The sequence below is a fragment of the Pyrus communis genome, chromosome 6 (assembly GCF_041283825.1).
Source record: "Pyrus communis isolate YQ-2024b chromosome 6, ASM4128382v1, whole genome shotgun sequence".
NCBI classification, from domain to species: Eukaryota; Viridiplantae; Streptophyta; class Magnoliopsida; order Rosales; family Rosaceae; genus Pyrus; species Pyrus communis.
The window spans coordinates 23,414,491-23,554,530 of NC_142570.1; the positions used below are offsets into that span (position 1 = coordinate 23,414,491).

Here is a 140,040-nt window from a genome sequence, read left to right on the forward strand (position 1 = left end):
ATATCTTGTCTAGATAAAAATTTTGCCCGATTCAACAATGCGTCGTATCATTTTGTGTCAGTTAATATGTCATGCAAAAAATTGCCATGTTTGATGTCTAGAATTGGCAAATGATATTATATTGGATTCTTAACAAACGATCCGAAAACGACCTGACTTATTAACAAATTTCTAACATGTAACCTAATAACAACCGAACCATTAATGAGTTGACCCAAAATTTATTTTTTTGTGTTGAGTTAACGGTTCGTCTAAAAAAAAAAAAAAAAAAGAGAAAATGAAAAAGGAAAAACCTTCAACTGCATGCCCATTTTGTGGATGCGTTATTATCCAGAGTTCTTCCTTCTTGTCCTTATGCATGGGACTTCGGAGTGCAATAACAAAATAACAGATAAAGCAAAATAAGAGAGAGAGAGAGAGAGAGAGAGAGAGAGAGAGAGAGAGAGTAGCATCAGCTCGGTTCCGGGCTTAAATTCCTCTTTCTCTTTGGATTCCTTTTCTCTTATGGAAATATGTGAATCCAGCAGCAGATAATTAATCAAAGTGGGCGGTGTGGAGATGGATGGTGGTGGTTCAGAAAGTCAAGGTCTTCCTCCTCCTCCTCCTCCTAGTACTAGGTCATCTACTCATCGTCGCGCTGCCGCTGCTGCCGCCGGCGACGGCGGTGATGGTGGTGCTGGAGGAGAACAAGAAGCTGCTCCTCCTTCACACACTCGGACTACAGTCCATCATAACTCTGACGCCACTCATGACCAGGTAATTGATTAATTAATTCTTAATTTAATTCTCAAAATATTGTCATTAACTTTTCTGTTTACAAAACAATTCTCTCTTTTCTTTTTAATTTTAATTAAAGGCATATTTTAATTTTGGCAGTGGTTTGTTTGGTTACGTTGCGTGCATCTTAAAAGCATCTTGGTAATGGTGGCTAGGTCTCTTTCTTTTGTTTTGTTTGTGCAAAAATTCTTGTGCTATGGAGGACGGTAGCCGTTTTAACCTGGTATTCTAAATGTTTTAATAGTTAGATTTTGATTTTTTTATATTTTTAAGTAAAGATCTCACGGCCAAATATCGAATACCCAACAAAGTCACTTGTTTGTTTCATCATGTATTGTATGTATGTTTCTCATTTCCATTTGTGGTCTTTTGAGTTATGGCAGCGCTGGTAGTCCTTGATGATCTATATTACACAATATTGATCTAATTACACTTTTCTATATTTGTAAGTTATATGTATTAGATTTAAATTCGTGAATGATGAATTTATTATCAATTTATTTTCTCACCGTTAATTTAAATATACCATCGCCTAAAAAGTCCAAATGGAATTGATATTTTTGGGAAAATTTGTTTGCATAAATTCCACATGGGTGCGTCAGCGTTCCTAACCTAATGACTATTTTAAGAGCATAATGTGTGCACGCATCAGATTCGACGTACAACTAAAGCACCTGTACCGTCCTTTACACCACTAATTCACACTGATTTAATGCGGTACAACGATTTTTTTTTTCTTTGTAACCGGAACATGAATGGTAAACCACGTGTTTTTATACAAGTGATGAGAAATTTTATTTTTTAACTTATTAACTTTTTAACATACATATCCCGCCATTTGTATAATGACATGTAGTGTACCATCTCGTGTTCCTGTCACACTGAAAAATCTCTCCGGTACAACAAACACCTGAAATTCGGTATCTACTTTTCGAGGTTTACTAATACGAAAGATAAATGATAAGTGTATTCTCTTAAAACGGGATTTTTTATGAATTTTTTTACTGTTTATAGTTTAGCGTTAATATTTTAAATATTATGTTAAAAATATAAAGTGATAGAGAGATTAAAGAGTTCTATTTTTAAGAAAGTCTCTTAACATTTTTTTCAGAACAAATTAGAGGTCATTAGGTTTTAGACCAATTGAAGGTTTGGTCTGTGGACTAAAATTCGTGGTATTGGTTTATGAATTCATTAAAACATGAAGTATGATATACTTTCGGGTGCTAACACTAAAAATTTCGTCTAAAATAAAGAGTTTAAAGGAAAATAAGATATGGAAGTTTTTAAACCAAAAAGACTATTGTTTAACACCATGTCGAGTTCTTAGACCAGTACTTAATGATTTTAGTGAAATGATTAAAGCTCTAATTGGATAAAATCCATGTAATAATGCTCCAATTTTCTCTTTCTAGTAGTATGGGTGTATACTATACATCAACATATTGGTGATTGCTAGATTTTTTAACGCACATATATACAAAGTGTTTCATTCATTCAATGATGCCATACACAAAAAAATAATAGAATTTTCATTGTGCTTGTTGGGGTTGACTTTTTATTTTCATATTATAGGTGATAGAGGGAGTATATTTTTTTTTCTCAAACAAGTTATTGCTATTAGTACGTTTCCAATTTAGTTTGGAATGTTAAAAACTTTTCTTTTCTATAACAGTAATACTATTTGTAAACAAAAAATTGACACATTTAGCAACACATCCTAAATATAGGTGAACCCTCTTGTTGAAACGTTTGTCAACATGTGCGTTGGTTTTGTGTACAATTAGCATTGTTGTTATGATAAATATTGGTTCTTTTACACACAAAATTGAGTTGAGATTCTCTTTGGATCTCTATTTCTAGAGCCTAAGAACCCAGAGAGCTGGGTCGTTGAAGAGAGAGAAAGAGAGATTCAGACCCTTAGTTTGTGTGAAGCCGGCCACTGGAAAAAAGCTAATGATGACCACATGTTTTAAATTTTAAAATAAGTGGTTCAGATCTCTAAATTTGTCGGTTCCGTACATAGAGATCCGAAGAAGATCTCAATTCCATAAAATTGTCTTCTAAATGAAAAGTATAGTTAATGGCTGTAATGAAGGAATCTATAAGAGGTCAAACTTGAGTTGAGATCAAAACGCTTTTAGTGATCTAAAACCACTTATAAATTATATCTAACTTGAATTTTTAACAAAAATTTCAACACACTTCTAATGCAAACAACCCTGTAAGTTTCTAACATAAGGGCATTTAAACAAAAGCAGCCCTAAAGCATCGTCCTTCACAATCCACAGCCACTTTGATCCTCTGAAAAAAGAAAACTTGCTAAAACCTTGGGTTGCACGACAAAGTAAAAATTGATAAACAAACAAAGTCTTCCTACTCACTTAACTAAAAAGATATTCCACTCTCTGCCTTGGTCAAATCCCACCTCCACTGCTGACTTATCGGCTGTGTCCGCTGATGTGTAAAACTTGGAGCTTCCTTTGTTCTTCAATGGTGGAGATTATCTACCCCAACACAACTGGAATTGTTCCCTTCTTTTCATCTTCCTGGTTTGTTCATTTTCCTTTCTTCTTCGTAAGATTTGTTTTTGAGAAGTTAGTGCCCCCAAGTTTGAATCTCCCTCCTCATAGTTATATGAATTTAGTGTAGAATATTGGCTGTATAACTAAAATTGGTAGATTCAAAATTTAAACTTTTGTTTTGATTGATGAGGAATTGAGGATAGTTCAGTAATGTACTTGCTTGTGTAAATATAAGCATAAGCACCTTTAAACCTAATGCCAATGAAAATCGAACTAATATTTTTATTTGACAAACTATGGTAAATGTAGAAACTGATGACCACAGAAGAAACTACGCAAGCTTCCATTGAAATGGGAGAGCGTAACGGGAACGGTGCTGAATATGTTTCAGTTGGTGAATTACATTTCCCTAGGGCTAGGGTAGATAACTTCAAAAAACTCTCACTTCTGCCTCTTGTCTTCATCATCTTCTATGAGGTATCTGGGGGTCCATTTGGGGTTGAGGATAGCGTCCAGGCCGCTGGTCCGCTTCTAGCCCTTGTCGGGTTCTTGGTCTTTCCACTCATATGGAGTGTTCCCGAGGCCTTAATTACCGCGGAGATGGGTACCATGTTCCCTGAGGCTGGGGGTTATGTTGTTTGGGTTTCGTCGGCTTTGGGTCCCTACTGGGGGTTTCAGCAGGGTTGGATGAAATGGCTAAGCGGGGTTATTGACAATGCTTTGTATCCGGTTCTGTTTCTGGACTATTTGAAGTCGGCAATCCCAGCGTTAGGTGGTGGCGTTCCAAGAGTTGCAGCGGTCTTAGTTTTGACATTGTTGCTCACTTACATGAACTATAGGGGTCTGACCGTTGTGGGTTGGGTTGCTGTTCTTTTAGGAATTTTCTCAATAATGCCTTTTGTGGTTATGGGACTTGTGGCAATCCCCAAGGTGAAGCCCTCGAGATGGCTAGTTGTAAATCTACACAATGTGGACTGGAATTTGTATCTGAACACTCTCTTTTGGAATCTCAACTATTGGGACTCGATAAGTACACTTGCCGGAGAGGTAGAAAACCCAAATAAAACTCTCCCAAAGGCTCTGTTTTATGCTTTGATATTAGTTGTTCTTGGATATTTCTTCCCGCTCTTAATGGGTACTGGGGCTGTTCCACTCGACCGTGAGTTGTGGACAGATGGATATTTCTCAGATGTCGCTAAAATTATTGGGGGAGTGTGGTTGAGATGGTGGATCCAAGGGGCTGCAGCAGTGTCGAATATGGGGATGTTTGTTGCTGAAATGAGCAGCGACTCCTTCCAACTTCTTGGGATGGCGGAACGAGGGATGCTCCCTAAGTTTTTTGGTAAGCGGTCTCGTTATGGAACCCCAGTGATTGGCATTTTGTTCTCAGCTTCTGGAGTCCTTTTGCTATCTTGGCTGAGCTTCCAAGAGATTGTAGCTGCAGAAAACTTCTTGTACTGTTTTGGAATGATTTTGGAGTTTATATCATTCATACGGTTAAGGGTGAAGTACCCAGCTACAACTCGGCCTTACAAGATACCCACTGGAACAGTTGGAGCCATTCTTATGTGTATTCCTCCAACTGTACTAATTTGTGTAGTTTTGGCTCTTTCAACACTCAAGGTCGTGATTGTGAGCCTCGCAGCTATCTTGATCGGCCTTGTGATGCAGCCATGTCTCACTTACGTTGAGAGAAAGAGGTGGATCAAGTTCTCCGTAAGTGCTGACCTCCCAGATCTTCACGGTGCAAATCAGGAGAGTGTTGGCTCCATAAGACATTAGTAAGTCCTCAAAATATGCAAAGCCATTGTATACTCAATACTGTAGGTCGTTGGTGTTGAAGCGATGACTACGCTCAAGTCCATAGCAGATGTTGACTGATAGCTAGTTATCATCTGTGTGTGTATTTAAGACGATCATCGATGGAAATGTTTGATTAGATGTTGAACTATCTGTAACATAAATTGACTAGGGAATTATGTGAATTTGGTTTCAGTAGATTTTTGGAATATCATGTTCTTGAAGGACATTTGCAGAAACTTTGAAATGTAAGATGCATGTTGTGACTTGTGGGAGAGATGTATATTGCATGTCCTTCCTTGGAGGTGACATACAAAAATAAGAAATTTCACCACTCCTGTAACTTCTGAGTTCTAATTTTATAATTCCGTCATTTAAAATTTCATGTTTAAATCCATCAATATGATTCAAACGTTGAATCAATATATTAAACTCATATAAGAATCATATGTCTACAGTAGGTTAGAAATTTTGAGTGGTTGTTAACGCCAAAATCTAGTGGAGTTGACAAACAGTGGCTTTAGGGGATATGGTGGTTTTAGGGTTGTTGCCTAGTTTGATAGAGGGCTTGACGGGTTGGCATGTGGGTGCCCCAACTTGCGGAAGCTTGTGGTGAATGAATTGCACAAGTACAGCGATAATGTGCTGCGTGGGATTGTGGCGTGTGAGAATTTGCAGATGTTGAAGCTGGTTGCAAATGTAGAAGGGTTTAGGTTTGGCGCTCCGATAGCAAGAAGATTTTTTTTTTATTAAGTTTAATTTTGTTCAGATAAAAAAATTCTTAATTTATAATATTTAATTAATTTTTCAATCTAGTTGGCTAGGGGCTTTGCCCCTGCCACCTTAGCAGCTAACAGATAAATTGACGGACAATGAGACAAATGTCTAACATTGCAATGAATTTCTAAGTTGATATATGACATTCTAATGTTCAAAAATAGTGTATGAGTTTGCCATGCGACAAACATTGAAGTAGTAAGATGTAATTTTAACCAAAATTAAACAAAGAGCAGGAAAAGAGAGAGAATAAGGAAACACTCAATTGCATGCCAAATTTGTGAGTGCTTTATTACTATGTCTCCTTGTCCTTAGTGCATGGGCCGGAGTAGGGAATAATTAGGCCATCTCCAACCGAAGGTTAGTCAGATGGCTCATTTTAGCCCTCTAACTCTCTAAGAAATTAATATTTTAATGAACAGTACATGATCATATTTGACTTCATCTCCAACTGAGGGCCAAAGGGCTATAGGGCTCGTTTTAGCCCTGTCACAAAAAACCGTATCCAACCCAGGGCCAAAGAGCCAAAAATAATTTATTATTTAAAAACTACAACTTAAATTCAAATCCAACAGCTAAGTGACGTCAATTAGCTGTTGGATTTGAATTTTTTTTTGCTATAAATAGGGTGGATATTTGGCTATAATTCACACAACTTTGAATTCAATCTCTTTCAATTCAATCTATAAATAGGAAAAAAATGGAATTTAAAAAAAATATGAAACAAATTTTGTAAAATAGAAGTTATAGAAAAAAATAGAATTTAAAATTAGAAGTTATAGGAAAAAAAAAATTGTAATTAAATAAAACTGTAAAAATAAAATAAAATAAAAAAATAACGGTTAGCTGACATTTGAAAATTTGGCCTAGCATTCCTGTCGGATATAACCGATAGGAATATACATATTCCTGTTAGTTATATCCGACAAGAATGCCCACATTTATGGCCAGCCTTTTCAGATTCTGTGGGGTTTATGAGCCATTTGGCCTAGCCCTCGGTTGGAGACGGTTTTCGGCCCTCTGGCCCTCTGGACTCTTCAGTTGGAGATGACCTTAATTGAAGAATTAACTAAGCACCTTGTGGCGGTTGGGCGACTTAGTGGTTGCAGACGTATTTTAGACTCATGTTTTATACGGCACATTTTGAGTTCGATTCCTGACGTTGGCGAATCGCATAGTAATGATCAAATGAGGCTTAAATGTCTTAATGAGTCTTTTCGATCTCTAGAAGGATGGACTGCCTAGCTGGTCCCTTTTTTTTTTTTTTTTTCAAAAAAAAAAAAAAAGTGCAAGAGCAAAACGACAAATTCACGCCAAAGCAAGATGGACATAGAGAGAGAGAGAGAGAGAACAAAACAAGTCCATCAACTTCCTTATATAAGCTGACTAATTTTTTACTTAAAAGCCTCAAATATGTGAGCATATAGCTTTAATTCCTGCTACTGCTCATCACCCTGCCACACAAAGAGAATGAGAAGCCTAGAAGGAGTCTGATTCTTGCTCTTGCCGCTGCTCAACCAGAATAAGAAGTTGGTCCTCCATCTCATGATTCTCATCCTAATTCACACCCTAAGGCTATCGAGCATAACTCTGACGCCACACTTGAGACCTGACTAGGTACGAGGCTTATATTTTTACTTCTCATACATTCATCTGAAATTTTGGTCGTCAAATTGAATGAATTGAAGAAGATCAATAACCAAAAATCAACAAAAGTGTGTTAGAGATAAAAATGAGTGTGTGAATAGCACTACCTAAGAATAACTGAACATAAGCATTACATTGGACCATGCTTTGCTATTGAAAGAAAAGTAGCACTTGCTGCTGTTGAAAAACCAATCACAAACGGGCATGTATCTGAATAATTAATATTAAAAACTATGATTTTGTTCAAACAAAAATTAAAAACTATGATTGGACACTTTGTGAAACCCTGTCCTCGATTTATCGTATTTATACTATCGGATTTATGAAATTACCATTGTACCCTTGAGTTGACTTTCGTTAACCATCTTGCCGAAACCTGTAGTCTTAATTTAATTAATTTATTTGTATCGTACTCATTGTCACGAACTCGTAGGCATGAACGAATTTGAATTCGGATGTATAACGAAGATTCTACATTCTAACTGTCGAACGTTTTTGGATATTTTGTGTTTCATTTTATGCATTCTTAAATTACGAACCAAGGGGACCCACTTGGGATTCTTGTCCCCTTAACCTTAGCCTATCCGGATATGCCTCCCCCACTTTTCAAATTTTCTTACTTTCTTATCTCTCTCCTTCCTACTTTCTCTCATTTCCCTTTTAATTCTCCCTGTGCCCTCTCTCTGAGTTCACTCTCACAACAAAAAGAACAACCCCAAGACTCAAGGTTTGGACGTTGGACTTCAAACCCTAGGCCAAACTCAATACTTCAGCCATGACAGTCACGGTGCACCCTCCCCCGACAACTTTCGTTACTTTTTCGACGTGGGTAAGTTCCTAGAAACCCTTGGGCTGTGTTTTAAGGTTAGATCAAGGCTTTTTGTAAGTTGTTTAAGCTTCTTAAATGCAGAAATAGCTTGGAGTGAGTTTTCCCCAGTTTTTCGACTAGCACCACCACTTTAGAGGCGTTTTCCAGCCAATCCACGATGAGTTAGTCGTCGTGCGAGGTACCATTCTCTTCATCTTGTTGAGAACTACAACTTTTATTTTTGTATCACTTGATTTGGTTGAGTATTGAAGAAGTTATAAACATTTGAAGGTTTGCCTAGAAACTAGCCGATCCACGGCCTGAAACCGGGTTAACCCGACCCAATAACCCTAAAATCGGGATCCAAACCCAACTGCTACACGGCCCAACCCAGAGACCCAGCCCATTAAGCCAAGCCCAAACCCTAACCCTTGACCTAAGCCCATAAACCAAGCCCAACCCAGATTCCAGTCCTCGCGTGGAGCACGTGCGCCTCCATCAAACGGTGGCGCCAACGATCCAACTTGGTGCATGGCGGCGACGTGTGGGGGTACCTAAGGTTCCCCCTTAGGTTTTTCGATGTCCTGAATCCATTTATGACATCCATTTTCCGAAATTCAATCGTTTTACTATAGTTTTATTAATTGGTCCCTTTATGTGCTTAGGTGCATTTGTTAGTGGCGTTTCCGTCCTCCCTAGTTCGCACGGCTCTTCGATGACAAAGTATCTGTGAGTGGACCCCTTCTAAAATGCATGATTTTACTATTAGAAATGCATACATGAAAAATATGATTTTTATGGATACATTTTATGAAACATTTATGAGAAAATTGGATTCATACTTTATGAAATATCATGCTTCACTAGATTTATCCTTATTTAGATATTCACGAATATGATTTAAGATATGATGTTTGAGCTATTGAGCTCCGTTGAGATATATACACATATTTTGGAAATATTATGTTCATGTTTTTATTGTGCTTATTTAGTGGCTACTTATACTATGTGCCTACAGGCGAATGATATCTATATAATGGCTTCGGTCGGGTGTTGTAGGGATCTATATATGGCTTCGGTTGGATGACGTAGGGGCCTACGAGCGAATGAAGATGTATATATGGCTTCGGTCAGGTGATGCAGGGGCCTATGGGCGAATGAAGGCCTTCGGGTGATTTTGATACCATTACTAAGCACACTATATATGATATGTGTTTATGAAGTTTTATGACAGGCTAGGGTTTTCGGAAAACCTATTACCTATTATACTATTAAGTTTTCATAAACTTTGGGGGTCAATACATTGATGAATAATTGTTTTAGTATTATTTATATATCAACTTGATTCACTCATGTTTTGTTTTGCGCCCTCTCAAGACCTAGGAACTAGGCATACGATCCGACCTACGTGGTATTCCCATATCAGTGACTTTGTGTCCTTTTCTCCGCTTGGACATTCTTGTAATAACACTTTCTGTTACACCTTCCGCTTGTATTCTGAATTAGTAGTATGCTTTGAATATGTCAGACATTATCACTATTATTTTCTTGGCAGTTGAACTTATTATATTATTTTGTGAAGGTTGTATTTGAATTTTACATTGTGTAGTTATGCGCAAAATTTTTATGCATGTTTCACATATCCTCGGCATATGCATTCATAAAATGGCTTGCATTACTTCGGGTGTCGGCCAGCACGTGACCATCTCATTGTCTTTCAGACACCGAGATCGGGATGTGTTGCACTTAATCCATTTGTGATTGGAAACATGGTTCCATTACAATTGTTATAATATGGCTTACCTTGTTCTTGCTGAGCTTGGTACTCGGTAGAGGTCCAAAGGAAATTGGCTTAGCAAATTACACCCCACATTTACACTCAAAGTTTTATTTCACCATTGTAGAGTAAACTTTATGATGAAAATTCTCTCCACACACTTTTTTTTTCATGAACGATTGAGATTTAACTAATTAAATTTCAATTGTAACACGATTAAAAAAAAAGTGCGGTTGAGCAAAATCGATTCTCTTATACATACATTAAATTAAGGCTTTTTAGCCAAAATAGTCACTGAGACATAACTCTTTGCTTTGGTCCCTAATATAGAACTGGTTCCTGAATTTGTCCACCATCAATCATTTTGGTCATTTTGTGAAAAATTTCCATTAAATAAAGAAAAAATGACAAAGTCCATTGTTTATTAAATTGAGGGTATTTTAATCATTTTGATCTTTATCTAACAAAATTTTTTCACGAAAGACTAAAATGATTGATGGTGTGCAAAGTCAGGGACCACTTCTATCGATTTCAAATCTCAATAATCAAAGCGACGAGTTATGTCATTCTCAAAGACTATTTTAGATTAAAAAAAAATTAAAAAAAAACCTTAAATTAAAGTCTGTAAAGATCAATAACGTTATTCATGTTCACAAATATTATAACACTTTCATTCAGTGTCTTTAATAAATTGGATTTGATTCATAATTTCGTATGTCAAACTCATCAGTGTTACATAGTGCGATGATGAATGAAATAAACGTGTCTTTCCAACAAAAAAGGTCGAAAAAGTGGGAAATTTTAAGGGAAAACTTTGAACAGCATGCCAATTTCGACTTCTTAAAAGTTGATTTGGAAATATGTACTTATATATTTATATATATATATATATATATATAGACATGTATATCGATCAGATAGGCAATTAAACAAAGTATTCTTGTTCCTGCTGCTGCTGCTTATGATGGTGCTGCACAAGGAGGAGGAGAAGGAGCAGAGCAGCGGCAGCAAATCTCTCTCTACAACTATTATTCCCACTGCTGCTGGAGAAGGAGAAGGTGCTGCTGCTTCACACACTCAGACTACCGATCACCGTAACTCTGACGCCAGCCATGACCAGGTATATATGAGATTAATTGTTTAATTAATTCTGGGAAAATGTGTTTACCTTATCGTTTCCGTTTACAAAACAATTTTTCTGTCTTTCTGGGTGGACAGTCATTGTGCCATCATTTTCCATGGTGTCTCTCTTTTTTTTTTTGCTCGTCAATTTCCATTTTCTGAATTTCTTGGCTCATCTTCTTTGCCAACTGAGATAATGGGATAATTTTAATTTAATACAAATTCTGAATAAATCCAAATGGAAAGGATACGGGTGAAATAAATAATAAATACACACACATTTTTTGTTTTGTTTTTGGCATTCACTTTAAATAAAACAAATGAAATCAATATACAATATTAATAATAACACTGTGTGAAGGGTGATAAAAGGAGTATAGTTATTGGTTCCCTAGAAAAAATCTGCTTGTACTATACCCTACTTGATGTTTTTTACCTTTACCGGCAAAAACCCGCGCTAAAAAACTATTTATTTTGAGCACGGATTTTCTTGGTCTAAGTTTCTCTTGTTTTTACCATTTATAATTTTCTTTGGTTAACGCTAGTTGTAGTTTTGCCAATATTCATGGATTCCTTTATTTTCATTCTCTCTCACAGGGGAAATATGATAATTAGGTGGTATACTATAGGTACATGCATAATAGAACACCTTCTAACATAAATGCAAAGGGATAATACTTGCACGTATTCAATCATTTACAAATAACATAAATTTACTGTATAAATATTATAATTCAAATTTTAAAATTTTTTGTAAATAATATTCAAATAATAATTATAAAAATTAAACTGTTCGAATTAATAAATTTATTAAGTAAATATACATTATTCGTAAAGGCTGGAATACACCCCATTTCTCATGAGATGAAAGTATGTGTCCTACCCTAATGACTATTTTAAGAGCATAGTGGTGTGGATGCATCAGATTCCGCGTACAAACTAGGGCATACACTAATTCATAAAGATTTATGCTGTTCGGCAGACACATGATGAATTGGGCATCTATTTTTGAGATGGAAATTGATTTTCACGTCTATTTCATTCTTGTTTAATTTTGACTGTTAATTTTTTTTTATTGATTCAAACGATGGCAATATATAAAGATATGCGTATAAGAAGTTAAAAAATATGTGTAAAAATCACTTCATTTTTTGAGATTTTTTAGAAATATCTGTGTATACTATATAACAACATCTGTGACTATTAAATAACAGTTAGACTCTAGTCCGCACATACAACGCTTTATATAACAATTTTTGCCATGTTGAAGTGACATTTGTGACTACTAATAGAATTTTCGCTATCCTTGTTAGAGCTTTTACATGTTCGACGTTTACACTCAATCCACAACAACAGAATTTTCCCTATCTATGTTAGTGCTTACATATTATATTCCACAAAAGCGTCATACAAAATGAAGCCTTAAAAAAGTTAGCTGACGTGTTGAAGTAAATGGGTTTAGAATTGAAGAATATCTACATTGAAGACGATTGGATTTTAGATAAAGCAATATAGTTCAGAAAATATACAGCCGTGAAAATGACAACTAAGTGTTTGGTAAATTATAATGTTAAAAATGTTTTTAGCAAAAAAAAAAAAGAAAAAAAAAAGACAGAGGTAGTATTGTTAATATGAAAGTTTCAATAATTAGTACTGCTCCTCCATCTTCTATAATAAAAAGCTCTTTTTGAGAAGTATGGTAGAGCTGCTTCTATTTTTTGCTGTTCTACCTACACCTATGATTTTGAAAAGAAAAGTTTTTTTCCATCAACCAAACAATTTTTAGCCTTGTTTTTTTTTTATTTTTTTTTAAGAAAACTGCTTTTAGAAAAAATTGAGCAATCTCAAGTCTACCACAATAATTTGTATCAAACTCTTCATTAATTAGAGTCAAATCAAAGATCCCTAACTTACAAATGGAAGAAAATATTACTAAAACCATATATATGGCAAGAACACTTGAATATCTTTTAATTTTATTTGACATATTTGACATCTCATCTGGAAAAAAGTCTAAACAATGTGTGTGTATATATATATATATTTATTTATTTTGTCAAAAGATAAATTTGTTGGATCCGACAAGATTTGAATCCGCGCTATAGTGAAACAAAAACAATACTCATCATTGTGGTAGAGGACCCTCTAAACAGTATATTTCAGTTGTTAAACTTTTTGGTAACTGAAACTAGCACGTGGAAAAGTTTTCAAAGGTTGCATTTTATCTTCTTTCCCCCTTTTGTTCAAGAATTTTTTTTCTTTATTAAAGAGATAAATAATATTAAATTCGAATGAGAAGGTTTACCTCCTCAACTAAAATATTAAACACAAAAAAAAAAAAAAAAAAAAAAAAAATATATATATATATATATATATATATATATATATATATATATATATATATATCAATACAATCCCACTCAAACGAGCCTCCCTCTTTAAGAACAAACGCCGCCACGGTATGCCGCTCTATTGCCTTCTCTCGGCGAGAACACAAACTCCAGGGAGTGAACGCATTCACTCAACATCCAAATATCATGAACTAAACCTTCCGCACCAGCATCAGGTTTCATCTCCTTGTTCAGTACGCATCAGACTCAATGATTAAGTCCTGCACTTCTTCCCTACAGCATGCCCGGAGACCTTCGCGAATTGTTGCCATCTCTGCCATCTTCCCTGAGTCACACTGCTGACTTATCGGCTGTCTCTCCTCCCTGAGCCGCTGATCTGTAAAACCTGAAGCTTTCTTTGTTCTTCAATGGCGGATATTGTCTACCCCAACCCACCTGAAATCGTTGCCTTTTTTCCCTAGTCCTGGTTTGTTTATTTTTCTTTCTTATGATCATGTATAATAACATCTAATTTTTTTGCACTTTGCGAGCGACTCTTCCAACTTGGTTGTGTATTTTCATGTTACTGTAATTACCATTTTCTTATTTCGATTTATGTTGCTAATTAATTTCTTTAAATTGAAAACAACTCCAGAGTTGATTAATCTGTGAATTCAACTTGGTAGAATGAATCCCATGGATTGATAGGACGTACTTTCCATATTGTCAATTGGTTTTACGGTGGAACCTCAAGTTCCTTCGGTTAGTGTCACCAGATTTTGAACCCCGGTCCTCGTAGTTTACTGTTATATAAATTTACTGTAGACTATCACTTTTCAAAATTGGAACTTTGGTTTTGATTGATGAGGATAGTTAATTAATGTACTTGCTCTTGTATATGTAAACACCTTCAAAGTTGATGCCAGTGAAAACCGAATTAATTTTGTTTGTTGAAAAATTACGAAAAAAGTGCAGAAACTGAGGACCACAAAAGAGAGTAGGCAATCTTCCATTGAAATGGGAGAGTCCAACGGCAATGGCAACGGTGCTGAATATATTCCAGTTGGTGAAGTACATTCCCCTAGACCTAGGGTAGACAAATTCCAAAAACTCTCACTTCTGCCTCTTGTCTTCATCATCTTCTATGAGGTATCTGGGGGTCCATTTGGGGTTGAGGATAGCGTCCAGGCCGCTGGTCCGCTTCTAGCCCTTGTTGGATTCTTGGTCTTTCCACTCATTTGGAGTGTTCCCGAGGCCTTAATTATGGATAATTACTCCATTATATTATTTTCTATTTAATATTTTGAGAATATTTCTCCATAAATATCTTGGCTAATAGGATGCCGTCATGTGTAGGGCAAAACCCTAACACTATGGCCGGCCCTATCCCAATAAATACCCCATATTTTACCAAATTTTTAGAGTTTTTGCTACCCTTAAAAAGCCTTAAACACTTTATTCTCCTCAGAGAAACTGACTTAGGCATCGGAGATCCATTGGCCTAACACCCCCCCCCCCACCTCATGGGCGCGTGAGCCTTAGGTCTTTGATCAAATGTGTTGATTGTTTTGCACATGCATTTTCGTCCAGACTGAAGACAGCGGAAATTTGCATCGACAATGTGCATTCATATAGGAAATGAGAATCACATCATTGCATATCTTGAAGATTATAATATCAGTTTAATTGCCTAGTTTTAAGAAATAAAGTCAATTTGATTTTATTCTAGTACATAATTCCAGTTTCCTTTATTCTAGGCTGTTGGTTTCATAGGAAATCAAGCCTATCATTCATCTTTCCTTGGTTATAAGATTTGAGCATAAAAGGTTTAAAGCAAAGTTCTTGAGTGCTAGGTTAGAAGAGTGATCTTAGTGAAACACTTCATACTTTTCATATTATTCATCATATTCATTTGTGAAGAAGTTGTGTCTATCTATGTGACGAAGTTGAGTGCAATCTCTTTAGTTGTGAGGAGAACCTGCTGAGTGCGTTGTGTTCATCCAAAAGATAGCAAAAGAAAGATTGTGTGCTACAAGATTAAAAGTACAAGAGAAAACTTCAAGTGTAGTAGATGTCTGTCTTGTTGAGTCTTGTTAAAGTACTTATTTCTCAATGGTTCTTTAATCGTGAGTCTTTTGTTCCTTTTTCTCTATTTCATTTTGTTCTTCACAATTACGTAGTATGATTGAAACCGTACTTGAATCCTCGTCTGGAATTTAGTTGAGATTATTCATCTATTGGGTTTGGGTTCCTTGACCCGGTTACGCTTTCAAAGTAGATGCTATATCACTAAAATTCAACAACACCTTTGTAATTGCTATAACAAGATATCCTCTGATTCACTGAAAAACAAAACATGTCAAGAGGAATCACCACTTTATTAGAGATCCTTTGTACGTCGGATAATGTGATTGAGTTACTCTATTACAAATATGAGGATCAAACTGTTGATATTCTATATATACTAAAGCTCAGCGGATGGATACTGTCCAAAAACCAATGTGTTTATCCACGGGGTAAAACAATTGGTGATTGTTTTGTTTATTATATATATAATTGTTTTTCTCATGAACTCTCTCACTGGCTGTTGCAACTTCTCTCTCTCTGAAAGTGGATTTTCTTTTCTATGCATGTTATTATTTTATTTCTCTCTTACTGTTTCTTATATCTACTTGTCCATTATCCGTGCTTCTTCCTCCTATCACTCTCAAGTCCAGTATTTAAAGCCTTTTTTGGTTGCTTTTGGTTTACATTATGCCACGTGTATGATGTAACAGAACAATTGTCTAAAGTTTCTTAAACCTATGATTGATGAAATTCAAACTTGGCAACAAGATAACTTTTTCATTACATACATACCAAATAGTAATAAACTAGAAGAAAAGATAGGATCCAATTCCTATTAACTCTCAATTCTTTGATCAGAATTCCTCTTAATCTCAGTTTCTCAATTCTTTACGGTTTAGAACACCCATACCAAAAACACTAGGTTCACTCATAGTAATAGACCTTATCCTTTATGTTTAGCATAAAATAATGCATGATTATGGATTACAAATTATTTTTTATTTATTCAAATTTAATTTTTACTCTTTCATCCTACATATGACTCCATTTTTCCATCTATGTCAACTAATTATTACATATTATTTATTAACTGCTATAATTTTTTTTTTTTTAACATTTTGTTTTACAATTTTAGGAAACGAAAAAAAAAAAATGCTAACTCAGCAACGAACTTACAAGGTTGACAAATACGTTTTCAAGCAATGACGACACAAACATTCAACGGTATGTAAAATTAATTATTACTTTATTAATTTTGTTTTATTGACATTTTACATTTAATTTCAATTTTTACTAAGCTTTCTCTTTAGAGGAATTAGATATTACTCATATATATAAATATATATATATACACACACACACAAACTATCTTCTTTTCACATGATCTAAATACATGAAAAAATTACCTGCTTGCATATTGAAAGGTTAGATTGAATATCCAAAAGTACAAAAGTAGACATTTCCACTAGAGATATACCCTCTCCATATATTTTAATCCAATATGTTCTTTCACATATTTAGAAAATATGAACATAGCATATCTTTAGTGGAATGATGCCTTTTTATACTTTTGAACGTTGACCTTAAACCTTTCACTAGACAACCAAATAATTAGCCATGTATTCACAGTAAGTTGGCAGAAGAAGGTATGTGTATAAATTGGTAATAGTTAATTCCTAGAAAAGATGGAAATGATGATTCTTACTCTAGATAATCAAAACTGAGTTTATCAATTTACATAAATCTGATCTGTCTTATAATGGCGTTTAATTTTGTTTTAAAATTTATATTAATGGCAAATAAACTCTTATTTAATGATAGCATGATTTGCAAGACTTTTGAAACTCTTATATAACGCTATCACTAGATATATTTTATTGCATGACACACCAATTTCCATCTTTGTTGTACTAAATTGCAACAAACATATCTTTCTCATATTGGTCAAACTAAGACAAATTCAGCTTTCAATGTGCCGAATGTAGTAACCTATAACACCTCACTTTCCCGAGATGGCTAATGAGATGACCTCTGCCAATAAGGATTTGAAAATCCTTCTCGACCGGGACTTGGATAGATAACCAGTTGGTCTCGACGCAGTGCTGTTTATCCAAAATGAAAGTGCTTCGGAAACGGTTGATTCTACGGAAATAGTGTTGTTTATCCAAACTGAAGATGTCACCGGTTGCCTTCACAGCATTGTTTATCCAAACTAAAAGTGTGTTGGCGAAAAATAAAAAATAAAAAATCTAAAGATGTTTAAGAGTTTTGCACAAGATAATTTGTGTGTTGAATTGAAAATGATTTATTCGTTGCACATCCCGTCGTATTTATAGCGATGAAAAATCTGATGAGCATGAGCAGATAACACGGCTTTTCTTGATGGCCGCATATTTTTACGCTGGCCCAATGAATGACCAGGTGATAATGCATAAGTCATGCTTCCTACTTCAACCAGGAGACTCCCTTCTCCATTTTATTGTCCAAATGCACTCATGCAATCCGTTGCAAATCGCCAAGTGTAATCACTATCTCACCATTATTCGATCATCTTTGACAATCCTAATCAGTACCAAGCCACGTGCATGATAACATTTAATCATCATCATTATCACCAAACTTGAATTGGATAATAACAATTTGAAGAAATCCAATCCCATCTGCTTCAATATCTGATGTCGTGCCTTAAAGCATATCCCCATTTATCTTGTACAAGAAAATATCAAGGTAATTAAAAAAAAATTATTATGATGAAAAATCATAATATTATCTTTTAACAATAACAAAATTATCTCTTTGATATCTAACAGTGTGGAGTTATGCTCACTCAACGGTCTCGATTATTCGGGCCGACGGTATAATTTTGGGTCCAAACAGCATGACACACCAATTTCCATCTTTGTTGTACTAAATTGCAACAAACGTATCTTTTCAGATATTGGTCAAACTAAGACAATGAATATATGTTATCCAAATTCTCAACCCAGGTAGGTATCCAATTTCACTTACTCTTTATTTCTCAATGCATTTGTTTGAATAAATTAATATAACATTAGTCAAAACTCAAAAACTTAGAAATTATGCTGAATCTATTTTTATTAATTTTTTAGTTGTTATTACCTACAAACTTTCTTATCCCACAGCAACGCGTGGGCACCACTTCCTAGTATTTACTAAGGGTACACTAAAAGAGAGTTTTGTATACCTTAGGGATTTGCTGGTGTCAAAACTAGAAACAATTTAAAGTAGAGTGTTGATGCCTGGACTGATTTCTAGCTTCCAATTTTTTGTATTAAACAAAAGTAATGGCTTAGTTTTTTCTGAATTTGTAACGGCCAAATATGTTGACGCAGTCCAAAATTACAAGTGTAGGGCTGAGATAGGTTTGCTTTGGTGTGAGGTTTAGAGTTGCTTAGAACAATTGGGGTCTTGACGGCTTTTGTTAGCTAGCTAATTTAAATGAGATGTAAGGTGGTATTGTGACCAAAACCCTAAATCATTGAAGTATATAAGTGACGTTTGAGCTGCAATGTTCTGCCCTAAGCCGTCACTTTTCTCTGAAATCCTCTTATGTTTGTTTCTATTTTCTTAAATAAAATACGACTAGATTGAATCATGTATTTGAACATGCCGAACACAAAATTTGACAAGAAGTTCAATGTTCGGAAGTTAAGCACCGAACATAAGAGTTGAGGATTAGCCGATAGCCATGAACATGGAATTGGGGGTTCGGTTAACCAGTACTAGCTTAACCTGCTACCGATCTTCTCCTCCAAGTCGACTCTTGACCTTCATGCTGCTGTTACAAAGTCTTGATACAATTTGGCTTCTTAGTGATGGAATTTTACATATTGTTATATTCAACTCCAATGATTATATGAACACTCGAGTCTAGTTTGGTTTGATTTCTTCTAAAAATTGATGGGGAAGAACAATTGGATGGCTAACCACCAACTTAAATGAACGCAAATAAAGACATAATTCACAAGAAGTTGCAAAGAGCTGCTAGTTTCATGTTCCTTATAATTAAGTTGAATTCTCAAAAGAGTGTGCATAGCTTGATGAATATTGATGGAGGAAAGTGGGTTCGGCAACTCCATATTGAAGGGGAGGTTGTTGGATGAGAAGATATATCGTGTAAGATGGAGAAGGATTTGGAAAGGGTAATTTTGGTAGATTTGGTGAGTGCGGAGAGTAGATGTAAAGTTTTTAAAATCTTGTAGAGTAAAAAGAGTTCGTTGGGTGAGGAGATAAAAGTTGGGTGTAATCAGAAGCTTCATTTCCATTTTAACAAACATAATATTGTCTTCAGTGAGTCCTATCTTTAACAAACATAATATTGTCTTTAGTGAGTTCTATTTTGTCAAGTGATCGAATTGTTTGTTCCATTTTGATTTTGTACATGTTTGCTTAACAGTGAAATGTTGAGAGTATGGATCTCATATTAGGTAAGGGAAGGACCTTGCATGTGTTTATAAATAATTGAGTTACTCATTCATATTGTCAATTAGTTTTATGATGAAACGTTTACTTTTTTTTTTTTTTTTTAATTTTATTTTAACAAACGACATTATCTACACTGAGGGAAAGATGATGGGTTTAGACTCACAATGGATTAACAATAATGTGGTTCAAATTCATCTTTGGCAAAAATTTAATCTAAAATCGCTCACTTACAAGTGAAGAGGAATACCACTAGACCACAGTACTAAGTGGCGATGGAACCTCAACTTTCGTCATGGTATCAGACCAAATTGTCTCATGTGTGAAGCCCATCACTTGAAGTGCTCCACGCCACCTAGTTTGTGTTGTTCATATGCTAAACTTAAAAATTCGACACACATAAGGGGTCATATTAGGAGTATGAATTACACATTGGATAAAAGAGGACCTTGCATCTGCTTATAAGTGATTAAGCTGCTTCCTATATTATCGATTAATTTTACGAAACCTCAACTTTCTTCATCATAATAAACATTTATCATGAGATAATTGAGATTTGAGAAGTACAGATCTTCTCCAGATCTAAAAAAACTAAGCCTAAGGATCAATTGATCTTGACTGTTGAAATTTGATCCAACGGTTACGATTATTATTACTTTGAGAGATCTTCTCGTTATAGTCGTTAGATTAAATTTTAACGACCCGAATTATTTGATTCTTAGACTCAATTTTTTTTAGTTTCAAAAAAAATCTGTGCTCATAATTGAGTAGTCACCATTCCAGACCAGTCAAAATTAAATTAATTAATAATATTCTCCCGTGCTAATATGCCAGTCATTATAAAACAACAACGTTTTACTTTATAGCAGACGTCTCATCGATGCTTTACAAGAATGATAGCTGTAATTGGGGCAGGTACGTACTACGATGTTGGCCTTTTTCGTTCCATTCCTATCAAAGGTTTCCTACCGAGCACCTGTCCTCATATCCCTGTTAGTATTCAGTTTTTTGATGTTGAAATGAAATTCAGAATTAATGCATATGCACGAATTTGTGGTGTGAAGTGTGAAACGGTCCCATGCACATAACTGAACGACATGTTTTTCTTTGGAGTCCATGTTGACCACGTCATACGTCATTTAAACGTTTCTTTCTAACAACTAACAACATTTTTAATGGAAAAGAAAAGAATCACATTCACAACACGTGAAAACTTGGACGGAAGAATCGGGAACCCTATAGCATCTGCATAACGCTATATAAGTACTGACTATCAACTTTTAGTTAGCATGCATACCACAAAATAAAAGTTCCAAAACCTTTGATCTTTTGCTGGTTCTTAAGCTCGTTATTGAAATGATGCCGCCCTCAGTACTTCAGGTGAAACGATTGCAGCCGGAACTTATAACTCCGGCAAAGCCAACGCCTCAGGAAACAAAGTTTCTCTCAGATATTGACGACCAAGAAGGCTTTAGATTTCAGGTTCCAATTATAATGTGTTACAAAGACAACCCTTTACTTAATAAAAATCGTAATCCCGTTAAGGTGATTAGGGAAGCCTTAAGTAGAGCATTAGTGTATTACTACCCTTTAGCTGGAAGGCTTAGGGAAGGGCCTAACAGAAAGCTCATGGTCGATTGCAATGGTGAAGGTATCTTGTTCGTCGAGGCTTCTGCTGATGTCACACTTGAGCAACTAGGAGACAAAATTCTACCCCCTTGTCCACTCTTAGATGAGTTCTTATTTAATTTTCCAGGCTCTGATGGAATTATTGGTTGTCCTTTGCTGCTGGTTCAGGTGAGTTAATTAATTATCAATTACATTATTTAGTTTTTCATATTCATATTTGGTCATATCCATTAATTCTTTACAAAAAATTTGAAGTAGGTTAAGGGTATGAGTAGTGTTTTTTGCGTTAAGGTCGCATATACACACCGTAGATTTTTTGTAAGAAATTAGTGCAATCAACAACATATGAAATTTTTAATGACAAATAAGGACATATACAAGAAAGCACTAACAATATTGTAAAGTTTGGTGGCACCGCAACTGTTTTTAACTTTTTTCATAAAATTGGCACCCCTTTTCATAAACGAAAATTAATCATACTGCCACCACACCCAAACTTGAACTTATCTACGATACTACCACGCCTCTTTGTTCTTATGATTAAGGAAAGTCACTAGGTGGCTTTGGAAAGAAAAGATTATGAGACGCTTTTCATTATTTTTTTAAACTAATTTTTCTTCAACAATCCTTATGTTTAACACTATACATTGTAAAATTTGTATACACACCGGATAGAGGAAATTATATTTCTACATGGTATCTGCCTAAGTAGGTCCTAGGTTTTCTACCAGTCTCACATCACCTTTATTGTGTAGGTTTTCCTTTGGCGTTCATCTTCTAGGTCTTTTGCATGTCGTCATGTCGTTGTCTTTGTCTTCTGTCTAAAATTTTCTCTTCTATAAGCATTTTGTCTAAATTCCTCTATATTTAAGGACTCTTTCAAGTAACTTCAACAGGCATGAGACTCTTTCAAAGAGACTCCATCTTTCTTGAATTTTATTCCTAATTTTTATGAAATTTTTGTTTCCTAATTAGATCATCTAATTTAGATGGTTTTTCTATTTTTTTTTGTTTTTTTGTTTTTGTCTTTTCTTCTAAAGAATTGTTAACTAGCACTAATATGATGATCAAGAAAAAAGTCTAGAAACTAACTTTTGCGATATGCAGGTGACCTGTCTTACATGTGGAGGTTTCATACTTGCATTGTACCTAAACCACACAATGTGTGACGCACCTGGATTGCTCTTGTTCCTGACCGCCATTGCGGAAATGGCAAGAGGCGCACATGCACCATCTATTCTACCAGTGTGGGAGAGAGAGTTGTTGTTCGCTCGAGATCCACCAAGAATTACATGTGCTCATCATGAATATGAAGACGTGATTGATCATTCTAATGGTTCATTCCCATCTAGTAACCAGTCAAACATGGTTCAACAATCTTTCTACTTTGGTGCCAAGGAGATGAGAGTCCTTCGAAAACAGATTCCACCCCACCTAATTTCCACTTGCTCCACATTTGACTTGATCACAGCTTGTTTGTGGAAATGTCGCACACTTGCACTTAAAATTAATCCAAAACAGGCTGTCCGCATTTCATGCATTGTCAATGCACGGGGAAAACACCACAATGTTCGTCTTCCCTTGGGATACTATGGCAATGCATTTGCATTTCCAGCTGCAGTTTCAAAGGCTGAACCTCTATGCAAAAATCCACTGGGATATGCTTTGGAGTTGGTGAAGAAGGCTAAAGCTACCATGAATGAAGAATACTTAAGATCAGTGGCAGATCTTATGGTACTAAGAGGGCGACCTCAATATTCGTCGACAGGAAGTTATTTTATAGTTTCTGATACAACGCGTGCAGGTTTTGGAGATGTCAATTTTGGATGGGGACAGCCGGTATTTGCTGGACCTGCCAAGGCCTTGGATTTGATTAGCTTCTACGTTCAACACAAAAACGACACCGAGGATGGAATATTGGTACCAATGTGTTTGCCATTCTCGGCCATGGAGAGATTTCAGCAGGAACTAGAGAGGATTACTCAGGAAACTAAGGAGGATTTATGTAACAACCTTAGATCAACTAGGATCAAGTCAATGATGTAAGTGTTAAACGTAATGCCTGTTATCGAAAGGTCTGAATGTTATTATAAATATCCAATAAGATGGCCTAGTGTTGTAATAAAAAAACTGAAAGCAATAAAGTTAAGTAAATTTCAGTCCCCATTCAAAACTCATCCTCCATGTATATTCTCTTGTATTCTTCCTTTCTGCAGTATAACTGAAAACTGCTGATCTTTCCTCCAACAGTAAGAATCAAATTGCCCAAGTGTTGGACAATTTAGTAAGTTTTCAATGGATTTCTTGAAGTATGAAAGAAAAATTAATATTACTGACATGTTAAAAATTGAATATGAAAAGCTTTATTATTACCTGACACCGCGCCTCCATCCTATATGAGAAGGGCCTCGAACCCGAATGGTGGAGAAGAGTCTTCTTCTCTCGATTGATTTTGTTGGCTTTCGTCTTCTTCTGTTATACAAAAAAAAAAATGTATTAGTTCTAATTTAAATGAAATATAAAAAGATTAATAAACATTAGTAAGAAACGTATAATACTTTTAGACTTAATATAAAAAACGTACCACATAGCCGGGCTCCTGAAAATGACTGCAGAGCCACACCCAATTTTTTCCCGATCCTCAAACTCTTTCGGGCAACCCTCCTCAAGAGCGACCTGCGAATCATCAAATGTCAGAAAATTGGTGCATGTCTCTCTTCCACGGCTTGTATCGTTCAGTGAAGAGCCTATTGACGTACACCAACATATTGTTGTTGATGTCATCAAAATTGTAATTCGTTTGCAATGTAACAAATTAATTACATACATTAAGTAATATAAATATATAAAATTAAAAAAAAAAAAAGCAATAAAAAGGCAGGATACTTATCGACAAATAAGTGCGCACCTTCATCCTCACCTTGTCTGGCATCGCCTTCCAAGACTTCTATCGCATACGACAATAGGTTTGAACGACGTGAACAATGTTGTGGGCCAATGCACTATGTTGCTCCAGCGTTGGTGCAGCCTGATGTCAGCCATCGTATCTGATCGTGATACGTCCGTTGGTCACTTGGGTGACCTACGCCATCTTCAACTTGCAACACGGTCCCTGGGTATTTTTCTTTGTTGGAAAAAAAAAAAAACAGTCAAACAAACACTACAAATTATACCAAAATTTCAGCAGAACCTCCCCTAAAGTTATAACAATTCCCAAACCCTAGACATTGTAATAATATTATATGATATCCAACAACAATCACAACTAGGGGTGGGCAAACGGGCATGGACCCGCGGGTAGGGGCTGGTTCAATTTTTTTAAAATCTGGAACGGGGCGGAGTGGGGCGAGTCCTAATTGCTAAGGAAATAGGTCCCCGACCCGGACCGTTTCCACCATCCAAAAATTTGTTTGTCTCTCAGACAAAACTCTCAATCTCTCTCACTCTCCCTCTCCCTCTCCCTCTCTTTCATCTCTATCCCTCGCCTTTGCAACTCACTCTATCGGGATTTCTATATTGAAACTGCAAAGTGTCAAGCAAATAAACATCAATAATTTGTTAAACTGAAAACGGAGTGACAAAACTAAGAAAGAAGTAACTTTTACCGCTATAACACCAGCATCCGTCAGAAAATACATGAAGTCACCAACAATGCCAAGCTGCACACAGACTTGGTCAATATGCAAGTGACAAGTGAAAAAAAAAAATATCCCACCGGTGGGAACTGGACTCATGATTTACAAATGGTGGGTGCAAAGTGTGAAATTCCAACCTGGGTTGCACCAAACAACGCCCTTATTGCTTTTCCATTAGTTGTTAGACTTTGTTCAATGATACGAGTAGTTTCTTGAAGTGCAGCTTTACATTGTGGACCTGCAGATTCCAAGGTGAAGCCCTCGAGATGGCTCGTTGTAAATCTACACAATGTGGACTGGAATTTGTATCTCAACACTCTCCTTTGGAATCTCAACTATTGGGACTCGATAAGTACACTTGCCGGAGAGGTAGAAAACCCAAAGAAAACTCTCCCAAAGGCTCTGTTTTATGCTTTGATATTAGTTGTTCTTGGATATCTTTTCCCACCCTTAATGGGTACTGGGGCTGTTCCACTCGACCGTGAGTTGTGGACAGATGGATATTTCTCAGACATTGCCAAAATAATTGGGGGAGTTTGGTTGAGATGGTGGATCCATGGGGCTGCAGCAGTGTCGAATATGGGGATGTTTGTTGCTGAAATGAGCAGCGACTCCTTCCAACTTCTTGGGATGGCAGAACGAGGGATGCTCCCTAAGTTTTTTGGTAAGCGTTCTCGTCATGGAACCCAAGTAATTGGCATTTTGTTCTCAGCTTCTGGGGTCCTTTCGCTATCTTGGTTGAGCTTTCAAGAGATTGTAGCTGCAGAAAACTTCTTGTACTGTTTTGGAATGATCTTGGAGTTTATATCGTTGATACGGTTAAGAGTGAAGTACCCAGCTACATCTCGTCCTTACAAGATACCCGTTGGAACAGTTGGAGCCATTCTTATGTGTATTCCTCCAACCGCACTAATTTGTGTAGTTTTGGCTCTTTCAACACTCAAGATCGTAGTTGTGAGCCTTGTCGCTATATTGATCGGCCTTGTGATGCAGCCATGTCTCACTTACGTTGAGAGAAAGAGGTGGATCAAGTTCTCCGTCAGCACCGACCTCCCAGATCTTCACGGTGCTAATCAGGGAAGTGTTGGCGCCATAAGACATTAGTATGTCCTCACTCCTCAATATATATGCAAAGCCATTGTATACTCACAACTGCAGGACGTTGGTGTTGAAGTGATGACTGCTCGCTACCGTATACAATTGCATTGCCTCGAACACAGAGATTCGGAGAGGACATTTGCAGAAACTTTGAAATGTAGGATGCATGTTGTGACTTGTGGGAGGGATGTAAATTGCTTGTACCTCCTTGGAGGTGGCATACAAAAAAAAGAAATTTCACCAGCTCCTAGTCTCCTATAACTTCTGCGTTCTAGTTTTATAATTCCATCATTTCAAATTTCATGTTTTAATGCATCATTTGATTAAAAGATCTTGAAATTACATTGAATTCAGAATTCCCAAGAGATTAAAAACTTGAATTTTTAATCTTTCATGCAATTGAAACGTTCCGAGGTTCCTTGAATTTGCAACACTTTTTTTTTTTTAACAAAGCGTTATTCCTAATGTACGAGAAATTCGAACTCAGGTGTAAGGAACGGACAAATGGAGTTCCCTCCAAATCTGCACAAAACACATCGTTATGGTGTTTCAAGTACCTTAACCGTTATTAAAATGATATACCAAACACAACATTACCCGTGATGCACCGAAATAATAATGAAGATTGTTGAATATATAATTTCTGTTTCGTTAAATCTCACCCGTACATTTTACTTTGCATCAAATGTAACGTTTTAGTGTAGATTTCGCAACTTCACTACCTTTTAGTTAGAAAAATAATATCCAACAAAAGAAAATGATAAAATTCGTTGAAGGTCGATACAATTATTATTTTTTATTTCTGTATTTTGTTAGCCCAAAATGTGCATATAAAATCCCGTACATATAAATGACCTGTCAAGGCGCCAACTCCATTTTCTTAGAAAATTTGAAATTTTCAAAACACAGAGCTGAGAAAGGAAAAACTGAAAGAAGACGAGTAAGCGACCGGAGAGATGAAGAAAAGCGGCGGAAGCGGAAGCGGAAGTCGAACCCGGAGATGCTTAACTGCGAACTTTCTGGAAACGCGGTTACAATTTCCAGTGGCTTCTTCGCCTGCAAACCAACCGTCACCGAAATCACCAATTTTCAATACCAGCAGCAGGCGCAAGAGGGCTGTCGACGCTGCCGGAGGAGGAGCCTCAGCCTCTGTTGCGGCGGCGCTCATGGAATCCCCCAAAAGTAACGCTTTAGCTTCGATTCCTGATCTCAAGCACCTCGCCTCCTCTCGTCTCCGCGATCTCAAGCTCCACGTCGACAGATCCCACTGTGAGATCCTCAAGGATTTTGATTCCTCTCAATCTCGCCTCCACAAGCGATTCAAGGTCTCTCTCTCTCTCATATTGATTCTCTGTTGTCGTACTTTTGCATTATTTAGTCTCGGAGTTGGTGGATTAGTGTCTGTTTGGTTGCTGAGAAAATACCTGAGAGAGCAGAAATTTGAATTTTCGCCAAATAATAACATTATGTTGATTTAATCTCACTTTCATATCATTGTTAAACCTCATTACTGTTATAAGGTCTGCTAAAGCAAAATAAATTTAAATCTAATTAATTCTTATTTATAATTAAAACTTTATGTCTATTTAATATAAGGTTTTGTCTGCTGTATGATGAACTAGTACTCAGTGGTAGTATAGTTAGGGAAGAGGAGCATTGGAATTCAGTCTAGGGCACGATTTTTTCGCCTAATTATATGTCTCTTTGTACCGTCAGATCCAGAGCCAGGCATGCCAACAAGTGTTGGATGAAGCAGATAAGGAATACAAGAAGATGACCCAAAGGATTACTGAAAGTCGGGAAGCAATGGCGGTATATTAATCTAGTCTTTCTTTGTTTCGTTTACTTACTTCTGATTGTATGTTTGTAGTGCTTATTCATCAAGTGCATCCTACTGCTTTTTTTTCGGGCTTCGTATGCAGAGTTCATGGCAGATGCACAGACCACTGCTTCTCGGGGTATGTCTTCAGTTTAAAACCTCTTTGACATGCTTAAAATATGTGGATTTTTGGTTAGTTATGTCTTGGTAATAATGTCGTACTGATGGAGTCTGGATTCAATCATCTCTACTAACCAACACTCTATGTTACATTATCATCAAAGCATTTGAGAGACGTCATTCATTTTGAGGCTTTGACGAGTGATTATTGTTTCCATATGTGGAAATCGTTTTTAATCTCATGTTCGAAGTGATACAGGTTGGATAACATTTCTATATCTGTTAAGTTTCACATTGCCATTAAAACTATTGGTGCGATAATGGCTAACTATTTAGTGTGCTAACTTAGGTTCTTCAGTTTGTCATCTGTTTTGTTTTCTGTTTAGTGTCTGTTTTTTCGTTCTCTTTGCTGCTCCCTTTTAATTAGTTCTCGGCCCTACAGTGGAGCTTGTTCAGGTGGGGTTTTAGGCTCTGGCCCTTTTGAGTTTTCTTGATTGCCTAGTTGCCTTTGTTCTAAGAAGCGAATCATTGATCAAAAACAAGATATTGTATAACTGCGGAGAAGAGAAAGAAGATTGAACAAACAAGAAAAGAGAGAAATAATAAATTGCCTCCTATGAGTCATTAATAAGACTTATAAGTGCTTGGTAACAAACTAACAATCTAACTTGAGCCAACAATGTATAAACTACTGTTATTCATTCTGAGTACTTTTTCTTTTGGGTTGTATTTCATACTTTTTCAGCTTGCAAAACATCAATCGCTGAGCTTTCAGTCCTTTGAGAAACAAATCGATGCTCTTTGCAGCCGTTATGGCATTTCAACAAATTAGCAATCAATTGTCCTTGCAAATCGGCCTCCTAGTGCAATCTCTTTAGTTGTGAGGAGAACCTGCTGAGTGCGTCGTGTTCATCCAAAAGAGAGTAAAAGAAAGATTGTGTGCTACAAGATTAAAAGTACAAGAGAAAACTTTAAGTGTAGTAGATGTTTGTCTTGTTGAGTCTTGTAAAAGTACTTATTTCATAATGGTTCTTTAATCGGTTGTGTGCCCATGAATTATATCGCGAGTCTTTTGTTCCTTTTTTTCTATTTCATTTTGTTTTTCACAGTTACGTAGTATGATTGAAATCGTACTCGAATCCTCGTATGGAATTTAGTTGAGATTATTTATCTATTGGGTTTGGGTTCCTTGACCCAGCTACGCTTTCAAAGTAGATGCTATATCACTAAAATTCAACAACACCTTTGTAATTGCTATAACAAGATATCCTCTGATTATCTAAAAAACAAAACATGTCAAGATGAATCGTCACTTTATTTGAGATCCTTTATATGTCAGATAATGTTATTGAATTACTGTATTACAAATATGAGGATCAAACTGTTGATATTCTATATATACTAAAGCTCAGCGGATCGTACTGTCCAAAAACTAATGTGTTTATCCACGGGGTAAACCAATTGGTGATTGTTTTGTTTATTATATATATAATTGTTTTTCTCATGAACTCTCTCACCGGCGGTTGCAACTTCTCTCTCTCTCAAAGTGGGTTTTCTTTTCTATGCATGTTATTATTTTATTTCTCTCTCACTGTTTCTTATATCTACCTGTCCATTATCCGTGCTTCTTCCTCCTATCACTCTCAAGTCCAGTATTTAAAGCATTTTCTGGTTGCTTTTGGTTTACATTATGCCACGTGTTGATCATCCGTGGCTCTCCCTTTTTCTTGTTGCTTCTGGTTGCTTTTGGTTTAGAACACCCATACCAAAAACACTAGCTGCACTCATAGTAATAGTCCTTATCTTTTATGTTTAACATAAAATAGATAATGATGCATGATTATGGATTACAAATTATTTTTTATTTATTCAAATTTTGTTTTTACTCTTTCATCCTACATATGACTCCATTTTTCAATCGATGTCAAATAATTATTACATATTATTTGTTAACTGCTATAAAACGTTTTTTTAACACTTTGTTTTACAATTTTAGGAAACGAAAAAAAAAATGCTAACTCAGCAACGAACTTACAAGGTTGACAAATACGTTTTCAAGCAATGACGACACAAACATTCAAAGGGATGTAAAATTAATTATTACTTTATTAATTTTGTTTTATTGACATTTTACATTTAATTTCAATTTTTACTAAGCTTTCTCTTTAGGTGAATTAGATATTACTCGTATATATATACACACACACACAAACTATCTTCTTTTCACATGATCTAAATACATGACAAAATTACCTGCTTGCATATTGAAAGGTTAGATTGAATATCCAAAAGTACAAAAGTAGACATTTCCACCAGAGATATACCCTCTCCATATATTTTAATCTGATATGTTCTTTCACATATTTAGAAAAATATGGACAAAGCTTATCTTTAGTGGAACGATGCCTTTTTATACTTTTGAACGTTGGCCTTAAACCTTTCACTAGACAACCAAATAATTAGCCATGTATTCACACTAAGTTAGCAGAAGAAAATATGTGTATAAATTGCTAATAGTTAATTCCTCTGAAGAGAAAAGATGGAAATGATGATTCTTACTTTAGATAATCAAAACTGAGTTTATCAATTTACATAAATCTGATCTGTCTTAGAATGGCATTTAATTTTGTTTTAAAAATTATATTAATGGCAAATAAACTCTTATTTAACGATAGCATGATTTGCAAGACTTTTGAAACTCTTATATAACGCTGTCACTAGATATATTTTATTGCATGACACACCAATTTCCATCTTTGTTGTACTAAATTGCAAAAAACATATCTTTTCTTATATTGGTCAAACTAAGACAAATTTGGCTTTCAATGTGCCGAATGTAGTAACCTGTAACACCTCACTTCGCCGAGATGGCTAATGAGATGACATCTGCCAGTAACGATTTGAAAATCCTTCTCGACTGAGACTTGGATAGATAACCAGTCGGCCTCGACGCAGTGCTGTTTATCCAAACTGAAGGTGCTCCGGGAACGGCTGATTCTACGACAACAGTGCTGTTTATCCAAATTAAAGATGTCACCGGTTGCCTTCACAGTGATGTTTATCCAAAGTAAAGGTGTGTTGGCGGAAAAAGAAAATAAAAAATCTCAAGATGTTTGAGAGGTTTGCGCAGGACAATATGTGTGTTAAATTGGAGAGGACTTGTTCGTTGCACATCGCATCGTATTTATAGCGATGAAAAATCTGATGAGCATGAGCATATAACACGGCTTTTCTTGATGGCCGCATATTTTTACGCTGACCCAATGAATGACCAGGTGATAATGCACAAGTCATGCTTCCTACTTCAACCAGGAGACTCCCCTTCTCCATTTTATTATCCAAATGCACTCATGCAATCCGTTGCAAACCGCCAAGTGTAATCACTATCTCACCACTATCTCACCAAGCCACGTGCATGATAACATTTAATCATCATCATTATCACCAAACTTGAATTGGATAATAACAATTTCAAGAAATCCAATCCCATCCTGCATGCTTCAATATTTGATGTCGTGCCTTAAAGCATATCCCCATTTATCTTGTCCAAGAAAATATCAAGATAATTAAAAAATAATTATTATGATGAAAAATCATAATATTATCCTTTATCAATAACAAAATTATCTTCTTGATATCTAACAGTGTGGAGTTATGCTCACTCAACAACCTCGATTACTCGGGCCGACGGTATAATTTTGGGTCCAAACAGCATGACACACCAATTTCCATCTTTGTTGTACTAAATTGCAACAAACATATCTTTTCTGATATTGGTCAAACTAAGACAATGAATATATGTTATCCAAATTCTCAATCTAGGTATGTATCCAATTTCACTTACTCCTTATTTCTCAATGCATTTGTTTGAATGAATTAATATAACGTTAGTCAAAACTCAAAAACTTAGAAATTATGCTGAATCTATTTTTATTAATTTTTTTAGTTGTTATTACCTACAAACTTTCTTATCTTGCAGCAACGTGTGGGCACCACTTCCTAGTATTTACTAAAGGTACGCTAAAAGAGAGTTTTGTATACCTCAGGGATTTGCTGGTGTCAAAACTAGAAACAATTTAAAGGAGAGTGTTGATGCCTGGACTGATTTCTAGCTTCCAATTTTTTGTATTAAACAAAAGTAATGGCTTAGTTTTTTCTGAATTTGTAACGGCCAAATATGTTGACTTAGTCCAAAATTGCAAGTGTAGGGCTGAGATAGGTTTGCTTTGGTGTGAGGTTTAGAGTTGCTTAGAACAACTGGGGTCTTAAAGGCTTTCGTTAGCTAGCTAATTTAAATGAGATGTAAGGTGGTATTGTGACCAAAACCCTAAATCATTGGAGTATATAAGTGACGTTTGAGCTGCAATGTTCTGCCCTAAGCCGTCACTTTTCTCTGAAATCCTCTTATGTTTGTTTCTATTTTCTTAAATAAAATACAACTAGATTGAATCATGTATTTGAACATGCCGAACACAAAATTTGACAAGAAGTTCAATGTTCAGAAGTTAAGCACCGAACATAAGAGTTAAGGATTAGCCGATAACCATGAACATGGAATTGGGGGTTCGGTTAACCAATGCTAGCTTAACCTGCTCGCGATCTTCTCCTCCAAGTCGACTCCTGACCTTCATGTTGCTGTTACAAAGTCTTGATACAATTTGGCTTCTTAATGATGGAATTTTACATATTGTTATATTCAACTCCAATGACTATATGAACACTCGAGTCTAGTTTGGTTTGATTTCTTCTAAAAATTGATGGGGAAGAACAATTGGATGGCTAACCACGAACTTAAATGAACGCAAGTAAAGACATAATTCACAAGAAGTTGCAAAGAGCTGCTGGTTTCATGTTCCTTATAATTAAGTTGAATTCTCAAAAGAGTGTGCATAGCTTGATGAATATTGATGGAGGAAAGTGGGTTCGGCAACTCCATATTGAAGGGGAGGTTGTTGGATGAGAAGATATATCGTGTAAGATGGAGAAGGATTTGGAAAGGGTAATTTTGGTAGATTTGGTGAGTGCGGAGAGTAGATGTAAAACTTTTAAAATCTTGTAGAGTAAAAAGAGTTTGTTGGGTGAGGAGATAAAAGTTGGGTGTAATCAGAAGCTTCATTTCCATTTTAACAAACATAATATTGTCTTCAGTGAGTCCTATCTTTAACCAACATAATATTGTCTTTAGTGAGTTCTATTTTGTCAAGTGATTGACCTTGTATGTGTTTATAAGTAATTGAGTTACTTTTTATATTGTCAATTAGTTTTATGATAGAACAACAACTACTTTTTTTTTTTTTTAATAAACGACATTATCTACACTGAGGGAAAGATGATGGGTTTAAACTCACAGTAGATTAACAATAATGTGGTTCAAATTCGCCTTTGGCAAGAATTGAACCTAAAATTTCTCACTTACAAGTGAAGAGGAATACCACTAGACCATAGTACTAAGTGGCGATGGAACCTCAACTTTCGTCATGGTATCAGACCAAATTGTCTCATGTGTGAAACCCAACACTTGACGTGTTCCACACCACCTAATTTGTGTTGTTCATGTGCTAAGCTTAAAAATTTGACACACATAAAGGGACATATTGGGAGTATGAATTACACATCGGATAAAAGAGGACCTTGCATCTGCTTATAAGTGATTAAGATGCTCCCTATATTATCGAATAATTTTACAGAGCCTCAACTTTCTTCATTATAACAAACATTTATCATGAGATAATTGGGAGTACAGATCTTCTCCAGATCTAAAAAAACTGAGCCTAATGATTAATTGATCTTGACTGTTGAAATTTGATCTAACGGTTACGATTATTATTACTTTGAGAGATCTTCTATTTATAATCGTTAGATTAAATTTTAACTATCCGAATTATTTGATTCTTAAACTCAATTTTTTTTAGATCCGAAAAGAATCTGTGCTCATAATTGAGTAGTCACCATACCAGATCAATCAAAATTAATATGCCAGTCATTATAAAACAACAATGTTGTCCTTTATAGCAGACGTCTCATCGATGCTTTACAACAATAACAGCTGTAATTGGGGCTGGTACGTACTACGATGTTGGCCTTTTTTGTTCCATTCCTATCAAAGGTTTTCTACCAAACACCTGTCCTCATATCCCTGTTAGTATTCAGTTTTCTGGTTGAAATGAAATTCAGAATTAATGCATATGGACGAATCTGTGGTGTGAAGTGTGAAACGGTCCCATGCACATAACTCTCAACAACATGTTTTTCTCTGGAGTCCATGTTGACCGTGTGCATAGCTTGATGAATATTGGTTCGGCAAACCCATATTGAAGGGGAGGTTGTTGGATGAGAAGATATATCGTGTAAGATGGAGAAGGATTTGGAAGGGGTAATTTTGGTAGATTTGGTGAGTGCGGAGAATAGATGTAAAGTTTTTAAAGTCTTGTAAAGTAAAAGGAGTTCGTTGGGTGAGGAGATAAAAGTTGGGTGTAATCAGAAGCTCCATTTCCATTTTAACAAACATAATATTGTCTTTAGTGAGTCCTATCTTTAACAAACATAATATTGTCTTTAGTGAGTTTTATTTTGTCAAGTGATCGACCTTGCATGTGTTTATAAGTAATTGAGTTATTTTTTATATTGTTAATTAGTTTTATGATACAACAACAACTACTTTTTTTTTTTAATAAACGACATTATCTACACTGAGGGAAAGATGATGAGTTTAAACTCACAGTAGATTAACAATAATATGGTTCAAATTCGCCTTTGGCAAGAATTGAACCTAAAATTTTTCACTTACAAATGAAGAGGAATACCACTAGACCGTAGTACTAAGTGGCGATGGAACCTCAACTTTCGTCATGGTATCAAACCAAATTGTCTCATGTGTGAAGCCCAACACTTGACGTGTTCCACGCCACCTAATTTGTGTTGTTCATGTGCTAAGCTTAAAAATTCGACACACATAAAGAGACATCTGATACGTACTACGATGTTGGCCTTTTTCGTTCCATTCCTATCAAAGGTTTTCTACCAAACACCTAACCTCATATCCCTGTTAGTATTCAGTTTTCTGATGTTGGAAATGAAATTCAGAATTAATGCATATGCACGAATCTATGGTGTGAAGTGTGAAACGGTCCCATGCACATAACTCTCAACAATTTTTCTTTGGAGTCCATGCTGACCGCGTGATTTAAACGTTTCTTTCTAACAACTAACAACATTTTTAATGGAAAAGAAAAGAATCACATTCACAACGGGTGAAAATTTGGACGGAAGAATCGGGAACCCGATAGCATCTGCATAACGCTATATAAGTACTAACTATCAACTCTTAGTTAGCATGCATACCACAAAAAAAAAGTTCCAAAACTTTTGATCTTTTGCTGGTTCTTAAGCTCGTTACTGAAATGATGTCATCCTCAGTACTTCAGGTGAAACGATTGCAGCCGGAACTTATAACTCCGGCAAAGCCAACGCCTCAGGAAACAAAGTTTCTCTCAGATATTGACGACCAAGAAAGCTTGAGATTTCAGGTTCCAGTTATAATGTGTTACAAAGACAACCCTTCACTTAATAAAAATCGTAATCCCGTTAAGGTCATTAAGGAAGCCTTAAGTAGAGCATTAGTGTATTACTACCCTTTAGCTGGAAGGCTTAGGGAAGGGCCTAACAGAAAGCTCATGGTTGATTGCAATGGTGAAGGTATCTTGTTCGTCGAGGCTTCTGCTGATGTCACACTTGAGCAACTAGGAGACAAAATTCTACCCCCTTGTCCACTCTTAGAGGAGTTCTTATTTAATTTTCCAGGCTCTGATGGAATTATAGGTTGTCCTTTGCTGCTGGTTCAGGTGAGTTAATTAATTATCAATTACATTATTTAGTATTTCATATTCATATTTGGTCATAGCCATTAATTCTTTACAAAAAATTTGAAGTAGGTTAAGGGTATAAGTAGTGTTTTTTGCGTTAAGGTCACATACACACGCCGTAGATTTTTTGTAAGAAATTAGTGCAATCAACAACATATGAAATTTTTAATGACAAATAAGGACATATACAAGAAAGCACTAACAATATTGTGAAGTTTGGTGGCACCGCGACTGTTTTTAACTTTTTTTCATAAAATTGGCAACTCATTTCATAAACGAAAATTAATCATACTGCCACCACACCCAAACTTGAACTTATCTACGATACTACCACGCCTCTTTGTTCTTATGATTAAGGAAAGTCACTAGGTGGCTTTGGAAAGAAAAGATTATGAGGCACTTTTCATTATTTTTCGAAACTAATTTTTCTTCAACAATCCTTATGTTTAACACTATACATTGTAAAATTTGTATACACACCGAATAGAGGAAATTATATTTCTACATGGTATCTGCCTAAGTAGGTCCTAGGTTTTCTACCAGTCTCACATCACCTTTATTGTATAGGTTTTCCTTTGCCGTTCTTCTTCTAGGTCTTTTGCATGTCGTCATGTTGTCCTCTTTGTCTTCTGTCTAAATTTTTCTCTTCTATAATCATTTTGTCTAAATTCCTCTCTATTTAAAAACTCTTTCAAGTAACTTCAACATGCATGAGACTCTTTCAAAGAGACTCCATCTTTCTTGAATTTTATTCCTAATTTTTATGAAATTTTTGTTTCCTAATTAGATCATCTAATTTAGATGGTTTACTTTTTTTTCTTTTTTTTTTTCGTCTTTTCTTCTAAAGAATTGTTAACTAGCACGAATATGATGATCAAGAAAAAAGTCTAGAAACTAACTTTTGCAATATGCAGGTGACCTGTCTTACATGTGGAGGTTTCATACTTGCATTGCGCCTAAACCACACAATGTGTGATGCACCTGGATTGCTCTTGTTCTTGACCGCCATGGCGGAAATGGCAAGAGGCGCACATGCACCATCTATTCTACCAGTGTGGGAGAGAGAGTTGTTGTTCGCTCGAGATCCACCAAGAATTACATGTGCTCATCATGAATATGAAGACGTGATTGATCATTCTAATGACTCATACCCATCTAGTAACCAGTCAAACATGGTTCAACGATCTTTCTACTTTGGTGCCAAGGAGATGAGAGTCCTTCGAAAACAGATTCCACCCCACCTAATTTCCACTTGCTCCACATTTGACTTGATCACAGCTTGTTTGTGGAAATGTCGCACTCTTGCACTTAAAATTAATCCAAAACAGGCTGTCCGCATTTCATGCATTGTCAATGCACGGGGAAAGCACCACATTGTACGTCTTCCCTTGGGATACTATGGCAATGCATTTGCATTTCCAGCTGCAGTTTCAAAGGTTGAACCACTATGCCAAAATCCATTGGGATATGCTTTGGAGTTGGTGAAGAAGGCTAAAGCTACCATGAATGAAGAATACTTAAGATCAGTGGCAGATCTTATGGTACTAAAAGGGCGACCTCAATATTCATCGACAGGAAGTTATTTTATAGTTTCTGATACAACACGTGCAGGTTTTGGAAATATCAATTTTGGATGGGGACAGCCGGTATTTGCTGGACCTGCCAAGGCCTTGGATTTGATTAGCTTCTACGTTCAACACAAAAACGACACCGAGGATGGAATATTGGTACCAATGTGTTTGCCATTCTCGGCCATGGAGAGATTTCAGCAGGAACTAGAGAGGATTACTCAGGAAACTAAGGAGGATTTATGTAAAAACCTTAGATCAACTAGGATCAAGTCAATGATGTAAGTGTTAAACGTAATGCATTTTCTGTAATGTAGAGTTGTGTCTCTTGGAACTAATCTAAGAGTAATAGTTGTTATCAAAAGGTCTGAATGTTATTAAAAAATAGCCAATAATAAGATGGCCTAGTGTTGTAATAAAAAATTGAAAGCAATAAAATTTAAATTTCAGTTGCCGTTCAAAAGTCATCGTCCATATATATTCTCTTGTATTCTTCCTATCTGCAGTATAACTGAAAACTGCTGATCTTTCCTCCAACAGTAAGAATCAAATTGCCCAAGTGTTAGACAATTTAGTAAGTTTTCAATGGATTTCTTGAAGTATCATGAAAATGTCAGGAAGTTTGAGCCTTTATTTCCTCAAACCAATAAGAGCAAAATGATATATAAGGGATCGAGAACACAAAAATACCCCCTTCGTTAAGATAAAATCGAGTCGGGTTGTTACAACCATGATACTTGAAAGCGTAAGATAGTAATTACAATTGAAGAATACTTACATGAAGGGACTCGTCCAACTCATCCCTAGGTCAAACATAAATGTCTACAAAGACATCGATGTCCGGGAATTTTGAACCCCCCTAAATATAAAAAGATAAGAAAAATGTTAGTATGAAAGAAAAATTAATATTACCAACATATTAAAAATTGAATATGAAAAACATTATTATTACCTGCCACCGCGCCTCCATCTTATATGAGAAGGGCCTCGAATCCGAATGGTGGAGAAGAGTCTTCTTCTCCTGATTGATATTGTTGGCTTTCGTCTTCTTCTGTTATACAAAAAAAAAAATGTATTAGTTCTAATTTGAATGAAATATAAAAAAATCAATAAACATTAGTAAGAAACGTATAATACTTTTAGACTTAATATAAAAAACATACCACATAGCCGGGCTCCTGAAAATGACTACAGAGCCACACCCAATTTTTTCCCGATCCTCAAACTCCTTCGGGCAACCCTCCTCAAGAGCGACCTGCGGATCATCAAATGTCTAAAAATATTGGTGCATGTCTCTCTTCCACTGCTTGTATCATTCAGTGAAGAGCCTATTGACGTACACCAACATATTGTTGTTGATGTCATCGAAATTGTAATTTGTTTGCAATGTAACAAATTAATTACATACATTAAGTAATATAAATATATAAAATTAAAAAAAAAAAAAAAAGCAATAAAAAGGCAAGATACTTCTTGACAAATAAACGCGCACCTTCATCCTCATCTCGTCTGGCATCACCTTCCAAGACTTCTATCACATAGGGCAATAGGTCCGAACGACGTGACCAATGTCGTGGGCCAATGCACTATGTTGCTCCAGCGTTGGTGCACCCTGATGTCAGCCATCGTATCTGATTGTGATACGTCTGTTGGTCACTTGGGTGACCTTCGCCATCTTCAACTTGCGACACAGTCCCTGGGTATTTTTCTTTGTTGAAAAAAAAAAAAACAGTCAAACAAACACTACAAATTATACCAAAATTTCGGCAGAACCTCCCCTAAAGTTATAACAATTCCCAAACCCTGGACATTGTAATAATATTATATGATATCCAACAACAATCACAACTAGGGGTGGGCAAACGAGCATGGACCCGCGGGTAGGGGCGGGTCCATTTTTTTTAAATCTGGAACGGGGCGGAGTGGGGCGAGTCCTAATTGCTGAAGAAACGGGTCCCCGACCCGAACCGTTTCCACCTTCCAAAAATTTGTTTGTCTCTCAGACAAAACTCTCAATCTCTCTCACTCTCCCTCTCTTACATCTCTATCCCTCGCCTTTGCAACTCACTCTATCGGGATTTCTATATTGAAACTGCCAAGTGTCAAGCAAATAAACATCAATAATTTGTTAAACTGAAAACAGAATGACAAAACTAAGAAAGAAGTAACTTTTACCGCTATAACAGCAGCATCCGTCAGAAAATACATGAAGTCACCATCAATGCCAAGCTGCACACAGACTTGGTCAATATGCAAGTGACAAGTGAAAAAAAAAAAATATATCCCACCGGTGGGAACTGGACTCATGATTTACAAATGGTGGGTGCAAAGTGTGAAATTCCAACCTGGGTTGCACCAAACAACGCCCTTATTGCTTTTCCATTAGTTGTTGGACTTTGTTCAATGATACGAGTAGTTTCTTGAAGTGCAGCTTTACATTGTGGACCTGCAGATTCCAAGGTGAAGCCCTCAAGATGGCTAGTTGTAAATCTACACAATGTGGACTGGAATTTGTATCTCAACACTCTCCTTTGGAATCTCAACTATTGGGACTCGATAAGTACACTTGCCGGAGAGGTAGAAAACCCAAAGAAAACTCTCCCAAAGGCTCTGTTTTATGCTTTGATATTAGTTGTTCTTGGATATCTTTTCCCACCCTTAATGGGTACTGGGGCTGTTCCACTCGACCGTGACTTGTGGACCGATGGATATTTCTCAGACATTGCCAAAATAATTGGGGGAGTTTGGTTGAGATGGTGGATCCAAGGGGCTGCAGCAGTGTCGAACATGGGGATGTTTGTTGCTGAAATGAGCAGCGACTCCTTCCAACTTCTTGGGATGGCAGAACGAGGGATGCTCCCTAAGGTTTTGGTGAGCGTTCTCGTCATGGAACCCAAGTAATTGGCATTTTGTTCTCAGCTTCTGGGGTCCTTTCGCTATCTTGGTTGAGCTTTCAAGAGATTGTAGCCGCAGAAAACTTCTTGTACTGTTTTGGAATGATCTTGGAGTTTATATCGTTGATACGGTTAAGAGTGAAGTACCCAGCTACATCTCATCCTTACAAATAATTTTATTTTAACAAACGACATTATCTACACCGAGGGAAAGATGATGGGTTTAGACTCACAATGGATTAACAATAATGTGGTACAAATTCGTCTTTGGCAAAAATTTAACCTAAAATCGCTCACTTACAAGTAAAGAGGAATACCACTAGACCATAGTCCTAAGTGGCAATGGAACCTCAACTTTCGTCATGGTATCAGACCAAATTGTCTCATGTGTGAAGCCCATCACTTGAAGTGCTCCACGCCACCTAGTTTGTGTTGTTCATATGCTAAACTTAAAAATTCGACACACATAAAGGGTCATATTGGGAGTATGAATTACACATCGGATAAAAGAGGACCTTGCATCTGCTTATAAATGATTAAGTTGCTTCCTATATTATCGATTAATTTTACGAAACCTCAACTTTCTTCATCATAACAAACATTTATCATGAGATAATTGAGAAGTACAGATCTTCTCCAGATCTAAAAAAACTAAGCCTAAGGATCAATTGATCTTGACTGTTGAAATTTGATCCAACGGTTACGATTATTATTACTTTGAGGGATCTTCTCTTTATAATCGTTAGATCAAATTTTAACGATCCGAATTATTTGATTCTTAGACTCAATTTTTTTTAGATTAAAAAAAAATCTGTGCTCATAATTGAGTAGTCACCATACCAGACCAATCAAAATTTATATGCCAGTCATTATAAAACAACAACGTTGTCCTTTATAGCAGACGTCTCATCCATGCTTTACAACAATGATAGCTGTAATTGGGGCAGGTACGTACTATGATGTTGGCCTTTTTCATTCAATTCCTATCAAAGGTTCTCTATCGAACACCTGTCCTCATATCCCTGTTAGTATTCAGTTTTCTGGTTGAAATGAAATTCAGAATTAATGCATATGCACGAATCTGTGGTGTGAAGTGTGAAACGGTCCCATGCACATAACTCTCAACAACATGTTTTTCTCTGGAGTCCATGTTGACCGCGTGACTTAAATGTTACTTTTCAACAACTAACAACATTTTTAATGGAAAAGAAACGAATCACATTCACAACGGGTGAAAACTTGGACGGAAGAATCGGGAACCCTATAGCATTTGCATAACGCTATATAAGTAGTGACTATCAACTTTTAGTTAGCATGCATACCACAAAATAAAAGTTCCAAAACCTTTGATCTTTTGCTGGTTCTTAAGCTCGTTAATGAAATGATGCCACTCTCAGTACTTCAGGTGAAACGATTGCAGCCGGAACTTATAACTCCGGCAAAGGCAACGCCTCAAGAAACAAAGTTTCTCTCAGATATTGACGATCAAGAAGGCTTGAGATTTCAAGTTCCAATTATAATGTGTTACAAAGACAACCCTTCACTTAATAAAAATCGTAATCCCGTTAAGGTGATTAGGGAAGCCTTAAGTAGAGCATTAGTGTATTACTACCCTTTAGCTGGAAGGCTTAGGGAAGGGCCTAACAGAAAGCTCATGGTCGATTGCAATGGTGAAGGTATCTTGTTTGTCGAGGCTTCTGTTGATGTCACACTTGAGCAACTAGGAGACAAAATTCTACCCCCTTGTCCACTCTTAGAGGAATTCTTATTTAATTTTCCAGGCTCTGATGGAATTATTGGTTGTCCTTTGCTGCTGGTTCAGGTGAGTTAATTAATTATCAATTAATTATTTAGTTTTTCATATTCATATTTGGTCATAGCCATTAATTCTTTACAAAAAATTTGAAGTATGTTAAGGGTATGAGTAGTGTTTTTTGCGTTAAGGTCGCATACACACACCCTAGATTTTTTGTAAGAAATTAGTGCAATCAACAATGTATGAAATTTTTAATGACAAATAAGGACATATACAAGAAAGCACTACCAATATTGTAAAGTTTGGTGGCACCGCAACTGTTTTTAACGTTTTTCATAAAATTGGCAACCCTTTTCATAAACGAAAATTAATCATACTGCCACCACACCCAAACTTGAACTTATCTACGATACTACCACTCCTCTTTGTTCTTATGATTAAGGAAAGTCACTAGGTGGCTTTGGAAAGAAAAGATTATGAGGCACTTTTCATTATTTTTCGAAACTAATTTTTCTTCGACAATCCTTATGTTTAACACTATACATTGTAAAATTTGTATACACACCGAATTGAGGAAATTATATTTCTACATGGTATCTGCCTAAGTCGGTCCTAGGTTTTCTACCAGTCTCACATCACCTTTATTGTGTAGGTTTTCCTTTGCCGTTCTTCTTCTAGGTCTTTTGCATGTCGTCATGTCGTCCTTTGTCTTCTGTCTAAAATTTTTTCTTCTATAAGCATTTTGTCTAAATTCCTCTATATTTAAACACTCTTTCAAGTAACTTCAACAGGCATGAGACTCTTTCAAAGAGACTCCATCTTTCTTGAACTTTATTCCTATTTTTGTTTCCTAATTAGATCATCTAATTTAGAAGTTTTTTTTTTTTTTTTTTTTTTTTTGTCTTTTCTTCTAAAGAATTGTTAACTAGCACAAATATGATGATCAAGAAAAAAGTCTAGAAACTAACTTTTGCAATATGCAGGTGACCTGTCTTACATGTGGAGGTTTCATACTTGCATTGCGCCTAAACCACACAATGTATGATGCACCTGGATTGCTCTTGTTCCTGACCGCCATTGCGGAAATGGCAAGAGGTGCACATGCACCATCTATTCTACCAGTGTGGGAGAGAGAGTTGTTGTTCGCTCGAGATCCACCAAGAATTACATGTGCTCATCATGAATATGAAGACGTGATTGATCATTCTAATGACTCATACCCATCTAGTAACCAGTCAAACATGGTTCAACGATCTTTCTACTTTGGTGCCAAGGAGATGAGAGTTCTTCGAAAACAGATTCCACCCCACCTAATTTCCACTTGCTCCACATTTGACTTGGTCACAGCTTGTTTGTGGAAATGTCGCACTCTTGCACTTAAAATTAATCCAAAACAGGCTGTCCGTGTTTCATGCACTGTCAATGCACGGGGAAAACACCACAATGTACGTCTTCCCTTGGGATACTATGGCAATGCATTTGCATTTCCAACTGCAATTTCAAAGGCTGAACCTCTATGCAAAAATCCATTGGGATATGCTTTGGAGTTGGTGAAGAAGGCTAAAGCTACCATGAATGAAGAATACTTAAGATCAGTGGCAGATCTTATGGTACTAAGAGGGCGACCTCAATATTCATCGACAGGAAGTTATTTTATAGTTTCTGATACAACACGTGCAGGTTTTGGAGATGTCAATTTTGGATGGGGACAGCCAGTATTTGCTGGACCCGCCAAGGCCTTGGATTTGATTAGCTTCTACGTTCAACACAAAAACGACACCGAGGATGGAATATTGGTACCAATGTGTTTGCCATTCTCGGCCATGGAGAGATTTCAGCAGGAACTAGAGAGGATTACTCAGGAAACTAAGGAGGATTTATGTAACAACCTTAGATCAACTAGGATCAAGTCAATGATGTAAGTGTTAAACGTAATGCATTTTCTGTAATGTAGAGTTGTGTCTCTTGGAACTAATCTAAGAGTAATAGTTGTTATCAAAAGGTCTGAATGTTATTAAAAAATAGCCAATAATAAGATGGCCTAGTGTTGTAATAAAAAATTGAAAGCAATAAAATTAAATTTTAGTTGCCGTTCAAAAGTCATCGTCCATATATATTCTCTTGTATTCTTCCTTTCTGCAGTATAACTGAAAATTGCTGATCTTTCCTCCAACAGTAAGAATCAAATTGCCCAAGTGTTAGACAATTTAGTAAGTTTTCAATGGATTTCTTGAAGTATCATGAAAATGTCAGGAAGTTTGAGCCTTTATTTCCTCAAACCAATAAGAGCAAAATGATATATAAGGGATCGAGAACACAAAAATACCCCCTTCGTTCAGATAAAATCTAATGGGGTTGTTACAACAATTATACTTGAAAGTGTAAGATGGTAATTACAATTGAAGAATACTTACATGAAGGGACTCATCCAACTCATCCCTGGGTCAAACATAAATGTCTGCAAAGACATCGATGTCCGGGAATTTTGAACCCCCCTAAATATAAAAAGATAAGAAAATTGTTAGTATGAAAGAAAAATTAATATTACTGACATATTAAAAATTGAATATGAAAAACTTTATTATTACTTGCCACCGCGCCTCCATCCTATATGAGAAGGGCCTCGAACTCGAATGGTGGAGAAGAGTTTTCTTCTCCTGATTGATCTTGTTGGCTTTCGTCTTCTTCTGTTATACGAAAAAAAAAATGTATTAGTTCTAATTTAAATGAAATATAAAAAAATCAATAAATATTAGTAAGAAACGTATAATACTTTTAGACTTAATAAAAAAAAAACGTACCACATAGCGGGGCTCCTGAAAATGACTGTAGAGCTACACCCAATTTTTTCCCGATCCTCAAACTCCTTCGGGCAACCCTTCTCAAGAGCGACCTCTGGATCATCAAATGTCTGAAAATATTGGTGCATGTCTCTCTTCCACTGCTTGTATCGTTCAGTGAAAAGCCTGTTGACGTACACCAACATATTGTTGTTGATGTCATCAAAATTGTAATTCGTTTGCAATTTAACAAATTAATTACATACATTAGGTAATATAAATATATAAAATTAAAAAAAAAAGCAATAAAAAGGCAGGATATTTATCGACAAATAAGCGCGCACCTTCATCCTCACCTCGTCTGGCATCGCCTTCCAAGACTTCTATTGCATAGGGCAATAGGTTCGAACAACGTGACCAATGTCGTGGGCCAATGCACTATGTTGCTCCAGCGTTGGTGCAGCCTGATGTCAGCCATCGTATCTGATTGTGATACGTCCGTTGGTCACTTGGGTGACCTTCGCCATCTTCAATTGGCGACACGGTCCCTGGGTATTTTTCTTTGTTGGAAAAAAAAAAAAAACAGTCAAACAACCACTACAAATTATACCAAAATTTCAGCAGAACCTCCCCTAAAGTTATAACAATTCCCAAACCCTGGACATTGTAATAATAATATATGATATCCAACAACAATCACAACTAGGGGTGGGCAAACGGGCATGGACCTGCGGGTAGGGGCGGGTCCAATTTTTTTAAATCTGGAATGGGGCGGAGTGGGGCGAGTCCTAATTGCTGAGGAAACGGGTCCTCGACCCGGACCGTTTCCACCTTCCAAAAATTTGTTTTTCTCTCAGACAAAACTCTTAATCTCTCTCACTCTCCCTCTCCCTCTCTTTCATCTCTATCCCTCGCCTTTGCAACTCACTCTATCGGGATTTCTATATTGAAACTGCAAAGTGTCAAGCAAATAAACATAAATAATTTGTTAAACTGAAAACGGAGTGACAAAACTAAGAAAGAAGTAACTTTTACCGCTATAACAGCAGCATCCGTCAGAAAATACATGAAGTCACCATCAATGCCAAGCTGCACACAGACTTGGTCAATATGCAAGTGACAAGTGAAAAAAAAAAATATCCCACGGGTGGGAACTGGACCCATGATTTACAAATGGTGGGTGCAAAGTGTGAAATTCCAACCTGGGTTGCACCAAACAACGCCCTTATTGCTTTTCCATTAGTTGTTAAGACTTTGTTCAATGATACGAGTAGTTTCTTGAAGTGCAGCTTTACATTGTGGACCTGCAGATTCCAAGGTGAAGCCCTCGAGATGGCTGGTTGTAAATCTACACAATGTGGACTGGAATTTGTATCTCAACACTCTCCTTTGGAATCTCAACTATTGGGACTCGATAAGTACACTTGCCGGAGAGGTAGAAAACCCAAAGAAAACTCTCCCAAAGGCTCTGTTTTATGCTTTGATATTAGTTGTTCTTGGATATCTTTTCCCACCCTTAATGGGTACTGGGGCTGTTCCACTCGACCGTGACTTGCGGACCGATGGATATTTCTCAGACATTGCCAAAATAATTGGGGGAGTTTGGTTGAGATGGTGGATCCAAGGGGCTGTAGCAGTGTCGAACATGGGGATGTTTGTTGCTGAAATGAGCAGCGACTCCTTCCAACTTCTTGGGATGGCAGAACGAGGGATGCTCCCTAAGTTTTTTGGTGAGCGTTCTCGTCATGGAACCCAAGTAATTGGCATTTTGTTCTCAGCTTCTGGGGTCCTTTCGCTATCTTGGTTGAGCTTTCAAGAGATTGTAGCCGCAGAAAACTTCTTGTACTGTTTTGGAATGATCTTGGAGTTTATATCGTTGATACGGTTAAGAGTGAAGTACCCAGCTACATACGTCCTTACAAGATACCCGTTGGAACAGTTGGAGCCATTCTTATGTTTATTCCTCCAACCGCACTAATTTGTGTAGTTTTGGCTCTTTCAACACTCAAGATCGTAGTTGTGAGCCTTGTCGCTATATTGATCGGCCTTGTGATGCAGCCATGTCTCACTTACGTTGAGAGAAAGAGGTGGATCAAGTTCTCCGTCAGCGCCGACCTCCCAGGTCTTCACGGTGCTAATCAGGGAAGGGTTGGCGCCATAAGACAGTAGTATGTCCTCATTCCTCAATATATATGCAAAGTCATTGTATACTCACAACTGCAGGACGTTGGTGTTGAAGTGATGACTGCTCGCTACCGTATACAATTGCATTGCCTCGAACACAGAGATCCGGAGAGGACATTTGCAGAAACTTTGAAATGTAGGATGCATGTTGTGACTTGTGGGAGGGATGTAAATTGCATGTCCCTCCTTGGAGGTGGCATACAAAAATAAGAAATTTCACCAGCTCCCAGTCTCCTATAACTTCTGCGTTCTAGTTTTATAATTCCATCATTTCAAATTTCATGTTTTAAGGCATCATTTGATTAAAAAATCTTGAAATTACATTGAATTCAGAATTGCCAACGAGATTAAAAACTTGAATTTTTAATCTATCATGCAATTGAAACGTTCCGTGGTTCCTTGAATTTGCAACACATTTTTTATTTTATTTTTTTTAACAAAGCGATATTCCTAATGTACGAGAAATTCAAACTCAAGTGTAAGGAATGGACAAATAGAGTTCCCTCCAAATCTGCACAAAACACATCATTATGATGTTTCAAGTACCTTAACCGTTATTAAAACAATATACCAAACACAACATCACCTGTGATGCATTGAAATAATAATGAAGATTGTTGAATATATAATATCTGTTTCGTTAAATCTCACCTGTACATTTTACTTTGCATCAAATGTAACGTTCTAGTGTAGATTTCACACCTTCACTACCTTTTAGTTAGCAAATAATATCTAACAAAAGAAAATGATAAAATTCATTGAAGGTCGATACAATTATTATTTTTTATTTCAGTATTTTGTTAGCCCAAAATGTGCATAAAAAATCCCGTACATATAAATAGACACCTGTCAAGGCGCCAACTCCATTTTCTTAGAAAATTTGAAATTTTCAAAACACAGAGCTGAGAGAGGAAAAACTGAAAGAAGACGAGTAAGCGACGGGAGAGATGAAGAAAAGCGGCGGAAGCGGAAGCGGAAGTCGAACCCGGAGATGCTTAACCGCGAACTTTCTGGAAACGCGGTTACAATTTCCAGTGGCTTCTTCCCCTGCAAACCAACCGTCACCGAAATCACCAATTTTCAATGCCAGCAGCAGGCGCAAGAGGGCTGCCGACGCTGCCGGAGGAGGAGCCTCAGCCTCTGTTGTGGCGGCGCTCATGGAATCCCCCAAAAGTAACGCTTTAGCTTCGATTCCTGATCTCAAGCACCTCGCCTCCTCTCGTCTCCGCGATCTCAAGCTCCACGTCGACAGATCCCACTGTGAGATCCTCAAGGATTTTGATTCCTCTCAATCTCGCCTCCACAAGCGATTCAAGGTCTCTCTCTCTCTCTCTCTCATATTGATTCTCTGTTGTCGTACTTTTGCATTATTTAGTCTCGGAGTTGGTGGATTAGTGTCTGTTTGGTTGCTGAGAAAATAACTGAGAGAACAGAAATTTGAATTTTCGCCAAAAATAACATTATGTTGATTTAATCTCACTTTCATATCATAATTAAATCTCATTACTGTTATAAGGTCTGCTAAAGCAAAATAAATTTAAATCTAATTAATTCTTAATTATAATTAAAACTTTATGTCTATTTAATATAAGGTTTTGTCTGCTGTATGATGAACTAGTACTCAGTGGTAGTAATTGTTGGGGAAGAGGAGCATTGGAATTCAGTCTAGGGCACGATTTTTTCACCTAATTATACGTCTCTTTGTACCGTCAGATCCAGAGCCAGGCATGCCAACAAGTGTTGGATGAAGCAGATAAGGAATACAAGAAGATGACCCAAAGGATTACTGAAAGTCGGGAAGCAATGGCGGTATATTAATCTAGTCTTTCTTTGTTTCGTTTACTTACTTCTGATTGTATGTTTGTAGTGCTTATTCATCAAGTGCATCCTACTGCTTTTTTATCAGGCTTCATATGCAGAGTTCATGGCAGATGCACAGAGCACCGCTTCTCGTGGTATGTCTTCAGTTTAAAACCTCTCTGACATGCTTAAAATATGTGGATTCTTTGTAAGTTATGTCTTGGTAATAATGTCGTACTGATGGAGTCTGGATTCAATCATCTCTACTAACCAACATTCTATGTTACATTATCATCAAAACATTTAAGAGACGTCGTTCATTTTGAGGCTTTGACGAGTGATTATTGTGTCCATATGTGGAAATCGTTTTTAGTCTCATGTTCGAAGTGATACAGGTTGGATAACATCTCCTTATCTGGTAAGTTTCACATTGCCATTAAAACTATTGGGGCGATAATGGCTAACTATTTAGTGTGCTAACTTAGGTTCTTCAGTTTGTTAGCTGTTTTGTTTTCTGTTTAGCGTCTGTTTTTTCGTTCTCTTTGCTGCTCCTTTTTAATTAGTTCTCGGCCCTACGCTGGAGATTGTTCAGGTGGGGTTTTAGGCTCTGTCCCTTTTGAGTTTTCTTGTTTGCCTAGTTGCCTTTGTTCTAAGAAGCGAATCATTGATCAAAAACAAGATATTGTATAACTGCGGAGAAGAGAAAGAAGATTGAACTAACAATCTAACTTGAGCCAACAGTGTATAAACTACTTTTTTCATTCTGAGTACTTTTTCTCTGGGCTGTATTTCATACTTTTCAGCTTGCAAAACATCAATCGCTGAGCTTTCGCAGTCCTTTGAGAAACAAATTGATGCTCTTCGCAGCCGTTATGGCATTCAAACAAATTAGCAATCAATTGTCCTTGCAATATTATCTACTGAAAACCTTAGGTGAGTGTTCTACTTTTTAAAACTGTTTACTGCTGGTGGGATAATTCAGTTTTATGTGTTTTTAAGCGTCTGATTATGCTGTTTTGTTTTACTGCATATGCTATACATAGATTTACATCATTACAAGCTGTACTAGATTTGAGAAAGAAAAAAAGGAGGAGAGAAAGTAGGTTGTCAGTCGTAGAGTATCGGATGGATGCTCGTGATGGGATATTAATAAATTGCTAGAACAAGGGAGACATCTTTAATGTATTCAAAGGAGTTCAGATGCTTGTGCTAATTCATCTATTTTGGTGGAACATTGTTGGATCAATTAATCTTCAGGCTCGTACATGTCGACCTAATAAGCAAATATAACACTTAATAAACAGCTGCAGAATGCATATCTCCAAGTTTGAGTGAGAAATATGACATTACTTGCATATCTCCACCTAAGTTTGAGTAAGAAGTATGACAATACTTGCGTGTCCCCAAACTAGACGGAGACAAGCGATTTGGGGAGGGGGAATCGAATTCAGTTTCTATTTCAATATAACGTGCAAAAGTATTTATATGAATTATGATACCCTGAGATCGTTCATGGTTTAATAGCCCTCGTACCTTCATATGCAGGTTTTTTACATTGTTGGTTTGTGTTTTCAGGCATGTATAGTGGTGACGAAAGCAATCGAGACTCCGACGGATCTTGAACAAGAACGACTGATTGGATCAAAAGGGATTTGAAACAATAGCTTGTTACGGTTTCATTACTAAACAGAAAAGTGCATTTCAAAGTATATTGTGGTTACATGATCAAACACAAATTCATTGGGTTGTATATGAGTGGCTGAATGTTACGCTAGTAAATAATTTAGACCAGTGCTTAGCTTTGTGCCTAATGTGTCTATTGAGTTAAGCCCTAAATAATTAATTAGTTCACAAAATTAAAGCCTAATATATTAAGATCTTAATTTCCTTCTTACCCTCTAATTTAAGATCTTAATTTCCTACTTGCATTGGATTTATTTTGATTTCCACGCCAATAAGAGAGTCCTTTTTCAAGGGTTGTGAGCGTGTTTCCATGAAGGTAACTGGTTACGAGTAAGAGAAAGTCATAGCATAGGTGATCCTTACCCATGAAGTTAGTTTACTTAGAGGTTGCGATGGCCTCCTTGACATTAGACAGAAAAATGATACGCTAAATGAAAATCTGCGCCCAAGTCTTCAGTTTCATCAAGAATCCATGGTCTCTCATGTCCATTGCTAGAAACAGAATGGCGCCGAAACGTACCTTTCTTATCTTCGACGGAGTGTCTCAGTTGCAAACTTGCAATTTTTTAGTGTGGCAAAAACAAGTGAGCATTCCACAGTAAGCTATCGCAGAGAAGAAACAGTTGCCAAATGCAACCTCGACATACAGAGCTTTTGCAACCATGAAGGTATACATGACCGAGTAGACTCTGTATTAGCCTAGCTTAAAACAATTCGAGCCATTGCCCAACATCGAAAGTAAAAGGCAACAGAGAACGACTTTGAAACACAAGTTTTTATTTGGAAGAGGAGAAAAAAAGAACACACACACTTTCTAACAAGTCTTTAACCGATGATACCCTATAAACATAGTGCAAAGAGCTACATGTTGCTTAGACTACAGCAGTTAGCTGCTTGATTAAGGTCGTTCTACCACATTAGTCTCTTGTAGCAGCTTCATTCCTCCTCGTCTTGCATATCATCGGCAGTTAGAAGATGATTCAATGCAACTTTGGCCTTTTTACGTTCCCCTGCGGCTTCCTCAGCGTCATTTTTGTCTCCCTTCCGCTTCAGACTTTCATCCTCGGCCTGTTTATCGTTCCCAGAAGTTGCAGCTTCACCTTCCGGTTTCACTTCTTCCTGCACGGATGGCTTTGGATCAGATTCTTTATCTTTCTGTTTACCATCCATATCTTCTGTCTTGGATGACCTTTCACACTCTTCTAAACAAGAGCGGACATCATCGCTGTTAGCAAGATCAAGAGGGGTCTTCCCAGCTTTTGTCTTCACACTCAGATTGGCACCTTTCTTTACCAGATACTTGATAAGCTCGACATGAGACCCTTGAACAGCATAGTGGAGCGGAGTGAAGCCTTTGCGAGTGGAAGCTTTTATAGAAGCCCCAGATGAAAGCAGAGTGCGAACGACCTCTAAATGTCCCTTTTGGGCAGCAAAGTGTATAGCACCCATATCGTCCATAGCAGCAGCACCAACATCCGCCTTGTGGCTACAGAGAAAATTCACCACCTCCGTTTGGCCAGACCATGCCGCTAAATGTAGTCTTGATCAAAACCACTTGTCAAGGAAACATAATTTGAATTCTACATTGTGGACACTGGACACTACAATACGAAGATTAAACTTGAACAAGGCAAGAAACTTGGAACGAAAAGATTTCAGGAAACTAGGAAATTTAACGATGAATAAGTACTCAGCACAAAAACCCGAGCCAGCCACTTTCTAAGTTGCCCGGAAAGTAAAGCAAGTCGAGTAACTAAGAACACATTTGAAGAACAAATCTTTACATCCATATGAACAATGTGGTGACTAAATACATCTTTTTCGGATAATCGATGCAAAGGATTCGGCCATTTATTATCCTACAACGCCACTGCGCTCGGTTTATGCGATTCATAGCATCATGGCATTCAAAAATTGAAGCAAATTCATTCACATATTCATTCTCACAGGCAGAAAAGTGTGTGTAGAGAGAGAGAGAGAGAGAGAGAGAAGGATACGGAGTTCTGGAGTGCTTGTCTCTGGAATTGACGGCGAGAGGGTTGGAGGCGAGAATTGACTGCAGTGAAGGAAGATTACCGGACCTTGCAGCTGCGTGAACATTTTCGCTCGCCATGTCCCTTCTTCTCTCTTCAGCTACTGAAACACAACCACGAGGAAAAAGGGTAAATTGCAGTGTCTGAATTTATCAAAACCCTAAAATCCTTCGACACTCAAACAGACCATCCTTCAAATTAATTTAAAAAATTTAAACTGAAAAAAAATTTAACATTTTTTTTATAAAAGCAAATAGATAATTATGAAATTTTTTTTTGGAAAATATTCGGAGGCATCGAACCTTCAATATGCCAGTCGAGCTCTAGTACGAATTAGTAACTTAAGGCAAAGCTAAACATTCAATTTTTATTTAAGCATTTGTCAAAAGTTCGTCTTTACAACGATTAATCAAAATTCAAAATCGGTTCAGTATTTAACTATTATATAAGATTAGATTCAGAATAAATAAAAAAACTTAAAAATTCGTTGTTTGAATACATAGTGTCATGCATTTCAAATCTTCACAAATTACTGAAGATCAGTTTAATGGCACCATAAATTGCCACTTCTCGCCCTCTTTATATTCGTACTAGTGTGCTTGATGCATGCAAATTTTGTAATTACCTCTATTTTAATCAGTTATTACCATTTCCTTAATTTGAACAAATCTAAAAAGTTCTTATCATGTAATGATCAATTCGGAAAATCTATGATTGAAATCCTTAATATTCTTTTAGTTATTTCTTGTATTTACACAATATCGTTACCCACTATTACTAAGAACATCCAATATCCTAATGTGCTATGAAATAATTATTATCCTTTGATTACCTTTTGGAAAAACCTACGAATGAAATCTTCAGTTGTGTTTGATATTTAAGCCCAATGTTGTCACCAGGGACGGATCTACAGAGGGTCCTGGGAGGTCCCAGGACCCCTCGGCCATCCTAAAATGTTGCTAGAAATTTTCCGCAGGACCCCTCGTACTCGAACACGAGACCTGTGCAGGCTGTCTGTGTTGCTGCAGCAGCAGGTTGCAACTGTTGCAGGTTGCAACGCAGAAGAAGAAAACAGGGGAGAAGAAGAAAACAGGGGAGAAGAAAGAAAACAGGACATTAAAAAAATTAGTCCAAAACGCAGTGTTTTGGCCCTTTTTTTTTTTTTTTTTTTTTTTTTTTTGTTAAACCAATGAAATCAACGTTTGAAATTGGTCCACCAAGGCACCAATTACATATTCTTTTTGAAGGGCCATCTTTCCTGTTGTCCCTTTCACTTCCCTTTCCCCGTTCCTTCCACTGCTTTTCCCCCAAATCCCCCCATCTTTCTTATATTCACCCAAAACCCTAAATTTCTAATCCCACCCAATCCAATATTATAATTACATTACTCCAATATTATACCTCCACTTGTTTCAATTTTCCGCTATGAATATCATTAAGGGTCCACTTCGCAACAAAATGGGAGATCAATGGTTGAGTGACAGCTTAGTTGTTTACATTGAGAAAGATGTTTTTTCATGTATTGGTAATGAAGCTATCATGGAACATTTTCAGACCATGAAACCTCGTCGTGGACGCTTGAATTAGGATTTTATAGCTTGTAATATTGTTATGCAAATGATTTTTGAATAAAATGTATTATATTTAACTTTTCAATGTTATTTTTGTCTATAAATTTTTTAACCTTTACTATTGGGACCCCCCGAGTTTAAAATCCTGGATCCGCCACTGGTTGTCACCCATTGTTACTATAAACTGAAAGAAACCTCATGAACGAAAGAAAGATGAGAAAGTGAGGAAGAAACCTATGTAGAATTAGAGACAACTTCCAAAACAAGGTGGAATAAACAAGAACAAGAGGAATCCTCCCGAAGAAGATCCTTCCCCTTCTTTATTTTTTTCAAAGAAAATGAGGATATTAACAAAATCGATGAAATAAAAAAGATCCAAGTCATGATCTTACACACGAAAAGTTTACATGCTGAATACCAAGTAATTTTTTTTCCAAACCTATTTCTTGTAGGATATGCATATGTCATATTTTCTATTCTTACAGGGTTCGATTAAACTACATTTCTAAATATCACCGATAGATTTGGACATGCAAAACTTAATGTTAGGGGATAATGATAAGATTTTTACCACCTGTAAAATAGAGATAAAAATATTTAAAAATACTTGCAGAACAAGATAGTTGTAGTATAAACGGCTTAAGTAAGGTTGTTTCCACAGGGATTGATTGAATAATTTGTATTTAAACTAATTCTTAGTTAACTATTTAAAACAAAGTTTCGAAAATGTTGATTTTATGACCTAGAATATTTAAAACGAATTTTAAATTAAAACAATTAAAGAAAACCAATTTGAAAGGGAACAATCTTAGAAAATAATGATAAAAAGACACTAGGGTTCCGTCATCACCTTAACAATCTTATGTAGCTTTACCAATTACTTATGAATTACACGTGCAACTTTGAAAGTTAGGTTTTCCTAATGCATATTCTACTCGCGGTATTCAAGTTAGAACGTATATCAAATACGTAATCCGTCTGTGGTATTCTGATCAAATATAAACTTGCATGACTTATTACGTTTTGTGAAAACCCTTTGAAAAATCATGCAAACCCTAAGGTATTCACCCTAGGTGAAATTACAATTATCAATCACAAGAAGCTGGTGGTATTCCGACCGAATGCATCGATTACTTATCTAAACATCATAATGGTCGCGAATCGTTAAGACACAAAGACAGTTTAAACACAGTGATTAATAATTCAAAGTATGCATGCATAATATCATAAGTAATTAAATAAAAACTACATATTCATGCTAAGGCTCAAGGCATCACCCTAGCAAACGAAAATTAGTTACCAACAACCATAAAACAAAAGGAATTTGATTGAAATAGAAAAAGAATAGAAAACACCTTGAAATACAAATTGTCAAAGCCTAACTAAGTTCTCCAAATTGATGCATTCCCTTTTCTAATGGCTAAATAGCCTTATTTATACTACTACAAAATAAAATCCTTACTAGAAAAGGTCTTCTAAAAACTAGGAAACATAATAGAATAAGATAATTAGAAAATTTGAAATTTGGACTTCTCAGAAAATCAAGCTTTTGACCCACCAAATCAACTTCGATTTGGTCCCAAAATATCTCTTATTAAAGCTTGAGACGTCCCCAACAAATCCTCAGAAGGAATCTTCCCCAAAATATGTCATCTTGACCTCAAAAATACCCAAAACGTCCATAAATGTTAATCTGGGAAAGCTGCATGCTGGGTCTTCTTTTCATCACCACGGTCAAACAGCTTGGTAGAAAAATCTGGAATTTTGATACAATCATCTTGAAAGACTCACGAACATCCTCCAATTAGAATCACTCCAAAATTCATCCGTTGGTTCACTTTTTGCTCCAGAGGAAGTCAAATGTCCTACATTAAAAATATATAACAAAGTATCAAAGTTCTACCAAAATAACCAATAAATTATAACTAAGAATAGGATAAAATATATGGTATAATATGGACCCATCGGACAACAAAAAAAAAAGACTTTAAAAGGACTAAATCTAGAGATCTCAAAGAAAATGAGTATAGTAGGAATAGATTTAGGGACTCACCTTGAAGCAACTTAGGTTCTTGAGAGAAATGCCGAAAATTTGAAGATAAAGCAACCAAGGAGTTTGGAAAATCAATTCCTGACTGTAGAGATCAAATTAAGTTATAAAAAAAAAAAAAAAAACAATATTATGAGATGAAGATTATCTATACTATTATTAAGAGAGCCCTTCTAGTCAACTTTTTGTCACTTTTTTTTTTTGCAATTTTGCCCTCACAATGCTTACATAAGGAGGGCAAAATAGTAATTTTGTATCTTTTGCCCCCATTTTTCCTATTTTGCCCTCACTTTTGATACACAATACTTACATAAGAAAGGTAAAATAGTAATTTTAGATCTTTTGATAAAATGACAATCATATCCTTATTTTTTCTATTTTACCCCCACTTTTTATATACAATATTTACATAAGGAGGACAAAACAGTAATTATGTAATATTAAGATAAAATATGCACTTGCCCTTTTTTTCCTATTTTACCATCACTTTTGATACACAATACTTACATAAGGAGGGCAAAATAGTAATTTTGTATCTTTTGATAAAATGACAATCATATCCCTATTTTTTCTATTTTACCCTCACTTTTGATACACAATATTTACATAAGGAGGACAAAACAGTAATTATATAATATTAAGATAAAATATGCATTTGTTAAGAGAAATTGTCTCACCATCATTTTTTCATACTCTTTTTTAAATTTTAAAAACTAATCACACTCTTTAATAGCTAAGGGTCACTCCATGCGCACCATTATTTGCCACCTCTCTCTCTCTCACTCCATGCGCACCATTATTTGCCACCTCTCTCTCTCTCTCTCTCTCTCTCTCTCTCTATATATATATTTTTGCACACCAAGTGTCTTTTCTGTATGCCAAATGTCTAGTTTTCTCTCTTTTTTTAAAAGCAATTACTAATTTATTGTTTTGTTTCCTTGCAAATAATAGGATAATCTACCCTTAATTAAATTGTTTGAAATCGGGACGCAGTAGTTTTAACTTTGAAGAGGAAGATCATATCCACCAAGGCAATTTTCTACTTGCAATCCACTAGTTCTCTATTTTACCCCTTGGTGTTTGGTGTTCCCTCTTTTAAATTTTTTTTGTTTATTTATTTTATTTTTTTTCAGAAAACCAAATCAAGTTGTAAGTCTTGCATGCATTTCTCGAGAAATTTCGTATCTTACACCAGATTTTCACTAATTTAACTTACCAATATAGGATTATGGAGTTTAATTTAAGTTTCTCCGTTAACTTTTTATGGTTTAAAAGTGGCTTCGATGAAATCAACTCAAGCACCCAATTAGACAAACATCATGAAGAACTAGAAGGATTCTAAGTTATTAAAAGCTTGTGTACTACACGTGATGATTCTCAGTTTCGACTCACATAAATGACGAGAATGATTTAACATTTATATTAAATTCGATACTTAGTTGTAATTAGGTCATTGTGGCTTTGGCCTAAAGCCACCTCGCATTATCAGAATATCTTTGTATAAGACGAAGTAACCTCCATTTGCCGTTGCCCAAATTATTTCATGCGGTATACATTTCAAATTGACCTTCGCACCTAATGCGAGTATCATGGAAGAAAAATTGAAACACAAGCAGCTTGGTCTTCCTTACTCTAGAATTTCCAAAGCTACGAATAAGCTTTACCGTTTTACCTGACCTTAGTTATATAAAAAGGGCAACCCTAAGCTAACAAGACTCCTCGCTTTGTGAGAGTCGGGAGGAACGTCTAAGTAGCTTAGTTATATATATAAATTTACTGTGCATCAAGCATTGACATTTGTCTGCTTGCTTTGTCTTCCTCATTGAACCTGTATAAATTCTCAAGATCCTGAAGTTAACTGCAAACCAGAAGTTGATGAGTTTCAAACATTGCCAGTTTCTGAAAGGACTCTCTCTATCTCCTCCACGAGCCGTTCTTTTTCATCCATTAGATCTTCATTTTGCTTCTGCAGCTCCTCTATCTGCTTAGTCTGCTCAGAATCCTTCCTGAAACAATGTAACACTTAGATAATCAATGAAGTTTCAGATAGAACACGAAGGCGTGTTTCTAGCAGTCAAACCAAAAGCTTTCGTGCTCCCAAAAAGACCCTGTCAGTTGATTTGATCTAACTGGCAATACTTTCGAAAGACTTTGCTCGACAATTTACTAGTTCTAGCACTTAACCGACAGACTTAACTAAGTTTCGGACGAACAAAGCCTATTAACAGAAGTTAGTTAGAAGCTCTAACGCACAGCAAGTTTCTGAACCATAAAAATCTTGATTAATACAACTAGAAAGTTTATGTCATTTAGCAAACAACTGCACCATTCCATCTTAGATACGGATATTCAACGGTTGTATGCATAATGTGACTTGAGTGAAAGAGCAAATAAGTTGCTTCGTACGCGGAAACATCAAAGTAGAAAATTCTGAGGAAATGAAAGCTAATCTGTTTCGTTACCTATTCATGAAGGACAAGTTCAGTTTGAGTGATCGCACTTCCTTTTCAAGATTTTCGCACCGCTTCAAGACAGATTGCATATCAGATGGAATTACTGGAGTTGAGTTCCTTCCCTTTGCCTCCGCCATTCTACATCGACAAGAAACTTAACGTAAATATAACCTTCTCATCTCTAAAACACATGTAGCACTTTCTAGATAATTTCCATTGCTTCACGTTGCCTAAAAAGATATGTTCTGGCATCACTTGAACCTGCTCACTGATTTTAACATAAAATCCTCCTCAACTTCTCCTCCTAGAATTCCTAACAAAAGTTACAATCTTCAATACGAAAAGTTCACTCTTCAATGCGATCAATTTGATGTCAGACAGTATGTGAGATAAGTATGCTCGTGTTTTTTCCGCTATCGTATCTTATGTGAACCCGTGTGCTTAAAATCAACCCATTTATCCTTAACTCATATATGAGCATCCAAATTTGAAAAAAAAAAAAACTGGAATCAAGATTCAATGGATAGCCAATTAACTAAATCTGCTCCCATTTGTTAACAAAAATATGGAAATAAAGAAAAGAAAATCTAAATTTCGAAGAAGAGAAGTTTTTTCGGGGGAAGACAATACTATCCCCCATTGTGGGTATTGCTGTACTTACTTCCGTGACCTCTCCACCCTGCGTTTTTTTGTTGCATCCTCCTTGTCCACTGCATAACATTTTGTTTTGGTTAGAGAGAATACTATGAGGGGAAAAAATGTCAGGTAAGTCCAAAGGCTTCCTAGTTCACCTCGAACATAAGAACCTTCCGTTGTATGTGTTGCACATCATAAGTAAAGAGTTTGGTTTTTCTTGTCCCATCAACTAGATTACATTCCATTCTAAAATCTCATAAAGTTCAATTCATAAGTATGCTTTAAGAACCAAGAACATTCTGGTTTAATTTATTCATAGAGGTAACATTGACACGAAATCGTTAACTCACTATGATGAAGTTTTAGTCATAATTGGATACCTGAAACAGCTGATGTCACTGATCCGTAGCGGTCTAAACGTTTCCCACTCTGTGAAATATGCCAAGTTAAAGAACAAAGAAAAATGAAACTTGGTAAATGTTTTAGATGTTTTCATAATAACATGCTGTACTCAATGTCCAAGAGTAGAGTATACCTTTTGGTCATCTTTCAAATTGCCAATTATCCGTTCTCTGACATCTGTAGTTCCACGACAAGATATATAATTTAGTTACATGAAACGCTCACAGATGCGTACCAGAATTAACTTTTTATTAGTAGTGCTAATATGTCTTCATAAACATTTTTAATCACAAGCGGAGAAAGAAAGGTGTGCATCTGAAACATCTGCACAGGCATACAGTTGCATTTTGTGCTGATAGTCTTTTAATTTTGTACAAATTTTCATTTACTCTGGTAAATGGAAACAAAAAGATAATTCCGATCATAGTTCTTTCACAATTTTAAGATGTATCATGATGGTAATTATGCATCTTGGGCTAATCGATTTATTTTGTATGTTGGTTCTCTGTCAACGAAACTTGCATAAGATAACTCAAGGGCTTCTAAAAGCTAAAGGGTCACTGATATGAGTCTGCAACACAATTTTCATAAGAAGGGAACAGTGACTTAAAAAGGATCACCTTTGGATCTAGAGCTTTCAGCTCGTTTGATTGAACTTTCACAAATGCTCAGGGTTTGACCTGAATTGCTGGGACCGTCACATGCATCAAAACCAGATGAAACTACTGGTGCAGCAGCAGATGATTCACTTTGGGAACGTTCTTGAGAAGTCCTGCTTACGGGATTTGGGTTTGTGATATTTACAAAACCTTCCATCTGAAGATCCAGTGAACCTTCAACGTTCTGTGTAATTCTATGACCATTAACTTGGATAGTGGATACTTCCTGAAATGTTCCAGCTGCCATATCATGAAGTTGATCCCTTTCCCCTTGATCAAAACCGGTGTTGAAAATAACTTCTTGAACTGAGAAACGTCCATTGGATCTATCATCATCCACACTTTGTTTCTCGATCTGATTGCGAAGCTTTTTGCGCTCCAAGGTACCCTTTAGCATGGTCACCACAGATGAAACTTTATCCATTTCACTCATTAGTGGGGTGTTGAAAGTGGACGATGATGAATTGGATGGAGAAATGAAGGTCGCCAATTGGTTGCTGACCTCACAAATAGGAGGGTCATTGAAACCATTTGAAAACGCAAAATCCTGATTTGCTAGATTGCTATTCCCTGAAGCAGTCTGCATGACTTCCAGACCTGCTGGCATTTGAGCGTTTTGCATAGCGACATACCTCCTCCTGTATTTTAATATATACGCATTGAATGAAATGAGATGATGACATGTGCCCTCCGTACAAGTAAATAAGAAAAAAAAAATGAACTAAATTAAGGACTGCATCAACAGGAAGTTTAACAGAAATTCTGCGGTTATTATGTATAAACAAGTGTATAAAAATTACCGCAATTCAGAGGATCGGCTTCTTGTCATTGGTTGAGAACTGTGAAACCAGGCCTGCATTGATAGGAAAATATCAGATACATACAAGATGAAGCTTCCTTGAAATGAATCCTGAAAGGAATCAATATTAACATGCCTTAGCCAAGTATAACTCGCTAGCTTGTATTCCTCGTTCAACACCATGCCTGAAAAAATTGAGACCAAATTAAATCAATGTAACTATCTTAGAAAATTGTTATCGTCACCGTGTGAAGAAATTCGTATATGCTACAAGGCAGCTTATTAGAAGGGAGCAGTAGCCACCTGATTGAACTTTGATTGTTGTCACCCGAGATTTCATCAGGCATTGTATTAATTGGTGGATACAAACAATCATTGCTTCTTTTCTTTTGAAGTATACCGACATGTTGCTGACCCGGCAAGCTAGCTATTTCAGTAGAAATCCTGTGATGCACAAAGCAATTATGAGCTTATAACAAGAAAGCAAAGAAGATCAAAGATCCGGAAGTCTGAAGGTAAAAAAAACACTATGCAGTCTGGAAAATAACAACGTTTTTAAGGCGTAGCACATGATTTCCATTTAAGGGTTGCTCGAACTGCAGACTACTTACATCCGTGATCGGGTACGATGTGCAATGCTTGACGAATTATAGCAATTGGTCTGGAAAAAGTTACATGTCAATAAACAAAAAAAGACGATCAGGAAAGGGACAGAGCACCGAACCCACAAGTCCATATATCATCCAGCTTCTAATGGATTTTGTGTATCTTATGTGAAACAATTAACTGACTCAAACCTAGATAGATGTTCTATTGGACATTCAACGAATGATCAAACTTTCAAAGAGAAAAACAAGTAAATGAGTATGTAGGATAAGGATAACACGGCTGCTTGCCTCTCCATTTGTGAGCCAGCTTTTGAAGAGTTCCTCGCTATCAGTACGAAAGTTTTGAGACAAATTCTTAAAACCAAGCATCTCCATGGTTGGTAGAGGCATTGCAACTGGGCTCTCCATATAAGATCTCAGGCTCAACTCCTCACTTGTGTTCCTATAGAAGTCCGAAAGCCTTCTTCCTTCCATCTCCTGCCCCTCACTTCTTGGAATCGCCAATGCGTTTATCAACTTCTGCCGACTGCTTTCTGGTTTCACAAGAGAATCATTCACTGAGCTTCCCTTAATCCCTTCATTGACCATACTAAAAAACACTTCCCACAAACAAAAAAATAGAAGCCACCCGAATAGGGTCAACTCTTATATATACCTGTGAGCGAGCTATAATCGATCTATGTACTCAAGCAGATGATGCTCTTCTGATCCCTCTTAAACCAGCTACTTACGCGAGACGACTTTGAACCAAGTTGACACAGCAACTGTTTCTGTCTCTGCAGTCTCAAGTCTGAACTGATCAACACTACCACCATCTGGGCAAGACTTCAAACATTAAAACCAACCAGTATACGACAAAGAAGAGGTCTTAAGTACCAAGATTATAGTTTCATATGTCAGTGTTACGCGTATTTAGTTTTCCTTTGAACCATTTTACAAGCATATGCTGGTCTGCGGTCATCAAAACAAGATTATTATAAACAAAAACTGCCGTATCGTTGATTTCGGGCTATCTAAAGATTCCCTACACCAAACATTGTCTCGTCTTTGTCACGAAACTTTCATTCTTGCAGCAGTAAATTACTTCCATTCTTCAACGGTCTGTCAAACGCAGGCAGATTAAAAAATGAATCAAACCTTATTAAGTTCAATGTAACCCGGTAAGATATGCAAGAGGCCTGTAGCTCAAGAGGTTAAGAGCGTTTATTCCTGTTCCCGAGGTTTGTGTTCGGCTTTCATCACACCAATTTGCTTAGGGTAGAAACAGCTAAGCAATGATGGCAGCAAGAAATGGACTTGCTTGATTATGTTTATTTAAAAAGGGTAGCCGTTGGGAGGGCGTTGTATTAGTGTTGGGGAGGTACCATCTGACTCGTGGACTTTATATAATATGGTAAATTGGTAATGGTCGATTCAGAAATTTAATATCCACCAAGTGGGAATTTTTTATAGGACTATAAAAATCATAGGCTCCAAACACAAGCCAATTTAATTTTGTTTTTGCTAATCAATTTGAAGGCTTAAGACGTAGGAGGATTATTTTTTGGATCACTTTGATTCTGGTCTCTAATCAACCTAATTGTTATATTGAAATTTTGTTTGTTTAAATATTTTGATTGGGGTCCTTAACATCATTTAACGGGAGGACGATCGTGGTAAGTTCCACAATAGGTCTGACATAACTAAGTATCAAACTAAACATAAATATTGTACGTTATTGTCACCCATGTGAGTCGAAAATGAGATATCTCACTTACAAATAAAACGAAATACCACTAGACAATAATACTAGTTGTTTAACTCACAATTTTTTTTTCTTTTTCTTTAGACAAACTATAAAATAATTATGATAAAATCTTCTAAATTACAGGATGAAAAATTAGAACTAGAATAAAGAGAGTGAAACACACTGCTCACGAAAATTAAAGGAAAGAACAGATGCATTTAGGGAGGACCCAAATTGGATGTCAAAGTCGCCTATAAACTAACCCTGCTTCAACAAGGATGTTCTTACCCATCATATCCACTCAGATTACAACACGTACACAATATTTATAGGATTTTGCAATGAATCTTCAGAATTCCGATTTTACTGTACTCATCGACTCAATCTGTTTGGGTAGCTACAGCTTGGAACTCAAAAGACTGGGCAATACATCGATTTGGTTGCTACAAGCCACACTCTAAAATCAGCAAATTCCAGTGAGCATTCGAAACATAACAATTCTTGTGTATAATATAACGAGAGAAGTTTTTTCATCAAGCGTTTAAGCAATTACCATCCTTTCTAAAACAAAATGACACGCTGCAAGTGCAATACGAATTAGAATCATTCATCGATACAAAGTTTCACTAAAACTCCAAAGTCTTTCAGATTTCAAGGTGCAGTTAGTCGAAAACACAATTAACTGTTGTTCAGATCAAAGAAACACATACTACTAACACCATTTACAAAGGGACGGCCCAGATTAATTAAGATCAGCTGAAAGTTACAAATTCCGAACAATCCACGGTACCAAGGATAATGTGGTTCAACATCCTCACTAGTAATACAATTTGAACGACATACCACTAATCAATCTCCACTGGCACAGCCCCTACAGCCACAATGCACACACTCTATAACCTTCTCCTCCCTCAGATGCTTGGGCACTCGGCAAACACACGTGGTGGCAAAGTTATGATCCCGAGGCTGCATGCATCTTAAACAACAGAGGCGTTCGTATCCAGGCTGCAATTCAGACACAAGCCTTATGTCATGATTTGTCATCACAGTTGACTTATACTAATATATTAATTCATAAATATTAAATGTGGATAAAAGGACGCAATGTACATGAATTTGCTATATATTCCTTAACATTTTTGGTATCCTAATTAAAGTACAGAAGTTCGTTTTTAACTTACTAATGCAGCTGACAATGCAAAATCCAATACATATTCCTTTACCTTCATCGTCAGCATATCCATGTCATACTACCCATGTCCTATGTCTATGTATTCCAACACATATAACTTGACCTTCATGGTGGGCGTATCCATGTCATACTACCCATGTCCTATATCTATGTATTTCCCCCTGAATTGGCTAATTTTCTAGCAATGCTAAGTTTACTCCAATTTTCTTATAATAAATATTCATGCTTATGTTCTTTCAACTTTATTTACAGGTGTTTCATGATTAAAAGGGCGACCCCAAGCCAACAAGGCTCTCCGCTTCCAATTCAAAACTAGGCAACTTATTTCCAAGTTCGATATACCATGCAGTCAACTTCATACACATATAAACCAGACAAAGGAAAGAAAACGCCAACTAATAGCAAATAAGGGTAGAAGAGATCTGAGACAAACCTTTTTCCATTTTGCAATTAGATTGCGGTCAGCATAGCCTTGGTCCAGGCAGAACTCATATAGTTCCTTGGATATTTCCTTTCTTCGATGGTAAAGGTCGAAAATATAGCGGCTCTTTTGATGTGCAATTTTGAAAATAGGCCACAAGGTCTCACATTTTCTCTTACCATCATGAGTATCATTCTCCGCTGTCCAAAAGATAAAGGAAACATTCATCAGTGTACTTTTGAATTCTTATACGCATCGATTTTTAAAAGTTCAATGAACAATGTAATAAAAACACGGAAAAAATTAAACCTTCTCTCATCTTAGCTTGTAGCTCACGAAGAGTAGGCTCAATCAGTTCCCATCCTTCTGGGTATTTGACTCGGTTAGTCTTCACCTTTGGCATTTTCTACCTGTCGTCCGTGGCAACATATAAGCTCAAAAACTCAATCCGCAGCAGCAATAGAATCAACAAGAAAAGAAGGCGTTTCCAAGAATATATTAATTAGCGAAAATCACAAATGATAAGCACCAAGCCCGAACCCAGGATTTGAAACTGGATTGGGCTGAACTTTTAAGCCAATTTCCTAAGTCATAAGTTCCTCTCTAAATTTGGGCATAGTCTAATTTGTTTTTATGGAATTTCCCCACAAAATGATAACCTAACAACAATACAATTATACAAAATCAACTAAAATTCAAAGACCAACATCTGGAGCTCCAATCCAATCCCAAAATTCAACTAAACTAAAATCAGAAATTGGACATCAATTCAATAATCCCTAAATCCCTAGATTAGACATCCAATTAAAAAAACCCTAATTCCTAAATCCGTAAATCAGAATTTAGAAACAGTAATCAGAAGAAATTAGCCTGGAATAAGTAGAAGACTTGAACAAGAAGAAGAAGAGAGAAATGGGCTTATCGATGAAGAAGGACTTACGGCTCAGGAAGGAGGAGCAGTGGAGCGGCTGCAATGCGGAGGAGGAAACACGCTGTCGGATTAAAATGGGCTTTCGCTTTTTTTTTTTTTTTTTTTTTGTCAAATATCAGATTACAGAGCCGACAGTGTTCGAATAAAAGACAACACTCATGTCCAACACCACAGGGAGCCGCTTACAAAAAAAAAAAAAAAAAAAAAAGCTCTTGTTAAATTGGTATAAAAAGTGCTTTTAGATATTTTAAAATCATAACCAAACAAGTTACAAGTAATTTATATTTTACTTAAAATCATATCATATAACTTGTCAAACTAAACTCGTGCGTCTCATACTGTGCACATACAAGTGCATGTATACTTTTTTTTCTTAAAAAGGGAATAAATGGTGGTAAGTTACAGTTATTTACTTTTTTCGAGGGTCACAGAGACATTTCAGCCTCCTTTAATTAGAAGTCTGACTTTCACATCAGCAGTGGGTTTCGAACAATCTTCAATTTTTAGTTTGAATGAAGCCTTACAATCCGTGCTTTATCGCTTAACGATCAGCTCGTAGTTAAATGTATGAGTACTGAACATATACCTCCCACAAGTCTTCTTGTAAGTCGCATAAATAATACGAATGTGTAAAGTACTTTTTAGCCGTATAAGATATCAATCATCCTCATATATCATGTACCATAATACAGATGCACGTTTTGTACAAGCAAAGATACAATATATTATGCAGATTACAGATGCATTTTTAAGTTTCAAAAGCACTTTCTGCAAAAGCACGGTCATAATACTGTACTAGTTTCATTGTTCCAAAACCCCAGCGTACAACTCTCCTCCCGCCCGTCCAAACATCCACGGCGGGCGAAGTTGTTCCCCCTCTTTCGCTTCCCTCTCCCTTTCTTTCTTCTATCTCTGCAACCTGCCGAACCATAACCAGAACCAAACGCGACCTTTCCATCTTCCCGATCGGCCGATTCGATTCCCAATCTCAGATGGAAGCTACTCCTTCCTCCACTCTCTCTCTGCCCAAACCCATCGACATCTCCTCTGACCAATTGAGGTTTTTGAACCACCATTTCCCAGCCCAGGAAGATGTTCTTCACAAAGCTCCTCCTCTTTTGGCAGCGCTTCGCTCTCAATACTCTGATTTGAATTCTCATCTCCAAGCGCTCCAAACAACTCTCACCCAACGCACCGTGTCCTGGATTCGCCTCTCGTCATCGGCGAAAACCGCCCTCCACAATCTTCACATCAGTCTTCAGAATCTCAGCCTCCTCACTTCCCAGTGTACGTGCATTTTTTTATCTCCATATGGGTTTTCGAAATTTGGGTCATTTAACTCATCTCCTCTTTTGGGGGCATTGCAGGTGGGAGTGGCTTGAAGAAGCTGCAGCGAGTTTTGTATACGGAACTGCCTCAGCTTGCTAGGGAAGTGTTGCGAATTGAGACCATTCGCAGTTATCTTGGTGAGTTAGGGAGTGACCATTTTGTAATGCATTCTTCAATTTCAGATATTTGTGTAATTTAGTGTATACGCCATTGAAGCCTTGCAGTTCTCAATAACTCAGTGCCACTTTATTGAATTAACTCAACCATTGTTTAAAAGCTGTCGATTCTGAATTCCTCACATTCATGTTCTGTTCTTTTAAACTATGTAATTTTGTTGAGTACACTTTGACAAAGCGATGCCAAAAAGACAGTATAGTAGATTTATAATGCCAAATGTACCACATAATACATATGATTCTTATGTTAATTGCACAAGGTGGCTGCAAATGTGTAGCTCATCCATGTAACTCCCTTCAAGCCTGCCCTTATTTTTACAAGTTTCGCTATACTATTTACTACTTTTTGGGCTCAAAATGCTTAGCATTCATAGATTACACGTAGGACATATAATGCATAAGATGTCCCTGCCAAATTTCATCCGGTAACCTAACCACAAAAACTTTTCACTTTTCTATTGCAAAGAGTGAAGCAGTAAACTGTGTGATTGTTTTGTAATACTGTAGTCTTTGATATCTACATTGTACAGAAGATATTATTACTCGAAAGCAGTTTACCATGTTACCACGTTATGCATTAGGTACCATATTATATATTGCTAGCATTTGCTTTATACACATTACTCCAAATATCTAGGTACATCCGACACATCTTTGAATTACAAAATATTTACAAACCTTGTTAGATTGATTTTTGTAACTCGAATACATTGTTGTGTTTTATGGTGGAAAAGTTATCGAGTAAATCCCATATCTCATTTGTTACAAGGCTGAAATTGTTATTGAATGTGTGTTTTCTTCAAAATGCTTGTGATAGTGAGCTCCTAAATCCGAAATTGTGATGCTGCTGCAGTATTTTCACATCACATTTTCCATTTTCTCTTTTGTATCTTTTTTTTTTATTTTTATTTTTTTTATTTATAATTTATAATTTATTTTCTCTTGATATCCAAACGTCTTATATTTCACTGCTGGATGTGACATGCATTTCATTCTTGATATTGCTTTCAGTGATGTAGAAGTCTCAAGCTAAACTACCCTCTTAATATTTCAGAGACTACTCTACAGTTAGAAGCTCGGGTTGGAGATCTAGAAGATGCAGTTTTCTGTTTTGTGAATTTCCGTGGTGGAAAAATGTTCTCTGGAATGCTTTCAAATTCATCTGTATCGACTGAAACAATTTTTTCATTTCTTCTTCTTTTTTTTTTTTTTTTAAATGCAGAGTTGAATGGTAGATTAATTGACAAGGGTCAGTTGATCATACCGTATCTTATGAATGCAGGATGCTGGAACAAAGCACGAAAAGTTGCTTCAAGCCATAAAAGCATTGAATGATTTGGAAGTGTTGGTTGATGTTATGAAACTTCGACCACAGTGGTATCATCTTTTGACATCTGTTGATGGGAGGGTGGATAAAACTCTGGCTATTCTTCGTCCACAAGTTTTTGCTGATCACAGATCTCTTCTTGCTTCTCTGGGATGGCCGCCAAAACTTTCAACATCACAAATAGAAAGTGAGAAAATCTCAGGTCTCCCAAACCCATTAGTTTTAATGCAGGGGGAAAAAAGAAAGAGTTATTCGAATAGCTTTTTAGCTCTCTGTGCTTTACAGCATCTACAAACAAGGCGTGAAAAACGACAGCTCAATCTCTTAGGACAAGAGGTGTGCATGATACAGCTTTGGGCTATTGATGAATTGGTATCTCCTATTGCCTCACGGTTGGAATACCACTTTTCCAAGTGGATTGACCAGCCTGAACTTATATTTGCTCTTGCACACAAAACTACAAGGGGTTTTATTGCAGGAGTTGATGATGTGTTGCAGCCTCTGATTGATAAAGCAAGATTGGTAAACTATAGTGCTAAAGAAGCTTGGGTTGTTGCCATGGTACAACTGCTCTCTGAATTTTTGGCAAAAAGAATTTTTACAGATCTTGCAGAAAGATACAAGGACAAACAAATGAAATCTGAAGTTAGAGAATTATGGCTTCATCTGGTCGACCTTATAGTTTTATTTGATAAACAAATGCAGTCACTTGTAAGTTCAGACGTCACTCTGTTTCTGACAGAGTCAGAAAGGGTGGAGAGTCTTTCTGGAAGCATTTCAGCGTTGATGGTGTTTTGTAAAAGGCCGGATTGGCTGAAGATTTGGGGAAAGATAGAGTTTAAAAATGCCTGTAGGAAATTCAAAACAGATTTGAAATCTGAACGAGCTTGGTTAGTTGATGAAAAACATCAAGATGCCTTGCAATTGGATACGGAATTTGAGCAGTTTCTTCTTTCAACTAGAGAAGACTACAGAGCTCCGTTAATTGCAGAATCTGCCCTTAGAATCGCCTGGGAAATGGTTGAAAAATGCCAAACTATGCCTTCCACTTTAGCACGTATACAATTTGTTAGGTCAACTGCCGTCAGATTCCTCTGGTACTTTTTTAAAGTTTTGCTTCTACGGTGCAAGGAAACTGAAATTTATCCTGACAATCTTGATGATGATGCCTTAGTTAGACTATCTGGATCAGTTAATGCTGCCAAATATGTCGAATCCAAACTTCGACAGTGGAGTGATGATGTGAACTTATTGGAGATGAAAGTTGCTGAAAATGATACTAGTGACCGGGAGAAAGATGACAGTAACGAGATCAGTTTCTTCAGAGAAGAAATAAAAAGCTTGTCAGAGCTTGCAACTAACTGGTTGTTGGAGATCATTTCTGTTCTCCTTCGTCAGTTTGAAACTCTTTCATGGGAATATGTGCAAAAGGTGAAACATTATGACCAACAACTAGAAGGCTTGACTCCAGTCGAAGTATCAGCAGCCATGGATATAACTATATCAGTTGATTTCGTTGAACCGTTAGATGTTTTGAGAAGTCATCTCATGCTTTTGAGAATGCGTCTTAATCCCAAAGACTTCTTAGATCTGTGGAGAAGTGTTTCTGAGGGACTTGACCATTTCGTATCTTACAGTGGTATCGGATGTGGTATTCAACCTTTTGATAATAGGATCAAACACTTCGAAACGGATATGCAAGCATTGTTTTCTGTTTTCCAGCCTTTTTGTGTTCGGCCTGAAGCATTTTTTCCCCGTACTATAGAGACCATAAAGCTACTGAAAATGAACAAAGGGAGAAGGTGAAGCATTTCAGGTAATTTCTTAATTCTTAAAATGGTGACAAAATGGTGACAATGAAACAAATTTTGTGCATTTATCTGGAATTTTACATGTATCTTTTGATGAAAGTGGAATTAGCTTGAGGGTATGAAAAGCATGAAAAGCAAGAGAAACAAAGCGTGCAAGTTTTTCACAGAATAAGAAAATAAGAAAATAAGTGAAAATAGCTTGAGTAACACATGCAAAAGCGTTTAAATTAGATACAATTTTCTTGTTACATCCAGGATCATTAGGATGCAAGTGTTAACAAGTTTTACTTTATTTACCTTTTTACCATAAGCCTTATCAAAATAAAGTAAGCAAAGTACAACATCATTGTTCAGGAGTGGACGAGTAGTTCACCAAATGAATAGTAAGTCTACCATCCACTAACTATAGAGAAGTAACATAGCAACATTTCTCGATAAACAGTTGCTACCCAATAGTTGGGGCAGAAGGTCAATGTTTTATGGGGTGTACTGGCGTTAGCTTTCTGAGTTATTTGGATGAAACACAAAATGGTTTTAAGATTGCAGTGGTGCGGTGGTTGATGAGCTTTTGGATGAGGTCAGATTCTGGTCCTTGCTGTAGGCTTTTGATGTTTATAAAGTAACAAGTTCAAGGCCTTTCTCCTATTCTTTTAGATTGGAAGGCTGAAGAACCCTAGATATGTTGGAATTGGTTTTATTAGGGGTTGGATTTTGTTCTGGGAAGAAATTATTATATATCTATTACTTTTGAATTGGATTCCTGGTCAACTCTATCTTATTTTGTTTAGATGAGTACTAACATGTTTGTATTCATCAAAAAATATGAAGTTACCAACCTTTAGCGGAATAATGGAGTATGGATAAAATACTTGTATATGCTACCTTCCCATAGCAACGCCCTCAATTAAGTTCCTATCTTCCTCTCTCACGAACAACCCATACTTAGGACATCAACCATTAACTTTTGTAGAAACAAAGACATGAATCCCTCTTGTTAGGCCTCCATATAGAAGTCCAAACCTCTCTGATGTCCTCCCATAGCTCAGGCAGTCAGTGATTTACAACCTCCACCATCTGCAGAAACATTTCCTAGCCAACAAGGCAACAGATAATCTAAACAGGCCATTGATGAAGAATAAAGCATTTATTGGTATTCCATCAATGAAGAATCCCTGGAAAATCCTCAACAAAATGTCCTGACCGGCCCCCTAATTACTAGACCAACCTGCTATAATAATTCCATAAACACCTAGCGAAGATATGGCAAACAAATAAAGTAGCCCGAAAAGGAACTGCAGTGATCTTGAATAGGAATCCTACAGCGATAGATAGAATCCCCATAAAAATACCACTAGATCGATAAGGAGTTGATAGAGCTTTCCCTCTAGTTGACAATACTTCTTATCCACAAACTGTTCGAGATCTTCGACGACACATATTTCGATCAGTTCTCCACTTCCCAACAATCTTGAAAGCGCACCATTACAAATCCATATTCCCCACCCAGGCAACTTCCCGCTGTCACAATTTTAATATTCAAAACTTTTATTCCTAGCTTAAAAAAATCCCAGAGCGTTTAGTTTCAGAGCAAAGTCCATCTTGTGAAGAAGCATTGGAACTTGGATGGTTTGTAAATCTGTCATAACATCTACAGTTAATCACTATTGTCCTTTTATTCTGGAAATTCCTTAGCCGCTTTTCCTCGTACTGATGGACAGGTTGACAAGACTGCCTTTTTAGTTCTTAGAAACTTGTGTTGTGGTTTAAAGACTTCCTGTTGTAGAATAACAACATTGGAGTTTGCAGATGTTTGAAAATTTGAATTAATAGGGATAATGGGGCCTGATCTTGAAGAAACTGGTTGCTGCAATTGTGGAACAGATGCAGTTCCCTCCAGAATTTTGGTATTGTTTGGTCGTTTATTTTGGGCTGAAGTGGTCGAAATTATATGCTTTAGGCTTCTATTGGAAGAAAACATCAAGGGTTGGGGCTGGTAAACAACTTGGGTTAATACTTATTTTTATTTTAATTATAATTAGGGACTGATTATTCTTTTCTTCTTTTTTTTTCATGAGTAGAATATGAAATTGGTAATATATTTGATTATGAAGGTTTGCAAATGTATCAAATGTTCAAATTTCGATTGGCAATCATTATTTTTCAGAAGTCCTGGTCTTGATAAATAAGTTTATTCTGCATCTTGGTTGTTGTCTTTTGTTATACTGTTTTGCTGGAAGTTGTTATTTTTGTTACTTCTTTTGTGATCGTATAAGCTGTCTCACTTTTGTCTGTTTAAATAAACTAGGTGTACCTTGGCCTAGTTGCCCATATACGAGTCCTTGGACCAGTGCAATGTGGGGAAACGGCAATATATCTGAAATTGGAGCAACCATAGTAGCATGTCCATGTTCCGTGGTTCTCGACACTCTAGTAGTTGTTGGACCTTGCTAGCAACAGAGGAAGTCTTGCAGACCCTTTACGACAGTCGTCCATAAACCTCACTAGGCCCTAAAATGGCCAAAAATTGTGAAGGTGCTGGGTGCGGTGGTAGTTGCAGGCTGCATCCTCCCTATCATTGAGGCACAACAGTAAATATGAATCCTGGTGGTGGCGTTTACGATGGTTATGCTGGTTTTCGCTGGAGCATGGTGTGGCGTGCTGCATAACATAATGGTTGGTTGCAATTACGGTATCATTTGAAGATTATTGACGGCATATTTTAACCCGGTTATCAAGCTCAAAAACCGAAACGCCTGAGGATGAGATATGTGTCGAAAGCTGTAAAAGGAGCAATACTCGCAATGTTTAAAGAAGATAGGTTTTTTGTGTGTTGTTGATTTATAAGGATTTTCTTTTCTTTCTATTTAGCCCAGTCTCGGCTGACTTCACTTAGTGGGATAACGCTTGGTTGTTGTTTGTCTATTTAACCACTCTTGGTTAGGACCAAAATGTATGGATTGTAGCAGTCACACTCTAAGAATACTGAATTCGAATGTGCCTTCGTGCTTCATTTACAGTCAATTTTTGTGAATATAGAGGAAGTCATTTTATATTTTTCCTTTTTATGACAAGACGATATGTTATTCTAAACTAATTCACGGGAAAGAGGATTCAAACTTTGGTGGTCAGCTAGCCTCCTAATCGTATGTGCAACTGATAACTCCTTCTTGGGATGCAATTTGATGCAGAGTACCAACCTATCGACTATGCGGAGACTAACCCAAACAAAAGTTTTCAATGCTGAATTGGTTGCACCATTTTAACCCAAATAAGCAAACGTAGTGGATTTCCCTGGTGGTTAGGGCCTACCCTCTTCAACGCACTGCGTTCTAGGGTTCAAACCCTTCTCATAGTGTAGACGAGCATAGAATATCACTCATACTATAAAAATAAAGTACAGAAATGAATTCCCGAAATCAACCACATCCATCACAATATAGCACAAATACAACATTAGACAACAGATTATTCGAATTTCGGTGTGGAAAAATAGATGAAATTCTGTGAGATACTTTTACACAAATCACATATAAGATTATCGCTCTTTTATCTCCAGGTAAGTTTGCCTATACAATCTCTATATGAGCTCAATATATTCTATTCAACACCACGATAATTAAGCACATTCGGTGCCCACTCAAATCGTATATCGTTGTACAGGGGAATGATAAACTCCGTTGCCACAACTCCAAATTTGTAGAATCTAGGACCGAACACCTTGCAGACGAAAATGGAATTAGCACTTCTCAATAAACTGTGCTGCCTACTTCTCAAGAGTTCTTAAGAAGAACGATGATCTCCGGGAGGCCGAGCCTTTTTCCATACTGGATAGCCAGCCAACCCACAAAAGAGATGTATGCCACAAGTAAACAAGTGCGCCTGAAACCGATAGTAAGCACTCTTGCAGCCAAAATCTGAGGCAACCGAAATTTCATTTGCTGCAGCAGTCTAACAAAGAATATGGAGATGACAGAAGTTGAAAACCCACTAATAACTCCAGCTATGGTTTCCCACCTCCAAAACACGCTTTGTTTCTGGCTGAAAATCCAGGCATGTAAAATCTTCGTCGCCCTGAAATATAAGAGACACCATTACTAAGTAAGACCATACAAGTACAAAACACAAAACATACATGAACAGAGGATTTATTCAAGTGTAAATTCATGACTGCTCCACTTAATTCTCTATATACACTGCACTTATTTATTATCAGGAGAAATTTTTCCTAAACAAAATGAAAATTCTCAATTGCTACGTTTGACACTAGATAAAAAAATTTAATAGTTGCGGAAGAGAAGTGAACAATAACGTGGATAAAGCTATATCTAAATTTACATGCTACTGTCGTCTGCACATGCTAGAGACTATGAAGAGGCTGGAATAAACACACCGCTAAAACAGATGGCTGCCTGCCTGTAGAAGAAAAAAAATGCACATGCAATAGGTTGACATGGAAAAAAAGGGTGTCGAGACAAACTCTTTTGCAGTGAACCATGATGAGAGAGTCCTTTCTCAGATTTGCACACAAATACTCTCTCCATTCCTTCAGAACCTTTTGGTACAAAGCCCATGGTTTACATGTATGCAGCATCAGCTCCAAGTGCTTCTTTTGATAAGAAAGCAGTGGCTTGTATGTATTTAAAATCCAAGTAATATGCATACCTTATTTCCTTCACCTAAACCACCTCACTGACCAAAATCAAATGTATTGTGGGATGAAGCCAACTACTTACTCGTGAAAACAGATGATTACAGTTATGGAATAAGTTAATCAGTGCCACGTTCTTGCTATAACTACCACCAGAAACAAACTCAACCAACAAAAGCTCCGTATACCTGGTTTGTTAACGATTTCATGCAAATTAGCATGAAGAGTATTATTTGATAACTATTCCTCAATATACGCCACCTCCTCTTAATGATATGTGCAGTCGTTTATCAATTTATTCCAGAAATCAAATTAAAGAGTTTCTCTTAGGTCTCTTTCCTAGAACTCTTTTTTGTTTAAGGATGATAATGGATTAGGCAAGTCAACCTATACATAAGGCTTAGGTCATTGGTCTACCATAGTAGCCACCTCTAAACCCGCACAAGACGGTAAGAAAGAACCAAGACCTTGGGATTTATCCATCGACTACAAAGTAGGCTACTTCCTTCCCACTCAAGGTGATTAGAAAGGGCTAAGTCCCTGATAGAACGACCACCCTGGTTCCCTATCTCCGGATTTTGTTAAAGAAAAAAGAGCAATAAAAAATATAAGCAGGGGGACGAAGCCAAAACCGCTAAGGAAAAACAATACATCACCCACCTGGAACCCTCTTAGGTCTCTTTCCTAGAACTCAATTGTCTTCATTTCCAGCTTTGGTTCTATAGCTTTATCTCCAAATGTTTTTCTATTGCTTACAACAGGGATTCTGCTTTTTATTTTGATTTGTCACGGTTAAAACTAGTCCACCAATCTACAAGAAAGCAACAAAAATAAGAAACAAAGAACAGAAGACTATTCACTACAAACAGAACCCCATCAAAAATTGATTTTTCTATCTCAAGTAGGCTAGAGCAACATGCTTCCCCCTCTGTAGTCTGCACCCAAGTTTGAATTTCCCTTCCCGTAGTTTAGATTGATTTAGTGTAGACTATTGATCGAATAAAAATAGAAAAACAGCTGCTCGCCAATCTTCAATATAAAAGAAAGCGGCATATCTCAAAATGCAGATGAAACGGCAAGTCACAACCCAAAGGGAAGTAAAAAATAATACTCTATCCCATAACACTTCCTCCAACTACTCTCCAACCAAATTACCAGAAAAAAAAATGCTAACTGGACTAAAATTCCTTTGCCTTTGTTTCACCACCAAAACCTTATGTCTTTCACAATAGAGAGAAAAGCAACCACCCGGAATTACCGAACTGAGATGCTTCTCTGCCTAACCTCAACAAAAAATATGAAGTTAGAGGATAGTTAAGGAAAAGATGATCTTTACTTTCACCCTTTCCTTTAAAACATAATGCACCACTGGGAAGAACAATAAGAATTAGGTCTCTCCTTTGGGCCAAAGCACAGGGATTAGCCCACCCACAGGGAATTATCCAAGCAAAAAGTTCACCTTAGGAGGCATCATAGCCTTTCAAGAAAACTGGGAAGAGATGGATACACAAGTAACTCTCTAAGTATGCATGAACAAACAAAACCACTACCTTCTAGCATCTGATCTAGCATGAAAAGAAACTAGGATTCTTCAATATAGACAACCTAGAAGCAAGCTCCAAAATTCCAGTTCGCTTGAATAGCTTTCTGATTATAAAATGTTTAAACCCCTAAGAACTCTAAGTAGTACTAATTGCTTGTCAAACTCAGCATGCAAAGTATACAGTGCAAACAATTGTCTTAAATTATTATAAAACTAAGATTTTGAAATATATGCAGTCAAATTCAATTGAGCATAAAAAACTTTTCAGTAATGATGTCTCTCAGCAAGCTCTGTATGTACACTAAATATACAAACCTACTATGCAACTAAATTTTTCTATAGTTTTTTAATCAAATAGTAGATTGGAGTTTCATTCAGAATTTTCATGTATTGTTTTTTGAATCTGATGATGTTATTTCCATGTTTTTGGAACCAATATATCCATCTACGCTGATGTATTACCTTGCTTATGAGATAAGCAATCTATCTAGAAAGGCTATCCTAATGTACTTATGTGATTAAGTGAAGTTATCGAAAAACTCACATTCTTTGGAACTCATTTGGCCCCATGAAATAGAACAAAACTGATTAGCTAAATTGGAATAAGAAAAAAGTCCAAAGAAATAAGGAAGTCAGTTTGCTCACAGGATGCAATATCTTCTAATCATCTCAAATGTAGACGGATCTTTAGCTTGGCAACTGAAGAAACCATCATGATATAAGCTTACTTTGGAAATGCCATATGTGTACCAGCAGTCATAAGTTTCATTGACCTAACAAACATGAGAAATTAAAAAGAATCCTATCAAGGAGTTGAGAACCATAATGTTCAGCCATGACGTTATCTTCATAGTAAATGTGGAATTCATACACATTAATTTTAACCAAAAATGCAAATAATAATTACGCTGACCGCAGCGTATGCAAATGTAAAGGCCTTCCAACATACCTTGAACTTGTCTTTGGTCAACCATGCAGCACCAAAATTAGGTCTGCAATTAAGAGGAAGGGCCTCATTTGGAGCCTCAGCCAATGCAAGCTGAGTCTGACCAGAAGACTGATCTTTGTATTCCACCTGCAATCAGTAAACCCGAGAATTAATATTTGAATGATCAGAACATGCCAAACAGATACTACAACATACCATTCTCAATTCATGTGGTAGGAAATTAGCTAGAAACCAATATGACTAGTGTTAAAGTTTCGTGGTTCGACTCGTGTCAGGTTTATCAAGGGTTACAGGAAACATCATAGCATGACCGTAAAGCATAATTTCTTCAAACTAAAAAACAGTGACGTTACCAGTTTACTACAACACCCACTTGCCATATGCCATTCTATCATCCACATAGAATCTTTCATAGTACTCTTTTGGTTCACAGATGAACTGCATTTACCTCAAACTTGAAGAAAAAACTAACAGAGACGCACTCAAATCCAAATCTCTAATGACACAAAGTTCCAACTACAAATTACGTGTGGAAGGTCAAGCTATGCAATCAGAAATTGCTATTATTAGTTGCCTATAATTAGCATACTGCATGCCAAGAAAGATTGTTAAAGTAACCTTAAAAATTGAAGCCCAGTAGTAATCGTAACGGCAACGAAATCTTCTTCCCTCAAAAGGATAAAACACATGCTTGGCTTTATAATTGAACAATCCAAGCTCACACACCTTAGATGACTTAAGATCAACACCTGCAAAAACGAAAAACCGCTCCAACTCCATTATTATGATTTCGTGATAGATAATAAACTAACTAACAACAGATCCTTGTCTTCCGAAAACCGAACATATATCTGCGTAATTTTAACAGAAGAAAGGTGATTGTAATTAGAAAACTTGGTTGAAAAAATGTATTAAAACTATATGCATATACAAGTTTTTCAGTAATCTAACCAGAGGAAAATAGCTATATTTGTTACAGCTAAACAATCAAAAGCAGATTGCAAAAACCCTAATCTGCTAATTCGAATTCTCATTTTGAAGTCAACAAACAGTGACATTCAAGAATATCATAATTATTAAAATAAAATAAATAAATAAATAAACTTACTGCTTGAGACGATCCTGCACTGAGAGGAAACGGAAATTGGGCTCGGAATTGAGGAATCGGCGGCGAAAACGACGACGAAGGCGACGAAAAGCGATAGTGAAAAGAAAGCAAGGATAGGGAGAAGGAGACCCAGAGACCACCGGAGTATTAAATTGGCCACGCTGCCCTTCGCAGAGGCCTCCTCAGAATCCATTAAACTTGGTATATCGCGTAAATTAAAGGGAATTCGTGGGTTTTTCTGCCAAAGGTCCGGCCACCGGAGCCATTTATCCGGTGATCGGCATACCCAGTCCCCAGGAGCACTGAACAGAAGGAAGAAGAGGAATTATTGATTTTTTTTTTTTTCTTTTTTCTTCGTCGTTTCTGCGGAAGTTCCAAATGAACTATTTGGTCGCCTCGCTTCTTTTCTCACAATCCTGTTTTTCCCTCTTAATTTGTTTATATATTCTGCTCAATTATAAGCTTTCCTCAGGTAATTTTATTTTAAATCCCTAAAATTTATAATATTAATAAAAATAATATTAAAGAGATTAAATTTATTCATAATTAAATAATTACTTCATTGATTAACATGCTTAACTTTATTAAAAGGCCTAGTTGGATTAATAGTTTTTGTGGTAATAGGTTAATTGGAAGATGACCTCTGTAGTGAAAAAAAAACTAGGATTTAAGTTCTTGTGGTAAAGTCTGTTAGGATTTATGCACTAAATTAAAATATTAGGCTAAAACAGAACTCTTCATACACATATTAGGCTAAAACGGACCTCTTCATTAATTGTTAACGCATGGGGTTAGCTCAAGTGCTAATAATTGATAGAAGGTTGACGAAATTTTCAATTTTCGGCATAAATCCTAACAAACTTTATAACATGGGCTTAAATCCTAATTTTTTTTATCACATGGGCTATCTTCCAACTACTATGTCATCACAGGAACTGTTAATCCAATTAAGCCTTATTAAAACAATTTATGTAGAATGAACATTTTAAATTGAAAATATTTAAATTTAGATAAAATATGGACAATCACACAATACATACGAACCACACTTGAACGAAAGCCAACTTACCAAACCACATGTACTCACAATTTGTGTGTCTCTGACGTGGCACAAGTGCACCGTGTGGCATACCTTTCTTTCGGAGTGGCGTACATGGCAATCCGTGCACCCGTAATACTAGGGGATATATCCGGCATTTTCACAGAAGCTGTACCCTTTAAACCAAAGCCTTCTCACTTTCCCTCTCAAATTACACTTTCTGGCGCCTTCGTTTCGATTTCGATTCCGTCAGTTTTTTAGGGTTTCAGTTTTCCCTCTCTATACACTCCAAAGCCCCAATCTTTGCACTATCTCTCTCTATTTTCCCAAATCAATCAACTTTCTCGCACTTTCTCGGCTACCAAACAGCCAGTTACCCTGTTTCGACGATGGATGTGAGGTTAACAGAAGGGGCGATAATGAAGATGTGCACAGAGGAGCTCAACGACGGGAGCTTTCAGCCTATCCTGCAAGTGATGGACGTGAAGCTGGTCCATACGGCGGCGCGAAATGGAGCTCAGCCGGGCCAGGATAAGGAGAGATACAGGGTTGTGATCTCCGACGGGTCGCACTACCAGCAGGGGATGCTGGGCACCCAGAAGAACACACTCGTTCGGCAAGGTATGCTTCAGAGCGGCTCCATCGTCTGCCTCAAACAGTTCACCTGCAACGCAATCCAAAACCGCCTGTAAGTATTCTTATACTATGTCATCATTTTCCAATTTCACTTTTTTTTTTTCGATTCGTTTGCGAAATTTTACAAATGGGGTATTATTTATTTATTTTTGTTTCGACTCGATTCGGTTTGAAGTTTTTGTTTTCTGTTTGGGAATTTTCTAGGGGATGGAGAGAAAAAGGGTTATCGAATTTACGGGTTTAGTTGACTAAGAATTTAGGACTCTAGTGATTTGGTTTCGGTTAGTTCGATATTTGCAGTCATGGTGAGAAGCATTGATGATGGTTTGGTTGGTTAACATTTTGTTTCGTTAAGTCTATAATTGTTTGTTCTTTCCGATTGTACAATTTCTTTTGTTATGTTAAATGGAATTATTCATATTTGGGTTACGGTTTGCAGGATTATCATTATAATCGAATTGGATTTGGTGCTTGACAAATGTGATTTCATTGGCAGTCCTGTACCGGGACCTAAGTATTCGAATGCACAGTCGTCAGGGACGTCACCTGGAAATTCTCAATCTCTTGGTGGCACTGCACATTCTGGCGGCACAGTTCATCAAACTGGCACGGGGGCTACTCCAGAACAGCCTAGAGTAAATCAATCATTGGGTAGTGCAGCTAGTGCTTACTCTGGTAATGCTGAGCCAGGAAGAAATGCTACTATGAATACACCTCCCAATTACCCTAAACCAGAGTCTGGATTTGGTTTTCCTGGATCAGCACCATCAAGTGGGTCATATGGCAATCAGAACATAGGTTTTCACAACCCTAGACCTGAGGTTCCTCAGCCACCACTAAATTCTTATGCCCGCCCACCTCAGCCATCTTATCAGCAGCCACCTCTGGTGTATACTAATAGAGGACCAGTTGCCAAAAATGACGCTCCTCCAAGAATAATGCCAATTGCTGCTCTGAATCCATATCAAGGAAGGTGGACAATCAAGGCTAGAGTGACAGCTAAAGGAGAACTTAGGCGCTATAACAATACACGTGGCGATGGGAAAGTATTTTCTTTTGATCTTCTTGATGCTCATAATGGAGAAATTCGAGCAACCTGTTTTAATGCAGTGGCTGATCAATTCTACAACCAGATTGAAGTTGGTAAGATTTATTTGGTCTCCAGGGGTAGTTTAAAACCAGCTCAAAAGAATTACAACCACCTCAACAATGACCATGAAATTCTTTTAGATAACTCATCAGTAATACAGTCATGTTTTGAGGATGATGATTCGATTCCACATCATAATTTCAATTTCAGTCCAATAAATCTTGTTGAAGGCTTGGAGAACAACACTATTGTGGATGTAATAGGTGTGGTATCATCCATCAGTCCCCCTGCCTCTATAATGAGGAAAAATGGTGTTGAGACTCAGAAGCGAACCCTCCACTTGAAGGACATGTCTGGTCGTAGTGTTGAAGTAACTCTTTGGGGAAATTTGTGCAATACAGAAGGACAAAGACTGCAGGTTATGTGTGATTCTGGTCTATTCCCGGTGCTTGCTGTAAAAGGTGGTAGAGTCAATGACTTCAATGGGAAGGCGGTGGGGACCATTTCCACAAGTCAGCTTCTAATAGAGCCTAATATCGAGAAGGCTCATGAGGTGAGGAACTGGTTTGAGAAGGAAGGAAAGAATACCCCATGTATCTCTATTTCCAGGGAAATGGCGGGTGTGGGTAGAACAGAGAACCGAAAGACTATATCCCAAATTAAGGATGAGAAGCTAGGGACTTCCGAGAAGCCAGATTGGATCACAGTTGGTGCAACCATTTCATTTGTAAAGGTTGATAGTTTTTGCTATTCAGCATGCCCAATCATGATTGGTGATCGAAAATGCAGCAAAAAGGTTACAAATAATGGAGATGGGACTTGGAGGTGTGAAAGATGCAATGAGTCCATGGAAGAATGTGACTACAGATATATACTCCAGTTTCAGATACAGGACCATACTGACTCAACATGGGTAACTGCATTTCAGGAGGGTGGTGAGGAAATCATGGGATTACCTGCAAAAGATTTGTATTTTATCAAATTTGAAGAGCAAGATGATGAGAAGTTTGCAGAAATCATTCAGAAGGTTCTCTTTACCAAATTCATTTTCAAGTTGAAAGTAAAGGAGGAGACTTTTAGTGATGAGCAACGTGTAAAATCAACAGTTATCAAAGCCGAGAAAGTGAACCATTCATCGCATGCTAGATATCATTTGGAATTGATGGATAAACTTAAGATGGAAAATATTAGTGCTTCTGCCTCCAAAGCTGACAATGTAACGCCTAGCGCTGGAATGAATGTTGCTGGTGTCGGGAACACTGCAATTAGACAGCCCACTCCTGCTGTGAATGTTGGTTACAGTAACAATGCTGGTAGAGGATTTGGAGCACCAGAAAATCAAGCGGGTCACCATGGGAATCAGTATGGCGGTACGTTCCTTTCAGGGGGTTCTGCTGGTTCATATCAAATATGTAAGAGTTGTGGGGATGCTGGCCATAGCTCAATGAACTGCCCAACTGTAATGAATGGCCCAGGACAGTCGTCAGGAGTGGGCTATAACAATACAGTGTCTTCTAGGCCAGGTATCAGCAATACTTCTGGTGAATGCTACAAATGCCACCAACCTGGACACTGGGCAAGAGACTGTCCCGGGTTAAACACTTCTCCAGCTTATGGAAGCAGCGGAATCAACCGTGGGACATATGGTGTTTCAAATCAAGAGGTCGGTCGCTTTTGAGGTTTGCTTGGACAGGGTTTGTATAATAGATGGACACTTGGTCAGCGTCCTTTGCTGGGTGTCGGATGTGCTTCTTGATTATGGGATTTTGAGTAGGTGAACTTTTCCCTTGTAGCAGCAGAGGGTTGAACCATGGTTAGGCTGGAGCTGAACCGAACTTTTAGCCTTTATTTGAAGCAGTCCTTCCAACTTCAGAATCATGTTTTGAAAGAGAAGCTTTGGTGAGAACGCCTCAGACTCTTTGTTATTACCTAATATGTTTTTGTCTTAATTTCATGGATTTTGTTTTTGTTTTAGTCTCTTGTGTAAAGGTATTGCTTGTACTGATTAGAAAAGCTTTAATGAAATCCCATGCTATAAGGGTCTGCGTACGGTTGCCCCATTTAAGTATGTGTTGGTTCATCTCTCCACTTCTAACCATTTAAGTATGTGTTGGTTTATCTCACCATTTCTAACCATTTTGAGCATGCATGGGTTGTTTCCCATCAAGAAATGCATTTTGCAAAACCCTTTCCGTTGAGGCTGAAGTAGCCAAATTTGCAGATACAGGTTGCATTTTATCTGGGTTTTCAATTTCTCCTCCTACAGGCTACAATAGATGCATGGCTTGTCGGATTGGCAGCGCGTCATTGGTGATTGTACATTCTATTTCTCTTCTACCATCCAATGTTGATTTGATGCCATTGCGGAAAGTGCAGTTTGGTTGACGCTTGAGTTGAGTACCGTCTCTTTCTCTCAAACTATTTTATTCTCATTTCTTCTTGCTTATTTCTCGACGACTTTGCCGTCCTCGTAAGATTTCAGTACTCATGTCATGTATTTGAATGGACTCTTCAAATCCAATTTCATGCTGCTGAGGACCTTTAAGTTTAGAATGCTCGGAGGACTTAAAAGTTGGTTGGGAGTGGCAACTGGCAATGGTGTCACTCGTGCAATTTCAAGGAATTTTTGTTGATTTTATTGACAGCCCAAAAGAAGGATGTACGGGTTATAGGCCATTGCAGCTTTCGGGCACAAGAACTAGTAGTGTCAGGTTTTCTCTCCTGCGCACCGGATCTTGTGCACATGGGTTGCGCATGACCACATATCTTTGTTGGGTCTCATGACGCCATGGCGACACTCCAACAGCAGTTTACGGTGTTTCGTCGACACTTTAACGATACTCTAACAATCCAATAGCGCTGTAACCACTGCACGGGTTGGGCATAACCCGAATTTATTGTTGTTATAACGTCATTATGGCATCAGTGGTGTCAATAGACCCAACCGGTTGCAAGCCATACGCACAAAATTTGTGGGCAGGAGAGAAAATCTGTTTAGCATTGAGCCCAAAATTGCTCAAACGAAATTTTTGCCCATCTGAGAGCTAGAGCCGGTCCATGCTGGAGCACAATGTTAGGGAAAAGTAACCACAAACCACACAATTTAGGGTTTGTTTCGAATTGCTTTTAAAAAACAAAAAAAAAAAATCTACTCAGAAGCATTTTTAATAAAAGTGCTTCTATTAGAAGCATAGTGAATTTCTAATAAAAATGCAATTGTTATTTGGAAACAAGTTTTTCCCCTTCAAGTGTTTTTTGGAACCTAGAAGCACTTCTTTTTCTTTAAATCATATTCATAAGGGTTTTTAGTGATCTGAAAGCATTTTTAGTTAATTTAAAAGAACTTGCTTAATCATATATGTTGTTTTTATTTCATTTATTTAGTCATCGGAAACAGAATTGAATGTGTGTACAAGAAGAAAAATGTGTGACTACAATTTCTCTAATTACTAGATTCCTTGTTTACCACTAATAGACACTGAAAATTTTACCCCTCCCCTTAAAAAATCCATGATTCTACCGTGCGAAAGAGACCAGAGAAGATTCCATGGAACAATATAGCTAAAGAAATTATCAATGTTTTTGGAGTGCATCGCTCGGAAGTTCATAAGTATGCGCATAAAATGCTCAAAGGGTTATATGTTATTATTTTGGTTAATTTCCAAGAGTATATGTTGGTCGGCATGTACATCAGTGCATTGGAGGAAGCTTATATACAATAAGAAGATCCAGACTGCCGCCCATAACATGGTCACACACGCTGTTGGCATTTGACCTAAAAGTAGATGAATGATTGGAGAGAGAACAGGAGGAGTACGATATAGTACATTATGTGTTATAATATAAGGAGTAATGCTTCATTAATTATATATTGTATCGTCATTTTAATAGATGTATGACTCACCAATACATATGAGTTTCATTTTTATTAGAGAGATTATATAAATATATAGTAATGGTAGCATTTTTGTAATATAAGTAGACGTTTCTAGCTTTTAACACACCATTCCATATTTATGATCACCAGATTGAATAAAATATTCGGATTTCACTGTTAGAATTAAACAAAGATGTGTAAGAAGTTAAAAATAGTGTTTGAGAAAACTCCCACCTCACTCAAGTTCGATTCCCACCATCCCCAATAACTAATGACAAAAAAAATAAAAAAAATAAAAATAGTGTGTGAAAATCACTTCCCTTTTCGAAAGTCCTCTCTTTTCTTCTATTATAAAATACAGTGGACAATCTTATAATATAAAATAGTATACAGTCTAGTGTTGCAGATACAAAGAAAAATCTCTCCAGGGTGAAAAGGCCTTTCTTTTTGGTTGCCACACACAAACACATGCAGATGCACATGCAAATGCCGCATGGAGTGCGAGATTTGATGGATGCCAAAAATAAGCATGTTCCCTCCCTCACTTCCTCTCTTTCATCTGTAATTTATATATAAAAAAAATAAGTCAATTTACTTAAAATAGCGACATGTTGTATATATATAATAAGTCAATTTACTCAAAATAGCGACATGTCGTGTTAATAAACACGCTAAATCAATCCGCGTTGAGTTCATCAAGCTGCATCACCGACTCTTTGTCCTTACTTTCTCCTTCTAATCCTTTTAAGCATTGATTTTCAATTTGGAGGGCCCCAAACCATGTGACAAGGTTTCATCTATCTTTTTCTCGATCGATTTTAGTGATAATGTACGACCCTAATCTTTTGAAAGACCCATGTTACATGTTGTAATTTAATAATTTATAGTCAAATTTCTGTTAAGATTTCATAGTCGAGTCAGTGGTTCATTCTTAGTCATATCAATATTGTCTTAGCTTAATAGCATGCACAGCCTAACAAGTTTTGCGTTTCATTATAAAATTCCTCAATGTTAAGATTTCATAATTGAGTCAGTGGTCCACTACTAATAGCATCAAAGAAGTGAAGTCTTGCTTCATAGTTTAAATAACTCTTATCCTCTCCCTCACATTGTCGATTGGTTTTAGGAGTGATGCTCACATTCCAAAACAATTGAGTTGACAAACTATACCTACTTCCCCAAGTACGGAACATAAAACGAATAGCTATACGGTTTACTTTAAAGAGTAATGTTATTCACACATCTCTTTTTACCTCATACACACCCTTGTTAATTTTTATTCATCGATCTTCTTCCATCCATTTGATATAATAGTCGAAAATTAAGAAATGTGTGTAAGAAGTAAAAATATGTGTGTAAGAAGTAAAAATATGTGTGTGAATAACACCACTCTATATTAAAATATACCCTTTGGTTTCTCAAGCTTTACATTTAATTTTTTTTTTTTTTTTTTGGGTAGAACAACAAACAAAGTGTAAATAACTTATTTGGTTTGCTAGTTCTTTGGAGTGGCCAACTTTTTTCGTTAGGCAATTGGGTAGGCAACAAGCATAAATTTATAGCTAGTTGTGTTAGGGAAGTGGTAGATTAATCTGGTAATTAGGATATTTCTCTTTAATCACTACGTTCTGAATTTAAACTCTTCAGTTTTTTTTTCTTAAGATTAATGTAAAATATTGTTTGTAATAGTAGTGCTCGAGATGCTAATACAATTTGTGTTATAACACAAAATAACATAGGAATTTGTGTAGCTGTATAGGCAAATGTGAACCTACTTGCTAGACTGGAGTTCTAATATTATTCCCAAATAGATAGGGAGGATGATTCTCTACACTCCAATTCTCATCCCCTTCTATTTTCTCCTTTCACACATTATTTTTTGTCTTATTATCTCTATAAAAAAAATCAATATAAGACGTTAACGTGGTTTAACTGTGACCGTTCAAATAGGAGAAGATAAAAGAATAAAGAGATTCAGAGGGTAGAGAATCCTCTTCTAATAGATAGGATAGTCGATTTTTACGAGTAGTGTGCATATATGACATTTTTGTTTCACATGAGTACCTTTAAAACATTTCCACGCCCACCGTTATCATCACTTTTTTCCTACGCTGAAAGAGGCCAATTGTCATCTTATACCGCATATATTTGAGTGTTGGTTTAAACAATGCCTTCTTGTTTAGGCGCGATTACGTTGGAAAATACGTAATTACGTAGGGGTGAATCCATTTTGTAGAACGGTGCGTTAGCTGACACCTTCAAGTTTAGAAACTTTTTATAAAAGAGTCGGGCAGCCTTTTTGACAATTTGAGATGTCACTAAAAGCTGTTTTCCAGCTGTTCGACGAATTGTCTTTATGGGCACTGAATAGGGTACCTGCTAGTGCTTTTGCATGCGTAGCTGTGAGCATCTTTATGATATGCTCACTCGGCATATGTTGAAATGCTCACTCAAAAGCTATTGACAACAGTCGACATGACATTATTAATAGTTAGATCATGAACATCTTATTCAGTATAGACGTAACTTATTATTAAGGGATGTCATGGAATTACACAATATTGCAACGTTACAATTATTTAGACATAGTAACATTTGTATTCCAGTACATTAATTTAGTTTAAAATAAGATGAAGTTCTCATCCTCTTTGAGTTTTTGTATCCGAACTCGAAAACTTAGAGATTCGGGTCATTGAAGAAAGAAAAAGAAAAATCTAAAGCTATATTTTATGTGAGATGAGTCATAAAATAGGAGCGATACGAAACTCAAAATCCACTGATTCCAAGCACAAAGATTGGAAAAGAATCTCAATTCCTCAGAATATGGTCTAAGGAATTGGTACGGCAATAAAGTTCTCACCATTTGCCTAGATGACCTTTTCTTTATTCTTCATTATTTATCCCCCAATTAAGGATAATTCTATAAGCAAAGTATAACACATATCAACGCAAAGAAAAAGGTCAGATCCCATCCAAACCAATGAACATAAAAGGGTAAAGAAAAGGTAAAAAAGGAGACTAACATGTCGGTGGTGTATTTTATATTTATTTGTTTGTTATAATAGAAATAGAAATAAGTAGTTTAAGCTTTAAAATGAGATAATACCATATCTGACTGTGACATAATAACTATATTATGTATATGCATGTATTGTAACTGGTACCTAAAATTTGAAATCCCTAGCGCAATCCAAGCTAACTAAATCAAATAAAAATATAGCAATGGAAGGAATATTATATCCTGGAAGTGAAGTTTGTTGACACCGCGCTCGATAATTTTTTCTAAAAAAGGATCAGCTAGTAGTCAAGTTACGATAGTTTACCTTTTTTAGAACTAAAAAACACACATAAATATTTTAATTTATTCTTGACTACCATCGTGTAATTCACTAACAATAGAAAAAAATAATATTGATGTTCACTACTTTTTATACCTTTTGTGTTCACGCTTTAGCTGTAAAAAGAAAATTAAATAAAGGAAACGTAATGTACATCTAATTAAAACTCTCACTATTGCCTATTAAAGCTAGTGTTGCGTTCAAGCTGGAAGGTGGCATGTTTTATACAATCATTGGACTGTAGCATAAACATAACTCATCCAAAAGAGAATTATATAATACACACATATCTCGATGATTGGAGCAATAGTATCTGAATTTTAGTCTAAATGAATTTTTGGTCTTTGAACTAAAAATTTGTAAGTATTGATTTGCGAATCTGTTATAATATTTACCAATGATTCTTTTGCGTAACTCTGTTAGAATTATACGTCCCTCTTTTACCTCTTTAAACTATTTATTTTCGATAGGATATTTAACCATGTTACTTAAAAGGACCATATATTGTGACAAATTCAATGATCAGTATTCATGGATTTTTAGTTCAAGGATCGAAACTTAAGAATTCTCAAATTTAATGTTAATTGCAATCTAATATATCATAGTCAGTGATCCTTTATCACAGAGGTAGAAAAATGTTGAGTCATTGCATTACGATGTGAGTTCGAGCTCTATTGGCTCCTAATCTAACATCTAATCTGACCAAATCGATCGTTTGACAAAAAAAAAAAACAAAAAAAAAATCTTGTAGATCGAAGTTGTTTATCAATAAAAAAAATTCTAATGGCCCCAAACCAATAATAGAAAAAGATCCCTTCGAGTAGAAGCAGGAATGGTATGGTCCCAAACATAATTAAGTTTCATGAATGGCCAAATATTAGTGATAAGAGTGGACCACAAATTCACTTCCTTAAACAACATGCTTCTAATAAAAAAAAATATTATCAAACAAGTCTACGGTTCGTTTGGAAATGGTTTTAAAATAGTTAAAAACGCTTTTGGTGAAAATATTTTTTGTACAATCCTTAATAAAAATGCAAGTGAATCTTGAAAAGAACTTCGATTGCTTTTAGAACTCAAAAATATTTTCTTTAAAATCGTTTTCAGTCAAGTGATAATGGATTATGTTTAAGATAGTGTCCAAGTGTTGGATTTCATTCAATGTAAAAAAATTGGGACATACCTAAGTAAAATCACCTGGGAAAAACTCCGGTGAAGAAAACATATGCTGCTCATGCCACAATACAACCTACATTATTGTCATCAATTGCATAATCATGAAAGGTAAAATTTACATATAACGTGAGATCCATAAATACCCTTATAGACAGACCCCTTGTAGACTCACTTTGCATTTATTTTAACGATTCGAACTGTTTATTTCTAAGTTATTATTCATAATCATTCTTATGTGTATATTTAACAAATCTGTGACATCCCGTCCCGGGATTATTAAAAACGTACGCGTGAAATTACAATTTTGCCCCTAGTGTGTTTTCGTCACGTTGTGGGGTTGTTTTGTGTGTTGTGGCATGTGTTGGGCCACACACACACACCTGCACACTCTCTGTCCTTCCCTTTCCCTCTGTCTCTCTCTCCCGTGTCTCTCTCTCTCTCTCCCCCGAGCTCCATTCCTTCCTCTTCTCTCTGTAACGTACGGACAACACACAAAAGCACCCAAATCTTAGTAGATCGTGGAAACCAAAGACACCATTCAACTCGTGAGGTCGAGGCGAGCACAACCATACCATTTTCAGGTGAGGAATACTTCGTTTTCACGTCGATTCAACAATGGCCGATTTGGGTACTGTTCATGCAAAGTTTATACATTTAGTTTTTGGACTTTTAAAGCTTGTAGATGTGTTGGTGAGGTTCCCAGGAGCGTCGGAGTAGCTCGTTGGACGAATTTGGACGTCGGGAAGGCCTGGTTCGAAGTTGGCCGAGCTTGGAGTTTTTGGACAGGTATAATCTCTTAGTTTTAGCCCTTAAAACTTGTTGGGACATGTTCTTCTAGTCTAGGGCTTTCATTTGGTCCAAGAATCACGAAAAACAGATGAAAAATGAGCGAGAAAACCTAAGTTGCAGGTTTTCCCAGTTTCCGGCGCCGGCGACATCGCCGGCGATCGAATGAAGAAGGCGACGGAATATTCCGTCAATTCTGACGGAATATTCCTAACGCCGTTAACGGATCCGGTTAGTTTTAACGGAATATTCCGTCAGTTTAACGGAATATTCCTGACGGCGTCTGTTGACACCGTCAGTGTGCCTGGCACGTGGCCGTGCGTGGGGGGCGCGTAGGTCCGTGCCTGTGCTGGCGCGTGGGGGCGCGTGTGGGGTCCAAAAATTATTCTAAAAATATGGTTGTGATCCTGAGGTTGTGTAGAGCACGTTGGTATATTCATTTGTCCATATTGAGCAATGTATGAGAAGTTATTACGAGAAACGGGTTATGTGCTTTAAAGTTAACGTTTTTATAGTTGTTTCGCATTTAGGTGACACGTACCCAGAGGACGAGCGTGCACACGCGAGACAGGGGGGCTACGACCCTTCTACATACCAGTGAGTGGGCTTTTGTTTTCCGTATATACCTATATACATATTAATTCCCAGAAATTAGTATAAATGCTTCGTTATATGCCATTTCTTTTATATAATTGGTGGTTATGCATGAGTAGTGGCATGTACGTTTAATTACATATTCAATTATGCATATGTCATATACATTTATATGTTGGTGCTGTGGAGGCATAGGTAAGTGCCAGGTAAGCGTTATTTAACGATTGCATTAAATAGTGGTTAGAGATGCTTAGAGAGCTCATAACCTGCACCCCCGGTGTTAGTGCTCCCGCCCAGAGTAGGGCACAGTCCTTCACGTGATGTTCACCTCCCGCACCACACGCTCAGCTTGGATCCAAGTTAGGTGCATAGGCCTGTCGTACAGACCACATTAGGTGGTTCCGACTCGTAGGTGACCCGCGATTATTCGCACAGCCTTCACGTGATCGTAGCACTAGAGCGTATGGATATGTTACACCCAGGCCTGTCGTACGGACCACTTAGGGTGGTTCCGACTCGTGGGCAGGTTTAGATATAGATATTGAGATTTGAGCTCTAGATGCAGCCGTACAGGTCACGTTAGGTGACTCCGGCTGCCAGATGTTATGACGTTGATATGATTTATACCTGGGCACTTACATATCATCATGAGGTTTTGACATGGCATATTCTTGAGCATGATTAGCATACCCTTGAGCATGTTTGGTATATCTATACTTACGTATATATGTTTATTTTCTGGGAAGTATACAGGTTTTACGGCGAGGGGTTATAATGTATTTTGCTAAATGGTTTTCACAGAGCTTTGTTCTTGCCCACTCACGCTTTTGTTTTGCGCCCCTCCAGGTTCTAGTTGCTTAGCCGTTGCGGTGGTTTCCCTTGAGAGCTTTTCGGCGTTCTGACAGACACTCCCTATTGTAGGGCCGCCTTCGGGCGTACTACTGTTATCGTTTTTGTTTGGACTGCTTAGACCTGCTCTGATTTTGTATATCACTTACTAGCACATATTGGTACCTTGTATGCTAGTTTTGAATTATTCGTACTTTTATATTACTACTTTATTAGCTTCCGCACGTGCACATGGCTACGTCGCCTTTGTGTGACGGCCAACACGCTCCGATCTCGGTCGGGGTGTGTCAAATCTAATTATGTAGTTTAATTAAGCTTTATATATTAAAAAAGAGTAATTTGATTAACCAGTTATAGATTCGAATAGTGTCAAGTGTTCGATATTTCATTCAATTTAGTAGAAAAATCAGTAAAATAATTTGAATGAAGGGCACCGGGTAATAGATATCCAGAACTCTTGGTCGAGTCATATATTGTGGGAGATCTAGGATCTTTGTCAAACGTATTTGATTATAAGCCAGGGTGAGGGAACCAGCGGCGAAGTTATGCCTAAATATTCACCCCAGTCAAAATTTCATATTATTACTTCCGATTCTTAGTTACATCCGCCTAAGTATCACTATGACTAGTATCTTATGAAGTTTATTAGGGTTATTATACATTTTTAAAAGTTTCACTTATAAGTGAGAGTTGTGGGGCCTAAAATAATCTCAAAAATTCTAAAGGTGACACGTGGACTTTTATTCAAGAAAGACAATATTGCCCTTAATAAATGAGCATGCTTCTCAGATACTCCCACGTGCATCTCACACCCGTGGAGGTCTCAACAGCTGAATATGACTGCTCACAGCTCACTTGCCATTGGCAAGGAATTAAAGATAAGGATTAATTGCCCAAATCCTATCTTTAATACATTCCTAATTGAAGATTGACTCCAATCAAGTAAGTAATCCTAATTTAAATCAATTAGGGATAATTACACCAGCATCTCAAGATATTATTTCCTATTTGATATCTTGGGAATATTTAGATAATATCTCTCCATTAAACACTATATGGCCGGCCCTAGCCCTATAAATACCCCACATTCTACCAAATTTTGAGAGCTTTTGCAACCCTAAGAAAAGACCTAAACACTTTACTCTCTAAGATAAACTAAATTAGGCATCGAAGATCCATTGACCTAACCCCCCCCCCACCTTGTGGGCGCGTGAGGCTTAGGTATCTGATCAAAGGTGTTGATTGCAGGTGCATTTTCGTTAAGATTGAAAACGGCAGAAATTTGCATCGACAAATTGGTGCTTTCATTGAGAGGTGATTCAAAATACTCGAAGAAGCCTCTTGCGTTAGTTTCTTGAATTTTCTGTTACGTTGAATTTCTTACACGTCGTATCAATTAATTTTTCCTAGAAAAGTTTCTTGATCAATCCTTCGAGAAAGGATACAATGGTAGGAAATTCAGAAACTACGACGAACAGAACCTTCTACGTCTAAGGATTTGGACCAGAGAGTGGAGACGAGGACATAACCCCACGACGAAGGTCATCAAGGCTCAACACGGCGGCAGGAGGAGCTTCACCGCCGCGGAGCCCTGCCACCACCATCACCACCATGACCCAGCAGCCACGACTCTCACCACCGCTGCCCTTGCAGCGTCGCACCCTACCAAACCCTAAACAGGGGGCCTATGTCTGATTCCAAACCCATGGACAGAAGGCCCAGAACTTGGTAATTGCCACAACAAACCCTGGGTAGGAGGCCTAGCCCAACGTAGCAACTGCCGTCAGCAGAGCAGCTCAATGGGCCCAAGCCAAAGCCACTCAGCCAGCAGGCCAAGATGTGGCAGCCTAACGGTCATGTAGAACCAAGGAGAGCGAGCGTCAATCCAACGCGTTTCGCAACCCACTCTGACGACCCAGCCCGTAGCCCAACCCATTCCAAGACCACCTTCGACGATTCAGATTCCGACCACCAATCCCGCAATCAATTTAGGGTTACCTACACCTTACTTTTCTGTATGAATGCCCGTTTTGGGCCTGGATATTGTACCTACAGTACACTATACTTCCACCATACATGGAGACGCGGAACAGATCACCTTCTGGAAAAGATGCGGCATGGGAAAAGTAAATCCCAACACAAAGTAGCACGGATGGAATTTGATAGTTCTTTTCCTAGCAAAAGCACCATTGTCGCATGGTTCATGCCTACTATCATTTTTCACTCGCTTAACGCGAACCCCAGACAGAATTGCATGCTTGTACACCTCAAGAAAATCCCGAAACAGCTCGTCGAAATTGATCTTGACATGCGCAACCTTGGAGTAACCCACCTTACCGGAAGAACCGCCTTGACGATAGAAAGGTGGAAAATATTCGTCACCTTTGCGATTGGAGGAAAACATCTCAAAGTCTTTGCAAAAAAGTACGACGAAAAATATTTAGAAGACAGCTCGCGAAGTGAGAATAAAAAAATTATAATAAAAAAAAAATGAAAGGACTGCAAAGCAAACCCAGCGCCAGGCCCACAACCCTCACCTTTGATCTTGACCCAAGCCCCACGGCCTAGCACTCGACCTTTCTCCCTCTCTCTCTCTCTTTCAGGAAGCTCAACCCAACATAGGGGGAGGCCCACACCTCCTTCCCCTCTTCCTTCCGTGCCCAGCGCTCCTCAAAAGCAAGCCCAGGTTGCAGGCGCCAACAAGAGGTCCGGCTGGAGTCGGCTTCTCCTCGTCCTCTTCTTCTCTTCCCGTCAGCCTAAGCTCCAACTCTGCAGCCATGAAGACCTAGTCCAGGCCGGTCTCCCTATATCTCAGCGCATTGTGCCACCTGGCCTACACCAACTAACCCCCATGCCGCACCATTGTGTTACCCCACGCACAACAGCCCACGGCTTCTATGCCATGTCTCACTCACGCCACCTTGGCCCTTACTGAGCCAATTTTTCAAGTCCCAAGACTTCCAAAAATTCAAGAAGAAGAAAAGTCAAATTTTTCTTACCTTGGTGCAACACGAAGAAGAAGAACAACAACGAGAAACGACTCTTTGCAAGGGCAAGAAAAGAAGAACGCTAAGGGAGGGGGAATAAAAATTTCCTCCAGCTTCTCTTTCTTGTTAGGATAATAATTGTTCTCCAAATTTATTTAATCTCCTACTTAAGGTAGAGTTAAATAGGTACTGGGGATAATTATTTTCCTTTTCCTAGAAGAAGTCTATCTCCAAATCAAGAAAGAAGATCAAGTTCAAATTGAGAAACAATTCTGCAAGCCTCAGCAGCTTGGGACTCCTACACCTACAATCATTTTCCTGTGTGCAGCACACTAGATGTGGGGGCATTTGTGGAGCCTAAAATAATCCCAAAAATTTTAGAGGCGACATGTATACTTTTATTAAAAAAGACAAGATTGCCCTCAATAAATGGGCAAGCTTCTCAGATGCTCCCACGCTCAGCTCAGACCCCTGGAGGTCTCAGCAGTTGAATACGACTGCCCACAGCTCACTTGCCCTTGGCAAGGATTTAAATATAAGGATTAATTACCCAAATCATATCTTTAATACATTCCTAATTGAAGATTTACTCCAATCAAGTACGTAATCCTAATTTAAATCAATTAGGGATAATTACACCATTATCTCAAGATATTATTTCCTAATTAATATCTTAGAAATATTTAGAGAATATCTCTCCATTAAACACTATATGGCCAGCCCTAGCCCTATAAATACCCCATATTCTACCAAAATTTTGAGAGCTTTTGCAACCCTAAGAAAAGCCCTAAACACTTTACTCTCTCAAAGAAACTAACTTAGGCATCGGAAATCCGTTGACCTAACTCCCCCCCCCCCCCCAAACCTCGTGGGTGAGTGAGGCTTAGGTCTTTGATCAAAGGTGTTGATTGTTTTGCAGGTGCATTTTCGTCAAGACTGAAGATGGTGGAAATTTGCATCGACAAGAGTGGTGGCAGATTCAGGAGTGGCGGATATTTAGATTCGAATGAGTTTTCAGTGTTAAAGTACAAGGTTTTTTTGGATAGAAATAGAATATGAAGTGTGCAAATTTTGTTTAAATTTATTCACCAAGGCATTTTGTCAAACACTTGGTGGGCTTGTTGTCGTCAACCAAACCGCGCACATGTCAACAGATGTCGACATCGAAGCAATCTGATGAGTGATTTTGAGAGAATTTGTTGAGTGGTGTCGAGGCAACCTATCGAGATATGTCTAACATACATACATCCGACACTTGGTAGGCATAAAAGAGACCTCATAAGATCTTCACAAGCATATCTCCCAGACTCCAGATGATCCTAGAACCACCTTTGTCCCCTTGTACATCCTCCCCTGAGTGAGAGGTCTTAGATCACGGTCAAGGGCGGAACCAAATGCAAGACTACCTACAAATCAATTATTCCCTAAATTTTTTTAATGTATTTTTCAGTTTTATTTCAACTATATACAAATACACTAAAGTCGGACTGTGAAAATTGAAATGAGGCATGTTTTGAATGGTAGGATACATGGATGATGTAGTACATCCCATACATACAAGAATTTCTCATTGGAAATAATTCCTTAACGTTGTAATAATTGGTTTATTTTATATATATTTGTCTTGTTAAAGCTCGCTAAGCATAGAATGATTGAATGAGATCTGCTGATAAGATTTAACGTAATCGTCAGAAACGAAAAATGATCCTTAACTTTCTAGCCACCCAGCCTACTAGCCAAAAATTTCTCTGGCTCCATACTTGTCTACAACCGACTCTCATAGAAGACAAGTTTGATATCAAATTATTATCGTTTATCTCATTGTGTGACTAACTCAATTATCCACGTCTTTAATATAAATATATCATTGTATTAAAAAATTTCAGTTAGAAATTTACGTTTTGGAGCACATCGATCTCTAATATTATCGTTGAGGGTCAACGACAAATCTCCATATCAAAACATTTGTTTAAGATTTTGTGAAACCGGATATTTTAAACAGTGCATGCAAACAGCGTACGTAATAGTTTGGATGCATCTCTGATGAGGGATGTTATTTACCAGCCGGCTCTGGAATATTATGGTCTTGTAAGCTGTGAGCACGTATTTGCCAAAACACCAAACTCTTTGATGCTAAAATACCAAACTTCAATAATAACTTCTTCAGAAAAGAAAAAATAATTAAGGTTGACAGTGAATAACACTTGCCTACTCAAAAGATAAATAGGAATTCTTACTTGAAATTGTTCATTGTCGATTCGTAGAATTTCGCGTTTGTGGTTAGAGTTGTTTATAATATAAATCACTTTATAAAGATTATATCTGCAAAAAAAATTAATTAAAACTAAAGTGACCAATAAAAACAGATGAATTAAATTGGTAAAAGAATTATGAACAATCTATGCCTATGCTACAACAAAATGACTAAACGACCTTAATTTTATTTATTTTATGTAGAGATAATCTATAACTACAAGGTGATCATATGAATGTTTTAATCATAAGCAAAAAGTTTTGTGATTCAAACATGAAAAGTTTTAAATAAGAGTCCATATTTATTGTTAAGTAGTCAAGCATTGTTCATTGACAATGGTGCTTACTGGTGTGGACATATGAAGATTTTCAGCAAAAAAGGTGGACAATTGGTGGCAAGTCATGATTATTCACCTTTTTTGGCCACAGAGAGATTAAGAAAATTTTCACTATGTCTGTAAACACAATCAAGGAGAATTTTGTTGAAAATCTTCGCATGAAGATTAATTGATGGAAAGAATAAATTAATATGAAAATTGTCAGAAAACTTGTGATACTCTGACTCATGGTCATCTTTGAGATTCAGGGGGTCCTGTGCGAAATTTGTAAAAGATGCCCTCCTTAAGATAGTTTTAAGTTTATAAAAAAAAATATGACAATGTATTGATACTAGAAAACATTCACTTAAATCAAAACAAAGCCACTTAGTACTACGGTCTAGTGATATTCCTCTTCACTTGTAAGTGAGAGGTCTTAAGTTCAATTCTCACCAAAAGCGAATTTGAACCACATTATTGTTAGCTCAATGTGCGGCTTAACCCACTCTCCTACCCCCTTAATGTAGATACTATCGTTTGTTCAAAAAAAAAAAAAAATCAAAACAAACTTTAGCACTCACTGATTGCATGTTTACAAATGTCCTTAATGATAAGTAAAAAGAGTTACAAACATAACATTCACTAAATAATCAAAAGAAATTTTATCTTAAACAACCAAACCTGAAAAAAAAAACTTCAAACCTCTAACTTTAAAGTTTCACTTGAATATATAACATTGTTATATAATAAAATTAAGAAACTGTCATTTTTAGGATGTTATTATTAACACTCAAAATATGTCATTGTACTCCAAGTTTTTATATTTAGAAAGAAAAAAAATACTCTTATAAAGAATGCACAATGTGGTTTTAAAATGCTAACAAAATCAATTTTTGGATATAGAACATTATTACATAATGTTAGAGGGCAAAAATTTAGGGCCCCTTCAAATCTGGGGCCCTGTACGACTGCACATTTCGCTCCCCCTCAACGCCCCTTCTGCTCTGACTTCGTGCCTTTGAGTGGAGGGGGGCTTCAACTCCCCACCGCACCTAGTATTACACCAGTCAATAAAGTAATGCCAACTCTTCTCCACAACACACCAACAAAATTCGAAAACGAGATCAAGTGTTCGACAAAGAAAACACAGCAAAAGGAAATTTATAAAAATTAAACCAGTCAACTTTTTTTATTTTAAAATTTCAAAATTTTAAATTTAGAGTAGCACCGTCAAGATGTCGGTAAGTTGAACTACGAAAATACAATCACAAAATAATAAATTAAAATCTACAAATGTTAACCCCTTTTTTTTATGATGAGAATAAGTTTTCTATAATTTGTGAATAATAACTTAATATATAAATGAGAAGTAATAGTTAGCAAATGGCGATGGCGGTGGTGGCAGCAATTGTAAGAGTGTGTCTTATGGTTGATAAGGTGTTGGCGGCAGGGGTGATGGTGGTGGAGGAATGGTGACTGCGATTGTGGTGTGGTTTATGGTCATGAAAATATGGTAGTGACGATGGTGGTGGGGTTGGTGGCAGTGGCAATATACATGTATAATGTATTAGTACTAAGGTTGGGCATTTTTAACCACCAAACAAATAAATTGAGCTAATTAGATTGAGTTTAAGTGAATAGGTTAAACCTTTTTGTTATGGATTTTACAATATGAGATTAGCTGTTTAATCAAACTGAATCAATCATCTTATTTTTTTAATTTTTTTTAATTTTGGATTTTAGTTGAGGTTTTTGAATACAAGGTAAAATTTTGAGGGCAAACCCACCGAAATAGTATCGTAACATAGTACAACCACCTGGTCACCTTTAAAAAAAACAAAAAAGGAATATGTTATTGCTTGGTGAGATAAAAAGAAAATAAAAAGCAACAAAGTAAAAGACAAAATTACTTGCTTATCTCCTCAAATTGGAGATTCTGACGCAATGTATGGACATGAATAGTTTTAAGGTAAGTCATACTTCTTAAATCATAAAATAGAAAAGTACATTGAATAAAAAAATAACCAAGGCTTGATTTGGATGTTCCAAATCCAGCCAGGGATACAAACTTAAAAATAAACACTTGAAAGGATGTATTCCTAATTTTGTTTTTTATTTGAAAGAAGACAATGACTTACAAAGAGAACCTAACTATATGATACTAAACTAGTGTTCCGAAATGTCGATACCTAAATATATTATACTAAACTAGTGTACCTAAATGTCCGTACCTAAATATATTATACTAACCCAGTGTACCGAAATGTTCGTACCAAAATATATTGTAATGAATTAGTGGCACATAAGAAAATATGCAAAAATCAATTTATGAACACTATAAAATTATAAATAAAAAAGAGAGACAATGAATACATATGCTGGCATTTAATAGAGTCTAGGGACTAAAATCAATTTTTAATCTTGTATAAGACATTTTTCTAAACTTCATCTTATTTAGGGATTAAAATCTAGTTTTCTAAATAAAAAATAAAAACACCTTATATACGAAACCATTAGTGTGAACACATATTGTGAATAGAGAAAAATGGTGTGCACTTATCCTTGATTATAAATAGGATAGCAGTTTCGAAGCTATGAAGCAAGTAAAACACATGAAAAAGAGAGAAGATGGAAGAGAGAAAAAAGAAGAAGAGAGAAGTGAGAGTGATCATACCATTTAACATTGCAACATTATCATCATCATCATCAACAACAACAACAACAACAACAACATCAACAACAACAACAACAACAACAACAACAACCAACGACAACAACAACAATAACAACAACAACAAGAAGAACAACAACAACAATAACAACAACAACAACAACAACAACATCAACATCGACAACAAATGGGTTGTCAAAGTTTCGAAGGCAACCCCTTCCAAAGACAAGGCAAACCTTGATCCTGAAAAAGACAAGGCAAACCCTGGCCCTGAAGAAGACAAGGCAAACCCTGACCATGAAGAAAACAAGGCAAACCCTGGCCATGAAGAAGACAAGGCAAACCCTGGCCATGAAAAAGACAAGGCAAACCCTGACCTTGAAAAAGACAAGGCAAACCCTGACCTTGAAAAAGACAAGGCAACATCAACAACATCAACATCAACATCAACAACAACATCAACAACATCGACAATAACAACCAACGACAACAACAACAACAACAACAATAACAACAACAACAACAATAACAACAATAACAACAACAACAACAAAAACATCAACATCGACAACAAAAGGGTTGTCGAAGTTTCGAAGGCAACCCTCTCCGAAGACAAGGCAATCCCTGACCGTGAAGAAGACAAGGCAAACCCTGGCCCTGAAAAAGATAAGGCAAACCCTGGCACTGAAGAAGACAAGGCAAACCCTAACCTTAGCTCTGAAGAAGACAAGGCAAACCCTGACGCCGAATAAGACAATGCAAAGCTGGACCCTGAACAAAGGGATCTCTTTACAACCACTCGGCATTCATGATCATAACTATCACATGATGTTTGTGGGTAACGTCTCTGGAAACCCTCACGAGACTTCACTCGTCCCATCAGGGTCACCTATGGGTTTAAAAGGCTTGTTGCATGCGCTAAATGCAATCGAGTTCCCTGCGAAAGTGGCATTAGTTTTCATCACTAGTCTTTCTTATTTTTAGTTTGTAAGTATTTCAATTCCATTGTATTGTGTGTGTGTGTGTGTTAAACCAATAAACATTGGTCGTATAAGCTCTATGGTTATGTCCTTTATGTAGTAGCTAGTATGTTCAATAAAAATTGGTGTTTCTTGGGAATTCTTGCTTTTAATGACATACGCATCACTTTAATTCCACATATCAGTAGCTTTAAGTACTTATTAAACTAATTAAGAAACCGAGAAGGAACTACAAACTTGCTACTCTAGTCTAAATAAGTGAAAAGGGAAGATTGGTACCTTGCATCAACTTAGGGTTCTATCCGATGGATGATTAGTATTACAGTGCAATCTATTTTCATGCATCTTAAACCAAACAATATGACAAGCCTCAGAAAACTTTGTGAATGTAAAAGTATAAACCTTCCGGAAATGTGTCCGTAGTTTTCAATTTTCCGTAAACTAAGTTGTCCTAATTTTTTTTTCTTTTCAAATCAAACTAAGGGGTCATAGCTCATTAATAACTAACTCGATGAAAATCTACCTAAGTCAAGTTCAAGAACTTCCAATAATTTTCAAACAATGTCTCTAGTGGGAGATGTATGAGCATCAACAATGGAAAGATAAATTCTAATTTGAGATGCGAAAATCATATTTACATCACAATATGCATTTCTGGAAGATGTAAATATGAGTTGTATTTCCAATGAGAAATATGTTGTTTGATATCTCGTTTAATTTTCTTTATTTGATTGGCAGAACCCACCACCAAAAGATGTAAAATTAGGTTCTGAATTACATATTCTAGCCAAGGTGAATATTTTACATCTCTCCTTTTGAGATGCTCTACAATGCCTTGAAATTGGCATTTTACATTTCTTGTTGGCTGAAAATCTCTCCATGGAAAGATGTAAAAAATTCATCTTCGGCAGAAAATGTAAATAAAAAGAATGTAAATATACACTCATTTTACATCTTTAGAACATGGACAAAGTTATAGAGAGACAAAATAAGGTCCCAAATTTACATCTCCTCCATTGGATTAGAATCTACTTTCACATCTCTTGAAGATACAAAATGAGAAGTAAATGTGTTTTCGCATCTCATATTTGCATCTTTCCACTAGAGATGCTGGTGTACTTTTACAACCCAATTTTTTTTTTTTCTTAATTTTCTCTAGAAGTAGGCCAAGATGAGAAGGAATTGTTCGAACTCTTGGCACGGAGGAGGGAATGCTCGAACTCTTGACTAAGTACAAAACTCACTAAGCCAATTCCACGAATTCAAATAATTTTCAAGTGAAGTTCGCAAATTTAGAATTGATTCAGCAAATCTCTATTTTTGTTTCTCTTCTATGGAGTGGAGGCCAAAAATTTTTTTTTGGGGGGGGGGGGGGGGGGGTGGGGGTAATGTTCGAAACTCTTTGCTCGGGTGTGGGATAAATGCTTAATACCACTAAAACTAAACATTTCATAATCCATTTTACCCAGTAGTGAAAAGATTCTCACATCCGACCAGTGATTGATTGAGCGCTTGAATGTATTGAAGCAAAAAAAGAAGAGGAGAAAGAGGATGAGGAGCGAAAAGCACAGACTTATAATTGATGAATAGGGGTTTGCGCACCATTCATTATGGCAAGTACATGGAAAACGTCGAACAAGGGTTGTGCCAGTGGATATTTATTACACGTCATTGTGGGCCCTTGACCACTTATCGTAGAACTTACCCGACGGACATGGTTGTTGGGCAAATCCAACCTTGTCGACGAATACTGAATTTGTCGGGCAAACATCTAGATATTGCACGCCATTTTTTTCCCTCTTCACACCAAAATTTTGGCGGATGAATTGTGACTTGCCCTACGATAGGCTTCCGGTTCGTAAAGGTTTTGAGTAAACCCTAAATGTTGACCATCGTTGCCCTACCAACTAAAACATGCATCAAGTAAATTCCCTTTACCCCACAAAATTTAGTCCGCCTGGCAAACATTTGTAAGGCAAGCTCTATTTTTTGGTAGTATTGGTAGAGCTACAAAAAAATTGTTAATGATGACGGCTAAACCTAGTGCCCTTCACAATTAATTTTTTTTTCAAAACTATTTGTTTTTCTTACTTGCTGCCCAGTTTTACAAAAACCATTTTTAATTTTTGTTTTTTTAATATTTATTTTAATTTACAACAGAACTCACGTTGGATTATTGGTTCAAGTAAAAAAGTTTGTTTTTGGCATGCCAATTTGTTCGATAAATTCTTAATTGAAGTTTTAAACATTCCAAAGGCTTTGAGTAAAACTTTGCATGCACGGGTCTCCAATTTTATTATTGATGGGAACTGGATTTGTTCTGCCTCTCTCCTTGATAGTTTACATCTTATTTGGGTCAAATTTGTTCTATTTGCTTGCCAAAGACTGCTGAAATTGATGATACTTTGATTTGAACTGATTCTCCTTGTGGTCATTGTTGAGCAAAAATTGTACACAATATGTAAACAAGTAATTCACCCTCGTTCATTTTTCTAAAGAGGGTTTTATTAATTTGAGTTCGACTCATTTTAGACTATGCGTCTATTAATTACAATCCTTCATTAACTAAAAGGAAAAACCCTTTGATTCCATTATGAATAAATCGTAACTTGGGGATTTTGGTGTTTATTTGATTTTACGACTGCATCTAAGTCGAGCCCTAGATTGCCTATGTACCCTCTTAAGGGGTCAAGTCACTCGTAGTTCCTTTGATTTGGTTTAAGATTTTTAGTGAGTGAATGACCCACTAAAGAAAGATTTTTTATTCGGTGAATTTGGTTGAATGAACCTGGGATTAAGTTTGGATTTTGTGGTGAATTTGGTTGAGGTGAACCAGGGATTCGATTTTGGATTTTTGTCCTTACGCGGTTGCATCTAGATTGCCTACGTATCCTTGGCGGAATAAAACCAGCGTAGTTCAAAATGTATTTGTTTGTATTTGATGCCTTATGTAGTTTCAGCTTGTGCATGCAAGGATTTTGTGCCACTTGGAGCGTTTGATGCCTTTGACAGTTTTAGCTCGTGCAGGCGATGAGCATTTTGAAATTTGATGCACCTTCGTGCCATTTCTTATTTGATACGGCTTCGTGCCAATTGAATCGGCTTTGTGCCATTTGTAGCGGGTTTGTGCCATTTAGAATTTTATATTGCATATATTTAAGTTTTGGTTCAAACAATGCCCTCTTGTTTATGCGCGATTACGTTGGAAAATACGTAATTACATAAGGGTGAATCCACTTTGTAGAAAGGTGCGTTAGCTGACACCTCCAAGTTTATTAACTTTTTATAAAAGAGTCAAGCTGTCTTTTTGACAATTTGAGATGTCACTGAAAACTGCTCTCTAGCCATTTGACAAATTGCCTTTATGGGCACTGAATAGGGTAGCTGCTAGTGCCTTTGCATGTGTAGCTATGAGCATATTTCCGATATGCTCACTCGGCATATGTTGAAATGCACGCTCAAAAGCTATTGACAACAGTCGACATGATATTATTAATAGTTAGATCATGAACATCGTATTCAGTATAGACGTAAGTTATTATTAAAGGATGTCATGGAATTACACAATATTGTAATTCACTTATGACCCTTGTATCCTAAAGTATAATGGGCATGACGTTAACATCCATTGTGTGAACCACAAGAAAGGTAAGGTTGTAGTACAACCGTTCGAATTTGCACTCCAAAATTTTATAATAATTGTAACGTTATAATTATTTAGACACGGTAATGTTTGTATTCCAATACAAAAGTTTGCCTTTGCATTATGGAGTGTGAACAATATAATAACAATATAAAAGTACGATATTATATTTGAACGTGTTTATATTACGCTAATCAAATGATACCAATGAATTTGTATTAAAAGGTAACGTAAATTAAACCCAAAAAGGTTAAAAATTAGTTTTCTAAGTTCAAAAACCTGATGCGGAAGATTCAGTTACTCAATTCGAGATACAAACCTCAATCAAATGGGCTATTGAGGATCGCACAATTTATAATGAATGATCCGAAACTCAAAATCCACTGGTTCCAGACACAGAAATTAGAAAAGAATCTCAATTCCTCGTAATATGGTCCAAGGAATTGGTACGGCAATAAAGTTCTCACCATTTGCCTGGATGACCTTTTCTTTATTCTTCATTATTTATCCCCAAATTAAGGATAATTCTATAAGAAAAGTATAACAAATACCAACGCAAAGAAAAAGGTCAGATCCCATCCAAACCAATGAACATAAAAGGGAAAAGAAAAAGGTCAAAAAAGGAGATTAACAAGTCGGTGGTGTATTTTATATTTATTTGCTTATTATAATAAAAACAGAAATAAGTAGTTTAAGCTTTTAGGATGAGTTTGTTGTATCGGACTATCTCAAATTGAACTAGTTTCAGGGATTAAGCTGGATCGATTTAGACTAGACTAATCTGGACTAACTTATTGAAACGTTTGATGCAGTATCAGATTAAAAAGCAAGATAATTAAGGAATTATAATATTATATTAATTAATGCATATATAGCAATATTTTATATTATTTAATGTATATAAAATAATATTTTATATTATTTATTATTTATTCACTTTTACTTTTTTACTCCTAAAAAACTACTCTTATTTAGGGATGGCAACAATTTGGTTTGGGGACGGAAATGTTATATCTATCCCCATAACCACGAAAATTAACCATATCCATAACTGCAAATTAACCATCCGGGATTATCCATAACCATATTCACCGGGTAACAGATTTTCAATCGATTATTGGTTATATCCATCTTCGTAAAAAAAAAAAAATTATATTTATCGAATTGACGCATTATAAATTTCAGTAGATACTAATTTCGTCATTAAATAGCAACATCCAATTACAAAAAACTAACAATATATTTGAAGTTGTTCATGATAACATGCACCAATTTCTTAACAGTGAGACTCTTGAAGAGAGATGAATCTAATAAACTTGTAATATTTGATAATTAATATATAAAATGATTCAATGAATTAATTTGGTTGAGTATAACAATAAGAGTATTGAATTGATGAGGTTATTGGTATGCCCCATGTATGATGTTCGTGCATAATAAAGATAGTATAAGGTTTGATGCATGCATAATGAATTAGTATAGGGAAGGTTCGGTAAATTGAATAAAATTATATTATATATCAAATATATATATATATATATATATATATATATATTCAGGTCGGATTCGGAGACATATACGGATTGGGGATCCCTATAACCATATCCAAAACCATAACCAAATAAAGTTCATGGTTTTTCCCCATATCCATACCATACCCGAATTTTCATATCCAAATCCAATCCATTCGAACGGTTATCGAGTTTAAAGGTTAGAATTGGCATCCCTAAGCATCTTTCCTTTTCTTCTCCCTCTGGCTCCACCCCATTTCTTCTATCCTCCCTCTTTCTCCTGCAAAACACAGGTGTACAGCTCATCGCAAATTCTTCAAAACAAGCTCATCCTCTTCACCCTCTTGCCGCTGTTAAGTATCTCCACCTTCCTTATCCTTTTTTCCTAAAAATTTTCGGATCTCTCTCCTCCCTCTGATACATGTGTTGGCTTCTCCACCTACAAAGTCATCTCATAATTTTCTAGCAATGGGTGAATTTTGTTGTTGTTATTTTTTTCGCGTTAATTTTTTTTTTTTTTTTAATTTTGGTGGTTGAATTTTGAGGTTTGGGCAGTGGGTGAGACTTTGTTTCAAATCTGGGCAGTGATTAAAGGGTGTTGCAGAGGAACGCTTGCAGACAACACAGCGCGTAGACGATGCAATGAGCAAACAAAGCAGGTTTGGGGATGGGACTAGCAATCCCATACATATTGGGGGTCCTCATTAAGGCTACCTAGTGAAAGACTTAGTCGGTGCGAGTCCGACTTAGTCTCATTAATGGTAATCCTTGTTCGCATCAAACACCGACCAGCAATTCCAGCTAAGCCAATCCAATCCAAAGAAGTTTAGTGAGGGCAAACAAATGTCCCCTTAAAGTTTGAAACTCAACTATAATACATGCAATACATTCACTATATAACGGTTACACATACAACTAAAATGAGTTAATACCATATCTGACTGTGACATGAAAACTATATTACACAAATGCATGTATTGTAGCTAGTAACTAAAATTTGAAACCCCTAGCGCAATCCAAATTAGCTAAATCAAAGAAAAATAAAGCAATTCTAGCAATGGAGGGAATATTATATCCTAGAAGTGAGGTTTATTGACACCTCGCTTGATAATTCTTTTTTAAAAATGACTATCTAGTGGTCAAGTTACGATAGTTTACCTTTTTGAGGACTAAAAAACACACATAAGCATTTTAGCATTTTTCTAACTACCATTGTGTGATTTACTAACGACGAAAAAAAAATGATGTTCACTACTTTTTATACATTTTGTGATCACGTTTTAGCTGTAACAAGAAAATTAAATAAAGGAAACGTAATGTACATTCCACGTTTACAGCTAATTAAACTATCAATATTGCCTATGAAAGCTTGTTTTGCGTTCAAGCTGGAAGGTGGCATGTTTTATACAATCATTGGACTGTGGCATAAACATAACTCATCTACAAGAGAATTATAAAATACACACATATCTCGATGATTGGAGCCATAGTACCTGAATTTTAGTCTAAATGAATTTTTGGTTCCTAAACTGAAAATTTGTAAGTATTGATTCGTTAACCTATTATAATGTTTATCAATGATTCTTTTGCGTAATTTTGTTAGAACTATATGTCTTTCTTTTGCTCCTTTAAACTATTTATTTTCGATAGAATATTTAACGATGTTATTTAAAATGACCATTGCTATATATTGTGACCAAATTCAATGACCAATATTGATGGATTTTTGGTTCAAGGATTGAAACTTAAGGACTCTCAAATTTAATGTTAATTGAAATCTTGTATATTGTAGCTAGTGATCCTTTATCACAGAGGTAGAAAAGTGTTGAGTCTTTGGATTACGACGTGAGTTCGAATCCCGCCGGCTTCTAATTTAACATCTAATCTGACCAAATCGATCGTTTGACAAAAAAAAAAAAAAAATCTTATAGATCGAAGTTGTTTATCAATAAAAAATAAAAAAAAAGGAAATGTTCTTGGCACTCCAAAAATCTCATTCTACACTCCTCACAAGTGTATTTTTCTTTCCAAATATAGAAAGTTTGGAGTGTATTCCAAATATAGAAAGTTTAGAGTGTAGAATGAGATTTTTGGAGTGCCAATAACAATTCCCTAAAAAAAAATCCTAATGGTCCCAAATCAATAATAGAAAAAGATCCCTTCGAGTAGAAGCAGGAATGGTATGGTCGCAAACAAAAGTTAGTTTCATTAGAGAACGGCCAATATTAGTGATAAGAGTCGACCACAAAATTCACTCCCTTAAACAACATGCTTCTAATAAAAAAATATTGTCAAACAAGTCTACGGTTCATTTGGAAATACTTTTAAAATAGTTGAAAATGTTTTTGGTGAAAATATTTTTGGTACAATCCTTAGCAAAAATGCAAGTAAATCTTGAAAATAACTTCAATTGCTTTTAGAACTTAAAAATATTTTCTTTAAAAATGCTTTCAATTAAGTGATAATGGATTATGATTAAGATAGCGTCCAAGTGTTGGATTTCATTCAACGTAAAAAAATTGGGACATACCTAAGTAAAATCACGTAGGAAAAAATACGTTACTCATGCCACAATACAACCCACATTATTGTCATCAATTGCATAATCATGAAAGGTAAAATTTACATATAACGTGAGATCCATAAATACCCTTATAGACAGACACCTTGTAGACTCACTCATTTACTTTAACGATTCGAATGGTTTATTTCTAAGTTAATATTCATAATCATTCTTATGTGTATATTTAACAAATCTAATTATGTAGTTTAATTAAGCTTTATATATTAAAAAAAGAGTAATTTGATTAACCAGTTATCGATTCAAATAGTGTCAAGTGTTCGATATTTCATTCAATTTAGTAGAAAAATCAGTAAAATAATTTGAATGAAAGGCACCGGGTAAGAGATATCTAGAACTTCTGGTCAAGTCATGTCTGGTGGGAGATCTAGGATCTTCGTCAAACTTATTTGATTGTAAACCAGGGTCAGGGAACCAGCGGCAAAGTTATGCCTAAATATTCACCCTAGTCAAAATCTCATATTATTACTTCCCATTCTTAGTTACATCCGCCTAAGTATCACTATGATTAGTATCTTATGAAGTTTATTAGGGTTATTATACATTTTTAAAAGTTTCACTTATAAGTGAGAGTGGTGGCAGATTCAGGAGTGGCGGATATTTTAGATTCAAATGAGCTTTCAGTGTTAAAGTACAAGTTTTTTGGATATAAACAGAATGTGAAGCGTGCAAATTTTGTTTAAATTTATTCACCAAAGTATTTTGTCAAACACTTGGTAGACTTGTTGTCGTCAATCAAATCGTGTTACGCCATGTCAACAGATGTTGACATCAAAGCAATCTGATGAGTAATATCGAGACAACTTGTCGAGTGGTGTCGAGGCAACCTATCGAGATATGTCTAGCATACATTACATCAGACACTTGGTAGACATAGAGAAGAGACCTCGGAAGATCTTCACAAGCATATCTCCCAGACTCCAGATGATCCTAAAACCACCGTTGTTCCATTGTACATCCTTCCCTGAGTGAGAAGTCTTAGATCACAGTCAAGGGCTGAAACCAAGTGCAAGACTACCTATAAATCAATTATTCCCTAAATTTTTTTATTTTTTATTTTTGTATTTTTCAGTTTTATTTCAACTATATACAAATACACTAATTAAAGTCCGACAGTGTGAAAATTGGAATGAGGCATATTTTGAATGGTACGATACATGGATGATGTGGTACATCCCATACATACAAGAATTTCTCATTAAAAATGATTCCTTAACGTTGTAATAATTTGTCTATTTTATATATATTTGTTTTGTTAAATCTCGGTGAGCATAGAATGAATAAGTTCTGCTGATAAGATTTAACATTTATCGTCAGAAACGAAAATTGATCCTTAACTTTCCAGCTAGCCAGCCTACAAGCCAAAAATTTCTTTGGCTCCACACACTTGTATACAGTCTATTTTCATAGATGATAAGTTTGATACTAAATTATTATCGTTTATCTCATTGTATGACTTAACTCAATTATCCACACATATTTAGTATAAATATATCGTTGTATTAAAAAAATTCAGTCATAAATTTACGTTTTGGAGCACATATCTAACATTATCGTCGAGGGACAACGACAAATCTCCATATCAAAACATTTGTTTAAGTTTTTGTGAAACCGGATATTTTAAACAGTGCATGCAAACAATGTACGTAGTAATAGTTTGGATGCATCTCCGACAAGGGATGGTATGAAACCATCCGGCTCAGGAATATTTTGGTCCTGTAAATTGTGAGCGTGTATTTGCCAAAATACCACTCTTTGATGCTAAAATACCAAACTTCAATAATAACTTCTTCAGAAAAGAAAAAATAATTAAGGTTGACGGTGAATAACACTTGCCCACTCAAAAGATAAATAAGAATTCTTACTTGAAATTATTCGTTTTCGATTCGTAAAACTTCATGTTTGTGGTAATAGTTGTTCATATTATAAATCACTTTATAAAAATCATTTTTGCAAAAATAAATAATTAATACTAAAGTTGACTAATAAAAATAGATAAATTGAATTGGTAAAAGAATTATGAAAATCTATGCATATGCTACAATAAAATGACTAAACGATTTTAGTTTTATTTATTTTATGTAGAGATGATCTACAACTACAAGGTGATCCTAAATATGAATGATTTTAGTCATATGCAAAAAGTTTTGTGATTCAAACACGAAATTTTTTAAATAAGAGTCCATACTTATTGTTAAGTAGTCAAGCATTGTTTGTCGACGACAGTGCTTACTGGTGTGGGCATATGAAGATTTTTAGCCAAAAAAAAGGATAATTAGTGGTAAGTTACGATTATCCACATCTTCCAGATCCGAAATGATTAAGAAAATTTTCATTTTGTCTGTAGACACAATCAAGTAGAATTTTGCTGAAAATCTTCACATGAAGATTGATTGATGGAAAGAATAAATTAATATGAAAATTGTCAGAAAACTTGTGATACCATGACTTCGTGCCTTTGAGTGGACGGATGCTTCAACTCCCCACCGCACTTGGTATTAAACCAGTCAATAAAGTAATACCACCTCTTCTGCACAAGCACACCAACAAAATTAGAAAACGAGAGTTCAAGTGTTTGACAAAGAAAACACATCAACGAAAGGAAATTGATAAAAATAAAATTTAAACCAGTCAACTTTTTTTATTTTCAAAATTTTAAACTCAGAGCAGCAACGTCAAGATGTCGGCAAGTTGAACAAAGAAAATACAGTCACAAAATAATAAATTAAAATCTACACATGCTAACCTTTTTTTTATGATGAAATTTCAAAAAGAATTAATTTTCTACTAAAAAAAATAAGTTTTCTATAATTTGTGAATAATAACTTAATATACAAATAAGAAGTAATAGTTAGCAAATGGCGACGGCGGTGGTGGCGGCAATTGTAAGTGTGTTTCTCTATGAAAATGTGGTGATAAGGTGTTGGTGGCAGGGGTGATGGTTGTGGAGGAATGGTGACTACAATTATGGTGTGGTTTGTGGTCATGAAAATATGGTAGTGACAATGGTGGTGAGGTTGATGGCGGTGGCAATATACATGTATAATGTATTAGTACTAAGGTTGGGCATTTTTAACCACCAAACAAAGAAATCAAGCTAATCAGACTAAGTTTAAGTGAACAGGTTAAACCTTTTTGTTATGGATTTTACAATATGAGATTAGCTGTTTAATCAAACCAAAGCAATCATCTATTTGTTTTTTTTTTTTGGGTTTTAGTTGAGGTTTTTGAATACAAGGTAAAGTTTTGAGGGCAAAACCACCGAAAGAGTAGCATGTCGTAATATAACCACCAGCTGGTCACCTTTTAAACAAATAAAAGCGAATATGTTATTGCTTGGTGAGAGAAAAAGAAAATAAAAAGCAACAAAGTAAAAGACAAAATTACTTGCTTAGCTCCCCAAGTTGGAGATTCTAACGTAATGTATGGACATGCATATTTCTAAGGTAAGTCATACTTCTTAAAGCATAAAATAGAAAAGTACATTGAATAAAAAAAATAACCAAGGCTTGATTTGGATGTTCCAAATCTAGCTAGGGATACAAACTTAAAAATAAACACTTGAAAGAATGTATTCCTAATTTTGTTTTTTTATTTGAAAGAAGACAATGACTTGCAAAGAGAATCCTCGATCGATTTTAATTTCTAAATTTATTAAATAGTAACTTATGAACTATTTCACGAGAAAAATTATCAAACTAACTACATGTCAAATAAACAAAATCATCAGCGACCATGTTTGCTTTCTCTGAAAACATAATTAAACGTGTATTGAGGGACTTGCTCCAATAAATACTAAACATGATTAAACGGTCGAAATTGATGGACATTTGGAAAAATAAACGATAAGCCCCTTAGTTGGTCATTTTTATAGTTTAGAGGATAAATTGGTTGAAAAAGTAGTTTAAGAGGTAAATTAATAATTAGGTGATAGTTTTTACCAAAAAAAATAAAAATAATTAGGTGATAGTTTATAGCGGTAAACCAGAGTTTACACAAAAATAACTACCATATGCACACACATCAAAGAATGTGTGAATATTTTTTATTTTTGTTTTTGAAATGAAAGGAGAGAAAGAGGGCGAGTGAGAGAGAACGAGAGAGTGGAGAGAGACGGGAGAGAGGTTTTTTGTTTTAATATTAGAAATATGTGAGAATTACGTATACTTGAGCTTAAAAGAAACAGTAAATTTTAATTTTTATGAAATTACATTACTGTCTATATTTTTTTTTTCTGTTCCTTTTTTATTAGAAGAATAAAATGATAATTTTACGAGATTTTGGTTAACGATTAGGGTTTAGATATTAGAATGATGAGTAAATGGTTTGAAAGAGAGAGAAAATAGTTACCACTTTTACCACAGAAAAAAACAAAGAGAAAGAAAGAAGAAAGAGGTGGGAAGTAGATGAATCTGAAGAAACACAATGCAAGCTTGTGTGTATGCTTTAATATAAAGCGCGTCCCTTCCCGTGCTTAAAGCTCTGTGAGAGAGAGAGAGAAAGGAGAGAGAGTCCTCCCACTGTTCTTCCCATATTCCCTTTACCCTTGCTAGCCCGCCTCAGGAATCTCTCTTCCTCTTCTCTGTTTCTTCTTCTCTTAAAACAGAGATTTTCACCCACAAAATTAAAATCCCATTTAATTTTCGGTTTCCATTTGGGTTTTGTGGGGTTCAATTCATGAAACAAAGATTAATTGCAGAGATATTGTAGAGAGAGATACACACTCACTGTACGCAGAAAGAGAAGGAGATAAAGGAACTAGTTCTTGTCTCTGCGCTGTGTCAGCTTCTTCTTCTTCTCTTACTTGTAAGTACTTTTCTCCGTCAGATCTCATGCTTTTCTTCTTTGTGTAATTTCGTCGAACACATTGCGATCATATTGTTAATGGGTTAATTGGTTTCTTTCTTCTGCACATTAGATCTGGTTTTTGACAGCACCCCATCTTTTTTTCTGTTGTAATTTCCTATTTTTGGACGGCGGTGATCACACGCGGTTTTTCACCTTTTTCCAATTGCCAGATGCTTAATTAGTTAATTTATCTCCTGGTTTTTTTCACAAATTGGGTTTCTTTCGTTTTTCTTGTTGTCTTGATTTTCCTTCTTTAGAGGTAAATCTTTTTGGCAAGATGGGTAGTTTTGATCTGTCTTTCCTTTTCTGTTGTATAAATATGAAGCACCCTGAGGCCTGCAATCAGCATTCAACACTTACTTTTGCAGGTTTCTTTGGCCTCGTTTCGAAGAAATTTAGGTGCATTTCTTGGTACGATTTTGTGGGTTTGTTTGCTTGTTTCTTTTGATATGAGGTCGATAATATAACAATTTGATGATTGAGAAAGGAAGCAGCAGCTGATTGGCAAGCAGCGACTACGTGAATCATGCATAAAAAACTTTTCTTAAGCTTCAAACAAAATGATGTTATTGAATTATTTGCTTTTTTTTGGTTTCCATGGCTTGATTGATGTCCCATGTTTGTTTGCCCTTTCTGGCTTAGTGGGGAGTGAAAAAAAATAGAGGGAAGGTGGAGTTTGATGGAGTTAGGGCCCATTGCCATGTGCGGGACATAAAGGGAGGTTGACTTGGAAAGTAGAAAGTGTCGGCAGTTGCCATGAGATCTTGTAGTTTACGGCTTATTCAAGTTGTTTATGTTTTTTGCATTACTTTCTTTGGGTGGACTGAATGCATATGCTAGATCTGGATCTGGATCTATCCCAGGAATTCAGTTTCAGTTTTCCTTTGTGTGATCCCATGTTTTGTAATTGATTGACATGTTTTTTTTTTTGTCAAAGTTTATGGTTGGCTGATGGGTTTTCTTTAATTAAACATGTGTTTCTTTAGTAAAGTTGGTTCGTAAATGTATAAGAAGTCGCTTTTGAGGAACGAAAGAAATCCGTTGTAGCTTGTGACTCGTATAGTTTGACTGTTTGATTTAAGTTTTAGTACTGTGTGCAGGTAGCAGATCGGTATTATTTAATATCTGATATGACCAATGATGAAGATATCTAATATGCCTTGTATGTGTGCAGGTAGTTAATACTTTCTGAGATCATGAAACATAAGGATGGAAAACCAGGGCCCCAAGGTACCAGGGTTTTCCCCATGACAATCTTGTTTGTTTTGCTATGCGGGTTTTCATTCTATCTTGGTGGAATCTTCTGTTCTGAAAAGAACAAAATTGAGCCTGTCAAGGTCGAAGATGTCACAGAGGCAGTTCAATCATCTCTCCAGTTAAAACCCGTTACCTTTGCTGAATGCAGCAGTGACTATCAAGACTACACCCCGTGCACGGATCCAAGAGTAACTCCTTAATCATTTTTAAGTATTTTATCCTTTCCGGAATTTACTCACTGCTAGATGCTTATCAGATTGTGGCTGCTTATTGTACAGAGGTGGAGAAAGTATGGTGTTCATCGGCTTACTTTCATGGAACGGCACTGCCCTCCAGTATTGGAGAGGAAAGAATGCTTAGTTCCACCTCCAGATGGCTACAAGCCACCAATCAGATGGCCAAATAGCAGGGACGAATGTTGGTACAGGTAAATATGTGACAGCTGATGCCTAAAGCCTATGTACAGTCAAAAGTTTCTAGTTTTTAGTCTCTATTTGTTTTTTACCTAAAAAATGTTAAAAGTTTCACTGAATTTAGCATGGGCATCTGGTTTCAGGAATGTGCCATATGATTGGATTAACAAACAGAAGTCCAATCAGAATTGGCTGAGAAAAGAAGGGGAGAAGTTTCTCTTTCCCGGTGGGGGAACTATGTTTCCGAGAGGCGTTTCTGCATATGTCGATTTGATGCAAGATCTTATTCCAGAAATGAAAGATGGGACCGTTCGAACTGCCATTGATACTGGGTGTGGGGTGAGCTCATCTTTCATCCTCTTTTACATTTTCCCGATTTATCATGTTTAACTTTAGCTGAAAATTTCTGGTGGGTGAATGCATGTTGCCTTTTTGATCTAGTTAAAAATGCAAGTTTAAATTTCATCTGCACCTTTCTTTCCCTATTTAATTGTTGAAATTTATTTACCATGTAATAATCTATTTCCTTATTATCCTTGAAGCAGCACAAACTGCTAGGTAATTAAATTCATGAGAATCTACAGAAGTTAACCTCTTTAATTGGTTAATTTCTAGGTTGCAAGCTGGGGGGGTGATTTGTTAGATCGTGGGATTTTAACTGTTTCTCTCGCTCCAAGAGATAATCATGAAGCTCAGGTTCAGTTTGCTTTGGAACGTGGAATTCCAGCAATTCTTGGCATCATTTCTACACAGAGACTTCCTTTCCCTTCTAACTCTTTTGATATGGCTCACTGCTCAAGATGCCTCATCCCATGGACAGAATTTGGTACTTATTCTATCAAATTGTTTTAAAAAAAATTCTGTTCTAGAGAATTTAATTCAGTTTATTGAGCTTAATGTCCAGCTGCTGGAACCAGTTTTCAAATTAGCAATAGCATAGTGGGGATGCATGGGTCATATAAGCAGTGCTGCATTTTGCATTTTACCTGATTGCTCTAGGAACTTGGAGATTTCTCTCTCTTAAGTGCGGTAGTAATGGTAGATAGGACCAACTTAGACAATTTGCATCCACTAAATCCCTGTGTTCCAGTTATCATTTGTAGGGAAAAATTCCACGGCTCAGTTGTGAACTGTAATTTCTTGAGATTGGAACTTCCTTTCTTCCTTTGTAGGACATCATATAAGATATCAGTTATCATTTTTAGGGAAAAATTCCACGGCCCAGTTGTGAACTTGTGTAATTTTTTTGCATAAGTTGGAAATGGTTTCATCTTTCTCTCCTCTCGTTTTATCATTTTTATTTATCTTTTAAAGTTTACCACTTCTTCTGATGGCTACTTTCTTGATGTCAGGTGGAATTTACCTCCTTGAAGTTCATCGTATACTCCGTCCTGGTGGTTTTTGGGTCCTGTCTGGTCCACCTGTCAACTACGAAAACCGCTGGCGTGGGTGGAACACCACCGTAGAAGAGCAGAAATCAGATTATGAAAAGTTGCAAGACCTGCTAACTTCATTGTGCTTCAAATTGTACAACAAAAAGGATGATATTGCTGTTTGGCAGAAACTGTCAGACAGCAGTTGCTACAATAAACTTTCTGAGCCAGACACCTATCCTGCAAAGTGTGATGATAGCCTTGAACCAGATTCAGGATGGTACACTCCATTACGCTCTTGTGTCGTAGTTCCAGACCCAAAGCTAAAAAAGTCAGCTTTGAAATCCATCCCTCAATGGCCAGAGCGGTTGCATGTTGCACCAGAGCGTATTTCTGATGTGCATGGCGGAAGTGCTAGTGCTTTCAAGCATGATGACAGCAAGTGGAGGGTACGATTGAAGCATTACAAAAAGTTGCTCCCAGCAATTGGAACAGATAAGATCAGAAATGTTATGGACATGAATACGGTATATGGAGGTTTTGCTGCAGCCACGATTGATTATCCCTTGTGGGTCATGAATGTGGTCTCTTCCTATGCTGTAAACACACTACCTGTGGTCTATGATCGAGGCCTTATCGGAACTTACCATGATTGGTAATTTGAAACTCCTTTCTGCATGAATAGCATACTTTTGATGCACTTCTCATTTGGTCATTGTAATGAAATCAAGTGGTTTTTGTGTTGATTTATCTGTTCTCTTTTGGCAGGTGTGAGGCGTTTTCTACTTATCCACGTACTTACGATCTTCTACATCTTGATGGCCTCTTTACTGCAGAAAGCCACAGGTAAAAAACGGGTTTCTCTTTAACTGGGGAGATGAATATATTTTGAAAGCTTATATTAGTATGGCATATTGAATTAACTACTTAATCTTAGATGTAAGTTTTCTGCGCACTCTTGCCTAATTTATCATTCTTTGTATAAATGGTTCTAATGATCGTAAACTTGGGCAGATGCGAAATGAAAAGTGTGCTCTTAGAGATGGACCGAATCCTGCGCCCTAGTGGCTACGCAATAGTTCGAGAATCCAGCTACTTTGTGGATGCTGTTGCGACTATTGCCAAAGGGATGAGATGGGGATGCCGCAAAGAAGACACTGAGTATGGCGTTGAGAAGGAGAAAATACTGATATGCCAGAAAAAACTCTGGTATTCATCGAACCGGACTTCCAGATGATGGCCATCCATAGAAACCCAAAACCAAGTCGATTTCTTGGAGGGACGGAAATAGGAATAGAAGCAAAAGAAGCAAGTTCAATACCATTCACAGAGAATTAGTTCATTGTTTAAGAAGGCAAGAATACTCAAATTTGTCGTTGAAGACTCGGTTACCCAATAAGGTGGTTTGATCAACCGATAGGGCGTTGCGTATAGATATATTCTTTATAAGGTGTCAACATGTACTCGGTGTAATTTCTTTTTCGTTTTCCCGATTTTCATAATTTGCTCTCTTTTCGTGTCAAGCTGTAATCGGATGATTTGAATATATGCAAGGAAGTGTATGTACCAAAGGAAGAAGAAAGAAAAAGAAAAGGAACAGAGATTTCTCTGTTTCTTAAATGAAAATCTTCTGGTTCAAGTGAAGGAAACAAAGGATGCTTATGTTGCCTTTGGTCCATGTTTTATGCGTTGAACATGTGGTCCTTTTACGTTTTGGCCCAAATTTTTCATGCATCTTTCTGGTGACGGTGAAACCAACAGGATACTCTCCGGATCGTTTTGGTGAGGATCCTAAGGGGTTGAAATGCAATATTGAGTACTACATTGCATCATGGAGACTAGTAGGCGAGTAACATTTTAGCCTGTTCAATTGACTTGCGAATTTCGAAACTGGAAAAACTGAAAATCTCCCTCCTCATCACCCCACCACAACTCCATAACCCGGCCCCCACCCCACTGCTGTCCTCATCACCTCATCACCCCACCACAACTCCATATTCCATCAAAATTGCATTTCAACCATCGCTAACAGAGAGAGGGGGTCTTCCTCCCCTCTCTCCCCAGTGCTTCTCTCTTCCTCCCCTCCCGTTTCTCTCTTCCTCCCACTCTCGTTGCTCTCTCTACTTCCCTCTCCCGTTCTTCTCTCTTCCCGAAGGAGACGTCGCCAAACAAGTGTTAAAGGTTTTGGTTGCTGACGGGGGTGGTGACGTTTTGAGGGGGTTGGTTAGGCTAGGGTGATGGCATTTTGGTAAACTAAAATAGAATGAGTTTAGATATAATTAGAGGATATTTTAGGAATAATAGTGGGTGAAGAAATAACATTTTAATTTGTTAATTTTTTATAGTGGGTTAAATTATAAGGTGGGTGGGGGAAATAAACAATGAGGTGGATCTAATAACACCTTTGTTTTTTTTTTTTTTTTTGAAGATTTGGTGAGAATTAATTTATCGTTTGAGGTTTATAGGAGGATGGCAAAATGACGTTGCAAACACTAAAGCACTCGGTTTTGATGGAGTCTCCATTCTAAAGCAGACATAGCAGCAAAAAGATTGAAATTATGACTGAATGAGCATACTATGTTAAATATCTATGACCAAAATCCATAATAATAAAAATTAAAAAAAAAAAAAAAAAATAGGACTCTCCGTCATCTTATGTTTTTGGCATAATATTTTATAATGTTGACACCAGAATTGTGCCAAAACATAAGGTGGTGGAGAGTGCATGGAGAGCATCACTTTTAAAAGGGTTGTTAGCATTTCTCAAAAAAATTAAGGAGAAGAACACCAAAAAACAGGTAGAACGGTAATCAAGTTCACAATCATTAATATACAATCCCAACTTTGGTTTAGCCAAAATAGAGCGTATGATAAAGATTGTGTGATAGCACGAGTTTGATTATTGAGTGTGAGTTTATTTATTATAAACTTTAGTTTTATTGTAATTTCATCTTGTACTTTGATAATAATTATACAATAAATTAAAAAAACAATTCACATATAAAATTTAAGTTGTGCATAGAGTAAAGTTATATAGATTCAAATATAATTTTCCTATCTGTAATCGTTATATAAATTTATGATCTGATTGCGCTCTCTAAAAACTTAACTCTAACATGATATGTAATTGTATAAAAATAAAAAATTAGTAGACATAATTTGTCTTTAACATCTCAATGCAAGAAAATTGGAGCATGAAATGAAAAACTTGCTGTAATTCCATTATTTACCTCTCAATTAAAATGGACACAAGAAAAAGTCAAAACTATTTATTTTTCTAAGTACATTAATATTTTTACATTAAGGAAAGAGGAGAATTCGATAAAGCCACATAATGAACGGTCTAATTTGATATTAAATTCGCCGTCCACTTCGAATCTAAGATCTCTCACTTACAAATAAAGAAGAATGCAAAAAAGAATTCGAAGTAAATTAATTTTATTTGTTGGAAATAAATTCATTTGAAAAGAAACAAAAAAACAAAAAAAAAAGAACAAAAAAAAAGAGTAAAAATCCAACCGACCAATATAGAAAGATCAAGCAATTGGGTCAAATGACAAGTGTATCCTTATCTTCGTGAGAACGTGGAGTGGAGCTATAAATAACGGAAACGTAAGAAATTAGGTAAATTCCTTGGTTGGCACGAAGGCTTTTATTCTCTCTCATCCTCCCCTCTCTCTCTCTCTCTCTATCTCTCTCTCTGTGGCAGCAGATCAGAATTCGGTGGGTTCAATCGAAGAAGTCGGTTTTACATAACAGAAACTCTGGATTCCACCTCCTCCCGTCCTTGGCGACGGTTGTCATGCCGCTTGGCTTTCAGGTTCGATTCATTTTCTTCCGATCTGATCCTCAATCAATTTTTTGTCCTTTTTGTTTAGATTTACTTCTGAATTCGATTTTATTCGATTTTGTTTTGTAATTGATTTTATTCGATTTGTTTTGGGATAGTTTGATTTTTTTTCGTTGTGAATTGTATCTCGATTTTATTCGATCTGTTTTTTGGGATTTAGGATTAGGGTTAGCTTTTTTAATGTATTCGTCTGGATATGGTACTTTGAACGGACGGGTCCGTTCAAAGTTTGTTATGTTGCTGAGAAATTCTGGGAAATGGAAGGGTTTCAGAGTTCGCAAATTTGGGGCTCGATTTTTGTAGGGTTTCTTCTTCTGGGTTATTAAGGTTTGGTGAAATTTTTCTGATTTGGAATTACATCTCTGGGTTATGTAATTGGGATACTCGCGGCTTATGGTGGTTATTTTTATGAATCATAACTCGAATTGGTAATTTGAGGCTTTTTGTTTATTTATTTGTTTGCAAATATATCATTGGTTGTATTCTGTTTGTGTCTTACATAAATTGCTAATGTTTTTGATCACTCAGGTTATAGATTTAGCTTAGTGTGTCTCACGTGAGGCTAAAACCGTAATTTGCTGCACCATAAAGTCTAACTGCAACCATTTTTTGTATAAACTTGTTTCTGGTTATGGTTCCTCTTCTTTCGTTTCCTACATTCCAGTTTTATGCTGAAGGTCATTTGGTGGCTTAGAACTTATACAAATTATTGTTGAAATTCATGACGTCATTGGGGGTCTATATAATTTGTCCCTGATGTTCTTTTGTGAGTTTAGGTTATCCTTTTACACAATTTTTTGTGATTTGTGGCATGTGGTTTAGCATCGGAAATCATTTGTTGGCCTGCGAATGAGTAAGAACAATGAAATAGCAAAGCATGCGTGCATCACGTTAAGTTTTTTGGTTGTGTCTCTATGATGCATAATACAGCTTAGGTGCCCAAAGTTTGTTGTATATTGACGTTGTCACCATTATATGGTTTGTGGTATTTGTTTTGTCTGAACTTTGTTCTGAATTGTGCAGCAAGTATTGTAATTTTATGTGAGAGCTATTATGAAGCTGTGGTAAGGATTAAATGTTATTTTGTTTTAGTGTTTGGATTTGCATCATTATGTTTCATATTATGTGAGATTTTGTTTAAATGGCCATTAAAATCAGTAAATTGTACCTTCGTATCTTGTCTGCATGATTGGTCTTATGTTCTTACAACGCATTCATTTATTGTAATCTTAATTTCAGGTTGTGCCGGGCTTAGATTTAAAGGGGTTTCATATATATTTCAAGACATGGAGCAAATGCGCCTCTGGTCAAATTGCCACCAGTACCGGGTCTTTTCTTTCCAGGAAGTGCTTGACTGGAGATTTCTTGTCCTTGGAGATTTTCTTCTGGTTTCTTTTGTTAATTGCACTTAGTGGTCAATTTCTCTTAAATGATCAATACGGGAGACGTGATGCTAGTTTCTGAGTCAGGTGTTGGATCTTTAGTGCATAGTGCATTGCTGATACAACATCCACTTGAAATTTCTGGGAAAACTTCTTCAGGGGTACAGCATACACAACTCAGATCAATTTTATACTTCTACTTTTTTAGTCTATGCCTGCTTAGTATTCCTGAACTTTATTCTTTCATTATCATGACAGGGTTAAATTCTGGCAATCTGTGACTGAAGATCTCTGCATACTTAATATTAGATAATCAGTTACGTCAAACCAAACCAGTGCACACTGTTTATTTCAGAGTTATTATTTCATCGTTGCTCCTGATGGGTGCTATGAGAAGTGGCAAGATCTTTGTTACCTGAATATTCCTCACTGATCTCTGCATAATTTAGATGAGATAGCTATTAGTTAAGTTTATTAAGCCTTGGGTGGCACTATCTTGAGCTCTAAGTATTTCATTTGGCGGGATAAATCTTTTTGGTTGGTTTTTTTAATTGGCATCGATATGTTCGGTGATACTTGTCCTTTTTTGCCAACGATGTCATGCTGTAGCCCTGATGCCCTGGAGTTAGTAATAAATAAGGCCGTGCAGCCCATCCATCATATGAATTCTGGTTTTGTGCTCGTGCGTATTGCCTCAGAAGATTAATGGTTTGATTCTGCTGGACCAGCAAGGCAGTTGTTTATATCCTACAGTGTATTTGAAGGATCATCTCAGATAAATTCGTTTTATCTTTTACGAGTCTTTATGCTTTCACTGAATAAAGAACGAGCTGCTTTGTGTTCCACAGGAAGAATGGAGAGGTGAGTGTTTACTGTGTGATTTTAGGGTTATCTGTTTGTGTTCATACTGATGCATAAGTATGTGGTTACTCTAGGTACAAGTTAATAAAGGAAGTTGGTGATGGCACATTTGGGAGTGTCTGGCGAGCTATTAATAAGCAGACTGGTGAAGTCGTAAGTGGTTTTTGTCCCCATTCCTTTTAGAATGTATGTAGTGCTGTATTTGTTCTGTTCATAGTCATTTGGACAATATTTCAGGTTGCTATTAAGAAAATGAAGAAAAGATATTATTCATGGGAGGAGTGCGTAAGTCTACGGGAAGTTAAGGTGGTTCAACTTACTGTCTCCTCTGTATTAATATCCTGATCTGATTTATATTTTTTAATTATATCACGGGTTTCTTCTCCATGCAGTCATTGCGTAGAATGAATCATCCAAATATTGTGAAGCTCAAGGAAGTCATCAGAGAAAATGACATATTGTACTTCGTGTTTGAATACATGGTAAGTGGTATAGTTGCTAAACTTTATATTATTTGCTATTATGTCCATGAGTGTCATAACTGATAAGTGATATTTGGTGTTGTCATATGGACATTGCAGGAGTTCAACTTGTATCAACTCATGAAAGATAAGGAAAAGCTTTTCCCTGAAGCTGAAGTCAGAAATTGGTGTTTTCAAGTTTTTCAGGGCCTTGCTTACATGCATCAGCGTGGATATTTTCATCGTGACCTTAAGCCAGGTATCTGCTACAATTGTTGTGTATAACCTTGGTTGAGTAGGTAAAATGTTTGTTAGAGAATCAGAAGGGCTAAAAAAGACGTCATTCGATGTTCTGAATGTCCAACTTGTTCTATACTTTGTTTTGTTATTTTTGGATCTTTAATTATTGCTGCTTGCATTCCCATGCTATGCTTTCTTGCATTTTTTGTTTCCTTTTTTCTCTTTTGTATTCTGAATCCTCAAGTGGCCAAATCATCTCAAATTTTGTTTCCACTTTCGTTGTGGGGTTATTTTCGTTCCTCAAATCAATTTCTTCGCTTATATGGTTTGTCATTAAACCGTTCAGGCTGTCATCTGTTCTCTTTGTTTTTTCTTGTGCTATCAGACTGACATATTTGTACCTGTACGTTCACTTCTTTACAGAGAACATATTGGTCACCAAAGATGTCATCAAAATTGCTGATTTTGGACTTGCTCGAGAAATCAATTCACAACCACCATATACAGAATATGTGTCGACACGGTGGTGGGTGTTATTCTAATTTTTGTTTTTCAATTTTTGTTACGAATTATCTCTGCTTGGGTGTTAATAAATTGCTGTCAGTTACTGACTCTAGAATGTGGATGTGCTAGGTATCGAGCGCCCGAAGTGCTGCTTCAGTCATACCTGTATAGCTCAAAAGTTGGTGAGTGTTTTTGTAATGAAGTTATGTTAAAAGTTTTGATTTTTGTCCTTTGTGAGTATATATTTACAATGATTGCTTTCGTAAATTATTAATTTTTATTATAACTGTCAGATATGTGGGCAATGGGTGCAATCATGGCTGAGTTGTTTTCTCTCCGTCCTTTATTTCCCGGTGTTAGGTATGTATTCCGTGCCTCAGTCATTGTTTGTTTCCCACAGGGAAATATTGCTATAATTATTGGACAGGATAGAATTTTGAATCTGTGCAGTAATTGTTTAATTAACTTCAATTCTTTTTGGAGGATATTAGTGCCATTTTTGCTAATAATTTAGCGACTAATACCAGTTTATTTATGTTAATTGTTCTCACCTTCACCTCCTTCCACCATTCTTGCAGTGAAGCAGATGAGATACACAAAATTTGCAGTGTGATTGGAAGCCCAACCAAGGATTCATGGGCTGATGGGCTTCGCCTTGCAAGGGATATCAACTACCAATTTCCTCAGGTCAGTTATTTCTGGTTTTGCATAATGCAATTCCTCATTTGTTTTGTTCAATTTTATTCATGCGTTTTAGTTTGTTCTCTGAGGTGCATAGACTTGCACAGAAATCTCATGGGGAATGGTTTTTACATTCTCACTTTTATCAGACTGCTGTCATTGCTGCATCTTATTTTATGTGAGGGATTTATTAGACAGTTTAAAGCTGCATGCTAATTTGGGATGTATTTTTTGTGTGTTGTGTTTTAGTATTAGTAGAAACATGAGATATGCTGTTCCCATACTTGGAAAAACAACCTTGTATATTAAGTTGGTTTTGTATCTTTTAATATGGCAGTTTGCTGGTATAGATCTTTCTTCACTGATCCCATCAGCTAGTGACAGTGCAATCCGCCTTATTACAGTAAGTCCTATATAGTATTACTGTCCCCTCAACTCAGCCCATGTGTGGCTAAATCGTTTAAAGAACGTCTACTACTGTGGAATTCATGTTTTTCCTTTTCCTTTTGCTGTAGTCACTTTGTTCTTGGGACCCTTCCAAGAGGCCAACTGCTGCAGAGGCCCTCCAGCATCCTTTCTTCCAGGTAGTGTATTGGAACATAGTATGGTTAGTGCAACTTCCTATGATGAATGGGGTCTGTAAATGTTGTGTATTCTAAGATGTACTTCCTTTTATTTTGCAGAGTTGCTATTATGTTCCGCCATCCCTTCGTTCCAGATCAAATGTTGCCAGAACACCACCAATAGGTTTGTCCATCTGATAATTTATGGAATTGCATCAGCTTTGATATCTTTATTTAGATATTCAAGTAATGTAGGATATAAATTTATTTGTATTGTTACACAGCTGGAGCTAGGGGAGCCGAGCAGCAGAGTGCTAGAAGACTTTCTGGAACTGTATCTCATTCAAAGCTTGCTAACAGCTTCCCTTCCCCAAAGTTGCATGCTTCTGTAGGCACAGGTTGGTTTATATTGTTCTGTTGAGTTTATTTAAACTTTCAATTCTGACTTTTTCTTTTATCCTAAAGGAGAGCATCGTATATAATTTCACTTTTTGCCTATAAAAGAAGTGGGTTTATAGCTCATAGTTAAGGAAACATTGACATCTTGTCTAATGAACTGGTAGTTTTCTAGATTTATTCTCATTCTGTGATAACTATTTTTGCAGGTGTGCAGCGGAAACTGGATATGGCAAACCAGGTGATAACACATGTTATTACTTTTCTCTGTTTAATTTGATTGTGCGCTTATGCCAAACATGCACATACCTCAATTGCGTTTACTGTTATTAATTAATTCCTCATCTTTATGATTGAAGGATGTGAAAAAGAATGATAAATATTTGAAAAGCTCTCCAAAGCAGCAGCAGCAGAAATATCGACCTCCTGGAAAGAGCAGTCCTAGTAAGTTCCATGGCTAGAAGGATGTTTGATTGTGTTGCTTTCTTCCGCCGATTTGGATTTTTTATCAATATATTTTGCTGGTCACATTTATGAACCACAAGAATGCGTGAATGTTGGCTTTTTCTTCGGCTTTTAGTTACTTTTATTTGTCAAGCCCCTGGTGCTTGTTCATATGACATTTATTTAACTGAGAAAACTGTCGGTTGGCAGCCTCTGTGAACAAGGGAAGGGTTGCACGTGGAGTTTCAGATACATCTGAGAAGCTGGCAAATATGACAATTGGTCATCGCAGGCAGACTGTCGGGCAGCCGCAGATGCGCCCTCCTCCCATGAAGGCCGGTGTCCAGTGGATTGGTGAGTCTGGAAACTTGTACCTCAGGCCTGTTCAAGAGATTCAACCTGGCAGAACGTATTCAAGGAAAGTTGCGGGATGAAGAAGATGAGCTTCTTTAACAGGTCTTATATATAGATCGTTTGCGTTATCACTACCTGCAGAGTTATGCAGATTTGTCTGTCTCGTGTCTTGTTTAGTACCGAACCTATGACTTGCGCTGGTATTTGGTTTGTATGCTTGTGAATTAGTGGTATGACCAACCGGCATCTTCTGCCCGGTCTTGTATTATTCATGTAAGCGGTATTGGATGAGTTCCAACAGTATGGCGTTTCCTTTCGCTTTCTAAACAATGACCTGGATTTTCAGAGTAAATAAATGAAAGCTAAAGGTACCCTATGTTTTTGTACAAGGTTGTATGTTTTTTACTTCATGTTGTTCCCCCTCCCCTTTGGCGCTTAGACCATCTCTAAAAGAAATATCAAATTATAATAGTCAAATTACAATTTATGGATGATGTGTTGATCTGAAGTTTTATGTCAAATTTTGTAAATCTCTAACAAAATCGTCAAATGTTATTTCTTATTAATATAGAGCTTTAAATGGGTGTATTTATTAAAAAAAATGTGGAAACAAAATCTTTATTAGTTGGAAATTTTAGTGGAATAAGGGATCCGTTATTAAAATTAATTAAAAATAAATTTATGTTGTGTCAAATTTGATTTCTAATCACAAAGATTTCAAATTTAATCAGTTAATAACATTTCGGTTAGAAGGGTTTTTGCTGATTAGATTGACATCTCTTTTAAAGATGCTATTATAGGAGCAAAAAGATCTCCAAAACTGAACATAACCACAATTCATTACTATTTCTTACAAACAAACCTCAACATGAAGTACAAAGGCTCCGGAATTCCGAACAAAGAACAAAATATCTAATGTACACAGTGTTGTCTAAACAGTTAAAAACACATGTAATGTCTTTCAAAATGAATATAAGCCTTGAAATGCTCTTCAAGTACATTCAAGATATGTCAAACTTGTCACCCAAGTTGATCTGAAAGTGAAGGGAAAAGGGGAAAAAGGGTGAGCTACAAAGCTCAGTAAGTAACAATAAACAAAATGTTGGAGTTTTGAGACTCCTTGTCCCACATCGGGGGAACATAAGCTTCCCAAGGACCTTTATATATGTTTTGTCTTCTACACCTACAATTAGAACTTTGACCATTTGGAAATGGATTGAGAACTTTGACCTTATAATCCTGTGGATTAGGTTTCTAAAATAGAGCTTATTACAATTAATCTTAATTAATTAAGACAAGGACCTTGGCCTTGGAAGTTAAATTAATTAGATTTATTAATTTTAATTTCGGATTTTGATTAAGTGACAGCTCTTTGAAAGAGTTGTGTGTTTTCAAATACGCTCAACATGTATTTGAAAGGGTGTGAACCAATCTATATATTTGCAATCACAGTTTCCAAATAGAATCATCTTTTCTTTCTTATTCTCTTCCGCACAAAATTTCAAAAGAGTAAACACATAAAACAATACGCTATAATTCTATAATCCAGTGCGGGTTGTAGAATTAGATAGTTGTATCTTGGTCAAGCAAACGTTGTAGAACCACAAGCACACGACTGGGACAAAAATATTGTTCGAATGACATAGTTTTTGCGCTAGTCTCTACCTGTGGTTAATCAAGTCAGTACTATTTTAATTCCTATATTTATTTTTGTATTTAATTCCGTATAGCAAGTATTTTTGGTTAATAAAATATTAAAATTTCAAGTTCTGTTATTTTTATTTATTTCTGAATTGTTCTCCAACACAAAATAATTCGAATGTACATTTGAAGGAGTTGGATTTAAGAGCTGCAACACAACGAACGCTCTTATTCAATGATTCAATGATTCAATGATTCAATGCCAATATCAAAGAAGTTAAGACTTAAAAGGTTTGAAAGAATGGGACAGAGACCAAGAATTCCAGGAATCTATACATCGTATTCATTCATCGTATATTGTGAGGTTAGAAATCATTTTAAGTATTTTTATTTAAAATTAAACACAAACAATATTTGACAAAAACTGATCGTATGATAAACGGACATGATTCACAGATCTTTATGATCCTCACCAAAAGGATCTAGAGAGGATTTTGTTGGAGAGATCAAGGCTAATCCCATAGTAGAAACTTCGGTTGTGGGTTTGCATGTCAAGAGGTGGCACCTTACTTCAACTGAGGGTTTGCTTCAAACAGACAGCTTCACTTTACATGTGGTTGTTCTTAATCTGTCATTTTCCACCCAAAAAGTTAGACAAATTACACTAGGGCCTCAAAAGAGTTGGGCTGTTACAGGTTTCGGTCACCAAGTTTCGGCCATGAGGGTTTTGTGGGTTTGTCATAGCTCCATGCATGCGTCTCGTTTGTCATGAGACATTTATAATCGTCGAGTTTGCGTGTGTACAGTATTAAATTCGAATGTCAAGTGTGGTAATTTTAAAATTTGGTTGACGATATAGGTCCTAACTACCAAAGCAATTCACTGATTTTACCGGGTAAGTGTCCTTGGATTGTAATGTTTGATAAATTACAGTCAAAATTGGCATAAGAAACTACACAACTGAAACGGAACTTGGAGTCACAAAGACCAAAAGTGAAAACTTGGCCTAAATTTAAGCCTTAATTACAACTGTTGCCACTTTTTTTTTTTTGGCAAACAACCGTTGTCACTTAGTACTATGATCTAATAGCAAAAGCGAATTTGAACCACATTATTGCTAGCTTATTGTGAGGCTAAGTGCACCCTATCCTCCTTAGTGTAGATAATATCATTTGTTCAAAAGAAAAAAAAAAAAAACATAAATTTCATCAAGTCAACTGGGAGTCTGAGAGTCCGAATCGTCGCCGGATCCGTGAATCGCGTCCATTTATCGTACATCGTAAGGTCATGAATCATTTTAAATATTTTTATTTAAAAATAAACATAAATAGTACTTGACAAAAAATGACCGCATGATTACGATGAACGGACACGATTCACAGATCCTCACCAAAAGGATTCGGAGAGGATCCTGTTGGGGAGTTTGGGACTAAGTTGAACCATGTGTCAAAGTGAATGCACCCTCAACCAAGAGAGATTTTTCAATGTGATCGGTACACGAAGTGGTACACTACGTATCACTATATAAATGGTGAAATATGTGTATTAAAAAATTAATAACTTAAAAATAAATTTTTTCACTACTTATATAAAAACACATAATGTATCATCTATGTTTCCGTCAAAATAAAAAATTTCTCCTCAACCAGCGAGCGGCACCTGAAGATATAGGCGTAGCACAGGGCAATATGGACAAAATCGTACTGCAACAAGCATCCTCGCGGAGATGGCCCTTTGGCTCTTTTCCCCTCTCTCATGTTAGCAGACAATCTATGGTTCGTTTTGATTTTGGACGCTTTCTAAAGTATCAAAACCGGATCAAACAAACCTAAAATCAGTTTAGTCAAGATTTTTAAACTATGTAACTTTTTTTCATGGCCAAAAACCAAACTAAATTGACAAAACAATTTGATTTGGTCGGTTTGGATGGTTTGGTCAGTTTGATACTCACCGAAGAAACAATGTTATTTACAATAAGGGGTAGCGAAGTGAGCTAAAACCTCTCACCTATAAGTGAAGAGGAGTGTCATTAGACCGTAGTACTAAGTGGTCTGATACCCATAATGGCAGAACTAGGAAATTTTCATTGGGTGAGCTAGCTTAAAGATTTAAATAAAGAGGGGCGCAAACTTTTTGTATGTCGTATGCCTTTTTTTTTTTTTTTTTGAAACATATAAACAAAGAAACTTGATACTGTATCTTTCACAGTACCAACTAGCTTAAGAAAATTTTCACAAGGTGAGCCAAGAATTTTCGTTATTGAACAAATATGTGTTAAAATTCAAACAAATCTAAACTTGTACATGTACAAGAAGCGTTGAGAAAAAAAAAATGTAAGAAAAAGAGATAGTTTGTAAATTGTATTATATATAATTTTATATAATCAAACTGAGAGAATTCGAATCAATGACTAAATATATAACGGGTTATATTTGAAAATCAATAAAAATTACATGTAAAAATTTATTTTCCACCGAAAGGTACCTGGGCTATAGCCCAGAGTAGGCCCTCAACGTGGCTCCGCTAGTGGATACCCACCTCCACTTTTAATTAAAGTGATATCAAATATGACCTTAATTTTTTCTGGGCATTTTAGCAAAAATGCTCGCTGAGATTGATATAACTTCTTGCTTTGTTATATGAGATTTGAAATTGATAGATGTGGTCCTTGAGCTTGTCCACCCTCAATAATTTGTCATTCTGTAAAAAAATCTATATTAGATAAAGATAAAAATACTCTCAATTTAATAAACAATAAGACAACAAGATTTGACAAAAATTAAGGATATTTTTGTCATTTTCTTATTATTTAGCCAAGATTTTTTATAAAAGAATCTAAATGATTGACGGTAAACGAACTATAAATTAGTTCTATCAATTTAAAATCTCAAACCAAAGTGAGGAGGCATACTAATTTCATGGAACATTTAAAGCTTAAAAGGCATTGCAATTTGCACGGTGCTTGAGAATAAGATTTGAGTTACGCAATCCAAAAAGAAATTGGGTAAAAATCAAAAACCATTCTTGGACTGAACTTGAAGTCTCTGCCTCTCTCGAGTACAAAACACAGACCAGATACTCTCATTTCCTCGCTTCCCGACGAATTTGGCAAAACCCTTCTTCTCCACCACCGTCTCCAACTCCAAGGTAACCTCATCCTCTCCCTCTCTCTCTCTCTCTCTCTCTCTCTCTCTCTCTCTGTATGAGTATGACTAATTGAGATTTGGATGTTTTTGTTAGCATTTAGTCTGAAATGAGCGGGTCGTCGGTGGGCACTGGAGGTCACGCGCCGCTCTTCACAGTGGCGCAATGGGCTGAGATGGAGCATCAAGCTTTGATATTCAAGTATCTCAAGGCAGGAGTCCCTGTTCCTTCTGAGCTCCTCGCCCCTATTCGCACCAGTTTCAACCTCATTTCCCCCAATTTCTTACCTCACCACCCCACCTGTAATTCTCTCCTCCAAATTTCCACTCTTTTTGTTCTTATATTATCGATTTGATTGTTTATAATTCCGGAATTTAACGGGCAATTGTTGTTGTGATATGCATGTTGTATTGTTATATTTTGGATTTTTGGTATGGCTAGATGATTTTTTTTCAATATGTTAGGGGGTTATGCTTCCTATTGCGGGAAGAAGATAGACCCAGAGCCGGGGCGGTGCCGGAGGACGGATGGCAAGAAATGGAGGTGCTCCAAAGATGCATATCAGGACTCCAAGTATTGCGAGCGGCACATGAACCGCGGCCGCAATCGTTCAAGAAAGCTTGTGGAATCACAAACTGCCTCTCAATCTTTGTCAACTGTGACGTCAGACAGTGTGATCGGGAGCTCCAGCCACGGTGGGAGCTTCCAGACCATGCCCTTACACTCAATTGGAAATAGTGGAGGCCTATGCTTTGGAGGCAATGGATCTGAGTTGAAGATGGAGGCTATACCCTATGGGGTGTCTAACAGGGGAACCAGGTATATCCGTTAGTTTACTTTTGTATTGGTAGAATTGTAATGTCTCATGAATTTGCGCTGCATTCCTATTATTTTCTCTAGGACGAGAAGTCTTTCTCATGCATAATCTATGAATAGTTGCTTATTTCCCGAACATCACTGACAAGGCCTAAGACGGGAAAGAGGTTATCCAATACATTTGTAGCTGCAGGTGGGGATTTAGATGGAGAGTGTTTATGATAATCACCTTAGAGATATAGAAAGTAGAAATAGAGGACCAGGAAAGCCTTATATGCTTATTTGGGGAGTGATGGGTTGTATATTTGATTGTTAGGGGCTTTACTTGTTAGTTATTAACATCAAATTTATGCTTGAAAATTTTAAGAAGGTTAAGGTCCGTTTGATCACTGTTTGGTTTCACTTTTTTCACTTTTTGTGCTTGAGATATGAGGAAGGTATATATATATGGGGAAAATGAGTGATGAAGAAGGATGGAGCGAGGAAGGGGAAGAAAACGAGATGGATGAAAATAAAATCTTGAAAGTGAAAACAACTTAAAAATAGCTTTTGATTTTTTATTTTTGTTTTGTTTCCTTTTTCATTTACATTTCTTTACATTCTTCCCTACTCTTCCTCAACTTCACCAAATACTTTCCTCACACCTTAAGCACAAGAAGTAAAAACTGAAAACTAAGAACCAAATGGTTATTAAATGGGCCCTTACTTTTTAAGGAAAACTAATGAAAAGGGCTTGAAAACTTTGAGTTTTAATCAAAAGGACAAAAAGGTGTTGTAAGTGAATAGTATGAGGAGTGACTTTTTAGAGTAAAAATGTCATTTTCGTTAAAAGTGAATAGTACCGGAAGTGTTTTGTTAAAATTCCCTACTTTTTACCATGTTTTTAGCCACGTGCATTTGCATTTCTTTTTTATTTGTTACATGTCTCTCCACAAGTTAGCAAGATAGAAGCGTTGAAGAATGATGCATGCATGCAAAGTGAGGAGCAATGATATTTAAAGTGTGTTTGGGTTAGGAATTTTTCTTCCTCTGAATTGCAAAATGAATGGATTTAAATTGGGTGATTTTTAAAGTTGTTTTGGTTAGCCCGTTGCCAAATGGCATACTTTGGCAGCTCTTGGGTGATATTGGGTGGCTGTAACAGCAACTGACTTGTTTTGTGATGTTTGTACCATTTACTCCTGCTCTAACACTGATGCATCTCCAAATTGAATTCCACTGGGAAGTCATTATCCATATTATACAGAATGGTTTACCCATTAGTTTCTTTCCTGTTATTTGATGAAAATCTAGAAAGTGGAGAAGCATCCATATTGTCGTTGATACACTGATTATTAGTACTATGTTCAATGGTTGATTATTAAGGAGTTTAGCCTAACTTAGGTCTGTTAGCTTAAATTAAGGTCTAATTGTTCAATTTGCTAATATGAGGTTTATTGTTGAATGGTTAAATTCTGCATGATTAACTCAGTTTGAGGCGAATCTTTAGGACAGATTTATGTCTTGGTGTCTTATAAACACCCATGTACTCTGTTGATAACGAGTGCAATGCAATGTGTTTCTCTTCTATTTTTCAGTTTCTTGTTACACGAACTTTCCTATCCTACATCAATATATCCACCAATACAAAGATGTCTTCAATGTGTCTTGGACTATGTTCTTAGTATGTTAAAATATGTATTACTACTGGATTCATGCGAGGAACTCATGGGTACATTATAAATTTACCTACAGCACTTTTGGCATAAAACATCTAGTGAGGTAGATTAGTTTACCTACAAGCTGACTATACATCGGAGGATCATCCAGTAAGTAACCGTCATCATACTATAGAGACCACTCCATTGGATGAGGAGAGCTTATCCAAGATAGCCTGTGCCTCTAGAATGCCCAGGACATATTTCCTTTGAGACAAGTAAAATACTTGGTTTTTTTTGAGAAGAAACTATAACAGTTTATTAAAAAAGAAAAGTGTAATACACAGAAGTGGATAAGAAATCCACCAAGAACAGAACAAGAAAATCTCTCCAGAGGATCTGGTTACAAGTAGGACAACCTCAACCAAAATCATTTTACAACTGCTAACATATCCCACAGTATGTGAGAAAGAGAGTAATTCTTAAAATCATTTGAAACTGAAGCCCAGAAGGCTGCCCAATATCTTACTCTTCCCCATAGATCTGCTACCCCCACACCAGTATAATCCTCAAAAATTCTTTTGTTACGCTCCAACCAAATGTTCCAAAAAACTGCCGACACCAGACAACCCCACAAAGCTTTAGCTTTCCTCCCAATTCCTAGAGCCTCAAAATTAGTGCTTAGAAGCTCGAAACAACCCTTTGGGATGACCCAACTAACTCTAACCTCCTGAAACAATTTCCACCACAGTTGAATCGTGTAAGAACAATGAAGAAAAATGTGGTTAACACTCTCCTCCTTTGTTTTACATAAACTGCACCAATGGGGAGAGATGCAAATAAAAGGACTTCTTGTTAAACTGAAAACTCTGTACAAAGCCTCATAAAAGAGTATATACACTACGGTTGCCATAGCCCTAGCATCCTATGCCATAATTACTTAAGTAACTGTTAAATTCTATCCCTCCAAAGTACTTAAATGATCATCTACGAAACCAAATGACCAAAAAATAAAAGGAAAATAGGGGAACAACTAAGGCCGTAAACTAGCTAGAAGCGGAGCTAAGAGCCAAGTTGGTTATCTAACCTACTCTCTGAAGCTTTGTAGAAGCTCCTGAACCAATTTGTTGAAGGTAGACTGATGTTGGATGCAGTGTCACTTGCAAATAAATGGCACGGTATAGTGATTGGGATTCTTACATGTTTTTGGCAAGCTAAGGTTTTGGGAGTAGCTAGAGAAGATGTTTCTGATATCCATCTGCTTTCAGGATGTTTCTTCTAGAGATGCTAAGAGTTATTGTCATGTCTTTTTGAATCGTCTTTTAGCTCATATTTTTCCGTGGTATAATCCGGTAGAATTTGGTCACAATACATTCTGGCAATGGCATGTTATGGTCCTTTGCTTTCTCTTCCTTTTTCTGAGATGGACAAATTCGTTGTTTACTCTACCTTTTTCCATTCTTAAGTTTTGTTTCTTATGCAAATAAAATTTATTGAATCAAAACAACAAAATCATTTAATTGAATATGTGATTAAAAGTAAGATATTTGCATCATTATGGTGATTGATGCATATGAAAGGTTTGTGATGGTCATCTTAGGGGGATATAAGAGGAAAGGAATTGAAAGAAATTTACAAGATTGAGTTTAGTTGAAACGGGCCAATGGGCTAGTCCAGACCCACAAGTGGGCTGGTTAATGCCCAATGACTCATGGCCATGGACCTTTTGGTGATGGTGCTTTTTGGCAATGACTGCAGGCATCGTGTAATTCAGTTGCTGATGGGTAATTTTATTTAGACCTGAGCTTGATTATTTCTTAAATTGCATCCATGACATTGCTTTAGGTTTTGATGCACCATGATTGGTTATGATTTTTAATCGTCACTTTTTTGTTAGAACTTAAAAATAGTAGTTTTTGATATGCAGTTAGAGACAGATTTCTTAGGAACCAAAAGGGTGTGCTAATTTTATGCAAATGCAGGGGTTGCAATAGATCTGGATCAGAAGAACACAATTTCATGTCAGAAGCTAAGAGGTGTGTTCAGGCGCACAGTACTGTAGACAGTCCGTGGCGTCTAATGGAGCCTCAAGTTCCCTTAAAATCAGAATTGAGAAATAGTTCTCTTTGGCTAAACAACAGCTCTCAGCTACAGACATTAGAAACTATGGAGTCATTGAGCGGTGCTGCTGCAATCACCAAACAGGAGTATGTTGGTGGAGAATTTGGCTTACCAGGATCTCAAAAACACGAACAAAATTCTCTTCAGCCTTTATTTGATGAGTGGCCTAAGTCGAGGGATCTGGGGTTCCATCTGAATGATCATAGATCAAACACGACTGAGCTGTCAATGTCTAATGCAGGGGCCACCCCTAAATATTGCACAAGGAGTGCTGAGTCACCCAATGGTACGTTATTTTCATCTAGAACATCTTGCAGATGCCCTCCTCCATCCCCATGACCAAGGAAAAGATTGATCGTTCGATTTATGTGTTGATGCAGATGCCTATACTTGAACCTGGGAGCTGATATACATGCGCTTTCTCGTGCATGTCCGTGTAGTGTACTTTGCCGAGTTCCTGCTTCCCTGTAATCTAGACGTCAGCATTTCTGGAATTTCTTAGGTTTGTATTTTCCACTCGGCCATTCTGGTTATACGATTCCTGGAGTGTAATAATGTCTGTGCTATCTACTCTTATATGTCAGCATAGCACACTCCGGAGATTTTGCTTTTGTTTGCTGTTGCACTTATGACTGCTATGGATTTCTTGTGATGCTTGGACATGCGCTTTGTCACCCACTATGTTATTTGCTATTGTTGTTTCTTAGGGAACTAGCTTCAGAAGCGCCCGGCTCGGCCGGTGAAAAACCGCTTGCCGGCTCCTTTCCATTCTAACATTTTCCTTGGCTGGCTTGTCATTCCATTTTGAGCACTTTTCGTGAGAGGAACCTGACTACGTACTCTCCCTAGTTTGAATCAGTTTCCCGTCTCTCCTCACTGTTATGCATGCCATTGTCAGGCTCCTCTGAAAGTTGAAACACACACCAACTTCATTCCCATCCCATGCTTCGAATTCAAAGCATTGATCGATAAAATCAAAAATCAGAATATCGCTATCGTTTGTTAAAAAAAATAAAAATAGTATGAAAGACCGACCGCAATGAATAGTTGAGTTCTGCCGAATGAACCGCGTGTATTATCAATATATGGTAATGTTCGATAGACTAATTGTTTAGGCGTAATTTCATAAATCGTATGACATGATTGTCGACGATTAGATTATTATTTAAGTGCCGATAAACGTGTTTATTTTGTATTAGTGACACATCACATGATTTGAAAACTTGGTTTAAAAAGTTAGTCTACCTAGCATTACCCTTAATTTATCATTAATTATGTACATAGGATTAATTATATACTTAATGATATAACTGATTTTTTTTTCAAACGATAGAAATTTCGATTAAATTTGAAGTGAAACATTTACATCAGATGCCAGATTGTTGAACAACCACTTCGGTTCAAACTCATTCCAACTATGAAACCCACCTTCCTTAAACACAAGATACCACTAGATGCGCTGCCCTATTGCAAACACGGGGAGCAAAATGAAATTCTACGAACCTCAGCTGTTGTTGTAATTGTCTAATATCCAATAGGATACCTTCAATCATTACCTCCGGTTGCCAAGTACCAGTAATCATCCCTATAAGATTTTTTTTGAGTTAGATTCGACCTATTGTTGGGGCCTAAAAATGTCATACACCAACCCAACCAAGTCTCAAGGCCCAATTGTCTTGCAAAGCCAACATTCAAGCCCAAACACACGCCAAGGTACTGAATTGATGAGGAATGTATTCACAAACATGCCATGCCACGCCATGCTCATGCCTATTCATTACGCCATGCTTCCTTAGCCACAAATCATGCTAAGCCCAAGTCACATAATCGGGGCTTGCCAAGTGGATTGTGATGTGGATGGTTACGGAAGGTTATCAAGCCTATGTTAAATTAGGGTCATGGAAGACTTTGGGTTGCTTAGGAGCTCAAGGATCCAAGCTCATACCCTTTGTATTTCATACCGGCATCATTGAGAGAGAATTAGCCTAGTTTATCCCTTTCCCTAGTAGGCCAACTCCATTAGTTAGGATTAAACTAGATTCTTGCATTAAATGCATGATAAGCCTAGCAAGCCAGGCATTTAATGCTGAATTTCCCTTCCCAGCCTGCACAGACAGCCAACGCGCAAAAGCCGTGAAGCGCGCTACCAGATTTAGCGCCTGCGGAAGGCCGTCCCGGGAAAGCCGCGTCTCGGGAAGAAGCAATTTGCAGGTCTCAACAGTACATCTAGTTTACACCAAAAGGGGAATAATAGGATAGCTAGGGAGAAAAGGAGGGAATACCAAGCCACAAGGGGATATTCCCTTGAAATCTAGAGAAGAACCCTTCACCTACATAAGGAGGGAGAGAAGCCATTAGAGAGGGATTCAGAGGAACACATAGAGAGAAATAGAGAAAACGCAATAAGATAGAACCACCTAGGAAGAAACCCAAAGAGTTCCATTTTAATCCAAAAGCTTACTCCAAGCCTCAAGCATCATCATCCATGGAACCTTACTAATTCCCACTGCCTTCCATCAAACATCTCGACCATTAGAAGCCTTACTATCACCCTAGGAAAGCCCAAATCAAGCAGCCAAGAAAGCCATGCAACCATGCAAACCTTCTCTTGCATGTAAACTGATAATCTTTTAGCTTCCACATCACGCTTCACTTGAGCAAGCTATTATCTTGATCTTTCATGTTGTCTTTGAGCCGTTGATGTTCGGGGTATTTCCTAAGACAAGTTATCTCTTTTGAGATATCCCGGGACTTGTTGCGAACCCACACCAAGGGAGACAAGAGAATGTTCCCAAAGCCCAAGTCCACCTCGACTTAAAAGTCCCCCAACACCTGTACATCCAAAAAACCTTTCTCCATAAAAGCTACAAGGGCCGTCCAAACTGCATCCACTTCCGCCATCAAACTAGATGCGCAAGGATAATTTCCAATCCCACCAGCAGCACGGAAAATCCCGGCAAAGTTCCTTGCCACCCACCCAAAACCACATTTTTCCTTCCTCCATGCACCATCACAATTCATCTTAACAATACGGAAAGGAAGGCGCTCCCACGAGGACTCCGCAACAGCCATGGGAGGGGTCACAGGCTGCCGGTGCTCATCAACCCTTGCCTCTACCCATTCCTCCATCTCCCCATACTCCCTTCGTTGTTGACGCAGCAGCTCCACAGCCTCAATCGGAAGTATTAATTTTTTCTTAAACACCATGGTATTTCTACATTTCCCAGGCCTCCAAAGCCCAAACACTAGCCACCTACTAATCTCATCAGAGTCCTTCTCACGTGCTTATTGTTTAACAAGCCAATTCCAACATTCATAAAAATCTCCACCCTGAACCATGCTAGACTCAAGTTGAATGGGGCTACCAAACCAAAAGACCTTCGCATATGGACAATGAAAAAATAGATGGCACTGCGACTCCTCCATCTGATCACAAAGAGCACAATTAGTCGG

At 36.7% G+C, this 140,040-nt stretch overlaps 14 protein-coding genes, 2 long non-coding RNA genes, 1 other non-coding gene and 2 pseudogenes across 25 annotated transcripts; 14 read left to right on the forward strand and 5 right to left on the reverse strand.

Moving 5' to 3' along the window:
• The first annotated feature begins 296 nt into the window (after positions 1-296).
• Positions 297-5,445, forward strand: LOC137710285 (putative polyamine transporter At1g31830). Of its 2 annotated transcripts, none has more exons than XM_068449217.2 (2): positions 297-756; positions 3,612-5,445. In XM_068449217.2, exons 1-2 carry the CDS (start codon positions 559-561, stop codon positions 5,082-5,084), a joined length of 1,671 nt encoding a protein of 556 aa, XP_068305318.2. In that variant the 5' UTR covers positions 297-558; the 3' UTR covers positions 5,085-5,445. The 2 variants fall into 2 exon arrangements, with proteins under 2 accessions (XP_068305318.2, XP_088552194.1); XM_088696068.1 differs by lacking the exon at positions 297-756 and adding an exon at positions 1,877-3,329.
• A 15,834-nt stretch (positions 5,446-21,279) lies between these two features.
• On the forward strand, positions 21,280-23,875 carry LOC137710791 (alcohol acyl transferase 1 allele GSa-like). The gene is made up of 2 exons (XM_068449918.2): positions 21,280-21,870; positions 22,810-23,875. The coding sequence occupies exons 1-2, from the start codon at positions 21,430-21,432 to the stop codon at positions 23,746-23,748; spliced, it is 1,380 nt and encodes a 459-aa protein (XP_068306019.2). The 5' UTR covers positions 21,280-21,429; the 3' UTR covers positions 23,749-23,875.
• An 858-nt stretch (positions 23,876-24,733) lies between these two features.
• On the forward strand, positions 24,734-26,441 carry LOC137711259 (putative polyamine transporter At1g31830 pseudogene; annotated as a pseudogene).
• An 855-nt stretch (positions 26,442-27,296) lies between these two features.
• LOC137709703 (uncharacterized) lies at positions 27,297-29,452 on the forward strand. Its single transcript, XR_015963746.1, has 4 exons — positions 27,297-27,760; positions 28,152-28,247; positions 28,321-28,393; positions 29,120-29,452. It is a non-coding gene; the product is annotated as an uncharacterized LOC137709703 (transcript).
• Positions 29,453-35,617: 6,165 nt separating this feature from the next.
• On the forward strand, positions 35,618-38,267 carry LOC137711193 (alcohol acyl transferase 1 allele GSa-like). Its single transcript, XM_068450401.2, has 2 exons — positions 35,618-36,215; positions 37,151-38,267. The coding sequence occupies exons 1-2, from the start codon at positions 35,775-35,777 to the stop codon at positions 38,087-38,089; spliced, it is 1,380 nt and encodes a 459-aa protein (XP_068306502.2). The 5' UTR covers positions 35,618-35,774; the 3' UTR covers positions 38,090-38,267.
• A 195-nt stretch (positions 38,268-38,462) lies between these two features.
• On the reverse strand, positions 38,463-40,634 carry LOC148696468 (uncharacterized). Its single transcript, XR_015963747.1, has 6 exons — positions 40,150-40,634; positions 39,980-40,033; positions 39,297-39,512; positions 38,968-39,059; positions 38,757-38,855; positions 38,463-38,663 (listed from the first exon to the last, which is right to left on the reverse strand). It is a non-coding gene; the product is annotated as an uncharacterized LOC148696468 (long non-coding RNA).
• Positions 40,635-41,925: 1,291 nt separating this feature from the next.
• Positions 41,926-44,553, forward strand: LOC137710286 (alcohol acyl transferase 1 allele RGc-like). The gene is made up of 2 exons (XM_068449218.2): positions 41,926-42,520; positions 43,438-44,553. The coding sequence occupies exons 1-2, from the start codon at positions 42,080-42,082 to the stop codon at positions 44,374-44,376; spliced, it is 1,380 nt and encodes a 459-aa protein (XP_068305319.2). The 5' UTR covers positions 41,926-42,079; the 3' UTR covers positions 44,377-44,553.
• Positions 44,554-46,396: 1,843 nt separating this feature from the next.
• LOC137711258 (putative polyamine transporter At1g31830 pseudogene) lies at positions 46,397-47,465 on the forward strand (annotated as a pseudogene).
• Positions 47,466-48,275: 810 nt separating this feature from the next.
• On the forward strand, positions 48,276-51,029 carry LOC137709745 (uncharacterized). Its single transcript, XM_068448725.2, has 5 exons — positions 48,276-48,734; positions 49,132-49,227; positions 49,325-49,373; positions 50,022-50,151; positions 50,794-51,029. The coding sequence occupies exons 1-4, from the start codon at positions 48,366-48,368 to the stop codon at positions 50,108-50,110; spliced, it is 603 nt and encodes a 200-aa protein (XP_068304826.1). The 5' UTR covers positions 48,276-48,365; the 3' UTR covers positions 50,111-50,151; positions 50,794-51,029.
• Positions 51,030-51,658: 629 nt separating this feature from the next.
• LOC137711191 (Ankyrin repeat family protein) lies at positions 51,659-53,138 on the reverse strand. The gene is made up of 2 exons (XM_068450399.2): positions 52,899-53,138; positions 51,659-52,441 (listed from the first exon to the last, which is right to left on the reverse strand). The coding sequence occupies exons 1-2, from the start codon at positions 53,012-53,014 to the stop codon at positions 51,838-51,840; spliced, it is 720 nt and encodes a 239-aa protein (XP_068306500.2). The 5' UTR covers positions 53,015-53,138; the 3' UTR covers positions 51,659-51,837.
• Positions 53,139-57,952: 4,814 nt separating this feature from the next.
• Positions 57,953-63,100, reverse strand: LOC137709783 (protein CYCLOPS). 2 transcript variants are annotated; one of them, XM_088696070.1, is made up of 12 exons: positions 62,768-63,100; positions 62,401-62,645; positions 62,116-62,165; positions 61,808-61,948; positions 61,641-61,689; positions 61,506-61,558; positions 60,667-61,343; positions 60,180-60,223; positions 60,025-60,073; positions 59,670-59,718; positions 59,018-59,146; positions 57,953-58,561 (listed from the first exon to the last, which is right to left on the reverse strand). In XM_088696070.1, the coding sequence occupies exons 2-12, from the start codon at positions 62,584-62,586 to the stop codon at positions 58,438-58,440; spliced, it is 1,551 nt and encodes a 516-aa protein (XP_088552196.1). In that variant the 5' UTR covers positions 62,587-62,645; positions 62,768-63,100; the 3' UTR covers positions 57,953-58,437. The 2 variants fall into 2 exon arrangements, with proteins under 2 accessions (XP_088552196.1, XP_088552195.1); XM_088696069.1 differs by lacking the exon at positions 62,768-63,100 and having other exon boundaries at positions 62,401-62,761.
• A 1,324-nt stretch (positions 63,101-64,424) lies between these two features.
• On the reverse strand, positions 64,425-66,540 carry LOC137711058 (protein BUD31 homolog 1). The gene is made up of 4 exons (XM_068450261.2): positions 66,392-66,540; positions 65,761-65,861; positions 65,464-65,651; positions 64,425-64,843 (listed from the first exon to the last, which is right to left on the reverse strand). Exons 2-4 carry the CDS (start codon positions 65,852-65,854, stop codon positions 64,688-64,690), a joined length of 438 nt encoding a protein of 145 aa, XP_068306362.2. The 5' UTR covers positions 65,855-65,861; positions 66,392-66,540; the 3' UTR covers positions 64,425-64,687.
• A 522-nt stretch (positions 66,541-67,062) lies between these two features.
• Positions 67,063-74,077, forward strand: LOC137711057 (RINT-1 / TIP-1 family). Its single transcript, XM_068450260.2, has 5 exons — positions 67,063-67,669; positions 67,750-67,848; positions 68,942-69,051; positions 69,170-71,030; positions 73,331-74,077. The coding sequence occupies exons 1-4, from the start codon at positions 67,375-67,377 to the stop codon at positions 71,018-71,020; spliced, it is 2,355 nt and encodes a 784-aa protein (XP_068306361.2). The 5' UTR covers positions 67,063-67,374; the 3' UTR covers positions 71,021-71,030; positions 73,331-74,077.
• Positions 74,078-74,432: 355 nt separating this feature from the next.
• Positions 74,433-79,732, reverse strand: LOC137711056 (exopolysaccharide production negative regulator). Its single transcript, XM_068450258.2, has 5 exons — positions 79,274-79,732; positions 78,784-78,914; positions 78,166-78,291; positions 77,862-77,989; positions 74,433-75,096 (listed from the first exon to the last, which is right to left on the reverse strand). Exons 1-5 carry the CDS (start codon positions 79,464-79,466, stop codon positions 74,796-74,798), a joined length of 879 nt encoding a protein of 292 aa, XP_068306359.2. The 5' UTR covers positions 79,467-79,732; the 3' UTR covers positions 74,433-74,795.
• A 704-nt stretch (positions 79,733-80,436) lies between these two features.
• On the forward strand, positions 80,437-84,103 carry LOC137711055 (Replication factor-A protein 1-like protein). Of its 2 annotated transcripts, none has more exons than XM_068450257.2 (2): positions 80,437-81,000; positions 81,388-84,103. In XM_068450257.2, the coding sequence occupies exons 1-2, from the start codon at positions 80,702-80,704 to the stop codon at positions 83,714-83,716; spliced, it is 2,628 nt and encodes an 875-aa protein (XP_068306358.2). In that variant the 5' UTR covers positions 80,437-80,701; the 3' UTR covers positions 83,717-84,103. The 2 variants fall into 2 exon arrangements, with proteins under 2 accessions (XP_068306358.2, XP_088552197.1); XM_088696071.1 differs by having other exon boundaries at positions 80,499-81,000; positions 81,445-84,103.
• Positions 84,104-91,104: 7,001 nt separating this feature from the next.
• On the forward strand, positions 91,105-92,777 carry LOC148696469 (uncharacterized). The gene is made up of 3 exons (XR_015963271.1): positions 91,105-91,215; positions 91,746-91,812; positions 92,656-92,777. It is a non-coding gene; the product is annotated as an uncharacterized LOC148696469 (long non-coding RNA).
• A 21,100-nt stretch (positions 92,778-113,877) lies between these two features.
• Positions 113,878-119,145, forward strand: ERD3 (S-adenosyl-L-methionine-dependent methyltransferases superfamily protein). 4 transcript variants are annotated; one of them, XM_088696072.1, is made up of 8 exons: positions 113,878-114,407; positions 115,624-115,894; positions 115,985-116,133; positions 116,263-116,458; positions 116,735-116,945; positions 117,472-118,147; positions 118,261-118,338; positions 118,507-119,145. In XM_088696072.1, the coding sequence occupies exons 2-8, from the start codon at positions 115,646-115,648 to the stop codon at positions 118,727-118,729; spliced, it is 1,782 nt and encodes a 593-aa protein (XP_088552198.1). In that variant the 5' UTR covers positions 113,878-114,407; positions 115,624-115,645; the 3' UTR covers positions 118,730-119,145. The 4 variants fall into 4 exon arrangements, with proteins under 4 accessions (XP_088552198.1, XP_088552200.1, XP_088552202.1 ...); XM_088696074.1 differs by having other exon boundaries at positions 114,086-114,860; XM_088696076.1 differs by lacking the exon at positions 113,878-114,407 and adding an exon at positions 114,436-114,848.
• Positions 119,146-121,072: 1,927 nt separating this feature from the next.
• Positions 121,073-127,617, forward strand: LOC137709900 (Protein kinase superfamily protein). Of its 2 annotated transcripts, XM_068448881.2 has the most exons (19): positions 121,119-121,312; positions 122,366-122,406; positions 122,582-122,885; positions 122,983-123,585; positions 123,660-123,738; positions 123,823-123,891; positions 123,978-124,067; positions 124,167-124,305; positions 124,710-124,812; positions 124,920-124,972; positions 125,084-125,150; positions 125,369-125,477; positions 125,809-125,874; positions 125,987-126,055; positions 126,155-126,218; positions 126,319-126,432; positions 126,640-126,671; positions 126,790-126,874; positions 127,085-127,617. In XM_068448881.2, exons 4-19 carry the CDS (start codon positions 123,530-123,532, stop codon positions 127,306-127,308), a joined length of 1,419 nt encoding a protein of 472 aa, XP_068304982.2. In that variant the 5' UTR covers positions 121,119-121,312; positions 122,366-122,406; positions 122,582-122,885; positions 122,983-123,529; the 3' UTR covers positions 127,309-127,617. The 2 variants fall into 2 exon arrangements, with proteins under 2 accessions (XP_068304981.2, XP_068304982.2); XM_068448880.2 differs by lacking the exon at positions 122,366-122,406 and having other exon boundaries at positions 121,073-121,312.
• A 4,209-nt stretch (positions 127,618-131,826) lies between these two features.
• LOC137711271 (growth-regulating factor 4) lies at positions 131,827-137,249 on the forward strand. 2 transcript variants are annotated; one of them, XM_068450503.2, is made up of 5 exons: positions 131,827-132,016; positions 132,110-132,315; positions 132,478-132,832; positions 136,449-136,873; positions 136,968-137,249. In XM_068450503.2, the coding sequence occupies exons 2-5, from the start codon at positions 132,123-132,125 to the stop codon at positions 136,979-136,981; spliced, it is 987 nt and encodes a 328-aa protein (XP_068306604.2). In that variant the 5' UTR covers positions 131,827-132,016; positions 132,110-132,122; the 3' UTR covers positions 136,982-137,249. The 2 variants fall into 2 exon arrangements, with proteins under 2 accessions (XP_068306604.2, XP_068306605.2); XM_068450504.2 differs by having other exon boundaries at positions 131,834-132,016; positions 132,117-132,315.
• Positions 137,250-140,040: the final 2,791 nt, after the last annotated feature.

Excerpts from the sequence above, each read along its gene's own strand:
- LOC137710285 (XM_068449217.2), top strand. The coding sequence starts at position 559 with ATGGATGGTGGTGGTTCAGAAAGTCAAGGTCTTCCTCCTCCTCCTCCT. Across the intron at positions 757-3,611 it reads CTGACGCCACTCATGACCAG|AAACTGATGACCACAGAAGA; the intron begins GTAATTGATTAA and ends TGGTAAATGTAG.
- LOC137710791 (XM_068449918.2), top strand. The coding sequence starts at position 21,430 with ATGATGCCGCCCTCAGTACTTCAGGTGAAACGATTGCAGCCGGAACTT. Across the intron at positions 21,871-22,809 it reads GTCCTTTGCTGCTGGTTCAG|GTGACCTGTCTTACATGTGG; the intron begins GTGAGTTAATTA and ends TGCGATATGCAG.
- LOC137711193 (XM_068450401.2), top strand. The coding sequence starts at position 35,775 with ATGATGTCATCCTCAGTACTTCAGGTGAAACGATTGCAGCCGGAACTT. Across the intron at positions 36,216-37,150 it reads GTCCTTTGCTGCTGGTTCAG|GTGACCTGTCTTACATGTGG; the intron begins GTGAGTTAATTA and ends TGCAATATGCAG.
- LOC137710286 (XM_068449218.2), top strand. The coding sequence starts at position 42,080 with ATGATGCCACTCTCAGTACTTCAGGTGAAACGATTGCAGCCGGAACTT. Across the intron at positions 42,521-43,437 it reads GTCCTTTGCTGCTGGTTCAG|GTGACCTGTCTTACATGTGG; the intron begins GTGAGTTAATTA and ends TGCAATATGCAG.
- LOC137709745 (XM_068448725.2), top strand. The coding sequence starts at position 48,366 with ATGAAGAAAAGCGGCGGAAGCGGAAGCGGAAGTCGAACCCGGAGATGC. Across the intron at positions 49,228-49,324 it reads AAAGTCGGGAAGCAATGGCG|GCTTCATATGCAGAGTTCAT; the intron begins GTATATTAATCT and ends CTTTTTTATCAG. Across the intron at positions 49,374-50,021 it reads ACAGAGCACCGCTTCTCGTG|CTTGCAAAACATCAATCGCT; the intron begins GTATGTCTTCAG and ends CATACTTTTCAG.
- LOC137711191 (XM_068450399.2), bottom strand. The coding sequence starts at position 53,014 with ATGGCGAGCGAAAATGTTCACGCAGCTGCAAGGTCCGGTAATCTTCCT. Across the intron at positions 52,442-52,898 it reads GACAAGCACTCCAGAACTCC|ACTACATTTAGCGGCATGGT; the intron begins GTATCCTTCTCT and ends GTTTTGATCAAG.
- LOC137709783 (XM_088696069.1), bottom strand. The coding sequence starts at position 62,700 with ATGGTCAATGAAGGGATTAAGGGAAGCTCAGTGAATGATTCTCTTGTG. Across the intron at positions 61,690-61,807 it reads AACAATCAAAGTTCAATCAG|GCATGGTGTTGAACGAGGAA; the intron begins GTGGCTACTGCT and ends CAATTTTTTCAG. Across the intron at positions 58,562-59,017 it reads AACTTGTCCTTCATGAATAG|GAAGGATTCTGAGCAGACTA; the intron begins GTAACGAAACAG and ends ACATTGTTTCAG.
- LOC137711058 (XM_068450261.2), bottom strand. The coding sequence starts at position 65,854 with ATGCCAAAGGTGAAGACTAACCGAGTCAAATACCCAGAAGGATGGGAA. Across the intron at positions 65,652-65,760 it reads ACAAGCTAAGATGAGAGAAG|CGGAGAATGATACTCATGAT; the intron begins GTTTAATTTTTT and ends TCTTTTGGACAG. Across the intron at positions 64,844-65,463 it reads TAATTGCAAAATGGAAAAAG|CCTGGATACGAACGCCTCTG; the intron begins GTTTGTCTCAGA and ends TCTGAATTGCAG.
- LOC137711057 (XM_068450260.2), top strand. The coding sequence starts at position 67,375 with ATGGAAGCTACTCCTTCCTCCACTCTCTCTCTGCCCAAACCCATCGAC. Across the intron at positions 67,670-67,749 it reads CAGCCTCCTCACTTCCCAGT|GTGGGAGTGGCTTGAAGAAG; the intron begins GTACGTGCATTT and ends GGGGCATTGCAG. Across the intron at positions 69,052-69,169 it reads GAATGCTTTCAAATTCATCT|GATGCTGGAACAAAGCACGA; the intron begins GTATCGACTGAA and ends TTATGAATGCAG.
- LOC137711056 (XM_068450258.2), bottom strand. The coding sequence starts at position 79,466 with ATGGATTCTGAGGAGGCCTCTGCGAAGGGCAGCGTGGCCAATTTAATA. Across the intron at positions 78,915-79,273 it reads GTGCAGGATCGTCTCAAGCA|GTGTTGATCTTAAGTCATCT; the intron begins GTAAGTTTATTT and ends TCGTTTTTGCAG. Across the intron at positions 75,097-77,861 it reads ATTAGAAGATATTGCATCCT|GGCGACGAAGATTTTACATG; the intron begins GTGAGCAAACTG and ends CTTATATTTCAG.
- LOC137711055 (XM_068450257.2), top strand. The coding sequence starts at position 80,702 with ATGGATGTGAGGTTAACAGAAGGGGCGATAATGAAGATGTGCACAGAG. Across the intron at positions 81,001-81,387 it reads AACGCAATCCAAAACCGCCT|GATTATCATTATAATCGAAT; the intron begins GTAAGTATTCTT and ends TACGGTTTGCAG.
- ERD3 (XM_088696072.1), top strand. The coding sequence starts at position 115,646 with ATGAAACATAAGGATGGAAAACCAGGGCCCCAAGGTACCAGGGTTTTC. Across the intron at positions 115,895-115,984 it reads CCCCGTGCACGGATCCAAGA|AGGTGGAGAAAGTATGGTGT; the intron begins GTAACTCCTTAA and ends CTTATTGTACAG. Across the intron at positions 116,134-116,262 it reads AGGGACGAATGTTGGTACAG|GAATGTGCCATATGATTGGA; the intron begins GTAAATATGTGA and ends ATCTGGTTTCAG.
- LOC137709900 (XM_068448880.2), top strand. The coding sequence starts at position 123,530 with ATGCTTTCACTGAATAAAGAACGAGCTGCTTTGTGTTCCACAGGAAGA. Across the intron at positions 125,478-125,808 it reads TCAACTACCAATTTCCTCAG|TTTGCTGGTATAGATCTTTC; the intron begins GTCAGTTATTTC and ends TTAATATGGCAG. Across the intron at positions 126,219-126,318 it reads TGCCAGAACACCACCAATAG|CTGGAGCTAGGGGAGCCGAG; the intron begins GTTTGTCCATCT and ends ATTGTTACACAG.
- LOC137711271 (XM_068450503.2), top strand. The coding sequence starts at position 132,123 with ATGAGCGGGTCGTCGGTGGGCACTGGAGGTCACGCGCCGCTCTTCACA. Across the intron at positions 132,316-132,477 it reads CTTACCTCACCACCCCACCT|GGGGTTATGCTTCCTATTGC; the intron begins GTAATTCTCTCC and ends TCAATATGTTAG. Across the intron at positions 132,833-136,448 it reads GTGTCTAACAGGGGAACCAG|GGGTTGCAATAGATCTGGAT; the intron begins GTATATCCGTTA and ends ATGCAAATGCAG.